The following is a 121,594-nucleotide window of genomic DNA, read 5'->3' on the forward strand; positions in this document are numbered from 1 at the left end:
CAGTTATAACAATTCTGCTGAATGTTTCTCCTTAAGGTCAATGTGACTCAGCAACACCCTTACAGCGAACCCCTGATGCTTTTCTATGGCAACAGAGAGCTTTAGTTCATAGTAAACACATGATTCTTGCTAGTGTTTAGAACAGATTAACAGGACTATTCGGCTAAATCTAGTTGTTTATTTCTGCAAGATTATCTGCACAAATGGGCAAATATACTTAAAGTCCTGCATGCCTACTTTGAAGGTGTCACGCTCAGGCTTGGACTCAATGACCTGAACTGAGGTAACTGAGGTTTATTTGCAGATATGGCAGGAACACATTGCATAAACAGGTAAGAGATTATACTTGAGTTCCTTAGGTGAGAAAGGCTTTTATTGTTAACTTTCAGTCTTTGTCTTACAGAACCGTTGGAGCACACACACAGGAGGGAACTACACTGATACGAGGGATGACTGGAAGATGACGTGATGATGACTGGAAATCAACTTGAATGAGGTAACAGCACTAGCTATCGAGGTAGTCAGGAACATTAAGCAGGTAAGTAGTCTGCAGCATCAGATGATGTCAGAACCATGACCAAGGGAGTGTGTTTGCTCTATATAGTGCTGGTGATGAGGGCTAGTTGAGTTTCAGGTGTGCGTGCTTAGGTGCCAGGGGGGATGATGGGAAATGCAGTCCGTGACATAAGGGACATACAACTGTTTTAGCTGACCTTAAGTAATATAGTTCTGTACTCTGCTAGACTAGGCTGTTAAAAAGCCTAGAAATATTGAAGTTGTAAATTGTCATATAATAATACATTCATATAATACAACAAAACCTTTTGAGGCTTGTTTTTTTGCCAAAGATTTTTTGGATATTGCGAAATGGATTAGCTATTAAAGGATCATGAAACCCCTCTCTTTCATACAGTTTTGATGTGTCAGTAGTTGATGATGGCTAACCAACCCCCTGCAGCCAGAGTCTTGCCCTGGCAGCATTGTGGGGAAATCCCCAAATGCAACACAGCCGAACTTTTACACCACGGAAACAAACACTTGCAACCCATGAAGGCCTTTCTCATCTATTACTTGATCGTAGGAGAGCACCACATGCTGTCATGAACAATTAAGAGACAGTGTTTTCTCATGGGATAAGAAAATATGAGACACCGACTCATCATCGAAGTATTACACAGTATAGTCAGTGTATTGCCATGTCACCACGTGTGACATAGACACGATGCAGATTTTAAACACAGAAGCTCAAAATTAACCAGTTTTCCCCTACTATTAAAACTAACAGATGCTAACATTGTCTTCAATGGTGTTCAACACACATAACTCTGTTAGAGTATATATATTTATGGTAGAATATATATATATATATATTTTTTTTTTAGATATATATAGCAAGTACCTACAGTATTAATGTTTTAAACAAATGGTTTCCTGTATCTCTAACTATGATTTTATACAAATGTGTTTTTTAATATACAGAGATTGATTATCCAAAATGATGAGTACCCATTTTTATTCTTTATGTTGTTGTTGTTGTTTTTTTGTTTTGTTTTTTCGAATCAATTGGGACACTGCAATTTTTTTAATGAAAATTTTTCAAAATATAAAAGATGCATACTTAGTGGATTGTGCAAATGAGTGTGAGTGCATAGGCTAAACACTTTTAAATGACTAAAAGACTTCAACAGAAGTACATGTAACAAATTAGCTCTATGAAATATTAATAATCAATAATAACTTGTTACACAACTTCCTTACTTGAGTGAAAGTATCAAATTTATTTCTAGAACACAGTTCCAGTAGTGGGATTGAATGTGAGATTGAATAAATGCACTCAATAATGTCCATAATAGTTTTGGACACCAAAATGGCTGTTCCCTCAAATAGTGCCCTATTAAAAGGTTTTTGCCTTTTAGTATGAATAGCCTTACTCTTCTCTATAAGCTAGTGTGCTCCAAAACAATGACAAAATTCGCATTTAGAAGACCAATCCCAACGTTGAAAATGAAAATCAGGTTGATGTCAGAATCCAACGCCAGATTGACGTTAATCTCCAATGTTGGACAGACGTTGTATTGTGGTTGAAAATGAAAAAAGGATTGTTGTCAGAACCAAACCAAAATTTTCCAACCAAAATCCAACGTCTGTCCGGCATTGGATAATGACGCAATCAGATCAATTTGTTACTGTCCACCTCTATATTTACCCATGTCCTCCGGTCAACCTCATCTAAGTTATTTGGATTTCGGAGTGCAGTACTGAGGGTGAGAGATTAATCTAAAAGCCACACTGGTTTCTGAATAATATATCCCATTTAATAAAGCAAACTGCACACAAATTTCTACTTTATATAAGTTTAACTGCTCATTTAAATTATTGTATTAATCTACTGAACTTGGTCTACCAACCTTTTCAAATCTCACTAAGTGTGACTGCATTTTTCTGAGTATGCGCTCAGGGACACATTTTCTATAAACTGCTGTTTAGCATTTAATCAATACCAAATAAGGAGCTGCAATATTACACATGAATAAAATTAGTTTATGGTGTGGTTAGTTGATCTGAGGGACATGAATTGGTAGAATATGCTTAAATAGATGTGGTTCACTCAAGAAGCAGAGAAAATTCAATATTAACTGATGCCTTAAATCCTGGATCAGTGTTTTACAAAGTATTATTTCAAGAGTTGCTCAAAATAATATACTACCTCTTTATTGGAATTGGTGTCAATTATTTTTTTCAATCAGACAAGCAGTAGTAAACAGATTGGCTTTGGAATCTTCATCATGACAGTCATGTATATGCAAATATTCATGCTTGCTGAAGGTGTGCACAAATATTAGCAATATGAAAAGCATTTTCCATTACATTTTTGACCTACATGTACGTATAATGTATATCATGTTATGATTAGATCAATGTGACCAGTCATAAACAAAGTTTTAAATAATAATAAAAAACTACAGTATTGTTTTTACAGCAGGTTGCCAAAGTTATGCAGTTTGTACCACAAAATAACTTGTAAATTATAACAAGTATGTGTTCTGAAATTCACATCACAAGAAAGAAAATTCTCAAATACAGTTTTATTTTATACCCATCTCTGTACCAAATAGACAGAGACACAAAAACAGTGTACAAAAACAAACATCAATAGAAAAGTATGCTTATATCCAAATGTCAAAAAATTGATCAACGTTGTGACATAAATTGCAGAGAAACAACAATTTGTCAGAAAACAAAAGGGTAGAATACCAAACATGTACAAATGTACACTTTTCTATGTGCATGTCTTTATACAAAAGTGTCAATGCAACTCTGTTTGTATATGGTTTTTATAAGATAGGTCCTTTAAATGACAGATTTTTCCTACCCATCTCTGTTCACAATCAGTATTGGGAAGGCACTTTGCAACATACAAATATACAAATACACAAGCAAGAAAACAAAACAAAAAAAATGTTTCCAGTGATGTAATAAGCCAGAACACCATACAAGACGAACAAATAACAACAATAAAATAACTGAATTCCTTACAACTTCAAATTTGTAAAATAAATAAGGGCTTCAAAAATTCAGATCACACTTATTGGGCAGACAATGATTTTTACTATTAGAAACGTTAAATTCCAATCAATTAACAGATGTTATGATCTGATATTAGCAATGATTAGTCAAATAAGTAAGCTGCAAGGACCTGCAGGTTTTTACAGCTGCACAATAAAAGCATTAAGTCGAACAAGTACACATGTTAATAAAATGTGTACTTGTTTTGCAAAAAAAGAAAATAGTTTTTTTTGTGTGTGTGTGTACATATCGTCATTGATAGTATAAATCATGAGTGACCGCTTGCAACACCTCTGCATTATTATTCAAACTGCTATTCGAAAAATACTCCAAATAAGTTCACGGTACATTATACTAATAACCTGCAGGGTAAAATAAGGAAAGGTAACCAGCATTAACACTGCATTTCGAGTAAGAGGAACAGGCAAACACCAAACACACACCCAAATACTTGCATAATAATAAAGACACAACAAAAGTATGGATTTGTCAGTATCAACTTAAAACAATTCTCTTAAAACATACTCTTCCAAAAAAGAAAAGAAAAAAATCCATTCATTCCACAAGGCCAAGGAAAGTACCTATATACAAGAATCCTGTTCACATAAACTAACATAAATGGCCATACACACATACATATTTGTATATATATATATATATATACTGTGTGTATATATATATATATATATATATATATATATATATATATATATATATGAATGTTACACATCATGTATAGTGACTTTAAGTTAAGCAGGAATGTACTGAACAACTTAGAAAAACTCTGATATATTAAAAAAAGATTAGAAAGCCCTCTGTTTAAGTTACATTCTAGAGATAAAAGACATCGGAGAGACTGCAGCATTCACACGTGTACACACACATATACGTCATCACTCTCACGCTGTCCTCCTGTCGGCTGCATGATTCAAGAAGAAAATAGCACGTTGCAACAAAACTCAATATATACCTTTTCGTAAAGGAGACTTGGACACCGGTATCAATAAGTTAATAAAATATATTCTTTGCTTCTTGCTGTATCTTACAGTGAAACCTGAAATTGGTCCCTGTTGGACATTTAAAACTGACATACTTTTTGTGACCCAAAACAATCAGTCTCAGATCTCTCTCAATGATAAACAAAGAAACAAACCACAAAATAAAAACAATTAATGAGATAACAGCCATTATTGGCCTAAAGTTTTAAAGGATTTAAATATTTATCAAAGTAATTCATAGAGGAAAAGACTACAACATTTAAGTTTTATAACAAGTTGCTGTAGGTTTTCTGTCATTGGACTAGAACAGTTGCACAGATGACTCCATCTCAGTGTTTTCTGATTATAAAAACCTCTTTTCAATTTGTAATGCTCACTGTGTAAGTCTGGACACGAATAACCTAGAGGTACATTCTGAAAATGTTTAGGGCATCAGTTTGTCTTTTAAAGCGAACATCATCCTCAAACCACCCATCTGGAAGCAGAAAAACACGTGATAAACATACATTTCAAAAGTAAGATTTTTTTTTTTTTCAAGATAGACCTATGAAATTGAGGATTTGTCAAAAGTGGAATAAAAAGATTAGCTGCTTCACACCAAGATGGAATCGAAATGGCATCCATAATAGCAAAGTCAAAATAATAACAAACATTATAACAGTGAGAAAAGAAAAAAAGAAAAGAAAAAAAATTCAAAACAAAAGTAGTCTACATATGGCGTCAAGGAGAATGAAACAACAGACTAAACTCGCAGTTATCGAAGTTTGGTTGTCCAATAAGGTTATAAGAAATGGTTGAATTTCAAAGGGGTCATTTCTCCCCTAAACCCATTCCACTGCTGCCCATCTCAGAGTCCACTAGTGAAGAGGCAAAGGCTGACTGGACGATCTGAAAACCAAAGGATTCAAGAAGTGACATGTTCTGTTGGGGGGAAAAGGGCGAGCCGAGATCACCAAGACCGGAGCCGGCCGCAGCGCGTTTCTTATGAACCCGGTGATGGTGCTTGTTGAGGTAAGACTTTGTGCGGAAAGTCTGGCCGCATTCGCCACAGGCAAACTTCTTTTCGTGGTCTGTTTTTTGAATGTCTTTGGATCCCCCCGGCGAGGTCACGATGTCTTCAGGTTGGCCGTTGAAGATGAAAGATGTCACCTCCATTTCTTCTCCCTCAACTTTGTGTTCAGCCTTGAGGTCCGTTCCGTTGGAAAGGTCACCGAAAACTGCATCTGATCCATCAGAATCCTGATGAGGGCATTTCCCAGCATTCTCCTGTCCGTCTGAGGTAAACACAGAGTGGGGAAGGGGATATCAGGGAAGGAGGGGGACAGAGAGAAATATAGGAAGAGAGAAGGAGCCTCACATTAAGCAAAATGTCTAAAAATAAAAAGATTTCCTTTATACCTGAACCCTCATGACCACAATAACTACATGTGAGAACTTGATTGTGTTCAAAGCAGCTTGGCTATCTGTTGGCCATCTATTACTGATCATTATATTGCAGCGTTTGTGCTTTTATAGTTTCTGTAATAAGGGAAATTGCATCCTATTTTGTACAACAATATCTTAATATGTCAGATTATTCAGTCCACCGAGTAGGTCTACGCTCTAGAGCAGTGGCACAAATCCTTAGTTTAAGAGCAAAAAGGACAAATTCCTTTTGTTTTCAAGATGTAAATATGAAAAATGCAATTTGAACACATACTGAATGTTATAGTGTCAATTTAAATTGATCTTAAAGGGATAGTTCACCCCAAAATAAAAATTCTGTCATCACTTGCTTACCCCATGTCATTCCAAACCTGTATGGATTTCTTTCTTATTTGGAACACAAAGGAAGATATTTTTCAAAACTCTGGGAACCAAACAACATTGGAGCCCATTGACTTCTACTGAATGGACAAGAAAAACACTGAGACATTTCTCAAAAATACCTTATTTTATGTTCCACAAAAAAAGGAAAGAAAGTCATACAGTTTGGAACAACGTGGGGGTGAGTATATGATGACAGAATCTTCTTTTTAACTATCAGGAACTATCCCTTTAAAAATTGTGAGAATTCATTACCACAAATTAGACATGCACATTTAGAGAGTCCCAAATCTCTACTCTGCTCTGAATGATCAGTGCTCACTGCTCAGCTTTTCTTACAAGTATGTAAATTAAATTTAGCCTTAACTAGCTAACTAGTTCTCCTGGCTACTAACAGTGACACTTGAGAGCATGATACCTAAGATAATTTCTGATTGGCAGAGAAGCACCCTATTTGGGGAGAAAAAATAATCGTTGCAGGTTCTCCAAGTCCATTCCACTAATCAAATCAAATTCCAGTCGGATACAGGACATTTTATGGACCCGGAATACTAAGATTAAATACAGTCCTGTTCTTCTAAAGTATAAATTATAGACAAAAAAGGTCAGAAGTGGGTGCTGTTAAGGCAAACGGATGAAAATTAAGCAGCGCTGAGGACCACCAGACAAAAAAGCATGAGCAAAATACAGACCAAGCCAATTATTAGGTAAGAACTGAAATCAGACCAATATTTTACTAATAAGGTCAATGGTGCTTTGGCGATATTTGCACCAGGCTTATCAGTCATAACATCCAGACATCCACAGTTCTTTGGCTCACCACATTGCCACCCTCCTAACAGCTCGTACTGACCTGTAAGAGGTCCATGAAGTGGAAACCCTGGTGCTCCAGAAGAGCGGCACTCCCAGAAATAGGGAGTTGGACCTGGCTTGCCCAGGAGCAGCTCAGGCTGCAGGCCCAGGGCCGGAGGCACAGGCTGGGGTAGAACTGGCCCAGTTAGCCCCCGAAAAGACCCCTCTGTCTCAGGAAAGGTAACCAGGAGTCGGCGACTGGTGCAAAGGTCTACACCCCCAGTAACCACCCCAAGAGGTAAGGGATATGGGTAGAGGAAAAGACAGAGAGGCCAAGGGGGACAATTCGTAGTCAATACAGTCAGATGACCACTAGCTTCACATCAGTTCAGAAACTATGAAAATTTTTTGTTCAAAGCTAAAATGACAACTAAAAATTAAAAAATAAATAATTTCAATAAATTTGAATGAATCTTTTTCTTTCATTACATGCCAAGCCAGCAGCTCAATGACCCTGTTGGGAGTCATACTGTAATGACAATTCTGTACTGATGTAAAGTTAATGATGCCTTTCTGATGTATTTCTGCATTACTTTTCGCATATTATCTACCAAAACCTTAAAGCTTGTATTACAAGATCAAAATATATTCTTCCACCTATTGTAGTCAATCTACAGTTAGCATCTATAACCCACTTGAAACAAAAACAATAATTTTTAGTATTCTTGTCATCACCAATACATTACCAGGGAATCATGTACAGATTCGAGGACAAAAAAAAAGATGAGGCTGACACCATATTGTTCCCCATCATGTCCAATAAGGATATTACCCAATCACAAGCTGCTAGATTTTATGGCAATAAATGTTTGAAAAAGGTCCATTAAATCCACAGAAACAATGCACAGCGTGTACATGTGCACTTATATGTGGACATGCATGAATGAAGGCTCAAATAACGCTTGCATTATGCCAGCACTTGATGGAGATGACAGTAAGCGACACACAGAATGGGACACGTGGCCATGCTAAATTGGTCAGCAGCAATGTAAGTGAGCAGACAAATCTGATTGATAGAGCTGCAACTATTATTTCATTTATACCCTAAATCAACTATCTCTCTAATTGCAGTTTATTTAAACAAAGACTACTGCAGAAACTTCAAATAAATCTATTTACGGTAGGATTCTTTTCATATTTTGCCTGTAAATCAAATATTAGCCTGGTTTCATAGACAGGGCTTAGATTAAAGGTGGGGTAGTGTGTGTGTAAATATTTCCTAAAAAAAATTGTTCCCAAATTTGTTTAAACTGTCTATATATACCAATACATAATTATATAATTTCAATAAACACAGCTCATTATTTCATTCACTCCCACCCCCTCCCATCTGGAATCCTTACAAAGCCACACCCCCAAAACAAATGAACGCGCGCTGCCGACCGCTCTCAGCTGGAGGACGCGTTTACCAGCGCCACGGAGAGGAGCAGTGCATGTAACGTTAGTGACATCATGTCAGAATCACATGTAATAAAATGCCTTACTTTATCATTATTAATATAAACAACTAACATGGCTGGTAGTACTCACTATCAAGCTAGCATATCGATACTGGTAAAGTTTAAAATATATTGAGTTTGATTCGGTAACGAGCTAGTAACATAAAACCTAAAAACAGCAAAACTAAAAACAGGTTGTATTGATACACGTTTTCCCATTACCATCAGTTACACTGTGATGAAGGTGAATTTAGTTTACGATTCATAACATATACGGTGTTTTACATGTAAGAGCTTCCACGAAAGCACTGTTGGCGTCACTTTTCAGCCCCTGGTTGTCAGTTGTTGCCACGGCTGGAAAGCCCGCCGATATTGACTCTCGTTTGACTTCTTGCTTTATCCAAAGACTTTTTGGTGGTCATAGCCTTTTCAAATACTGTCTTCCTTTTTTGCCTGGTTTTCCTTCACTGACTGTATGCAGGTAACTGGGAATTTTGACTGCTCTTTCTCTGCCATAATTGTGATTCTTCCTAGCTTCCGTGTCTCTTCCACTCCCGGAGCAAACGTGTGCGCGCATGTGGGCTGCTCTTACGCAGCAGTGCTGGTAGCCATGGTAGCGAGGGAGAGTGACAGTCGCCCAACCAATCATTTCTTTCGTCCCGGTTGGAAATAATGAGCTGTGTTTATTGCAGCACTGAGAAGACTACAGACACTCGATTTGTATACTTTCTTTTTCAGAGTACTTACATTTTAATTATGTATTGGTATACATAGACAGTTTAAACAAATTTGGGAAAAAGTTTTTTAGAAAATGTCTACCTACCCTGCCTTTAAGCCAGGATTAGGCCTTAGTTCAATTAGGACATTCAAGTAGCTTTCATAGACGTGCCTTAAAAAAAACATTACTGTTGTGCATCTTGAGACAAAACAATGACACTGACATATTTTTTCAGATATGTCAGTGCAAGTTTCTTTCAGTTAAAACAACTCAAACATGCAATTTAGTCTGGGACTATCTTAAGCCTAGTCTGTAAAACCATTAAAGAAGCTTAAATCATTTGAATAACAAACTTTGAATTTACGTTTCTATTATCATAAAAAACCTTGATGTCTGCAAAACTACAAGGACTGCATACATATACAATACTCCATCAGATATCATTACATCTGCACATTTTGGTTGCCGTTTTACAAAACTCAGTTGAGCTAAAGAAACTCTTCCTTAACTTTCCTCATAAAAAGTGAAAGCACAACCCATTCTTTCAGCAACAAACATCCTTTCTCATCCACTGGGAGAAAAGTCCTGAAAGATGGTGCAATATAAATCAGAAAGGCCCAATTTTGAACAACATATCCCTGATTCGCTGCAAAGTAATGTTGCAATAAAGATGAAAGATGTGCAGCGCTACAATCTCTGTTTTGCGGGTGAGTTTTTATGCAAGCAGATGCAGCATCTGATAAGCAGCAGTGAAAAGACAGCAAGTGAGCGAGCAACAATTTGACGCTGTGGGGAGAGGCTAGCTTGCCTTCCACTGCGCACTGGCGTCCTGAGTGGTAGGGGGCGCCGTTGTGCATCTGTGGTCTGTTGGTGCGTGGTTCAGGGAACTGATGTGCTGCAGAGGAAGGGAGCATGGACGAGCTGTGGTGCGTTTTTACGTGCACCTTTAAGTAGGAGGCAGTAGAAAAACCTGAGACCATCGGAAGAACAAGTAGGAAAAAAATAAAAATAATAATAAAATAAAATAAAACAGAACAATACTCAGTCTGATTAATCAGATTTTTCAGAAGAAAAATATAAAGAATAAGCCACGAACCTTTTCAGTACTACTATATAAAACTTGGCTTAATGATAAATACAGAAAACTGGGGGAAAAGCTCAATCAGTTTTTGAGAGCCTAAACTAACTTACTAAGGATGGTGTCAGTGGCAATAAAAACATGGATCATTAGCTGGGTATTAATTATGTACACACAAGTTTTTATTAAATTAGTTATTTTCAATGCATAGTTGACCAGTACCTTTGTTGCATATTCCACAGTAGTTATGAGGTCCTTCACTGTGTTTTTTCAAGTGGTCGGTCATGTAGGCAGCACGGAGGAATTTCCCACACACTTGACATGGTATCTTATCTTCATGGCATGCCAGGTGCGACCTCAGGCGATCTCGTGTTGCGAAGGATGCGTTGCAAATCTGAGACATTTCAAGATAATGGTTTATAAGCCTTTTCCCGAGAGATCATTTTTGTTCGAGTGTTATCGCAAACATAAGGGTGATTTAAAGGAGGAATTTACTTGAATACTTAAATTCTGCCATCATTCACTTACTCCCGTGTCAATCTAAACCTGAGTTTCTTTGTTGCATTTAATACAGAAGGTGAATTTTTTTAAGAATATCTTGGCCACTCTTGTCCATATAATGAATGCGAATGAGAACTTGGCTGTCAAGCTCCAAAACAAGTATTTTGATTACATTACAGCTTTGTGTGAAGAACAAACTCAAATTTAAAGTCACCATGAAATCAAATTTTTTTTTTTACAGTTTAATATAATGATTTATCCATAATCCATGTGCTTTTGTAATATTTGATAAAAAAAAATGTTTTACTTCCTCTCCCCCTCGCATTCTCGCAATGACATCTCTACTCAGAAGATGTGCAGCAGCACAAGGACTGGCCAATAATCCATCACTTAAATGAGATCACAGCAATTTGCAAATGACAACAAATCCAATCAATGCTTGATGGACAAAATCAAGTCCCCTCCCTCCCTCCCCCTCCTTGCTCATTCGAGAAGCCGTTACACTTGGATGTCACAGTAGGATAGAAAAATGATAACAATTTTGATTTCATGTTGACTTTAAGTCATTATTCACTAATTCACTGCAGCAAGTTGCTAACCACTGTGCCCATCAGTGTCTTTACATGCACTTTAAAAGCGATAGTTCACCCAAAAATGAAAATTCTTTCATTAATTACTCTCCCTCATGTCGTTCCAAACTAGGGGTGGAACGGTACATGTATTCGTATTGAACCGAAACGGTACGGGCGTCACGGTTCGGTGCACGAATTTACACGGAGAATACACGGTATAAAAATAAATAAAACTCGCATGCAAATTAATTAATGTAACGCGGAACTACTGTTAGATTCACGGGTTCTTTAGGGACACATAATATGTACCATCGGCTTAACTCTGAATGCGCGTTCGCTTCAAACGTTGGCTTTATACGCGGGTCCTATTCGCTTTGGACTAGCGTCGAACTAAACGCGAATTTGACGCTCTATTCGCGTTTGGTGTGACCGCATAATGAACAGGCTGCGATGTCAAGATTGCAATGAATGCTGGAGTGAGTGTGTGTGTGTGTGTGTGTGTGTGTGTGTGTGTGTGTGTGTGTGTGTGTGTGTGTGTGTGTGTGTGTGTGTGTGTGTGTGTGCGAGGCAGAGAGAGAGAGAGAGGCGCAGGCGCGATCGAACTCTGAGAGAGAGAGAGAGAGAGAGGCACGGGCGCGATCGAACAGTGGAAACATAAAAAACATACTCCGTCATTTTGTTCATACAGATCATTAAACCTGCAAAGTGTTTACTTATATTTGTGTACACTCGCAATAAAACACAACATTGTGCTTTTGTCACACTGTATACTTTTGTCAAACTGTAACCTACAACTGTCACCCAACCAAAATCACACACACACACTGTTTTAAAAGCAAAACATTTATCCAACTCCATTTCAAAACAGTCTGTGGGTCCCATCTTTTGGACATTCATCATATTGCATTGGTTTTCATTTCTTGTCCTCAGAGCACTAATCTTACACATTCTACATTGATTAAAAAAGAAAATCAAAAATTTTTTTAATGGTAGTATTATTTTATACAGAAATCAATTATTTATAATTCAGATGAGAATAATGTTACATTGTTAATTAATAATGTTAATTTAAATTAAGGAAAACAAATATATTGATCTCAAATATAGCAAATTAATTTTAAATTAATTCAGGTACCAAACATATCGCATGCTCTTTTTGTCTTTTTATTAATTTAATTAATAAACTAATTATATAAAACTATTGTCAGTGCACTACAAATAAACTGGTTCTATGCCTTTATTAATAAAACTTATTTAAAAAATACAATGCCTTCTGCATTTTTGTTTTGCTTTTCCCTCCATTGTACCGAAATCGTACCGAACCGTGATGTCTGAACCGAGGTATGAACCGAACCGTGACTTCTGTGTACCGTTCCACCCCTATTCCAAACCCATAAAACTTTCATTTATCTTCAGAACACAAAAAAAAAAAGTTCAAAAGGAGATCTTAAACCGAATTCCTATGAATAAAGGTGAATTGAATTGAGTCCAAATTTTCTGAAGAGACACAAACGCTTTTAATGATGAACAGATTTAATTTGGTCTTTTATTCACATATAAACATTCATCAACGCACACATCAGTTGTGGTAAACGGAAGCTCAATCACGCTTGCTTGACGTGAAACCAATGAGGTTCATCCTCGTGTGTTACGCAGCACGTTTGAGCTTCGGCAAGAACCAATGAGGTTTGTTCCCGCACTTCAAGCAAGTATGGGTGAGCTTGTTTATGTTCCCTGAACAATTTTAATGTGAATAAAAGACTAAATTAAATCTGTTCATCGTATAAAGCGATGTCTCGTGTTTCTCACACAAAATGTTAAGCTTTCATCTGGCTTCATAAGTTGTATGGACCATATTTAAGATGTTTTATGGTGCTTTCTGTTGTTTTGGAGCATGACAGTCACAGTCCTCAGTCATTTGTCATGGAAAAGAGTAGAAAGAGTTGCTGGAATTTGATTCAGAAATTCACCTATTTTGACCCATGGATGAAACAAAGCCTTACAGATTCAGAACAACATAAGAATAAGAAAATAATAGTATTTCTTACCTGACACTTGTGAGGTCTCTCTGTGGTGTGCACCTGTTTAATATGTCCATTCAGATGGTCTGGCCTGCAAAAACAAATCACACAAACCATTTATGATGCCAAATACATAAACGAATGATGTAATAAATGTAACTATAAATGACTGCAGTCACCTGGAGAATCCCTTCCCGCAGCTTTGACAGACATACGGCTTACCCACCGAGCCGTCGTGAGAGCGCACATGGTAAGACATCCTATCCTTGCGTTTGAAGCGCAGCCCGCACACCGGGCACGCATACGGTTTCTCGCCCGAATGTGACAGCTTGTGCCGGTTCAGGTGGTAGACGTCTCGGAAGACCTTCCCGCATAAATCACACGCGACGTGTCGTCTCGTCCTCTCGCGCTTACGGTTGTCCGCCGGCAGTCCGTTCTCCTGAAACCTCGACTGGGAATGATTGGTCATCGTCGGGCCGTCCACTGCGACCAGCTCTGCTCCGCTGCTCACACCGCCGGTGAACGTCCCGTGTTGAGTCTCGTGGTTTCTCAACTGCACGTCGTCGGGAAAAATCTTGCCACAAACCCCGCACGAGAAAAGGCCCCCGTCTTCGTTTTGAGCAGTGCTATTATTGTAGGAGATCGGCTCTGTTGTGGGCTCTTTTTTGGGTCTCCCTCTGGTTCGCTTGGAGCCGTCGCTGTTGAGGTGGCTGCTGGGAAACTCCAACGGGGAAACCGCTAAGTGATCGGCCGCTTGTGCTCCGGGCTGCGAGCTGTTACTCGGCTGCGTCGGATCCGCACCGTCGCTGTCATTGTTGTCAGTAAACACGGCACCGTTGGACACGCTCCCGTTTGACATGTCCACGGGCAGGGGGTATGACAGCTGCTCCGCGGCCCTGAACAGGCTGTGCTCGCCTCCTCGAGGCGGAGGCACGAGGATTTGCACATTGGACTGTTTAATAACCTCCTGACAGATCTCGATGACAGATCGCATGAGCAGAAACTTCGCCGCGGTCATCAGCTCCGGGAAGCACTCCAGGCGCACCACGATCTTGGAGGTGTACGCGAAGTCCAGGATGTCTCGGAAAACTTTGGGACTGATCGTGTGCATCTCCAGCTCTTTGCCTTGGCCGTCGTCTTCCGTCTGACAACTGAACACCGACTCGAAATACTCGCTGCACGCCGCCAACACCGCCTTGTGCGCGGGGAAGCTCTCCTCTCCGACGCGCAAGATAACATCACAAAACCTGCCACCATCTTTTCTCTGGCTGTTGAGGTTGTGTAGCATCTCGGCGCTGTGTTTGCTCACCTGGTACGTGTAGGAGGAATTCCACGGCTGTTCTGTCTTCTCCATACCGCCTTCATTCAACAACCGAGCCTAACGCACACGACGGAAGAGGTAGACGAACACAAACGGATGGCAAACACCCAATAAACAGAAGCACTCAGCAGCGACCACCACTCCTCGCCTTTTTAGCATCTAACATGTTAGCAGGGGGAAAAATGGCAGCCCCCCAGCTTCCTGTGAACTTTGACCTTTGTTTGAAGGGAGGGGGGTGTCGTCCGCGTTAAATATTTTCGATTTTAACGGTTTAATCCATTACTTTAATTCAAAGAGAAAGCGCCAATACTCTTCACACACCGAAACTGAAGTTTGCTGGATGCATGTTGTCCGTCTTCCTGGTTCGCAGCGTTATGAATTCACATTCTTGTTTTCCAGTGAGCCCCCTCCCCCAAATGTACGCCAGACACTGAATACATGACAGCAGACTGCCTCCTCTCTTTCGGACACTGTGTAACACCACTCAGAAAAATATAGCCTACTGTAAACAAACGAAATTCTAGTGAACAGGGGAAACTCTTTTAAACGGACACTAGCCCTAAAGCTGCTCTCCTGAACTGGTAATGTACAGATCAAGCATAAAGACACAATGGAGAAATGAAATTGTTGTGGACCGTAACACTGGCTTTGCTCTATGCGTTTGGCAATCAAATTGACAAATTCTTGAACAAACATCACATTTAAAAAATGCTTTACATTTTTGAACGTAGGCATAAACGCATACATAAGCCTGTTTTCACACCACACTAGTTAGTTTGAGCTTAGATTTTTCTCCTTGGGTGGACTTCTTCCTCTTTAAATTAATGAAGCATGTTTACTCAGTTATACTGATTTTTTTTTTTCAACTCACTTGCAATAATTTTTGAATTTATTCTCATGCTATTGTATCTATATAATTGTCTATTTTTGGTTGTCTTTCTTTTAGTTTCAGTTAATGCATCACCCAACTGAAAAGCACCATACAGGACAATAAAACAATATTGTGCAGGAAAGAAAAACACCTGGCCAAGCGTCCATGCGATACACCACTGAAGTATGGCAAGGGAAGTGTGGCTTGAACCAAATGAGCAAATATTCAATTTTACAATGTTCACCGTAACATTTGGAATTTAGAAAATATACTTAGCAAGATTAGACAAACATGACTGTCCAGTGACAGAAATATAAATGACCTGGGGCATAACAGCAAAGAACACTGCAATAGACAGATCAATTAAATGCAGAGGATTTTTTCCCCCTACTCAACCATATGAAAAGTATACTTTTGCCCAAGCAGACAATTTATACCTTGAAATCAATGAGTCAGAAATGCATTTTTATGTGAATGATTTTTTTTATTTAATTTTTTTTTATATTTATTAACTATTTGTGCTTCTTAAATTAATAGCACATTACTTAATTGCCAACCCCTGCCACCCTAAAACAAATGCGATTCAGAGCAGTGCTTCTCATACATTGACTAAGAAGACCGGCTAGAGGAAGGATGGGAGGGTTTTTTCTTTAAAATAAAAAGAAAAAAGGAAACAAAGGCACAACTAGCATTCACTTCTTGGGGTGGAAGAGAGTCCCCACTTGCAGAACATTCTGGCTTAAATATTCCAGCAAAAGTTAAGGGCATGCCTCTCTGAATCAGGGATGCATTAAATCGCTACAGACGTGGACCTCTTTCCAATAAAGCAGCCATCATCAGTGCCACCATTTCCCACCCAATCAACCTTCGAGGGGAAACATTGTGCAGACATTGTGACTGGACAAAGAAAAAGCAACTTTTTGGTTCCTCAACAGCAGGACAACCATCCCCACAAAGTCAGAAACAGAAAGAAAAAAAAAAATCTATGTACAAGGTGGAAAAAGATAAATCAATTCCCATAATCTGTACAATCCAGGCCTATACATTATTTACTTAACTGCAAAAACTGAATTCAAAACAAACTATGAGAAACTACATTACTTTGACAAAAGCGGCAGGAAACCAAAATCATGTCTTTTCCCTTTTTTGCTCTCAACTTTAGGCCTTTTCAAAAAAAAAAAAAAACAATTCAGCACCTGCAAGGGTTTCAGACAGAGCACAGAAAAATAGACAGGGCTCTGACATATGTACATACTGGTAGAAATCAAAGTTTATATCTCTCCATCTAGAAGGTAGTGGGGAAGGGATGTCTTGCTTCGCTCTTGCTGACTGGTCACAGGATGTCATCACTGGCGAAACTCAAGCTCATCAACACTAATTACTTTAGTAGAAGGCATGGAAGGGAGGGGCTGTTGGAGTACATCAGACCCAAACCACTTGGCCAGGCCCAGAGGAGGGCTACCACCTCTTCGCTGGGAATGGTTTGTCCGATGGGGACCGTGGCTCTGTGACTGGAAGCCTCCTGATGGAGCCACATGGAGATCTGTGAAGAAAATAAAACAATTTGCTTCTGGCTGATATTTAAAATATTGAGATGATCTGAACTGGCCTATTACCCCCCAAAAAATCGTTTCAGCAATTGTGTACATCTCATTTTGTTACAATTAGATTGCATTAAGTCACATTATCAGCCACTGGCCAACCTTCTCTAGATTGACGTATTGTTCCCTTAAAAAAAAAAAGTTATATATATATATATATATATATATATATATATATATATATATATATATATATATATATATATATATATATATTGGTGGTTAGAACAAATTAAATTGATCAAAGGCGACTGTAAAGATACTTTTAAATGCTACAAAAGATTTCGATTTCAATTAAACATTAGCCATCTAACCTCCACTTTATACATTCTACTAACTAGAAGTAACTTTGTAACTACATGTCAACTAACTCTCATTAAAGAGTTAGTAGACTGTCAGGTTATGTTTAGGTGTTAGGGATCGTAGAATAAGTTGACTTCTAGTTGCCAAGTTACTTATAGTTAGTAGAATATCTGTTGGAGGGCCATCAAAATAAAGTGCTAGCAGATATTAAGCAGAAAGTCTACTAATACTCTAATGACAGTTAGTTGCAAAGTTACTTATAGTAGAATGTCTAAAGTGGACTATCAAAATAAAGAGTTACCAATTACTGTTTTCACAAAGATATTAAGCGGCACCTGTTAATATTAATAGTAAATGTTCGACCATGTGACACTGAAGGCTGGAGTAATGGCTGCTGAAAATTCAGCTTTGCAATCACAGGAATAAATTACATTTTAATATCCCATTGAAAATTTTAAAATCTAGTAATATTTCAAAAAAGTTAAAACTTTTTAGTGTATTTTGATCAATTAAATGCAGCCTTGGTGAGCATTAAAAAGAGACATTTAAAAATAAAAAACAAATCTTCAACATTTGAACAGTAGTGTTTATCATTCTAAAACACTGGTGCTGTACTTACTGGGTCTCTGCTGTTGTTGAAGCTGTTGCTGCATGACTGCTAACTGCACGTGTGTTCCTGCGGCTCTAGGGGCCATAAGCGGATGTCCTGCAGGACCAAGGGGATACAGAGGCTGCCCTAAGAGGGCTGGGGGCAGACCCTGAAGCTGAGACAGGTCTACAGCCTGAGGGAACATGCCTGTTCATGCAGAGAAAGAACAAAAGCTAACTAACTACCGTTTTCAACAAAGAAAGGTATGAACAAAGAACAAGTGTAATTCCTCATGTCCAGCAAAGATAATTGATTTTCTAGGCCTTTTAGAGATCTACTGAAGTCACACAAACCAACCTGCTTGTAATAATGTGGGTCCGAGCTGTTGAGGCTGGATACCCTGAGCCAGCATCCTCTGCATCACACCAGGATGAAGCTGGGGTGGAGGTCTGACCAACGGGACGTGGGGAAGCAGAGGGACTGGATACATCTGGGGTCTGGAGAAGGGAGAGGAGGGGCCTGGGGATAACATAGGAGGAGTGTGGCGGCCAGTTGTTGAAGGAGGCCTGGGTCGGTCTGGGTCTTTACTGTGACGATTCTGAGCAGGATTGGGTGTGGAGCATGCCTTTACCCCACCGGTCTGAGGACCACTGGTGTCCACATCTTCCAGAAAGGAACTGGGGGATGGAGGCCCATCTATAAATGAAAGGAGATGGTTTTGGGAAATTAAAAAGATATGTAGCCCTAAAAAAAAGGAAGCCGTCTCATTCTTTTATATCATTTTAGCATTGATGTGGCAACGTGCGCATCTGCAATAATCACTTCGCAGCAGGCGCAATGTCAAGTATAGGGATCGTAGTTGATCCGCACCACAGTTCTAAATTCTCAGATTAATTGCAAAGATTAACCATCATAGAGTGAAAGTTTATCATTTGCACATGTTTTAGGTCCTGTCAGTTAAAACAAATTTTAAACCATTTGAGCCCACAAAGACACAAAGGAACTCAATTCGGAACTCACGCAGTTTGTGAGCCGCGAACACCAAATTCCGTTCTCTTTCTTGTGTATTTGTGCTTGAACGGAAACATGCATGCAAAATTGTCAAGATGCCCACCTTGGTGAGTATCCTCGTAAACAGTTGCTTATGGGCTTACGTGAATGCAAACAATTGACAAAAAAAATACGGATGTGTATTGTTATATTGGATCCATGCACCCGGTCTTAAAGTGATAGCAGCCTATATACCCACGGCTGTCTGAGTCATTAAATGTTAATCAAACAACAATATACAAAGAGAAAAATCACTTTTGTAGCTTTAACAAAGACTAATTATAATTTATACAAAGACTATGCAGTGTTATTTTACATCTGATTCAATTTCTGTCCCTGAATACTGTTAGACTTACCTGAAAAACATGGGCTAAAGCATAATTTAATTTGCATCTTTGACCTAGTGTGTTTATCTATGCTCGTAATTTGTTTATTTTCGATGCACTCCCCTACGAAATCACCACAATCATTCGAGAATTACTACTTTCCAATTAGAGACATTCATCTGGTGAAACAGTTTTCATATCACAATCTATATAATCAGAGAAAAACAAAATATTGCAAAGTCTGGTTTTTCCCCAATACCATGTAGCCCTATTTTTTTTCCCCCACCCTGCTCTGGTCTCTTGGTGTATGTACATCATTTCATACCCTCCTGTGAGTTATGAGAGTTCACGGCCTCCTTGCTTCCTGGTCTACTCCCAGGATCATCTCGACTTTTCTCTTTTGACTCATACATTTTTTTGATCACGGACGTGGGAGTGAAGGATGGAGACAACTGCAGCAGAGGGGGAAAAAATTCAAATGACTTTCGGTTTAGTTTTCTCATTGGTCATTTGGTCAAAAGAGGGAAATTTAAAGTACTTCATGACATTAAGTGGCTCTATAAAGCCATAAGTTGATATAAATGCATCAGATGTATGATCAAATGCCTCCATGACAGTTAAATTAAATGCCATTGATTTGACTGACCACGCTAGTAACTGTATTGCCAGGTGAGGTCCGGCCAGGAAGGTGAGGCCCAGGTGAACGGTTCATCCTGGTTTGTCTACAAAACAGGAGATACAGATGCAGATAAAACGAACTGTACACACCATTATCAGCCCCTTCCTTTCATTATGCTATTCATTTGATTGGAGTAGTTACACAGTCATTTATGGTAATAAATGCATAAAAGCAGGATTCATATCTGGGTACGTAATCTTTTTTTGAACTACAAAATCAGGACCGTCTGATACAAGATAAACACAAATTACTAAAAGACATCAGTAATTCAAGAGTTTGAAAGCATTAGAAGGGCTTGCTTTGGCGCAACCACCCTGTGACCTGCTATGGTCTCGGATAATCGAAATTACCTGTTACGAAACTTATCTTGAGCCTGTTTGTTGTAGGCTTGTTGGTACTGAGAGCGATTAAGAATTGCCAGATCCTGCTGAAACAAAGCTTCCAGATTGGCCTGGTCCACTCCCATTGGCAAACCTCTCATCTAAAAATAAGGAATTCATCTGATTAACAAATCATGCAAAACCAAGGGCATACTATATGACATGTAATGGTCATCCCATGTTAACAGCCTTTATTCTCAGAGTGATCATTCCAGGAAACCCAAAAATGTAGTTTCAGAAAATCAATAAATATACATTTATCAATGTCATCAAGTGTAATTAATGCATTTTAATTAGGGGTGTAAATCGGAGCCTTGACGATTCAATACCGATTTCTTAAGCCAACGATTCGATTATTTTCGATACTTCAGAATTTCTCGTGATACGATTCTAGATATTTTTACATGATATCTATTAAGTTTCAAATAAATCAACAAAACAACCAATAATTAGCCCTTTATTGAGAATACAGAAACAGCATTTGTGGCGAGCAGGACGCGGCCGACGTGTGAGAATGGCGCGAGGCCGGTGGCGTTAGTGCTTATGAACGTCACCTGTGAGACGCAGCGTCGTCACTCCTTTTTATGCTTCCGCTCCTGCGTGAGAGATGCGAGACCGGTGCGTCTCACAAGTGACGTTCATTAACACTCACACCACCGGCCTCGCACCGCTCACGTCGGCCGCGTCCTGCTCGCCACAGTATTCTATTCACATAATGTGTATGTTACACTATAGCAGTCTTTGCAAACGGCAACATCTCTTACCACTGCTCCATCGGTTTTCCTGAAGCCAAAATACTTCCACACCCATGACTTGACGCCGACTGGAGTGTGTAACATTTCACTTTTGCCAGCTCGCTCTGACGGTTCCATCGCTCTTGAAAGTCAGACTCAACAATGTGTGTGAACATAGATAGACTGTGAAACGTAAGTAACTCGTGTGAAGCGGTGTGAAGTAGAAGACAATGAGGTTAGCGCCACCCGCAGCTTAGGAATAGGTTGTACGCATATGTCGGAACTGATGCTGAAAATAGACAGGCGAACAGACAGGCGGCAAAATAAACACATTAATCGATACTCTTGCGGACGCATCGAATCGTCGGCTGTATAATCGATGGATCGATACGAATCGATTAATATTTACACCCCTAATTTTAATATTCAGATATGAATGTCCATGTAATGAATATGAACGACTAGATTTATTTAAAAAAAAAAAAAAAAACATACTTAAGACTTCTTATATTTAAAATGTTTGTTTGCTTTTAATAATTAAAGAATGTATGTTAAAATTCATCCACATAGCATTTTAATTTTACCTGTGGTGTATTCCTGGCCCGATGCAAGTCTGGAATTTGATCTAACATAGTTTGTGGACCAGCAGAAAATCCTAAGATTCAACAACAAAAAATAAAATAAAAATAGGTGAGGGGCATGCATGTCATTTATTGTTTAAATGTTAATCCATGTTTCACATTTAACATCCCTTTGTTGGATTAAATTCAATAACATTTAACTCATCTCACCTGTCGCTGGTGGCACGCCTGGGAAAAAGTCCTGCATAGGGGCTCTCTGTGGGAAGAGTGGGGGAGAAGTGCGATGGTGTATGAGGCCAGACACAGAGGCGGGAACAGGCCCATGAGGAGCAACCAACAATTCCTAAAGCACAATATCTTGCATTATTTGTCAACACTCATAACTTTACTAGGACAGTGTTTTAATAATTTATGTATTGCTCTTATTGTATAAGCAAAGTAACCTGCTTCAGCTCCACTGTTAGTGAAAGCTGACATTGCTTTAATCCTGCAGTGAGGCAAAATTGTCAATCAAATTGACTGGCCCCTTTCTGGGCATGAAGTTCTGGTTATGCATTACTGACAATTAGGGCTGGGTATTGACACAAATTTCACAATTCGATTCCGATTCGATGCAATATTGATTATGTTGGATATCAGGTACAATACATGGCAAGTTTTCTCAAGGAAAATAAATCTCTTAACTAATGCTGTAAACTATGGGAGTCAGTTGTAGCCTACTAGGCTTCATTCGCCTACTATAATATTGGTAATTATATACTGATTTGTATACAAACACTTAAATTACACATATATTTTTATAATAATAAAGTTATATGAAACATAAACATTTAAATGGTGGCTGTCAAAAACATGCCAGATTTATTCAAACGTGCATTAAATATTGAAGAACATTAAAAATTATAATGAATATGTAATATGGTGCATATATTTAGCAAAATGCTCCTCTCTAGAGTTAATTTTGGTGGCTGTCAAAAACATGCCAGATTTATTCAAACATGCATTAAATATTGAAGAACATTAAATTATAATGAATATGTAATATGGTGCATATATTTAGCAAAATGCCTCTCTCTAGAGTTAATTTTTCTAGCTGACTAACGAGTTTACGGTCACTGGATATGTTTTTTTTTTTGAGGTAAATGTAATGTTACATGACATTGTTTACAAGTTGTTTTACTGACATCTTTCCACAGTTGAAACACTGATTGAGCGATTCCATGTGACATGATACGGATTTCGATGAGTTGTACTCTTTTAACACACTTTCAGATGCTCATTCATGTTTATTTTGCGCTGTAACTGGTATTATTAAGGCGGAAGAGAAGATCATGTGTGCTCCGCGCTGCTGCTTCTCTTGAGCTGAGCGATCTCACACCACAGCGCCAAACCGGTATGTTTTTGAATTTTGTAAGAAAATGGACGTACTTAGGAATCTGAGACTTTGTTTCATATCAATAGTAACAAAGCATAAAGATGATTGCGATTTATTGGATGGGATGAGCGCTACAATGTTCCATTCATTCGTCAAGTGAAAAGCCTAATCGATTCTTGGGATTTAAGAATCTATATCAGTTTGTAAAAATGAGAATCGATTAAAATCAAAATCGATATTTTTTACCCAGCCCTACTGACAATAGTTTACTTCGTTTGTTACAGTAGTTTACAGATAGTCATGTCATGACATCAGTAAGCCCAGTGACTTTTCATTGTTGAAGACATTGTTTAATACAAATAATTTATACTTATCAAGAGTAAAGCTTTGATCACCTGAAAGATGTTTTTCTGCTGAGAGGCCGGTACCTGTGCCTCTGATAAGGACACAAGAGCAGGATCCACTGACTGCTGAAAACAAAAGCAGGGAACAAGTGGTAACAGAAAGTTAACAGTTGCAGTCTGAACCAGACAAAAACGGATCAGATAGCATGCATACCATTTTAGTACATGTTTTGTTAGCTAGCGTCACACAAACTGATGTCGTCTACATCATACCAGGGACGGCTTGAGCACAAAGTGTTAAAAACAGCATGTAACAACTCCCAAAAAAGAGTCACGGTCAGAGAGGGATACGCCAAGTCATGCATGTAAAAGTTCACTGACTAGTCAGCCACAACTGCCAAACACAAATTTATGCCCATCACTAGTCAGAATAAACAGACTTAAATGTACAACCCCAGACCAACTAGCAAGTAAAAAGCACTGGCATGAGTTGCATTAAAAAGCCCATTAAAGGCGGATAATACTTATGTAACAAGCTGTGCGACCAATGCATGCATTTCAGTCTCGCATGCAGCAAGCACTTACAAAACCATGCAAACATAACCAACGGCTGCATACTTACATAGCTCCCGCTGGCTTTGGGGTGAGTGGGCAGGGTTCCACTTGCCTTCATGGTGCTCACTAACTTATTAAATGCAGACATGTCAGGGTCTCGCGGTCGTGACGCAGCCCCGGTCCCTCCCGTGAAAGCCTCTTCCAGGTGCTCCGCCATGAAGGGAGTACCCCCACCTCTGTTGGACTGCCTTTGAGGTAATGAAGCCGGTTCAGTCTGCACCTTCAGACACTTTAGACCCACCTCCACCTCCTCAAGAGACAACACCACCCCTGAGTTTGCTACAAGAGGGCAGACAGCTGTATTAAGAATCGTTTATTATGAGGGGAAATTATATTCTGCGTTAATGGGCAGCAAGCCACAGACACTGTGTATTAAACCACCGTGTTAAACACCGTATGCAATATTCTAGCAAAAATAGTAAATTAGACAGGATGCTACTCACTGCTCTCCTTTAGGTGAGCCTTGTTGACATTCAGGCTGGACAGTAAAGGTTTCAGGTCAACATTGGCTTTATGCAGCAGTTCCAGTATGTCCACCTTCTCCTTGCGTTCCACTGAAGAAATGGGGGTGAAGTACAAAGACGTACCCTGATTCAGAGATCCAGCATGAGGATCGAGACCTGACACACAACAATTGTTATAAGAAAATATCCCAGTAGACAACACCAATGTTTAACATTTTACATTACATATATTCATTAGATTTAGCATTTACACTACCGTTCAAACTTTTTTTAATGATTTAATAGATTTCAACAAGGATGCATTACATGGATCAAAACTTTTGCACTTTAAATAAAAAAAAATCCTGAACAAAATGCATCACTTCCACAAAAAAAAAAAAAAATTAATATTAAATATTAAGCAGTACAACGGTTTTAAACTGATTAAATATATAAATAATCTTTTGGGTTCCCACTCTTTTTCAGCGATAATTTCAGGAATTTTTCAATTTCATTACAGCAGGAATGAAAGACAAGGATCACACCTTCAAGTAATATTCCTCTCTCCACAAGTCTTTAAAGTGCATAAAGTTTATGGCCATGACACAACTATAAAATTAGTTTAATACAAGACCTTTATTATACATTTGTCAACTGGTTCTCTGTACCAATTTCAATACCATAGCAAAAATTATTGTAAACATTTTCAATGTTTTGTTTAACTAAAAAAAAGAAGAAAAAAAAGTCAATTAATTATTAATGCTAATAATTACAAGTAAATGCGTTTAAATATTTGAAGGCAACCTGCAGATATTTTATACATGTAGCCTTCAAATACAAGTAAACTTTTATAATTGCTTCAAACAGTTAACTGTAAACAAGTGAAATGTTAGTAATAAAATTAACAGAAACATTACACATAAAACAAGTGGCAGGTCAATTAGTCTGCATTCAGACAATGCACAGATCTATTTTGACAGACTTAGTCCCATCTGTTGCTATGGTTATCACTGTCAATCAACACAATTTTGGATTCAATCTCGCATTTAAATACAGCTTTGCAGTGTGCATTTAGAAGGGGTGTGACGGATCGCTTACGGACCAGGTCCCACGGTTTGCCACGCATGTAATTCGTGGTTTAATTGCTTAGTTTAACCATCATAGAGTGAAAGTAGGGCTGGGCGATATGGCCTAAAAAAAAATCCCCGATTTTTTAAAAAAAAATCCGATTTACGATTTAAATCGATTTTTTTTCTCTCCCTACTTAAAATCAATCTGTAGATGACAAAGAAATTGTTCAAAACAAGTTTTAACTTTATTTTGTTTTGATATTCCCTTCTGTGATATTATCTGGATTAAAGTGTAATCAGAAACAACAAGCCAAAAAGACAAGAGGGCAGGCCCAGTCTTTGTAAATAGTGTAAATGTAACATAACATAAAATGGGTGGATTGGGGGATGTGTAAAAAAAAAAAAACTTGCATCACAATAAGTTTATTGTGATTGTCAAATTATTTGGTAACTAAACATAATTGTATCAAGTTTATTAACTATAAACACAATGTTTACATGGTACAAAAAGAATGGTATGCTACTGTTTTTATTATTGCTTAACACAAATTTCAATTCTTGTGATTTTAATTCTGATATTGATTCAATATCAATTCCTTTGGATAAATATTAGGTACAGTAGATACGTTAATGTGTTATGTTAATTGTTCTCCAAAAATAAATCACCTAATGCTGTAAACATACAGAGAGAGCCCTGTCAGCTATTATTATTAAAGGTTAAAACTAACTCAAATTAAACAATGCGTTTTTTATAATAAAAAAAAACGTTATAATATTTTAATGACATAGGTAAAATATAATAAATGTGTAATATAGTTATCATATTTAGCAAAATACTCCTCTCTATAGCAATTATTTTAGGTCCAACTAACATGCGTGCTATGGGTCATTAAAAGGCATCCTGAGGTAAATTGTAACGTTACGTGACATATGTTGTTCTCCAGCTGTTTTATGGACATCTTTCCGCGGTTGAAAAACACTGATCGATCGATTTTATTAGCTACATTTGGGTAAGTTAGTTAGTACTTAGTAAAGAGTAACAGATGATCGGTTCATGTGCCGCTTGAACTGAGATCTGTCAGCGATCTTTCACGTCACATTTACAAGCGCCAAAACTGTCTGTGTTTATTGTTTGAATTTCGTATTAAAATTGACCGAATCTGAGAGCTGAGAATCTGTTTCATATCAATAGGAACCTGCTCTGTCTAGTCTGTCGGTGTCAGTGTTCTCTTGATCTTTTCTGCGCGATGTTTCTCTGCGTTAGAAAATGGATGTGTGCGTGAGAGCGTGTAAAAAGTGACAATTGCGTCTCTCACAGTGAACTCGTGAGAGTTGGCTGCCCTGCAGATTCAGTTTGTAAATGTTTTCGGCGGGTGTGCTTATGCTGCCGCGGTCTTGTTCATTTGCCATGTTGTTTGTGTATCTCTATCATGGCAAGCGCTGAGCCCGGTCGGAACTACGGGAGCCCAGATTGGCGCGTCGGCGGTTGTTAAAGAGAAAACCGATTTTCATTCAAAAAAAATCGGCGTAAACTACACATTCGAGTTAATCGATAAAATCGATTTATCGCCCAGCCCTAAGTGAAAGTTTATCATTTGCACATGTTTTACACATTCAAGTGCAAGAGGCAAAAGAGAACTCGATCACGCATCGTTATCTGATTCTGAGCGTACAGCTGCACACACCCGAAGCCCGCGCACAGAGGCGTGTTTCAAATAGAGGAATCAATTTGATGTTTGAGCGTCTCCTTGCGCTTGAACGGACTCATAGTACACACATTGTTAAAATGCCTGTTTCAGCAAGTATTCTCATAAACGCAGTCGATTATGTCATAAGGCCGTTACAGTCAACGCGAGCAAGCAACACGAGCGACGCGCTCCCTTTCATAGTCTAAACGGTGGACGCAAGTGGACGCAAGCGTCACGGGCGATGCGTGAAATGCAATACACCGCTCACGCAACAGGTGGTAGTAGAGTCGGGTGATATTAGTAGAGTCGTACACTCACACACTACATATCTCTCTCTATCTGTCTCCGTCTCTCTCTCCTGCCGTAGGCGATTCCAGCCTCTCGAGAAGGGCACACAGCATTGACTTCTAGATAGCCTACACACCTTTCGCCCGAGTAAATTTGTCACGGGCACTTTTCCAGTCTGTTACCACCTTATCTACGGTCTTTCCCATCGCGTTTGCAACCTCTCTCCAGGCATTTTCCAACGTCATTTTATTGGAGTGTAATTACGATGAACTGTCATAAATGCGGATGTATACGTATAAGCTCGCATAATTTTTCCTCTTCGCCCGCCATTGTATTCAAACCATCTTCTGTAAACATAATATACTTGAATTAATGTACAATACTTGTTGCCCCCACCGACAACGCATAGTATTGCGTGCATCGCGTATCAAAAACTAGGACGACACATTTGGCAACGCATAATGGCGGCCGAAGCGTAGCGATGCGTAGCCTTGTGGACGCGTATGCGTACCGATGCGTTGACTGTAACGGCCCTTAAGTGAACATAAACGAGAAAGAAATTGGATGTGTTATTGTATTGGATCCATTTATTAGGCACGTTTCCACCCACGGCGCCGCCATTTGGTTTACGCAAGACAACTGTGTAACCAGTTCTAATGCAATGGCAAAAGTTCGAGCAAAGCATGCAAACTGTTCTATTGTTGGCTGCACAGAACACTATGAAAAAAAAAAAAAAAAAAAAAAGGACCTCAAGGAACTGTCACCTTGTGTAAAAGTTAAACATGGTAGTACATGCAAGTCGATGAGATTAATGTAACTCCACAACAACTACATCCATGCATCAACTAACCATTCAGAAACATCCAGGTGCAGTCTAAAAGCTGCAACCTCTTCCTGAGTCTCTCTGTAAGGCTGCACTCCGCTACGGGTTATTTGAGATTTGACCGAAATTCAAGTTTGTTATCGCTGGAGTGTCCGAAGCTGTAAAGGATCGGCCCTTTTCTGAACGGAGGAGGGGAGCAGCAGCTCATTTGCATTTAAAGGGACACACACGAAAACGGCACGATTTTGGTCACACACAAAAAGGGCAACTTTGACAAGCTATAATAAATGATCTGGAGGGTATTTTGAGCTGAAATTTCAGACACATTTTGTGGACACCATAGACTTAATACATCTTGTGAAAAGGGGCATAATGTGTCACCTTTAACCAAACAAAACCGTTTTAATAAAGATCTATATAATTTACAGTGAACACCTTTTCTCAGGAGAAATCGTGTGGAAATCATTGATGCATGTATGGCCGTGACTTGCAATGTGAGAGGAATTATGAGCAGAGTACGTTACGAGCACTTCCCGACAATTTCAAACGAGTTGTCAAAATTGGATAGTCTCCCCAAATTTTTTAGTGTATAGTATATGAGTATTATTATAGCCCAGTGGCTGCAACCCTACACCGTGCACATACACGGACACTGGCGGTGTTGTTCTCTGCTTTTCACCAAATCATTTGCACATTCGTCTTTTTATCTGAAGCTATAGCAGCAACATTTAGAGCTCCAGTCTCAGTGTTTAATTTGAAAGCTCATGTGACTGCCGCATACTAGCTGCTTTCACATTCAATTAACATGAAAACAAAATCTCAGAACGGTTGACTAGGTACCAAATGTTTTATTAGACCAAAGGTTCATTTTGCGCCGGAGTTCTCCTTTAACACAGCAAAAACATTAACATTTGACGCTCTACACAAAATGCTCACAAATACGAATGGGAGTCGCCCATAAAGCAGTCACCTATCAGCAGGTACCAGATCGACCTGGTACTTTGTACTTCTTTGGTACCGAAGTACTTATGATAATAGTGTTGGGCAATATGGGCCATAGTCATTGTCAACCTGTGAGTTTGCCAATACAAGATTTTATCGCTAGCAGGAGGGGGAGGTTGCAATCGTTTACTTGTCTGATCATTAATTTACTTGTTAATTTATTCATTTCCTTTGTTTTATTATCATGGAAAATTAGAATCTTTTTATATCATTTTGCGAGGAAAGATGGAGGTGATAAAAAAAAAAAAAAAAAAAAAAGTCACGTTGCATAGAAATTTCACCCAAAAGGTGAGCCAGTAGATATCACACATGCAAGTTGAAAACTTTGCACGAGAGTTATGTCGGTGAAGGAATCTATAACCAGTTAATTTTTCTTGTTAAACAAGTTGGATTTTTTTCAAGTTAGTGTTTGAGGCTGCTTTGATTATGATTTTCATTCTCGGCTAAAGGAAAAACACAAAAACATTTTAATCATTTTCCATGACAACCAATTCACAAGATTTTTCAGGACATTTTCCATACGTTTTTCAGGACTGAAAAAATTGTCAATTTTCCAGGACGTGTAGGAACCCTGAACAAATCATGTTTTCTGAAGGAGCATACATGGCAGAATTATCTTATTTCAGAATATTAGTTTTTCCTGATCAAATAAATGCAGTCTTGGTGAGCATAAGACACAAATGGTGTCATAGGGACCCTCTCTTAATATTTATGCAAAATACAGTTTCACAGCAGAAAAGAGAAATTTATGGTAAATCCATCTACCATTCACAAGTGGGGCAAAATCTAAACTTGGTTCAGAACCATGGTTCTGTCTCATATTAGCAGGGCTCCAGACTAACTTTTCCACTGGTTGCACTGGTGCTACCAACTTTCTCAGTTGGTCGCACCAGCATTTGATTTGGTCGCACCTTTTTTTTTTTGCTACATGCCATGGGATTAATCAATGCATGCTGATGAATAGTGGTTTTAATGGACCAAGGCTAGCAAAGGCTTTCTGGGTTGCAGCAGAAATACCTGTAATATATTAATTATCATTGCCAAATTTCAGGATTTTCATGGATTTTGGACAGTAATTTTAATCTGTAATTTTAAGCATTTTACATTTGAATTATATACAATCTATCTATTTACATTTGAATCATATTCTATCTATCTATCTCTATCTGTCTATTATCATCTTTCTATCTTTTAAAAATCATTAAACATTCAAATGTATGCATTACATTTTAAAAGATTAGAGTATTATAATAAACTGATACAGAATTTTCGTTATCAAAGTTTATAGTTGTAACTAAAAGCAGAAATCTCACACTCCTTACCTTCTGCATTTTATAATAATTTCCTTTTCCTCGGTCGAGCGATCATGAGTAATCGCTCGACAGAGGAAAATATAACCGCTGAAAAGACGTAGGACTAGGAGGAAGGGGCTCTGTGTTTCGTGAGACCATTTTTATATGCCTTAATGTGTGAATTCGTAATTGGCGCGTTTCACCTTCAGTGTGCAATGCGCGTGACGTCTACGTTCGTCAATAAATAAACTGCACGTGTCTTGCGGAAGAACATTGTAGACGGAACTTCTCTCCGTTAATGTCTATGGCGAGTCACGCAGGCACTGGGCTACTCCGCAGCTGAGTCGACCCCGAATATAAACACTTATTATAGGCGTACCGTAGTGATTCAGAATAAGTCAAAAACACGGTTTGGAAAATGGATTCATGGATTCATGATGTAGCCTACTCGTTCATTTTGAACATAAGTTACGGACTGCAGCAGCTGATACAACGGCGTTCTGTTGCTCAAGCGTCCACTCGCACAAATGCGACCACATAACATTTTAACTCGCACATTCTCAAAAAATGGTCGCAGTCTGGAACCCTGCATATTAGTCACAAGATCTCAATTCGGTTCAATTCAATTTTCACTGGCCCCACCACAAAAATAAATAAATAAAATGGTTATTGTTTATTGGTAAGCAACCTTACACCAGGTGACGAGAACGGATTAGGAAAGAGTTACCTGCTAGTCTCTCCAACTCCTCGTGCGGTGTGGAACGTAGACTGCTGGAGCGGCTGCCAGAGGGACTCCTGTTACTGGAGAACCAGCGGCTGAAACGACTGGCCATGACCGGACCCTCAGCAAGAACATCTTCAATCATCTGTAGGAAAGAAAGAGGAGCACTTGTTTATACTGTATTCTAACAGAAGCAAGAAACAGCCATGGGGACTAAATGACACTTACGTGAAGAGTGTCTGTAGACTGCTTAGCGCAAAGGGGTGGAAAATGGGCATTGTGGAGCACCGTTTCATTTACAGGATCCCCCTCCCAAAATTTCCTAAATTAATTGGCACAACCAAGATGTGCAGCCAATCCCCCACCTCCCACTCAAGAGTATCAATATAATCCTTACAAGTCAGATGGGCATAAATTTGCATTTCATTGAGCTTTCTGTATAACCAACAAATAGCTTGACGCCACACAACCGCAGACAATTTCAATTTCACATTTCTAACACCAAAGTCGTCAGCCGCAACATATGAACCTTAAACGGTCCTGCTGAACCATTTTCCAAATCACCAAAAAACACCAAATATTACATTAACTCATGTAGTAGGTGCTTTTACCCAAAGTTACTGACAAGCGAGGAGAGATTTACAAACGATTCATTACATACAATCACATTAGGAGAAATCAGAAGTGCTGCAATACAAATCTGGCCAGAAAATGACTATTAAAGAGATATAAAATGTAAAAGAATACAGTAAAGAGCAGAGTAAAAAGCTTAGATTAAGTATATAGACTAATAAAAAGTGCCCAGAAAAGACCTAACACATCGTCTGATGGACCACACATTTCTCAAACCCCCCAAAAACCTTGTGTGATATGTTGTCTATTACTTCACCCTTTAAAGCAAGCCAGCTATTTTGTGTCCATCACCCTTAGAAGCATGCAGTGCTCCCCATATCTTACCGAAGCCAGGCCAGGCATGGTCTTTTCAAGATTGAAGAACTCATTGAAGTCAAATTCTCCAGGGGTTTGCTCAGGAAGAACCACGGCATGTGGAACCTCTTGATCAGCTCCAGACTCTTGGACTACTTCAGGGTCCTCAGAGAGACCACCATTACATTCAACTGCAGGCGTGGAAGATTTAAAAAAAAAAAAAAAAAATGAGCATGCTGATAGACACATTTCTTAAACATTTGCCGTAACATTTTACTGTACATGCCTCCTTTAAAAAACTCTGGCTTTTTCCTGGAACGTTTGGACCTCCGTTTGTCATCCTCCAAAATTTTGTCATCAAAGCCAATGAGCTCAATGGTCTCAGACTGACTAGTGGGTCCACCAGAGAACCACTCTGGCTCTTCTTCTGCATACGAGTCATTTCTTCTTCTCTCACTGAACACTCTTTTGTCTCCAAAGTCTCTCTGTAATGGAACACAGGAAAAAAATTGCTTTATTCTTTGAAGTTTGCAATAGCAGCAATCATTTCTTTTGCATCTAGTCCATAGCACAATACCCTAAATCGCTTGTCCTTATAGTCACGCTCTCTGTCTCGCTCCCTCTCCTTGTCAACTCGTGCGTCCCTCTCAAATACACGTGAGGTCATGATGCGACCACTCCCTATGCGACGTGCTCCCCCCAAACGGAGTGACTCATTCTCTTTGTTCTCCAGAGGGCTGATGGGGCGGCGAGGGAGGGCAGTGGGTGCCACTTGACAACCACCGCCAAAACTACGACGCTGAGGACTAAGAACCACTTCCAGATCATCATCTTTTACACGTTCCCGAGGATCTGGGGAAGGCAAAGTTAATTTAGGTGTGGGAAAAACCAGGTTTAGATAGTCAAATATAATAATAATTTTTTTAAAAGACCAAGTTCTTGTCCAATTACCTGCAATTCTGCGTTTCAGCGGAACTCTATCCTCTGCATAATCTTTCTTGTATCCTTCTGCTGGACAGCTGTTTTCTGAAGAGGGATATAGCGAGGCATGCCATTTTTCAGGGTCCCAGACCCCATCACTGGAAAGGAGACAGTACAGTTAGGCTTAGATTTTCAATAGAAGCTCATTTAAAACAATATTAGTCAGTAACGTCATACTAAACCCAGGTTCACACTGTACGATTTTGGCTACGATTTGGCCGTCTGAGACAAACGTTGAGAATCCTAAAAGAATCCTCAGATCTGAAGTTTCAATCGCTAGTTTGCCATTTTCGCTGACAGCTACGATGGCTGATTTACTGACTGTTAATGGCAGTATTTCGTCTGAGATAAAATTGATCAGTGTCAGAAGATTTGACATACAGTCCTACAGTGTGACTTCTTTTGCTTTTTGATTTGATGGTTGTCGTAAGAGAAGCACAGAACTGGATGACGCAACTAGTGAGACAACAAACCACCACTTGCACCAAACACATCATCTTCGTTTTTTGACATTAACAACGGAGATGCCACAGTGTGACATGGCTTACAGCGGGGATCATATTTGTATAGTCGGACAATAGGGATGTGCGACACTATTTGATTTATCGATTAAAGATACTGCTGCTGCTATTAGACTTGGAAATAATACGGTTATTTTTTTGCACATTAAATTGTTTTGCACTATATTTTTACAAAGGCTACGTTTAAAGAAACATCATGTTAATGTTACATTTTAAAATACATTATTTTGAAAAGATTTTGATTTTGCATGCATTCGTTTTCTCTGTGACACTCCCCACGGGTTCAGAGAAATGTCCACTCAGATGAGCAATGTCATGTCAAACTAGTATATAACAATTACACTTAAGGCTTATGTTACAGATGAAATTTTATTTCGGATTAAAGGAGAAACATTATGGAATGAAACTTACTTGAACAGTTGCTTTATCAACATCCTAACAATGGGAATACGTGTAATGTATAGTTGACAGTACAGGTCAAGCTTTCCTTGTGATTATCACCCACCATGTGTACAGACACATACACAAGTAGCATGTTCAAACCTGGACATGCAAGTGGTTGCCGTGGTAACATACCTTAACATGCTAACTTATGTGGACTAACTTATTTGAGGAAATCTGTTTATAGGCTATTAGGTTGGAACTTATTGGCCCCGTGTTGCCTATTGATTCAGTTGATTTGAATAAAAAGGTCTATACTGATTACATTGCTTAATATACATTGCTTATCCTTCATCTTTGTCTTGGTTCTTGTTCTAAACTTTGCATGCTATGGCAGATCCACTACTTTTCTAACCTTCCGAGTAAATGGCTGCATCCAAAAATCGCATACTTCCCTACTATACAGTAGGCGAAAAACAGTATGTGACAAAAGTAGTATGTCCGAATTTACAGTACTTTAGTAGTCAAAGTACCCGGATGACCTACTACTTCCTGCAAAATTTTGAAGTGTGCATACAATGGACACTTTACTATCCAATGAGTCAACGGGAGAGGATTTGTGAATGACAGTGAAGCGACGTAACTGACGCTGGTAGGTCACATGATAATGACAACATGGCAAGTAGTACGTCCAGATGACATTCATACTACACACATTCATACTATATTGAACATACTTTTTTAGCAGCCGTGAAGTAATTACTGGTTCAAAATAAGTACCTATTCAAGACAGTATGTGATTTCGGATGCAGTCAATGTCCTATAAACGACAACTCGGCACGTGTCAAACTTTCATCCACAGTTGAGTATTCGTTGAAAGTATGGCTGGGACAATAAATTGATGAATCGAGAAATGATTCTGGATCAACTCTGAAATTTTCCGAATGCATCGCGATTCCCTCTCAAATTGATCCTGAGCATAGTTTTAAACAGATGGCACTCAGTGCTTTAGAAACAGCTGTACTCTGCTTGAACCTGATACACCACTTGAACCTTCTATAAAATAACCATTCATAAAGTTCAAAAAGGTAGAAGCGAATTACCAGGGTGTTTGCAGTGGGCTGTGCACACACGAACAATCTTCATGAGCATTTGAGCATGCGGTTAAAAACTAGCCTAGAGCACCATCTGCTGTTAAAAACTAAGCTCAGAATTGATTCGAGAGAGAATCGCGATGCATTCGAAAAATCTCGCAATCGATCCACGAATCGCGATGCATCGATTTATTGTCCTAGCACTAGTTGAAAGCTTCTCAAAGCTCTGACAGAGCGCAGAAAATGATATGCAGCAGGAGCCAAAAATCCCCCAGATGTCCTTTTCCTATGATCTTCTTTTGCAAGATAATATGGTTCCACATTCATTATTCTTCAAACTGAAGTTGCAAACTAACAATAAATAAAAGGTTCACCTGTCATATTTCTCTGAAAGACACTCTGGCCTCTCATTGGAAATCGGCAATTCTTTGATTTCCATAAGCTCTTCCTGCAAAAACAAACAGTTGATTATCAGCATGAAAAACATTTCCCAACTAAAAGAAAATGTGGGTACTTTGACACTACCAATTCTGGATCGCACATGATCATTTCATTTGTGAAATCTGGTTCATTTACATGATATGAAAGCTGTTTTTCAAACTCTGGTACGCTTCATGTGAACTCCAGTATGGCTCACTGCTGATATGCATGCAATCGTACTAGACCACAGTAGTGAACCAATATTGCATTTCCTTTTTATTTTTTGACTTTGTAGAGTTTAATCAAAATGTAATTACTGGACCTTCCAGGGAAAATGACAGTTTTTCTCGGATGATGCATGCCAGACTTCTCCAATCATTTAGTCTGTTTAAACCCAGCACCTGCAAGTTAGCTCACAATCATCTGCCTCCACTTTTGAGAGAAACGCCCACATCTCAAAATCCAATCAGCATCAAGCGCATAAAAGCAAGTTCCCGACCAACATTTTTTTCTTTTCTGATAATCCGTTTCACTGTACGTCACAATACGGAAGTAAATGTCGGTCTCTACTTCTGTTTCTTTGTGACTTTAAAGCTTAGTTTCATTATATGGTAGAACATTTAGAGCTCTAAAATTTAAAGTATGTGTTCAAAAGTATATCACACTATAATATCAAAACATAGTCAAATTTGTTCCTCATTAAATGTCTCCTTTAAAAGATCGTTCTTACCTTGGTATATCTATAGGCAGAGGTTACTACTGAGTCACTCTTCACCGTGTCCACCATGTTTTCACCATTTTCATCCTTCTCCATGACTCAGGTGGGTGGTCAAACTGAAGTGAAACCCCAATATCAGACACTCTGGGCACCTGTGAACGAGAATCTTTAGCATTAGTTAAACTGCCATGTCAGTGTAGTGCACCTTTATTTGGATGATACCAAATTTATACTGAAAAGGTGGCACAGAAGTGCCTCTGAAGTGGCATATAGGTGTCGTTACATAGACTGTTTGCAGAGAGATGACTGATGCTGCTGAGAGATGACAAAAGCATTTACACTTGAATTACACTATATAGTACACACACCTTAATATCAGGGGCTGAAGTATAGTACATACTTAAAAATTAGGGGCTGAAGTGGGTCAGAACAGACAATTTAGTGGCTTTTATGTGGCTCTGTCTTTACACTGAATTTTTAAGCAGGCACAGAGCAGCCTTAACTTGGCTGGCTAAAGATTCCTTAAGCCTCAAAATACTATAACATACATTAAAACTAGCTATGCAGATCAAAATCAGGGAGTAATTAAGTGCAATTATACAATCAGGCTGCAAGCATCTTAGAAAGGACTATCTCTTAAAGTCTAGGGAAACACCAGATTCAATTTAAATTGAATCTATTTTAAGGCGAATTGTTGTCTGGAATTAAAATGATCAGGTAAATGTCTGGCTCCTCTGTAATCTGAGTAGCTGTTGTATTAGCAAGTGACTAGGCATACAGCAAACGAACTACAGAATACTAATCAGCCTAACGCAGGTAAATTAAGCTACAATCTCTCACACGAAGAACGAGTCTGTTGTGAAAACCCAAGCAGCTTTCTCAATATATTGATGAACTCACCTGATATTAGAAACGGTGTCAAAACACCTCCTCTCTCCCCGCCTGGAGACCTCAGTTAGCTTCTGGCTACCTATCCTATACCAAACTACAAGAGATGCTGCAGTCAGTCCAGATTTCAGGCAGGACGCAGATGAAGTTTCCTGCTTAAAAATAAAGCTTCTCGGTCGACAATCTTGACAGGAGGTTCAGGTATAGCTTGTCAACCCAGATTTAATAGCTAATTGACAGATAGAAGCATTTCATTAGCAAACTGGCTAAACCCAACAAGCCGACGCAGAGGATTTACTTCAGTTCTTGCGGACAAACGGCTATATTTGTACCTTTACCGTTTTTTTATTTAAACGGTGGCTTATTTCTCCTTTGTGTTTCTTCGTGCGAGCAATTTTTTTAAAGAAAAAATGCGTGTTTGTTTATTTATAGGCTAGTGAGTCGGGTTAGCAGGCTAGGAAACTTATTAACAATCATAAAGCTGCACGACGCACATAAAAATGCGCGTCAATACACTAAAGCTCACATATATTAGGACCAATTCCGACAGATAACAGGGTTCTACCACTTCATTAAAGCTTGTAGTCCGACTCCAACAAACAATGTACCTCGGGGTACTTTCTCTGAGCTCTCTCTTTCGTCTCTGTTCAGTCGCAGAGCGGCGAATTTCTTCAGATCTCTGACTGGTTCTGAGAGAGGCCCCAATCAAGGATTATATAGTGTCTAATCACGCCTTCTTTAAAGTTTCCAGTAACCAACACTTACACTTGATTATAATTTCAAATTGAAAAACACAGAACAGAAGACGGTATGGTTAGAAGTGTGTATTTTATACAACAGGGTTAACAAGAGTCATTATACAATTTTAGAGCAAGAATACATTTCAGGCAATCAACGTGGCCACCCATTATAAATTGTAGTCACGTGACAGGATTTAAAACGTTCTGTTGCGTTGCTTGATTTTTTTCATACGAATTTGACTGATGTTAAAAGTGTTAAAATAAAGTTAAACGTGTTTTTCTGCTATTTATCCAACAATTTGTGTTAAGTTTGTCACACATAAGTAATACGTAGGTAGTGAAGTTTTCCCATACTAACAGTATTTAAATAAAGTACAAATGACATTAAAGAAAAATTTCAACAAAAATCAATTAAATTAAAATGTAATATAATAAAACAGAACAAATAAATAAAATAAAAAATGATATATATACAATGAGAAAAAATATTAAATAAGAAAAGTGCAAAATAGAAACATTTCCTTAGATACAAAATGTTACCAACATAAAAATTTGAGTGAAAAGTGTAAAAGTGGTCATGCTCACACTGTCAATGTAAAAGTGTGTTACTGAATACATTTCCAAGGTTACATGGAAACCTCCATAAGTAAAATAGTTAAGCCCTATGTTATCTACTTGTAGCCCATATTAGTGCCACTGTATTAGACTGAAAACTTTTCTGTTCTGTGATGTTATCAGGACATAACCCAAATACATAGTTCCGACTTACGCATTGACACATTCTTTTGGGGTTTTATTATAAAGAAAATAATCTAATCAAAGCAAGTTTTTGTATAAAATCTTCTTTTATTTATTGGTAAGTCTTATATCCATAAATGCAAATACACAAAAAGTAAACCCTGCGTTAACATCTTCAAACAAAAATTTAATTTGTATTTAAATACAGTCTCAATGGCTATTAATATAATAAAAAAAACATTTAAAAAATCCACATCTCTTTGTACCATGTTTAATAATCTTTCTTAATATGCTTTCATCTTCATTTCTGTGCTCTCTTTTTTCTTAGGACATTTTTAAAACAGGCTAGTTTTATATAATTTCTCTTGTTAACTCTTATGTCATAACTTGTTTATTGTTTAAAATACTGTTTGTTTGTATGTATGCATATCCTTCGTTTGATAAAATTGCAATAATAAATACATAAATAAACACTCTTAAAAAATCTCACAAACTGAAATGTCGACCATAACCTTGTAATGACTTCTGCATGACTGACATCAATGCTTCAATTCACAAAATAGGCCTACTGTGTACAGTGAGGCATACAAGATCAGTTATTGTATCTAAGGCCACATTAATCACTCAAATATAATTATTTTAATATAACTGCATTATTTTAATATAACTATATTAATATTGTAACTTTATTACAACATGGTTGACAAGAGTCATTCTTGTTATTATTATTTGCAATATAACCATATCAAAGTGCCCCTTTTAAAGAAAGTCTTTTATTATGACATTATTTTACCGGAAGAATATTCATTCAACACAGAAGAGCGGCAGTTATGTTTTGTTGTTGGTTGTTGTCAGTACGATAGCACTTAGATGACAGATTTAATGATCTGTAGTAGCTTTAAAGCCTTAAGTGAAATATTTAAACCCTTAAAAGCTACATTAATAATTTTATTTCTACCAGTTATAGCTCAAGCACCGGGTTCTAGACAGTGCGCTGATTGACTGAAACTCATGTAAGTTATGCTCCAAAAAACCATTGAAGATGCAAGCGACAAGACCAAAAGCTGGGAAACAGTTGTCTTCTGCTGTTGAAAAGGACCGGGCACGTAAAACACACATACGCAAAAACACGTACCGGGTCGGATACAATTGGAACCGAGGTGGTAGACTCAAAGAGCTAAGGATAAGGTAGGACTTCGTTCATTTTATAACGCCGTAGTGGCATCCTCTAACTTTTCGTTTACAGTTGAAGTGATTATTGCATTGATTGTTTAGGCACCTTGCTCGGAAGTTCCTTCACTTGTGGATTCAGAAGACATTTGGACGAATAACAACATCACAAGCCAGGTATGTGTTTAATTAGTGCACTAAAAAGTCAGTCTTCTTCACTTATTTAATAAAATTTGTATTTTCTGTTTAGATCTCATTATTGTAAGGTGATCTTGAGGAAGACCTTGGGAGCTTGGAAAGATGAGTGGTGGCACGTAAGAAAGGAATGGACCCTAAATATAAGGGCAGATTGCCATTATACGTAAGTTAAGTCTCAAATGCTCACAAGGATGCATTTAATTGATCAAAAATACAGTAAAAGCAATAATATTGTGAAATGTTTTCTATTTTAATATTTTCTAAAATGATATTTATTCTTTTGATGGCAAAGCTGAATTTTCGTCTGCTTTTTCTCCAGTCTTCAGTGTTGCATGGGCCTTCAGAAGAAATCATTCTATTATGCTGATGTGTTGCTTAAAGGGATAGTTCACCTAAAAATGAAAATTCTGTCATCACTCAATTTGTTCTAAACCTGTATGAATTTGTTTCTTCTGCTGAACACAAAATAAAATATTTTTAAGAATATAGTTAACCAAACAGTTGATGCATCCCATTGCCTTATATAGAATGGAAAAAAATACTATGGAAGTCAATGGGGTTTTCACGAGAGCCGTCTATTCTTACCTAAGCTTAAGCTACACCATATACATATGTCAGAGGTCAGCCTTCCACCTAAACTTGACTCTCTCATGAACGTGCGTACGGCCATTGCCGAAAGCCAGTGATTATAGTTTTTTTTAAGGTTTAAATATGGATATTTTTCTTACAAAAACTTAGTTTCAGATGGCATTTATTAACCCAATGGAGTCGTATGGATTACTTTTTTATGATGATGGATGCGCTTTTTGGAGCTTCAGAAATGTGGGCACTATTCAATGCCATTACAAAGCTGGGAAAAGCCAGGATATTATTTAATATCAATTTTATATGGTGTCATTTTCATTTTAGGTTTCACTATTCCTTTAATATTTTGTGGAAACTGCAATAAAAAAAATCAGGACTCTTTGATAGAAAGTTTTTTAAAAAAGCATTTATTTGAAATAGAAATCTTTTTTAACATTATTAATGTCTTTTCTTTCATTTTTTATTATTTTAATGCATTTTTGCTGAATAAAAGTATTAATTTCTTTCTCTTTTGAATGGTATTGTGTGCCCAATCCCATACTGCAAATTTTTTTTTGTCTTCAATGTTTGTTCTGTAGTCACTTTGCTTAAGGGCTAGGACCTCAATGATCACCACCTGTAATATTTCTGTCTTTATTCTTTTTTGCCTATTGTAGGTATATGCTGTACAGCAAAACATTTCAAGCCTGGCAGGAGTATGTTGCTGTCCAGAGAGAAGAAAAGAAGAAACTGCAACTTGCAATCAGTTTTGGTATATAGACTGCTATTCTATTAATGTTTGAGTTGAACAAACGTAGCTGTAACTGAATATTTGTACTGCAGAGACGGAGCACAAACTGCGGTGTGTGTGGAATGGCTGGGAGCTGTACCTGGACATGTGTCGCATGAAACACAGGATGCAAGAAGCAGCAGTACAGCACGAGAGACTCGCTGTGCTGAAGTGAGCATTGCTATCATGTGGTGTTAGACCAAAAATGCAGAGCCACATATATAAAGTGAAGCAGACCGTACAGTGTTACAATCCTGGTGTAGGGTTGGAGTGTAACATAAATGACAGACTTGAATATGACAACAACATTTAGAGAAAAAAGTAAGCAAGTATACAATCACAAATCAATCAATATGTTGACAATACTTATATTAATAAATAAACAGCATTTTTATTGTTTTATGCTTTAGTCTCTTGTGCTGCATTTATTTGATAAAAAATATAGCAAAGACAATAATATTGTGGAAAAGTATTACAATTTAAAATAACTTTTCTATTTTAATACATTTCAAAATATAATTTATTCCTGTGATGGCAGCACCCATGACTCCAGTCTTCAGTGTCACATCATCCTTCAGAAATCATTCTAAAATGCTGATTTTATGCTAAAGAAAAAATGTATTATTATTATTATTATTTTTAATGTTGTAAACAGTTGTGTTGCTTAATATTTTTGTAGAAACCATCATGCATTTTTTTCAAGATTTATGATGAATAGAAACTTCGAAAGAACAACATTTATTTGGAATAGACGTCTTGTTAAATTATAGATGTATTATTTACTCACTTTTGATTAATTTAATGCAAATTCAAACTTTTGAACAATAGTTTATATAATAAGATATAAAGATTCATGTGTAACAGTTAAGTAATGCTTATGTATAGCGGCTTGCAAGTAAAATACTAATGTGAAATATTTTTGTGCATGTGTTGGTTATTAAAGGTGGGTCTGGACTGTGTGGAACACTGCACTACAGCACAGGGATGTGGCGTGCCATCAGGAAGATCTTGCCTTGCAACACTGGTCTCATACTGTACAAAGCAAAGTGAGTATGAGCGTGTGTGAATGAATACATATATATATATATATATATATATATGTCTAGTTTGAGTGATCTCTAAAATGCTGTTTTTCACAGGCATGGCTGCACTGGAAAGGCAGGATGAAACATGCCTGTGTTCTGAAAGAGAAGGAGTCCAAAGCTCATCGTCACTATTGTCTTCAGATTTCAAGACATACACTTCATGGATGGATCAGACACACAGAGAACAGACAGGCTAAGAACAAGACAACAGGTGGGATTCATTTTATTTATATTTATTATATGCACTACTGTTCAAAATGTTGGGGTCGGAACGATTATTTTAAAATAAATTAATGCTTTTATTCAGCAATGTCTATAATTGATCAAAAGTGAGAATATAGACATTACCAGTGTTACAAAAGATTTTTATTTCAAATAAATACTGTTCTTTTAAACTTTGTATTCATCAAAGATTTTTGAAAAAATAATGCATCACAGTTTCCACAAAACTATTAAATATCACAACTGTTTTCTGTTTTGATGATAATAATAAGAAATGTTACTTGAGCACTAAATCAGCATATTAGAATGATTTCTGAAGGAGCATGTGACACTGAAGACTGGATTAATGATGCTGAAAATTCAGCTTTGCCATCACAGGAATAAATTACATTTTTAAAATATATTAAAATAGAAATGGTTATTTTAAATTGTAACAATATTTCACAATAGTACTATTTGTACTGTATTTTTGATCAAATAAATGCAGGCTTGAGAATTCTTTAAAAAAAATTAAATGTTTTTACAAACCCCAAACTTTTATTATATATGGATTTTTGTTGTTGTTGCTATAACTTGAGTTACAGTGGCATCCTGATCTGTCACAATTATGCTTTTCCTTTTTGGATTTTATGCATTAGTTTATCTTGAATCACATTAAATTTTTCTTCTGTGTTGCAGCTGTTGCTCAGGATGTATGGCGTGTCTCTGTGCTGGAGAAGTTTTGGTGTCAGTGGTATAATGTGCTCCAATCCAGGCAGGCTGAGAAAGACAGAGGACAGAGAGCAGACCAACTGGCCCAGCACGGCTCCCAACGGCTGGCGTTCTCCAACTGGAGACACTGTATCTTTGCTTACACCGTTAAACAGACAGTTCGCAATTACTTTTATACTCCTAGAAGAAATGAAATATGTCGATGAAAGCATGATGGCACGTCGTAGTGCATTTTTTTCCTGATCTGTTATGTAGATGTCAGTATGTGCTCACAGAAGGCTAAAAGGGAAAAGGCTGCCATGCGTCACAGACAACTCTATCTTCTGGTTAGTGGTGTACTTGTTCTTAGAGGTTTCAACATGTTTTTTTTTTTTATGTGTTATGTAGCTTTTTTTATTTTTTATTCTTGTTTATTTATGATGGTCTTGTATTTCTCCACAGCGTTTGGGTTTAAAAGGCCTTACTCTAAACGTCACTCACAGTAAAACTCATCGTCTCAACAAGAATCTTAGTGTCCAGCATCATCATCATATTGTAAGAACAACACAAATAGAGAACAGATACACAAAAAAAAACATGACAGAACTGTCCTTAAACGTAATATATTTGTGGAAATAAAAACATTTTCTTGATAATTTTTTTAAATAAAAGACTTTTCCGTACTAAAAACAGGCCGTGATAACAGCAATTATTAACACCTAGTCTACCAGTCATCTATCGGTAATGTTACGTCATGCAGTTGTGCCGAGTTTAATTTTTCAGAAATGGATATTGATTTTTTGCAGTTCCTGGAAAGGTGTTGGAAAGTCTGGCAGTTGCGCTTGGATCAGGCTGAGGACAGAAGTCTGCAACCGCAGATGAGTGTTGCACAAACTCATCACAAGTTAGTCGCATAAATTAGTTTAAAAAAAATTACAGTTCTGCTTGTGCTTTTTAATTTGAAGCATGCCATATATACTCAGCAAAAAAGAAAGATCCTCCCACTTACAACTGCTTTTTCCCCAGCTAATTTTTGAACATAAATGTATGAAGATTAAAAGATTTAACAACTGAGACATAAACGGGACAAATTTCACAGACATTTGACAAACAGGAATGGAATTACGAGTCCCTGAACAAAGAGAGGGTGAATATCAAAAGTAGCAGTCAGTATGTGGTGTGTCCACCAGCAACTTTAAGTCCTACAGTGCATCTCATCTTCTTGGACTGAGCCAGATTTGCCAGTTCTTCTTACTGTGAGATGTTACCCCACTCTCCCACTAAGGAACTTGCAACTTCTCGAATATGTCAAAAATTGTTTATGGTTTGTTGTGGCTTTTCCTTTCCAACAAACATCATCACTGAGTAAGAGACACTCTGAGTCCAATTTAATAGTTTATAAAGTATTTATTCTCTTGCAAGAGAGATCTTCGTCACCAATACACATTCGTGAGTCAGTGAGGAGAGATAAATAGAAGCAGTGTCTGTCTTTTTTATATCTTGTGTCCTCCAAGGCCTTATTTCTGCCCTCCCCTCACAGGAGAGATATACTTTGTTTTTTCCTATTTCTCCCTGGCCCTGAGAGGTAAATGCCTCCTTAACCCTTTAGGCTATAACGTACAAATGCACTCAAGATGACCCCTTGACCACCTGCTTTTCCTTACCTCCACTGACTCCCAACCACAGTAAATTATCACCCAAAGGCCCCCCTCTCACTACATTCGTGAGAACAGATGAGGCCATCATTAGGAATCACTGAAATCAGAGTAATAATAGAAAAATTCCATAACAGGTTCATTGAACAAACATGAAAAACATTGTCTAAACACTTTCCAATAGACATCTGTAAATCTTAAATGGATTTAAAAAAATTATCTTTAAAACACAGTATCCTATAAAAGGGATGTTTCTTTATTTGCTGAGTTTTATAGTTTAGGTCATTAATAAACATGAGTTTGTCTGTGAGGCTTTTAAACGGTTGTTATTAATCAATAGATTCTCTGTGCTGAGATTTTGCCTTGATCGTTGGAGAAAACGTCTTAAAGAGCACATACAAATGCAGGTAGCCACCACACTTTCTGACACTCTCATTATCTTAGGTCATAGGTCTTGACGGACTGCACTTTTTTCATTGTTCCATGGACTCCACAATTTTTGCCTTAAAAAATGCTTCTAATATTTTATCACACAATCTGTATATGAACAAATGTGTAGGAGTTGGAACTACGTGCTGATGCCTGCTTTGCTCATCGTATCTTCCCACAATGTGTAAACACTTGGATGGAGTTCACAGCGCAACACACAGAGAAACGAGAGCGGAAAGAAAGAGCTGAACAACATGACAGGTGGGTTTCTGTAGCTAAGTAGTGTATGCATTTTTTTGCGGTGTGTACTTAATAAGGTTAAGGGTGTTAAGATTATTTTCAGGTTAGGTAAAGTAAGTTAGTCTGGCCTAAAATATAAGCTTTTTAAATTAACTTACAATTTGGTCAGAAGACTTCTCTGTGGTATGTTCTTATTTAAAGTCTTGAAACACTACAAATCAAAGCCTTGGTTGGCAGTTTTTTGTAATCAATTAAATTTCAGTCAGCTCTGGGCTTCTAGGCGTCTGGGATACTGACGAATCAGTATTCAAAGAGGCAATCAATTTTTCAGTCTTTTATACTCCTGTTGTTTGCCGCCGAATTTAGGTTCTAATCTTCTTGATTGATATAAATTGTAACTTTCCCAAAGTTTCCAAGAGGCTTCTCAAGGCCTCTCGGGTGCAAGCTGTCCGCCCTTTCAGGTCCTTGAACTCCAGTTATCTTAACCGAGATGGCCGATTTCCTTTTAAAGTTCTAGGAGTAGAACCACAGTCTTTTGTGTCCTTGAGCACACACACATAAACTCGCACACTTCTGCTCCTCCTTTTCATGGGTAGGCACACACACACACACACACATAACTAACAATTACTATACATCTCTGCCAAAACAGTGTTGTGGTTCTTAGACACAAAAATAAATAACAAAATTGTAAGCAATGCATTATATTCAATACATTGGCTAAATATGTGTAACAAAAAGGCATCTACAATAAACAAGGAGGCAGTGTAATTGCATTTCCTTGATATTATACAACAATGTAGATCCATGTCTGTGTTGTATTGTAGTGAAAAATGTACATGTTTTTGTCCTCTATAGGCAACAAACTTGCAGTTGGGCGTTTTATACATGGTGGAGAAGTTTGGAGGTACGAGGAGATCAGAGACTTGCTGAAAGAACGGTATGCTGACAACCATGAATATACATTGGCGTTAAAAGTTTTGGGTCAGCAAGATTTTCGTTGTCTCTTTTACCAAGTAATCAGTATATTTCTTGTAGGCTGTGTTGCATGCCGAGCATGTGTGTTGTGCCCGTGCCTGGTCTAAGTGGTCCTGCAGTGCTGTACAATGTAGAGAGGAGAGATTCAAACAAACAGCAGCTGACTCACTTTACAAAAACACTCTTCTACGGAAGGCCCTGAACCAATGGAGAAACCTCGTTGCCAACTTACAAACCAGGTATGAATCAGATAATGTAGCTGAATAAACTGAATAAAGTATTTTGATTTTGAAGTTTCAGCTTTTTTGTGTTTTGTTGATCAGTCAGAGACGTTTGGAGCAGGCACAGGGTCATGATGGGCAGCGGTGTCTGAGAAGAGCCGTGGCAGACTGGCATCAGGTACGAGTAGCACAACTGGCTCTATTCACTAAGGGAAACAGCTGACAATGTTTTGTAATCATCATATGATGCAGATGATGTTGTTGTTGTTGTTGTTATTGGTTTGAAATATTATATCTAAAGTAAATCTGAGCTTGTTTAACAGTATGTAGATCACAAAAGACAGAAAAGAGAGAAACTTGCACAAATGGAGAAACACCACCACAGCAAATTGCTCAAACATGCTCTGGAAGCTTGGAAGGTATGAATATCATGTTTGTTTTGACACAGTATACAGTACAGTATATCTACAAATATTGCTGTAATATACTAGTGTATTTTATTTTGTTTTCTGTATATACAAAGCTTGCAGCTCTGAAGATGATAAACTCGTTGTTTTTACATCCATGCTTGCATGTAGTCGTACCATTTGCAGACTCAATCGATTAACAGAAATGTGGAGTGCCGTTACCAGGAGCATCAGCAACATCTGGTCAGGTATCATGATATATTTACTTAAATTGTTGTAGTGTTTATTTAAAGAAATGTAATCTATTTTATCCTTTTTTTATTTGTGTCTGCAGGAAAATGTTCTGTTCATGGAGAATAAACGTGACACAGCTGATGGAAGAGAGGCAAAAGGAAAACAGAGCAAAATGTTTTTCTCAAAAGCACATTCTATCTCAGGTGCTTATAACATCAAAATTAGTTATATAACAGAAGTAAAAAATTAACACCTATTATTTATCAGTGCAATTTTGTCATTTTACTAAACATTTGACATTTTATATGTCTAATAGGTGTTTCTGGCATGGCGACAGAGAACAGTATCTGCTCATCGTCAACGTCATCAACAGGAGGAAGGCCTGAAACAAGCTCAAATACACCTGGAGAAATGTACTTTGGTTATATAAATACCACTGTTAGTAGTCTGTGCAACGATGACATTATTCAGTGTTGTTTCTGTGCTGTTAGTACGCATGCAAGTGGCTTTGAGAAGATGGAGAGAGCGAAGCATGGAGGTAAAAGATGAGAGACTGGCGAATGACAGAGCCAATAGACACTACAGCAGAACGCTGGGAAAAAGAACCCTCAACAGATGGACCAGCAATATTCACCATCACAAAACATATCAGGTGCCAGTTCAAGTAGTCCCATTCTTAATTATTTTTTACGTATATATGTTTTAATTTATTTGTAATATTTATGTGATATGCATATATATATATATATATATATATATACACAAATTTATGCTTTTTAGGTAATGAAGAAAAGAAGCTTTGAGCTTCACAGGTTGAGGATTTATCAGCGCTTTTTTATCTGCTGGACAACACAAGTGAGTTTTGATTTAGCAAAGTGCTCAATCATATTCAAAGGCTATTTCACTCAGATATACATTACAATAGGGAAGAAAAGATGATCACAACATCCATTTCATGTCCACTTGGTACAGCCTTTTGTTTAAAGGGGTCATATAATGCCATTTTTGTACAAGCTAGTATGATTCTTTAGGGTCTAAATTAAAAGTTTGTAATATACTTTAATTAAAAATTCTCATTAGTATTGTAAGAAAACACTTATTTTACTTGGTCAAAAACAGCTCTGTTTTCAGCACGCTGTTTCAGTGCATATGACTTTAAATGATAATGAGCTTTGCTCACCCCGCCTCTCTGTTCTGTCCGTACACCGTTTGTAACACAATAACACAATAACACACCATAACGCGTTGTTCAGTATAAACGTGGGATTCTGAATTATATTGAGAACATCATACATAGAAAACATGCCGTAATGTACCCTGAGTGTAAACCTTAGACGCATTCATTGTGAAGCGTGCAGCTAGCGATTTGCAAAGATTAATATAAATATTAATATAAAGTTTAATAAAACGTTACACTCACTTCAGTTGTTCTAGAGGTTCAGCAGGAACACGAATATCTGGTACCGATCCTTTTTTCATGAGCAGCTTCTTAGCAAAACCAGCTTTATACTGACCCTCGTTTATAAAGCAGTCTGGTGAGAAATGATTCGCGCAAACATGAAAGCATTGACGTTGCTCGTGAGGAATATTCCCTTCGAAAACAAACTCAGCCACTGCGTCTTCAGCGGTTCGGATTTAGGAACATTAAAATGACTGCTGTGTTCGTTATTACACCCAAGAACAGAACACCACAATCTCTTAGACGCCATTCTGCTCATAGACAGAGCTCCAGCATATCAACAATGACCGCGCCGGTCCGCGCAGACTATGATTGACATCTCGCTCACGAGCGAGGGCGGGTCTGTGTTGAAACGCTGCTGTCATTCAACAATCGTGGGAGGGGCTTCCGACCGTGTGACGTCACACGGTCGAACGGCTCGATTTGAGGCAGGGGAAAACATATAAGGAGATTAAAACAAAAACACTGGATGGATTTTTATCATTTTATGATGGTTGTGTACAGGCACTGCCAACACACATTTCAGTACAATCAACTTGTAAAAGTGCATGTACCATTATATGACCCCTTTAAATATAGCTGTTGTTGTGGTGTTAAAGGTTTCTTATAGCCTCGCCTACTGTAGTTCAAGCTGCTGACATTGCATCATTTCATTTTTTGAGATGAAGCTACTAATGATTGATTGTTACTCTCTTTGAAGATTCTATATTGTATTTTTGGTCTGATTTTGAATGATTATGACACACAGCTGCAGAGCAGAAGAAGAGAGGCGGAGCAAACTGAGACTGCCCTTTGGCATTGGTCCCTCAACCTCCAGGCCAAAGTAATGCCAGATCTTGCACTGTTTATCATTGACAATTCAGGTTTCCTGCACCTGCATAGTCTCATACAGTTTGCTCTATATGCTTCAGGTGTTTTGCATGTGGCGGCTGTGGATCGCAGAACGTCAGAGAAAACAGAAGCGTTTGACTGAGGCAGCTCAGTTTTACAGAGATGAACTGTTGAGAGAGGGTGTCACACACATCCTTACGCACACAGCACACATGAGTGCTTTCTCAACTAATATTGCCCAGCACAGCTATGAACAGGTGCTGTTTCTATAGTTACTGTATATTTGTGCATTTCATTCTACAGTCTATAAAGTATATGTGTGTGTATTTGTTTACATTAATATAAGTAATCCTTATCAAATACAGAGCTGTCGTCAGCTCCAGGACGTGGTAAGGCGGTGTGCCGTTCGATGGAAGCAGCGGGCACTGTGCAAGCCTGTCAAGGGTAAAACAGTGCCGTCCAAAGTCAGCCACCCCAAGAAGTGTGTGTCTTTTTTTCTGCCAGAAGACCACACCCCCATTCCTACCGCCTCTCCAATCAGGAGCCAAGCAGCAGAGCAGAAAGATTCCATCATCAATCACCTGTGAGTCAAAGTCATTCTTATTGCAAATGTTAATCCTAACCTAAGCTTATTTTTTGTTAGTTGTTAAAGTAGCTAGTAGAATTAGTTTTTTGGGGCGAGGCTGTTAAAAATTGTATATATAATATACTATATATTAGTCAGAACCAGTATTATTTTACTATCTATCAGATACTATTATAGTTTTTATTAATATTTTGAATTCGTTTTTATTTTTATATTTAGATTTTAGTTAGAATATTAGTATTTTTGTTTTATTAATTTTTATTTCAGTTTTAGTTTAGTTTTTTTTGTACATCAAGTTAAACTAAAATATTTTATATTTAGTTTTATTTCAGTTAATGTTTATTTTATTTAAAACAACAAAACACTTTTTTTTATGCTTTTAGTTTAATTTAACTATAATAACCCTGGTCAGAACCGTCAATGGAAAAACATGCATGCATAGTGTAATTATAGTAACTACAGGAACTATAACTAATAGGTATCATAGGAAAAGAATAAGTCATTTATTACACAATATCTTATTTCTAATTTATCTTCTTTTATTCAAAATTTATTCTGATTTTGAAACTTATTCTGATGGACATGTCTCGATTAAATCTGATCCTCCTGTTTTGTCAGCAGTTGGTCGGTTCGAGCATCTAGATTGCAACCAAGAAGACCAGATGACCTGCTGCAGTCTCCAGCCAAACCTCTGCCGCATGACTTCAAGATCAGCAGGTGTAGTACTCACACAAACGTTGTGACATAATCAAACAAAAAAAATTTGTTCACATACTAATGAGCATCTACCTTTCTCTATGGTGCTTCAGTAGTCAGAGGGTGTCTGTAAGAGACTCCAGCAGTCCTTCCTTTCCGTTAACCTTAGTCCCTTTGACCCAAAACCCACTGGAGTCACCTGCAATGGTACTAAAACCTAGGATCCTCCCACTCAAACCTGGTCCTCCAGGATATTTTGCTGCTACCGGCCAGGACATACTGCTTCCTCCATCTTCATTTACTGTCTCAGTATCACATGGCAAGGTAATCATGATGCTGTAAGAACACTTGTTTGTTCTTAGGCTAGGACAGAAATAGGTTTTGTATCTTTTCCCCCCCGTTTTTATTTACTCCGTTACTTATTCTTGTTTTTGTTTCGTCATCTTGCCTCCTAGTAGAAAATTTGTATTTTGGCTTAAATGTGAATTTCCAAAACAAATTCTGTTTTACAGCAAAAAATCTTAAGGAATCAGGAGCGCCTACTGCATTCTACTCATTTCACTTCCCACCTTCTTCCAAAACAAGGTAAAAAAACATAATCTTTCATAATATGAAGTAGAGCTGCACGATTATTCATTAAAAGATCGCAACCTCAATTCAAACACCCACACAGTCTTACTCCTAAATGACAACAATTCGACTATTAAACCTTTGACAAGTACGATCACAGCGAGCATTCAAATCTCCATTGGCACTGCTGCTGAGCCTGAGAGAGCAGGTGTCATGAAACCGCTTCACAAACAGTCTTTTCAACCACAGTGTTATTTTGTCTGTTACAATAATTCAAATTAAGATAATAATAATAATAATAATTCATTACATTTATATAGCGCTTTTCTCGGCACTCAAAGCACTTTACATAGAAGGGGGAATCTCCTCAACCACCACCAATGTGCAGCATCCACCTGGATGATGCGACGGCACCCATATTGCGCCAGAACACACACCACACCACACAAGCCAATTGGTATATATATATGGGGATGATTAGGAGGCCATGATGGACAGAGGCCACTGGGCACAGAGGCCACTGGGCAAATTTGGCCAGGATGCCGGGGTTACACCCCTACTCTTTCGAAAGACATCCTGGATTTTTTGTGACCACAGAGAGTCAGGGCCTCGGTTTAACGTCTCATCCGAAGGACGGTATGAAAGTTTATAATTTGAGTAGCATTCAAAATAGAGGAAATCACCTTTTGAAAGTAACTTGACACTATAAAAAAAGATTGTATCAATTGCATTGTTACACCAGTAGGTGGCGACAAGTGACTGTTAAAAATGGGTAGGTCATTGTTTTTTTTAACGAGATTCGTTAAAAAACACAGATTCATCCAGTAATGAAACAAGTGAAGTTTGTGTGATTGAGTCATTGAATCATTCATTCAAACTGATTTAAAAAAAAAAAATATATATATATATATATATATACACTCACCTAAAGGATTATTAGGAACACCTGTTCAATTTCTCATTAATGCAATTATCTACCAATCACATGGCAGTTGCTTCAATGCATTTAGGGGTGTGGTCCTGGTCAAGACAATCTCCTGAACTCCAAACTGAATGTCAGAATGGGAAAGAAAGGTGATTTAAGCAATTTTGAGCGTGGCATGGTTGTTGGTGCCAGACGGGCCGGTCTGAGTATTTCACAATCTGCTCAGTTACTGGGATTTTCACGCACAACCATTTCTAGGGTTTACAAAGAATGGTGTGAAAAGGGAAAAACATCCAGTATGCGGCAGTTCTGTGGGCGAAAATGCCTTGTTGATGCTAGAGGTCAGAGGAGAATGGGCCGACTGATTCAAGCTGATAGAAGAGCAACTTTGACTGAAATAACCACTCGTTACAACCGAGGTATGCAGCAAAGCATTTGTGAAGCCACAACACACACAACCTTGAGGCGGATGGGCTACAACAGCAGAAGACCCCACCGGGTACCACTCATCTCCACTACAAATATGAAAAAGAGGCTACAATTTGCAAGAGCTCACCAAAATTGGACAGTTGAAGACTGGAAAAATGTTGCCTGGTCTGATAAGTCTCGATTTCTGTTGAGACATTCAGATGGTAAAGTCAGAATTTGGCTTCAACAGAACGAGAACATGGATCCATCATGCCTTGTTACCACTGTGCAGGCTGGTGGTGGTGGTGTAATGGTGTGTGTAATGTTTTCTTGGCACACTTTAGGCCCCTTAGTGCCAATTGGGCATCGTTTAAATGCCACGGCCTACCTGAGCATTGTTTCTGACCATGTCCATCCCTTTATGGCCACCATGTACCCATCCTCTGATGGCTACTTCCAGCAGGATAATGCACCATGTCGCAAAGCTCGAATCATTTCAAATTGGTTTCTTGAACATGACAATGAGTTCACTGTACTAAAATGGCCCCCACAGTCACCAGATCTGAACCCAATAGAGCATCTTTGGGATGTGGTGGAACGGGAGCTTCGTGCCCTGGATGTGCATCCCACAAATCTCCATCAACTGCAAGATGCTATCCTATCAATATGTTGAAAAAAAAAAAAAATGCTTTCAGCACCTTGTTGAATCAATGCCACGTAGAATTAAGGCAGTTCTGAAGGCGAAAGGGGGTCAAACACGGTATTAGTATGGTGTTCCTAATAATCCTTTAGTTGAGTGTATATATAAGTTATTTTTGCTTGATTGTTTTCATTTCCGTGACATATTTACTCTTGTCATTTTGTCCGGGCTGTAGGTATGCACGAAAGATTACCTGAGCAGGAAGAGGAAGATGAGGCTGTGGATGTGGAGCAAACTGAAAATCTCACCAAAGAACTACTAGATATTAGACTGGAAATGCAACGATACCAGCAAGACAGAAAACAGTTACAGTATGTTAATCTGGCTTTCAATGGGATAAATATACAGTGTTTAGAATTATTATTCTAATTATTAAAGTTGTTAGAATTATAAATACATACACACATATATAATTGTAGATTTGCATACTATTTTTGTACTTTTTTTTTGGTTTGTTTTTCTGATGTGATCCTGCTGTAAAGTCACAAATCTCCTAAAATTGAAACCACTACTTTGGAAATGCATTTTATGACTGGAGCTGTTTTTTGTCTTTGAAAAAACGTGAATTGACCCTCCAGCTGTAGTTTGATTGAATCAACATATTAAAGTGGGTTATTTATTCTAGCACACACAAACTTGGCTTTTGGAATGAATAGTTGTTTCTACTATGTTTGAGAGACTGAGGTGAAAATATTTGGGTTCTTATTAACATGTTAAATTAGGGAAAGGAATGTTTTGCTTTTCTATTTTTTGATCGAACAAAAGAGGTATAACAAATATCATCACCTTCATATAAAAACATTGCACCTAATGAGATGTTTTTACCAATATAGTGAAATCAGCCTGCGTTTGTGTGTGTTTAGGACATGGCGTAAGCTCCAAAAGGTCTTGAGTAACTGGCTCGCAACAACAGGCATTGAGGGAGAGACTGAGGAAAGAGAAAGCGTCTTAAAGGAGTTAAGTGAGGTATCCATATATCTTTCTTTCTTTCTTGCACACACTCGTACACAAATTCACATCTTTAAATATGTACAGTAAAGGATTAACAAATAAGTCGTGGCAACACTCTTGGTTCCTCAGACTGCACTATTGCACAGAGGACACTGGTGGTTTACATTTAACACGCATATTTTTACACGCATAGAATTTACGTAAACATAAATCTAAATGCTCAAAACCAGCTGTCAGGAGTGTCACTAGATAAATGTTACAGATTGCATAAACCCTTGCTTTTATGTATGATGTGCAATACTGGAAAGTTATAATATGGAAAATATTAGACATTATTAAGATCTGATATTAGTGATTAATAATAAATGTTACATTTATTATCTTTATGCTTGTCATTACTCCCTAAGTCTAATGGATTTTGTGCATGGTGGTCTATATAAAATATCTTTATAAATATTCTAGTTTTTGCTCTGATTAGACCGTAGATATTTGTTAATCTCTGGTTTTGTTTATTTTAATTTTCAAAGTAATTTTTTAATATTATGTTTCTTTGCAGCTTGAGAGTCGCATTTCTTCTCTATCTTTGAGATTAAACAAGCAGAAACCCACCATGATTTGCCATGCTGCCAGAGTTAACACCATCCAGAGCCAACTACTACTCCCCATGGTTAATACAAAAACTCATACCAAGTTTGGAATATAGACTAAGACTATATTGTGCAACCTGTTATTCCAGAAATAATTCTAAACAATATTGTATTTTTGTAGTCCTTGAGTCAATTTAAAACCTTTTTTTTTATTCCAGTTATTTATTTATTCAAATACACTGTTTTAAATACTTCATTTGTAATAAAGCATTAAATCACATATTTTGATGTTTTGAAATTGCTTATTTAACTTGAGATCCTATGGATTACCTGAATTAAAATTATGTTGGCCTTTGTGACATTGGAATGCTCCCAGCTATCAACAAGGAACGTTCTCGGAACTAACTTTCTGGATGTTTCAGAATGTTCAAAAGTATTGTTCCCATAATGTTTGCAATTATGATAATTATGTTAAAATAAATGTTCACTTAATGTTCATATAATTCCATGATTCCCCCCCCCCCCCCCCCCCCCCCCACACAAACACGTTTTAAAGACATTTTAAATAATAAATGTTGAACCTTTAGAGAACTGTAGAGTGTTCAGAAATAACGTTTTGATAACTTAATAAAGTGAGCAAAACGTTCTTGGAGCATATTTTTGTTAGTTAGGTTGGATCCTATCTTGGAATCTTGCTACACCTGGACTCCGTTGCTGCTTCAATGAAGCGTTAAGTCCAGTAGCATTTAATACCATTGATAGCATTTAACACAATTCCAAACAAAAGGCGCTTTCTGGAAATTCCATAAAACGCCAAAGCAAGAAAATATGCCTGGACGAGAATGTTCCACGTGACACAAGAGTTCCAGTAATATTTTCCATATGCGCACATTTATTATAAGAACTATTCGCTTTGGAAACACCCGCTTGCCCAATACATATTTTTTTCAGACTCGCGCAAAACAATAAGATCTTCTGTAGGCGAAATGCCCGTTCAACTGAAACTTCTGTTCAGGACTCGATGTTAAACAGTTACTGTGATTTTATTTTTCCTAGAAGAGATTTCTGATACTATGATGAAGCGAGTGGGAGTTATTGTTGTCATTCTGCTGTGCACCATCACCAGCTGGGGTAAGTGCGCGCTTGCTAAAATTAAGAAAAGCATCAAAATAATTATTAAAAAAATTCTCAGAGCTTTAAACGTATTTCAGGATTAGGGAGTAAACAGAAATGTCAGCTGCTCTGCCAGAACTTTCAGTAGCATTAAATGGTTGCAAAATGTTGCTCCCAATTAACATAGCCACATTTTATTCTGAACATTGCTAAATATATATATATATATAGCCTATATATAAATGCACACGCACTTTAATCTACTCAGGGTGATATCACTACAAATTTAGGAGAATGTGTTATTAAATTAGCGTGCGTAGCGAGGTACCGATTTTATTATGTCAATCAAGAATACATTAATAAATCCTGTAAGTTTTAAGTTATTTAAGCCTAAGTAATGACATTATTTCATATTGTTTAACAAAAGTTTCATATTTCCAAATAAATAGATTATGAGCCACAAATAAATGCAAAGTGCTTGTGACATAAAACATATTTCTAAATATTTTTTATTTGCAAATGTCATTTTATTTATGAATTTTTGTAAAACTCCTAACATGATGGCTTGTCGTAATCCCATTCTATTTATTTGTGAATGTTTCATTTCTGTGAATCTCTCTGGAATTTGGAATTATGAATTCTAATACTAATCATACAGAAAGGTGCTATAGTAGGCCTAATCATCTCAGTAAAAGCAACTTTGTGGTTACTGAAACGTTAATTGAAAACACTGTGAAAGCTATTCTATTTGCAGTATGTAACAACAACAAAAAGTCTCCCATCACCAGAATATTGAAAAAATCCCCCTCATTGGTATAATTGCAACGCCTTTTAATGTTAGCAGCTCCTTTTGCTGCATTCTTTGGTCTTTAAAATCCTAAGATGGTTTCCCACCATAAAAATATTTGATTTGTCAAACTTGAAATGTTCTGCAAGTGTATGCCTGAATACCTGGATTCAGGTAAGAAGATCCGCTGGTGTACAGTATCAGAGCCGGAGCAGAGAAAGTGTGCAGATCTGGCTAAAGCACTGGTCGCTGTCCTTCCACCTGCAGCTGTCACAGCCTTCGCACGTCTCTCGTGTGTGAAAGCTTATGGGACTGCTGACTGCATTAATAAGATACGGGTGGGTGACGTATGATACCGCATAAGCTCAAATCTATTTTAATTTAAAAAATCAACCCCTGAGACATAAAAGTAGATGGTTTACATTCTGCCACTATCTTTTATCAGGATAATAAAGCTGACCTAGTGACTCTGGATGCTGGAGAGGTCTACTCTGCAGTAAAACAGTTCGGTCTCACAGTAGTCGCAAAGGAAATCTACAGAGATGGTATACAAAATCCTAATGTAGTTTGCACTCTGCTAGCACTAACATGTAAACATCTTCCTTTTCCACTTTGTCTCCTCCATCTCCTAGGTGGCTGTATTCTTGCAGTCGCGGTGGTGAGGAACAATAGTTCTTTTAATATGCGCTCTTTGAAGGGCAGTAGGAGCTGTCATAGTGGAGCTCGCTGGACTGCAGGTTGGAGTCTCCCTTTGGGACATCTCCTTTCTCGAAACCTCCTGCCCTGGGGAGAGGATGAGCCCCTCAGTCAGGGTAAGACGACCGCAAATCATAAGTTGTATATAAGCAGTGTTATTGCTGACTAAATTTAAAACTATTACAAAATATTTCATTAATTAGAATTATTCATTATTGTTAATTGAAATAAAATAAAATATACACTCACCAGCCACTTTATAGGTACACCTTGCTAGTACTGGGCTGGACCCCCTTTTGCCTTCAGAACTGTTTTAATTCTTTGTGGCATAGAATCAACAAGGTTCTGAAAACATTCCTCAGAGATTTTGGTCCATATTGACATCATCCACCAAGTCCCAAAGGTGCTCTATTGGATTGAGATCTGGCGACTGTGGAGGCCATTTGCGTAAAGGCCATTTGGAGGCCAAATTTGTGACATGGCACTTTGTCCTGCTGGAAGTAGCCATCAGAAGATGGGTACACTGTGGTCATAAAGGGACGGACATGGTCAGCAACAATACTCAGGTAGGCTGTGACATAAACAATGCTCAGTTGGTACTAAGGTGCCCGAAGTGTGCCAAGAAAATATCCCACATACCAGACAGAATGGATCCATGCTTTGATGTTGTTTACTCCTAATTCTGAGCCTACCATTTGAATGTTGCAGCAGAAATGAGAATCTCACTCAAACCAGGCAACGTTTTTCCAGGCTTCTATTGTCCAATTTTGGTGATCTTGTGCAAATTGTAGCCTCAGTCTGTTCTTAGCTGACAGGAGTGGCACCCGGTGTGGTCTTCTGCTGCTGTAGCCCAACTACATCAAGGTTCGACGTGTTGTGTGTTTAGTGATGCTCTTTTGCAGACCTCAGTTGTAACTGTAACGGTTGTTTGAGTTACTGTTGCCTTTCTAGCTCGAACCAGTCTGGTTCTCCTCTGACCTTTGACATCATCAAGGCATTTTCACCCACAGAACTGCCGCTAACTGGACATTTTCTCTTTCTCTCTGACTGTTCTTTATAAACCCTAAAGATAGTTGTGTGTGAAAATCGTAGATTAGCCGTTTCTGAAATACTTAGACCAGCTCATCTGGCAATAACAACCATGCCACGTTCAAGTGAAGTTAAGTGACATGTAAAGGCCAAGTATGGTAACCCATACTCAGAATTTGTCCTCTGCATTTAATCCATCCAAGTTAGTGCAGTAGTGAGTAGTGAAGACACACACCCGGAGCAGTGGGCAGCCATTTTTGCTGTGGTGCAGAGGGAGTGATTGGGGGTTAGGTGCCTTGCTCAAGGGCACCTCAATCGTTTCCTGCCTGTATTGAGAATCGAACCCACAACATTGGGGTTACCAGTCTGACTCTCTAACCATTAGCCCACGACGCCCCAAAGTTTCTTAAATCACCTTTCTTTCCCATTCTGATGCCCAGTTTGAACTTCAATCATCTTGACCATGTCAACATGCATTGAGTTGCTGCCTTGTGATTGGCTGATTGGATATTTGCGTTAACGGGCAGTTGAACAAGTGTACTTAATAAAGTGGCCGGTGAGTGTAAATATTACATGAAAACCTTAAACATCAAAATCTACTGTTAGAATCTCTAAGGATTAAATGGATTAAGTTTTAAGTGATTTCCCAGATTTTTGTTGTTGTTTGTATATTTCCAGTCACTTGGTAATTTGGGTCATAACCTAGGGAGTATTCCGTCATGTTCTCCCAAACTAAACAAACAAAGTCTTCAAAAATATGTATGATTGTGTCGAGTTCCCAGTGCTCATATTTTGACTGTTTTGTCAGCGGTTAGTGCTTTCTTCAATGCCAGCTGTGTGCCTGGAGCAACTACAATGGCAGCCAGCCTTTGCTCCTTGTGCCAAGGTCAAAGGTCATACATTCGTCAGAAAAATTTCCATTGTGAGACATCTCACAGTGAACCATTCTACCACAACCAAGGAGCACTCAGGTTAAAATAATCCTATTTACGTCTGTATCAGTGAGTCACTGCCAAGTTACCTTTAGGATCTTACTGTCTCACTGTTTTTCTTCCAGATGTTTGCAGTCACGGGCAGGAGATGTAGCCTTTGTGGATCACACAGCTCTGGACAGCATAGATGGTTAACACAATGAACTCTTACACAACGTTTTATTTCAACAAATTGTACATTCATGGTGTAACATTTATGCTTATATGGGTGCACTAGTGATTCAATCCTATATGATGAAGACCTCTCTTTCTCGTTTCTATTTGATCACTTTACTCAACAGAAAGTGAGAAAGATGAGTTCAGACTGCTGTGTACAGATGGTACTCATGCTCCCCTCAGCAGTTTTAAAAGATGTAACCTTGGACGAGGCCCTGGAGGGGGTGTGGTCACAAGAATCAACACGCGTAAAATTGCCCGAAAGTTCTTGGTCACTGCCCAGGTATGCTTTGTGGTGAAGGGTAAAACTGACACATAAAAATTGTCTGATCCGACCATCCTGTACTGTAAAGTTTTAATTACAAACCAGAAATGTCTCAATCTCTTTTTATTTATTTGCTGAGCAAAGAGGGTGTCCAGACTCGGTCCTGGAGGGCCACTGTCCTGCAGAGTTTAGCTCCAACTTGCTGGAAGTTTCAAGTATGCCTATTAAGACCTTGATTAGCTTGATTACTAGGAGCAGGATTGGACATCCCTGGCAAAGAGATGCAAAGTGAAATGTATGCAGGATACATAATGGTAAAATTAAAGTATAAGTCATTTCAGTAACTACAAACTCAAACCTGACACAAACCCAGAGTCTTGTAGTAAATGGAAAAACTTATCTTAAATGGGTACAAAATGAAAATTCTGTCATCATTTACTCATCCTCATGTCATTCCAAATATGTGCAATATAAAAGAAGACACTTAAATGATTGTCCCAGTGAGTTCATTTTTGGGTGAACTATCCCTTTAAAGAGATTGTCCCACTACAGATTGATGGTCCTGCCGGTGTCAAGTTGACCTCAGGTTCCTGGCGATGTTCCTTAATAATGTTATTATTATCTTGGCTGATAGGATTTCAGTATCTTATGAGAGAGAGAGAAAAATCTTTGCTGCTTTGTTTTCTTTTGAAGATGTCATTTGGTTGGAGGGGAAGGGAGCGTCAGCGCTTCCAGCTGTTTGAATCAGCAACCTATGGTTGGAGTGACCTTCTCTTCAAAGATGTGACTGAGAAATTATTAGTTCTGATGGAAGACATGGATATGAGCCAGGTTCTTGGACTGGACTATGTGGCCTTGCTCAAGGGCCTTGGACATGAAGGTGAAAGATTGCTTCCCCTCTGTAACATATAATCTTGGAAATGATAAGCTTAGACTTTAGTGTGTGTGTGTGTGTGTGTGTGTGTGGTTAGGTAGCTCGCTGGAGGACAGTGTGGTGAGGTGGTGCTGTATAAGTCATGCTGAACAGAAGAAATGCGAGCAGTGGGCTCTTAACATAAAATCCGATCCTCTGGTGTGTGTAAAAGCCTCATCTATGAGTGACTGCATTGAGAAGATCAAGGTCTAGTAAGACAATTTTTCAGCAATTGTGATTTATGTTTAAACAAAAATCTATAACAAACATCATTTTATTTATACTCATTTATTTTAGATAAAAAATATTACAGAATACAGTTTCATCACCAAAAATATTTATGGCCTGTACATTTTCTGAGTTTAGCTTTAAAAAATATTTCAGTTTGAGTTATTTTAGTACTTCTACTCAAACCTATTTTATTTCAGCTATTTGCCATTGGCGATTGCCTCAGTATCAGTGAATATCTAAAACAGAATCAACTGTTAATTTTCACAGAGGGATGAGGTGGATGCTGTTTCTCTGGATGCCACTCATGCTTTCATAGCTGGGAAATGTGGCCTTGTCCCTGTGGTGACAGAATATTATGGTATGTAACACATCCAGAGTCATACTCACTCATGTCTTCAAGTTCATCTCACCCTGATTTGTTTTTCTATTTGTTGGTTCATTTGAAATTTAGGAGAGAAATGTGAGATTCCTGAAGGAGCAGGTGGCCATTTTGAAAGTGATGGTAATAAGAAATAAAACAAGCTTAACATAAATGATACATCCCTATTAGTATGTCTTTACAAAATATATTTGTCTCTTCAGAATTACCATCAGTGTATGGTGTGGCAGTTGTTCGTCGGACAAGCCGGAGTTTATATTTTGGAAGCCTGGGTGGTAGACGCTCTTGCCACGGTCACATGTACAGCCCTGCTGGCTGGGTTTTACCTGTAAGACACATGCTTAGCACAGAGCACAACAGCAGCGCCCCCTGTGAGCCGAATAATGGTACTACATTTTCCTTTCTATTGCATGGTAACTTTATCAAACTGTTCAAATATATGCCCTTTTACAAAGTCTTTGATTTTTGGGGTCTTGTACTTGAATGTACAAAAAACACATTTATTATTTTCCATGTTTTATATTGTTCCAGCAGTGCACCTCTCTTCCCAGACTTTCAGTAACGCTCTGTTTAGTTCCTGTCTCTATGAAGCACCTCCTTCTGAAAGAGCAATGTGCTCTGATTGGCCAGCTGGATCAGTGCCCTGAGCAGGAATTAACTCCCTTCGGAGTGGAATTTGTGCTCAAATAGCAACATTACACACTAAAAAAGTTGAAAATGTAAAAAAGCGTAATAGGTCCTATTTAATGTTACTCTCTGTTTTCAGTGTATGCTGAGGTGTTTTGGAAAGGTTGTTTGCCAGGAGGTCAAGGCAATCTATGTAAGGTGTGTATGGGTGGGACTGAAGAAGCTGCCACCAAACGGTGTGCTGACAACCATAATGAGCGTTACTATGGCAATATGGGTGCATTAAGGTGAGGAACAGTTAAAATAAAATGGTGTACAGGAAAATATATCTGATCACCCATTGCTTGTGTATTATAGTGCAACCATACAGCTTTGCAGGCTTTAAAATGTCTTTTACTCCAGATGCTTGGTTGGAGACCCCAGTGGGAAGAGTTTTGGAGATGTGGCCTTTATGGAACACCACAATCTGGAGAGCAACATTGAACGTAAGATGTACACAATGAGAAATGTCATCGGGATGAATCTCATTGATGATAATGTGTGATATGTTTGATGGACAGGTCTAAACACCAGTGGCTGGGCTGAGGGTTGGCTTACTTGGGACTTTGAGCTGCTTTGCAGCGATGGCAGTCGGGCTCCTCTGACAGAATGGAAGACCTGTAACTTAGGGGCAGTCCCTCCAAATATTGTTATGACACGTCCTGTTTTTACAGCTCGCATTTATGACCTCTTAATGAAGTCACAGGTCTGCACACTGAAATTATAATCATCTGATTGATTTGTGAGTCTTTTAGAATCCGAATACTGATGTGTTTTGCGCTATAGGAAACCATAGCAGCTCGTTCAGATACTGGGTTCCACCTGTTTGAGTCTCAGCAGTATGGAGAGAGTGACCTGCTCTTTAAAGATGCTACAAAGTGCCTCGTTCACACAAGTCACGTGGACTATCGCACCATTTTGGGAGACGAGTTCTATTCACAGGCTGAAAGCATCTTTAACTGCACACACTCAAGTAAGAATAAAAAAAAAAAACATTATTATTGTATGCATTGCATACCAATTATTTGTTTCCATTTATAATATTACGATCACTGGATTTTTAAAATAGTTTGATTTTATAAAAATGCACATAGGTAAAATGTCTCTTATTTCAAAAATGATTCATGGATATTTTAATTGCACTGTAATTTATCTCTTTTTCTTTTTCTTTTTTTACAGATATCTTACAGTTCTGCAATCAAGATGTGTGCAGGATATTCTAAACAACCTAGATGAAATGGCATTTAGGCCTATGACAATGTTAAAAAGAAGCATGGGTCATATATGATTTCTTTTGTATCATTCCTGACATACAATAAAATACTATTTGAAGATATATTTTATATCTGTGAGTTCAATCAATTTCATCAAAGAACACAGATGGAGATATTTCAGCGTGCCAAAAAGCGAGGACGTTCACTACATTTACCATCATGCACTTGTGTAACAACACGGAAGTTCTTTTTTGACGACCGCTACAACTACTGTACTAATGTTTATGAAATAGAAGACTTTTGGTGCTGAGGATTTTATTAATACAGGTACGTTATTAAATTAAATTAGCTGTACATGTGAAATATGTGTTAAAAATATAGATTCGCACGTGGCATAATGTCATTCCATGTTTATTATTGTCCTAGCTTACTTGACATTTAAATCAAGTAACGTTAAGCGTTATACAACGAGTTGGTCACATACATTCCACTTACCTTTTCAAGTTTTACTCAAAACAAACAGCCTTAAGACGTAACAAAACTGTGATTTAACTGATTTGGCTATTTTAATCGTTACGTTAATAACGTAATAATTGACTTTAAAGGTCGAAAACCATTGAATGTAATGGACAATATGTTCAGTAATGTTATAATGATGAATTAATTCCATACACTTTTAAGGCCGTGCACAGTCAACTATTAGGCCACTGTTCATTTTAACAGTATCTTTGCTCCAGTAATGGAAGCATGCATATTATTTTTTTACATATATGTAATTTTTAAAGCATATTCAAATGTATTCATTAATTATTCACAACTTAATTAGTACATATTCTATATTTCAGACCATAACATTTAATGGTAAAAATGATTGAATGGTTGACAAACTATTGTGCAGAATATTGTGTTGTTGATAAAGAGTTGTTTGTTTTTATCTGCTGTTGTATGAACAGGTCTGTAGATGCTGTTGCCATGGAGATCCCTGCCTCCACATGTGGCAGTGGGAAGATGTGCTTCTACAATACAAGCCACTGTACAACGATTTGTTCCTGCAAGTGGCTCAATTGACTCCAGTGCTTTGGAACAACTCCAGGCCTTTGTGTTACAGGCTTCGCGGCTGTTTGTGATTAGCGGTGCCGGACTGTCCACTGAATCTGGAATTCCAGACTATAGATCAGAGGGTGTGGGACTGTATGCACGGACTAACAGGCGGCCTATGCAGCACTCAGAGTTTGTGCGCAGTGCAAAATCGAGGCAGCGATACTGGGCACGGAACTACGTGGGGTGGCCGCAGTTCTCTTCACACCAGCCTAATTCAGCACATTTAGCATTACGGGACTGGGAGGAAAAGGGAAAATTGCACTGGCTTGTCACTCAGAATGTAGATGCCTTACACTTAAAGGCTGGACAACAGAGACTTACCGAACTTCATGGATCTACACACAGGTAACTAGATCTACACAAAGGTCTACACACAAACAGTCAAGTCACCTTTATTTCACTAACGCTTTATACAATGCAGATCGCTTCACAGTAATACATAAGAAAATAACAGAATCAGTGATGCAAACTTCATCAAATATTAGACTAATTCAAATTCTGCTGTAAAGCAGCTATAAAATAAAATATTATTCAGCTCAATAAATATATTGATAATGTTTTATTTATAAAGCACCTTTCCCTGGCTGAAGGTAATACAGGCATAATGTGATGTTGTATGTTGAATAGTATTGGACCAAGAACGGAACCCTGAGGAACACCTTGAGTGAGAGGAGAAATGGAAGATTTGAAGTTGTGAATAGAAATAAATAATTGTCAATTAGTGAGATATGATGTAAACCATGAAAGAGCTCAAGTCAGTTCAGTGTTGGTTCAGTTCAGTTCAATAACCGTGTAAAATTAATCAATTATGAAACCAATTAAATTTCAGCTATAAAGCAGCTCTACAAAAAACAATAGTGTTATCATCCAGCTCAATTTAGTTTAAGTTTTTTGATATCCGATAGTGTCAGTGTAGTCAAATCTATGACAGCACAGCACAGCACACGCTTAAAGTCAGCATGAAACAGAAGTTTCAGGTCTATTATGACATAAATCCGAGTGAAACGGCTTCTCAAACAAGAAAAATGTAGGGTGGGACTTGATTTTTTCCATCAGGAATTGATTGAATTGTGTCGTTTTCTGTTGCTGCGATCTCTGACAGGTTGATCCCGAAACCTTTAAAAAAATAATAATAATAATTTTGATTTCATGGTGACTTTAATGATCATTGATTACAGCGTTAAAAGGGATGTAGAGTCTAAGAGGAAAAAGCTATATGTTCTTGCAAATTTATGTTTCGCCTAGGGTTGTATGTTTGGACTGCGGCCAACTGACTCCACGTGCCGAGCTTCAGAAGCGTTTTGCAGCTCTGAACCCTGGCTGGGAAGCAAGTGCATGTGCTGTGGCCCCGGATGGAGATGTGTTTCTGGAGGATGAGCAGGTGTTGAACTTCAGAGTACCTGCATGTGATGCCTGTGGCGGTGTACTCAAACCTGAGGTGACCTTCTTTGGTGATGTAGTGAACCGGACTACAGTTCACTTTGTGTATAACAAGCTGGCTGAGTCTGATGCAGTGCTTGTGGCTGGATCTTCTCTTCAGGCGAGTAATGTTTCATCAATATCAAAAACATTTACTATGCACCTAGAACAGGGTTACTCATTCCTACTCACTAGAGTGAAACCCCCAGGATTATAATAGTTAACTAAAACTATAAAAATGTACGTTACTTGAAATAAAATAAACATTAACTCAAATAAAATATATATATTTTTTATAAATATAAAATATTTTTTACAAATCAGCTTGTTGCAAAGGTAACATTTCTCACAATTTAGTTTAACTTGATTTACTAAAATAACTAAAACTTAAATAAAAAATAATAAACTGGCATATTAATATACAGACATTTTTTTTTAAACTAATAAAAATGACAAAAATGGGGTCACCGAACCACTCCATGCCCTTAAATGAACACCCACACACACACACTAAAAAAATATTTATTTGTCTTTGCATTTTACCTCTTTTCTAGCTTCCTTCCTAATCTAGTTGTCCAATAAACTTTACATTGTATATTATAAATATTGTTGGCTAAATTGCTTGACATGATTTTGTTCCTCTTTTGCGAGTTGCTTTGGATCTGCTAAATGCATAAATGACAAAAACATGCAACAAAGTTACTAAAACTTTAAAATTAAATTAAAATGGAAACTATATAAATAAAAGCTAATTCTAAATGTTAATAAAAAACTATAATAGTATCTCAATGATACTATTATACCTACCCCAACCCTACTCCAGTGCACCTTGTTCTAATTTTCAAATAAACAAATTAAGAAGTTCTTAAGTAGTTGGTTCTGGTGTGTTTGACAAGAGTTTAAACTAGTTAATGAGTATCCCTGACCTATAGATAAGGCAAATACTTTTCTCTTCCTTGACTTTTGGGAAAGTGGAGGTATCTGGTTTCCTTTTTCAGGTTTTTTCTGGATACCGCTTTCTACTTGCTGCTAGTGAAAGAAAACTTCCAATAGCGATGGTGAATATAGGACCTACAAGAGCTGATCATCTCACTGACATCAGGGTGAGTGCTCGTTGTGGAGAAGTGCTGCCAGCCATTCAACTCAACTGAGAAACAGACTCTTTTCCTTGAAGCTCTTCTGAACCTCAACACTCCATCCACAGCTCATCACAAGATTACTGGAACATAGTTTTGGTTTGGTTCTAGGCTGCTTGCATAATACAACAGATCTCTACCTCAAATTACTAAATTTAACATATTCACACATTCTTGGTTAGTTAGCTAGAGTTTAAAGTGCAATACAGAATAAAGCATCGGTACAAATGAGTTGTTTAAATTATATCTTTAAAATGATAAAGTGGGTTTATAGGGACATCTGCAATCCCATGTAGAATGCACTCTCTGAAAAGTTACCCTGCTCATCAAGAATCAATGTGGGAAACATTCATGGTAATGATGATATTCTAAATGATATGGATACTACAACTTGTTTTTATTTAATAATGGTAGTTTTGTTAAATATATCAATCACTATTATTTATATATTTTGATTACGAATATAAATATAAGTGAATGTATCAGGATGTTTTTAAAATGTTAATCATTTGTTCTGCCTGACAATAAACCTCAAATCATACCAATTGTATTATAGCCCTTTTCACAAAACACATTTCAAAACGATAATGTGAAGGTTTATAATATCTTAATATCTTCATGCCTATCGTCACTTTTTGCAGATTAAAGCTGTTATAATATAGTTTACATTTTATGATGATATAAACAATCAAGCAGTTGAGATTTGGTATAGTAGTATATATTGTATACTGTGTATGCAGATAAAGTTGGAATTTGAAAAGGACATTTATTTATTTTTACTTTTTTATACATTACTGTGTGTACTGTATAAAAAAGTAAAAATAAATAAATGTCCTTTTCAAATTCCAACTTTATCTGACATATTTTAAGATATATCATTGCAAGTTGCTTTCAGTCAAACATGCATTTTAGTCCGGGACTAGGCTTAAGCCTTGTCTGTGAAACTGAGGGTAAAAATGAAGCTTCAAACATTAAACTGAACAAACGTTTCTGATAAAATACATATTTACAATTGTAACTGACAAAATAACAATAATAAAAAGAAACAAATCAGGTTTATTCAAAGGGTCACAGAGGGCAAAGTGATGGCATCCCTAGAAAAGCAGAGATCAGTCAGAACTGTCTGTTTGTTAAATCTCTCTCTCAAATGCTCTGTCCACCGTTGCATATGACTTTGCACTTCTGACCACAGCTCCTCAGGAACACTAAATGAATAAAGACAACAGCGATGATTTATGTCGTGTGTTTGCCATGTGATCCAAACAGTGCACACCACCAGTGGTGTCATACAAAGACAGTTCCCAAATCCCTTAGTTTGGTCAAACCAGTAGGTGGCTGGATAACCTAACAGGATTCCAAAGAGAGTACACAAGTTCCAGTCATTATACAACTCTTCTCCCAACAGAATCACAGAGGAGCCTTTGTCCATCTCATTCATGTAGACTCCTGAAAGACTTTTGATCATATCCTCAGTTCTCTTTTCCAAGCCAGCCAAGACAGGTTGTTTTCTTGAGGGACATACGTCAATTAGAAGGAGACTTTTGCTTTTGAGCAGTTCATCCAGGTGGGACTGAACAGTGGCAGGGTTAAAAATGAATGTGTTGTCATCAATGGACAGTATCCGTAGTGAATTGGTTACAACTCCATACTCCTGCAGTGAACTGAGGTACAGGTGAAGCTGTTCTGGAGATGCTGCATTACTGTCGTACAACAGCGCAGGTTTGACGCCCAGATCCACAGCCATTATTTGAACAGTCACGTCAAGACATGTAGACGGAGATAAACGTTTCTTACGAGGACACAATAGCTTCTGTGCGGCCGAAATGAGCATTTCTCTGGCAACCATTGCACCCCTTTCTATGGACACATATAATTAAAAAAATATATTTGTTGACAGCAGGACACACAATATAAATTGTTCAGTACTTAATTAAAGAAGGCTCACATTCTAGCATTGGTCAGGTCCATAGTAGTGGTGTTGTTGAAAGACACATTTTTATCGACTCCGTGTTAACGAATCGAGTAAATGGTTCATTGAATTGTTCATAACACAAAATATTTATGTTGCATACTGGCAGTGTAAAAACGTAACCTGCAAAAAGAGCACTGAACGAATTTTTTTGTTGAAGGTGATTCAAAAGATTCGATTCACTGGGATGAATCAAAATCCCATCAACATCCTGTAAAAAGTTTAAAAAAGTTAAAAGTGCTTAAAAATACAATTATGAAACAAATTGAACTTGAACATAGATTTAGTCTCGGCTCAGTGTTTTATTAATATTTTGAATATTTGTAAAATAACGCGAGTCGTCCATTTCCAAACAAAGCGTTACTTAGAAACGTCACCGAAATACACGGACTTTAATTTTGAAATGTCTGTAAAAACGGAAGTATATTTTATTTGACAACTTGTACAGTTGTGAAATACCATGTTAAATACCAAATGGCAAATACTACTAGTGCAGAATCATAGTATAAATATCTGTACAATGAAGCGAATGCAGCGCTTATTTTTCACCGGCGATTTTGTTGTTAGTGATTTTAAATAGTTGTGTTAAAAAAGTAAGTTCACAATGGGCTCAGAAGATGTGCTCAAGAGTGCTTCAACTCTGGCTTCTTATAATGTCCTGCTTCAGGTACGATTAATCAACGTGTACGCACATACAGACACTAAATACACCTTTATCAGAGACATTTAATAAAGTAGTATTCCTCTTGAAATGCTTTATATTTCAGGTGATGTTTCGAGTGTTGACATTTCTCTTGAATGCATTTACTTTGCGGTTCGTGTCCAAGGAGCTGATGGGCGTGGTAAATGTCAGGTGGGTTTACAGTTACACAATATAAACTCGAATATTCGTTTAAATGGGCCTTGGCCACAAACTGCAACGTTTGCTTTTGTTACAGGTTGATGCTGCTCTATTCTACACTGGTGTTTCTGTCTAGGGAGGCGTTCCGGAGGGCGTGTCTAAGCGGTGAAGGGGCGGGGCGTAACTGGAGACAGGTCATCAACTTGTTATGGCTCACGTAAGTACAAGAAATTAAATGTTAATAAAAACTATAATAAAAATAAATGATACTTTATTTTTAAAATTGTATTGCTCCCTAGCTGCTAAATCTCATATTCATCATAGTTCATCAAGGCCCCTTTCTGTTCATTTTCATCCTTTTGTTGAAGCCATCTGCTTGCATTATTTTATCTTTTTTTTTTTTTTTTAATAATCATGTTTAACAGCTGAATTCGTGGTGAACAACTACATTACCCATGATGTTGTACGAAAATTCCACCAATTAGAGATTCACAGACAGCAACTTGCATAAGGAATATTTCCCCTGAAAATTAAAATGTTGTTTCTTTGACTTTCTTCTCAAACTGGCAGATTTCCTCTGGGGTGTGTGTGGGGTGTGTTATTGGTATGTGTGTGGTGGTGGGTGCTCCAGGCACCTGATCCAGAGTCCATCCCGCATTATGTCCCCGCTGTTGGATTGTTCTGCCTGTCTGCACTTACAGAGCTGCTGGCTGAACCTCTTTGGGTTCTTGCACACGCGCACATGTTCGTCCGTTTGAAGGTGTCGGAATCTGCCTTTCATACTTGAAATTGCAATTCAGAATCATTGTAGATTGAATAAGAAGAAACTATCTGATCAAATGATGCATTTTCACAGGTGATTGCAGAAAGCTTGGCCATGATTGCTAAATGTCTTGTTACGGTAGTGTTGGTGGTCTCAGCGCCTCAATGGGGGCTCTATATCTTCTCTGCAGCCCAGGTATGTACTGTATGTTTGCATACTGAACGTATACAACATCTATAGTTTTCGGTTGCAATGCCTTTCAGTTTGTAATCTCAATTCTGTGTGTTTTTCATTTGACAGTGCGTCTATGCAGGGTTTTTGCTCCTTTGTTATGTGTTATACTTCATCCATTTCCTTGGCTCAGAGGAAGCAGACAAGAAATTGTTCCCTGTTCGTCACATAACAGACCTTCTGCCATCTAGGATGGATCACGAGGTGTGACTTCTTTTACAACACAAGGTCTGCTGTAGACTTTTTTTTTTTCAGTGTAACAACTTTGCTGTATATTTGTTTTTGTTTTTAGCCACTGCTAAACTGGAAGTTGACCACACTAACCTGGAGCTTTTTCAAACAGTCATTTCTTAAACAGATACTTACAGAAGGTAAGTGCCCATCATGCTCAATTACGTAGTACTAGTAGTAGTAATTGTTTAAATGATGTTGATAAATATTTCATTTTGATTTTATAGGCGAGCGTTATGTGATGACTTTTTTGAATGTGCTTAACTTTGGAGACCAGGGTGAGTTTGTACATTCATAAACACAAGCTACACTGCTTGGTCAAAAAAAAAATTGTGATTCTATTTCCATAAAGAGATGCATCAATTTTTTATCAAGAAAGATCTTGTATTGACAATGCAAGAGTCCAGCAAAGTAAAGTCTACTCCAGCACATCCCAAAGACTTTCAATGAATTTAAGGTCTGGACTCAGAGGTGCCAATTCATGTGTGAAAATGATTCTTCATGCTCCCTTCAACCTTTCTTTCACAATTTGAGCCTGATGAATCTTGACATTGTCATCCTGGAATATGGTCATGATGTGTCTTCCTACATGGTTGTTTAAGAAATGAAAAGCTACACACTCCATCAATTAGTGTTAGAAGAACTGTTGCCAAGCAAATAACATGCTAGAAACATAATAATCACTGCAATAATGATCCAATCATAGACTCTTAAGCATTTGCCTATTTAAATCCAAACAGCGACTTTCTTTTTTGGCCGGGCAGTTTATTATATTTTATTACATATTATACTATTACATCATATTACCCTTTGCTTTTCTTTTCTTTTTTACAGGGGTTTATGATATAATAAACAATCTGGGCTCAATGGTGGCAAGATTTCTTTTCTTGCCCATTGAGGAGAGTTTCTATGTGTTCTTCGCTAATGTCCTGGAGCGTGGACGAGATGTACGACATCAAAAACAAGTCAGTATCTGTTTATGGTCATAACTTTAGCCAGCCAGATGTGGGTTGGATAATTGTAAAATGCTGATTGGTTCACAGGAGGAAGTTTCCATGGCAGCTGAGGTACTGGAATGTCTTTTGAAGCTGGTGCTTTTGATTGGTCTGATCATCTCAGTTTTTGGTTATGCATATTCTCATCTAGCACTTGATATCTATGGTGGGGAGCTTCTGAGCAGCGGAGCCGGTAAATCACAAATATGCTTATACTGGATACCTGATTTGACTAACTTTTCAGTTCAAATAAATACATTTTTATTTGTGTGTGTGCCATAAAAGTTTAAATGGTTTGTTTGTGTATTTTGCAGGGCCAGCTCTCCTACGGTGTTATAGCTGTTATGTTCTGCTGTTAGCTATTAATGGAGTAACAGAGTGTTTTGTTTTTGCTGCCATGAGCAAAGAGGAAGTTGACAGGTGAACAACACATAATTACTATATATACACTACTGTTCAAAAATTTGAGGTCTATATAATTTGTTTTTTACTGTTGTCAAAAGAAGTCTATTCTGCTCACCAAGGCTGCATTTATTTGTCCAAAAATACTGTAAAAGCAGTAATGTTGTGAATTTTTATTACAATTTACATATATATAATACAAACCATTTCAAAGCAGCCTCAGTGTTAAATAGAAAAAATAATGATCAATGATGCAAACAGAATTCAATAAAAAAAAATACAATTGTGTCTTTTTTTTTTACTTACTGACCCCAAACTTTTGAACTGGAGTGTAGAATATTTTATTTTTTGAAACATAAATATATTTAAAAATGTAATTTGCTAAGAAATTGTTTAAACAAGATTCTCTCTCTCTCTCTCTTTAGATATAATCTAGTGATGCTGGGGCTGTCGGTCTCTTTTCTGCTGCTTTCGTATTGGCTAACCTGGATGTTAGGAGGCATTGGCTTCATTTTGGCAAATTGCTGTAACATGGCTTTACGAATCACTCACAGTATTGTTTACATACATCGCTATTTCCTGCAAAGTGAATGCGCACCGCTGTGGGGGCTCCGCCCACATTCTGCTGTCATTATTGCCCTTGGAGTGAGCGGTATCCTCACAGGCTTCTCAGAGGTATCTTAGCCAGCGACTCATTGTTTACATTTAAATATAGATAATGTTTTGATGAACAAATTCAAATCTGATTTGAAACCATTTTGTCTTTCAGAGCATGTTCTGCTGTGATGGTGGCTGGTTGCTAAGGCTGGTTCATGTTGCTGTGGGGGCGGTTTGTCTCCTGAGTGTGGTCATCACAGTATTTCTAACAGAAACAAAACTTGTGCAGTTTGTCAAAACTCAGTTGCTACCCAAATACAGCAAGAAACTTACATGAGCTTTTACTTTGAAAACACATAAACCTTCCCGAGGTGAGGTTGACACTAACATGTTATGGACCAGATTTTGCCTCGAGTTTTTAAAACTGTGTGTAATATTCTACAAACACATTTTGTTTTCTTAAAACAATGGGAATGTTTACTCCAGAAGACGCAGTACCTCTATGTTCAGTTTTTGCTAATGACATCAAAAGAAGTTCACTTAGATGCTGACAGTTTGAAGGTTCTTGTCCATACCTTATAGAATATTTTATTGTTTGATTACAGAACAAACACACAGAATATTGTAATGTTATGCAAATATATTAAAGGGTCCCTCGGTATGTAACTACTGCTCCAATGTGCCTGTCATTCATTTATCTCCAAGAAATACATTATGGTTCTTCGTATTTAATGCTTGTTTTAATGAGCATACCAAAGGTGTACATTGACCAAATATTTTGTAACATTGTACCTTTTACATGACATACTAGATATACTATAGCTGTGTAAATCAGTGGTGAACTTTGCATGTCTTTATGACAAATTTATGATTGTCTTTGAAAGACTGGAAAATATAGTCTACTCTTCTAATATTTGGGTACAAATAAAACCGTTACCTGAATGTACTGTTTTGTGACTTTGATTTACATACAATACCCTTATCTAAGGTCATTGTTTTTTTTTATTAAAGAAATGAATATTTTTATTCAGCAAAGATTTAAAAAATGGTAACACTTTATAAGGTCCCATTTGTTAACATTAGTAAAATGCATTAGCTAACATAAAATAACATTGAAAAAATGAGCAATATACATTATTAAAGTGTTTATTAATCTTCGTTAATGTTAGTAAAAATATAATTGTTCATGTTCACAGTGTATTAATTAATGTTAACAAATACAACTTAATTTTAAAAATGTATTAGTAAGTGTTAAAATTACCATTGACTATCCTCAAAGTATTCATTGTTAGTTAATGTTAACTAATATAGTTAACTAATGTTAACAAATGAAAACTCATTGTAGTGTTACTCATGAAAAAAATCAGATGTGACAGTAAATATTTTTACATTATTAGAAAAGATTTCTATTGAAATAAATGTTCTTTTGAACTTTTGTATCCTGGGGGAAAAATGTATTAGTTTCTACAAAAACATTATTGGAAAGCACAAATGTTTTCGACATTGATAATAGCAAGAAATGTTTCTTGAAAACTAAATCAGTATATTAGAATGATTTCTGAAGGATCATTTAACACTGAAGACTGGAGGAATGATGCTGTTTGAATGGTTCACAAACCAGTGAAAACGACTAAGAAAGTTCAAACATTAGGACAGCTGTAGGTATAAAGACTTAACAATGGCAGGACATAAAGTAAGTCCTAATTACCTCTCAATAAAACGTATGTCATTCTAATGGAATACGCAAGAGAGACAAATTAACATTCACAAACAAGCACTTAGCAACCCTCAAAACACCAAACACAGCAGTGTACAAATAAACATTTGCACTCCAACATAAGCAATAAAGCAGATACAAGACACAAACCATAAACTGTTTTCATTTCTGAGCTGCTGGAACTAATGGAAGTACTGAAGATGTCATCCTTAAATAACCATGTGTTTGTTTATAGTGACTGATTAAATGGGAGGAGGAACCATGTGACTCATGCTTTGGCCAAAGGAATTATGGTCCATTTGGGATTGGACTCGGCAAGGGAAGGGTGTGAACGTGTGTATAAATGCACATCCAACAAGTATAAAACAGAGAAACTTAAGCAAGACTTTAAGACATCACAACTGATTTGGAGAGTTGACCATGTCTCAAGTAAGAGAAAGAAGAGACAATGAGAAGAAATAAAATATCCTTTTGCTTATCATTCATTTTCTGTTTCTCTTCAGCAGGGTGAGGAAGAGGAAGTTAAGAGGCCTGAGGTGAAAGCGGAGGATTTGATTGGAGCCAGGGATAAACTAGCATTTGGAACAGAGGTGAAGAGCAAGACCTTTGAGGTGATGCAGGAATGCGGTGAGTCGAGTAGCAACTGTTAGATCAGCAGAAACTGTAACAATTCAGTTGGAAGGTAGTGTGATGAAATGTGACTGAATCCTAGTGTCCCTATTTTTTTATTTTGGGCCAAGAGGATAAAGAATAGCTGTGTGTGAGTGTGTGTGTGCTTGCATTTTATAGTGTTTCCACTCCATATATAGCAGGAAGTCAGAACACACAAACACAAAGACACAAAGAGAGGACACTCCGCTAGTCACTCTTGTTGTGCAATGTTTATTGTGTCTTATGCGTTTATATTGACTAATTTGTGTTTCTGACTTTTAGCCCTGAAGATAGTCCTTGCATTTTTATTTGCCTTTTATAATCTCGACTTTAAGATTACAGTTGTAACATTTTACAATGTATTAATTTATGTCTATTGTAGAAACAGACTATCAATGTTAACTTGAATATGAAAATGTTGCACGTATGACATTATCGAAGACTTAAAAGATTGGGTAACACTTCACAATAAGGGTCAATTAGTACGGTAATTGGATTAACTAACAATAAGCACTTTTATAACACTTTTTATTAAACGTTGTTAACATTAGTTAATAACAACTGTTAATTCATGTTATCTCAGGTCCATTAAAAATTAACAACCTTTGATTTTAATAATGTATTAGTAAATGTTGAAGTGAACATGAACTAAGATTAATAAATGCTTTAAAAGTATTGTTTATTGTTATTAGTTTAGATTAACTAATGTTCACAAATGAACATTATTGTAAAGTGTTACCAAAGATTGTGTATACCATTAATAAATACTTTGTTTCTTTCCATGGGAAGTTTGTATTTTACAGTATATATTTAATGGTTTATTCACTCAGTTATTAGTTAAAATTTGGTTTGTGTTCTGTCAGTTCAAACATGTATATTTTACATAAATGGAGCACTTTGTATTGAGGTAACTGAAATTCAAATGTGTAGGATGTTGTGTGTAGTTTGTATTATTGTGTATTCTCTGTCTCTTTGTTAGAACAAGCTGGGAAGGTCGCGCCGTCCGTCTTCAGCAAAGTTCGCTCAGGATCTGAGACTGCCTTTAACAAACCCAGCAAGAGAAAGTAACACTGTGGGACCATACACTACATTTTTTTTCACTGAACCGTACAGCTAAAAACATGTTAAGGTGCATTTCTAAATGAATCTAAAGCATTAACATTGAAATAACAGTAGATTTTATTTGAACAGGTATTTAACTAACATGTCAGTTTTGTCACAACAGCACAGCTAAACAATATTAGTAGTTTTGAGACTGAATGCAAAGTCTGATCTTAAGAACACCATAAAATGTATTCCACTTTTTAAAAAAAAGGCTTTAAATAAATAAAACTGAACTGTACTTTTTGACAAATATCCTTGAATGCTATTTTGATCTAAATGGAATCAGACAGCCGGATACTACCAATTTATTTTGGTAAAAAATAATAATTGTTTGTTGGTTTAGTTTTATATTAAAAAGAAGTTGAATATTTGATTTTGTGTGGAAATTAAATATGTCATAATAAAACAAATTCAATTCAAACCCATTTATATTTCACATTACTATCAAAAAAATATTTATTTTCACAACAAAACAAAAAAACAAGGACAATGGAGTACTTATCCTACAGGAGAATAACAAAAGTGGGGGATAAAAGCCGGTTGAAAGCATGTTATTAACGAAGAGACTGTTTTCTTTCCTGTTCTCGTTTGATATTTGTGACTAACAGCAACTGACACAATTAGGTAGAACAATACAGTAGCCATGGTACATCTGGCATGGTACATCAAGCCATGGCTTGGTACATCTGTCATACTGTTATAATATCATGACAAATGTGAAATAATCAACCAGTAAAGCAAACCACAGCAGGGCGTACAGAGAAAGCGAGAGAGAGTTATTTCATAAACTTGGTGTGCTGATCTTGTAGGATTTTTGCAGAGGACTTTGCATCATAGAAGAGTTCATTAATTTCTTCCACATGTTCTTTTTCGACTACTTCCCTCCCCTGAACTCGTGCCAACAGATTGGCAGGTGTCAGCAGCTGCACTGCATATCTGCATATCATTTACACAAAGACACACACGTTAGCCAACATTACATAACCAAATTGTGTAAATTATAAATTCACAATAATGAATAAGTGAGAATGCAGGTAGCAAGGCACAAGTAAATATGACACATTTCAATCGAATCTATATTAGGATATAAGTAACGTTATGAGTGGTGTGTATGTTCTCGCAGTAGCAAGTATTACCTGAGTGTAGTCTTAGTACCGATCTCTCCAAGGTGAGATAAAGAATCCTCGCTGATGTTGAGGCCCTCTGTCTGAGCTCGGATCTTTATGATCTATAGAAACATGCAAATTAAACAAAAATGAGAAATGTATACTTCATCTTTTATATAGCTTATTTTGACAAAAATGTGTATGCACACCTGTTTCATTTCTTGAGGAGTGTACAGCATAGTTCTGATAATCATGACTCGATCCAGCAGATCCAGTGGAATTCCATGAGGAGAGCTGATGTCCTCTGTCCCCCTAAAACAGAATTATGCATATCTGTAAACTTGTCAATCAACTCCATTACCAATCAAATGGATCATTCTAACAGTTGGTCACAGCAAACTGCAAAATCAAACTAATTCCAATATTGTTAAGGTTTATTAAAATATAATCAGATATGCTTAAGTTTGTTAACATTATAAATACATTTAATATGAATATGATTAAAAATGAACATTTAACAACATTCATCTTTTATTATCTACATATAGTAATATATTTTTAATGAGTTCTACAAGTTAACATTAATGTATTATGAATAAAGATGAAATAACAATGAACAATACATTTATAAATAAACGGCAACAATTTACAATTACATTTAATTTTTTTTACATTAAAGTAACAATGAAAAATACTTCTAAAGCGTTTGTTTATATTAATTTCAACATTGATTAATATATTAAAATCTGTTCTGCATTTACCAACAGACCTGAGCTAACATTAATGGTATTTTATTATTAACTAAATCATTAATAAAGATGAATAAATACTGAAACAAATGTATTGTTTTTTGTTAGTTAATATTAGGTAATGCATTAACTAATGTTAACCAATGGGATGTTATTGTAAAGTGTTACAAAATAAACATGAACCTAAAATAAATTATTCATAAATGCTGTTCATTATTAGTTCATACCTAATGCATTAATTAATGTTAAAGTTCCACTCTTATCACCTCATTTTTCAAAGGCCCTGTTTACACCTGGTATTAAGATGTGTTTTGGTCATTGGATCAAAAGTGGACGACGCTAAATACAGGTGTAAACGGGGTCTAAAACATTTGGAGTTTGTCCACTTCCAGAGGTAGCCGAAAACGCATTCGACCGGATAGCAAACGCTCGTGGTCAAATGTGTTAACAGCCACAAAAGACCACCTCCTCTCCGCCTACTGACCTAATGCGTAAACATTATTGGAAGCACGTTGACAAGACAGGATTTATACTTTGTTGGCTGAAGACCAAAGTTTGGTTTAAAGACCAAAAATGTACCAAGCACAATGTTCTCTCACCATTCCTGTATTCACCACACCAAATATATTTATAAATAAACGGCAACAATTTCCGTAAGATTGTCGGTCAGGAAAATAATCTAAATTAACAAAATGCTCTCATTACAATTCTCCACCAGATTTACATATAAACTGAGCTAAGACCTGATGTGAGATTTGATCGAAGCCACCACTCACGTCCATATTGATAAATGGCAAGTAACGATCGTACACCCAAATTTCTGTTGTACGTTCATTTTGTAAATGAGGGAGAATAACTTTTTGTTGTGCACTTTGATCTTTGCAGACCTTTTACATTCACATTAAAGGTAAGATTTGAAAAAGCATAATTGGGGCACTTTAACTAATTGAACATTATTGTAAATGTGTTACCTAAATAAATATCCTACAATTTTACAAAACTGTGACAAAGCTATTTGACTTTAAACATAACCTACATTTCCCACCAAAAACCCACCTGATAAGGCAGTTTCCTCGATTGGATGCAAACACTACGATCGGAGCGATGGAGCTCTCCAGTGCTCGGTGCAGGTAGGTAAAACACTCAATGTCCAGCATGTGAACTTCATCAATAAACAGAACACCAGGAACCAGCTCTGCCACACCCTGTTCAATGTATTTATTCACAACCTTATTGATCTCTGCTCGCAGTTTATCTGTATACAGAATACACAAACGCAAAGAAATGGTTAAACATGGCCTTATTAAGAATCCTACTATGATTATCAGTATATAAAAATATTAACCATGTTACCTGTGATTTCTGTCTTTTTGGGCTTCATCAGTTGACCCATCATAGAAAGTAAGTCCTGGCCTCCCTAGAAAACCCAAGACACTGATATTATTAGAATCATGGAGATCCACTTAAAAAGCTGGATAACATGATGTTCGTGTGCACGTACCTGAGGTCTTGCATTAGCAACATCCAGGTCATGAAGTGTAACATCCTGAATGATCTCTTTCTTCTTGTGAACATCGCCTTTCGGTAGCGGTACATACTCTTCCGCCTCCAAATCAAACTCTGTTGCAAACGTGTCACATCGTCCCTGCCTCTGCAAACCAAAAACAGAAATACTTATGAATATATATATATATATATATATATATATATATATATATATCGGTATGTTTATTTAAAAACTATATACGTGTACAATACCGTTTAAGTAGTGTTTGGGGTCAGTACGCTTTTTTTAAAATGTTTTTGAAAGAAATCTCTTATGCTCACCATGCAGGTCACACTTTAGTTTAGGGTGCAATTCTCACTATCAACTAGAAAGGTAGTTAAGTTTAGGTATTCGGTAGGATTAAGGGATGTAGAATATGTCCATGCAGAATAAGGCATTAATATGTGCTATATAACTACTAATAAACAGCTAATATCCTAGTAATATGCATGCTAATAAGCAACTAGTTAATAGTAAGAATCGGACCCTAAAATGAAGTGTTACCACTCACCAATGCTGCAATTATTTGATCAAAATACTGAAAATTGTGAAATGTTATTATAAAGTAATATAGATTTTCTATTTTAATATATCTTAAAATGTAATTTATTCCTGTGATGGCAAAGCTGAATTTTCAGCAACATTACTCCAGTCTTCAGTGTCATTATGCTGATTTGGTGCTCAAGAAACCTTTTTTATTATTATTTGCAAACGGTTGTGCGGCTTAATGTTTTTGTGGAAACTGATCCTTTTTTTCAGGAATCTTTGGTGATTAGAAAGTTTAAAAGAACAGATTTAACATTATAAAAATCTATAATCTATATCTAGTCACTTTTGATCAATTTAATGCATCCTTGCTGAATAAAAGTATTACTTTCTTTCAAAAATATGTAAGACAATATTGTCTTTTATACCGCTGCCAGACTACCTGCCCACCTGCACTGACAAAAGATTACTTCAACATGCCAAGCGCAGATATAGGCCGGAGAGAGAATGATTAAGCAAATCCGTCCATACCTTGACTGCCCCACTGTTAGCCTCGATGTAGATAACATCACCGACCTCCACTCTCTCCTTCTGCAGACTTTCATAGATACTGGGATCCAGCTGCATAAGCATATCAAACGCAATGAGATATAACTTATAACTTTAAACAGATGTAAAACAGATGCTGCTTTTTTACACAAAAGCAGCACTCTTTCACTTCCTTACTTTCAACTGTTTGGTGCCCTTTGCCGTCTTTAAACCAATAATGACATGACTGATAGTTTTGCCATAGCCCCCCATTGGGTTCTCCGTCTCACAAGGAGTCAGTTCAGTGACCTCTCCTTCATACACCTCTTTAGTCTCCTTGATACGCAGACCTGAATGCACAAACAAAATAAGAAATTTAGATACAAAAAAGAACAGAACATGTAAACAATGCTAACTAATTACTAGTGGATCTATCAATTAAACACCAACAGATTTTTTTTAAATATTAAATACTTGCGTCTATTCACTTGCCCATGCCAGTATATTTCTGTCAACGTTGTAATAATGCGTGTGTGCATGCATGCATGCCTATCTTACTAGATCACACAGTCCACATTGTTTCAGATGCATACTGTCGGTCTAATATCAGACTATAGTAACCATGTTTCCATCCGCCTATTTTAATGCGAATTTTGGGATATCACATTCAAAGAAAACTCTGGATGGAAACAATTTTTTTTATTCGATAAGAAGACGTCCATAAACTACCATGGAAACACATTTACTGAATAAATGCTTCAATGAGCAACAAAAAAAACCTCGTTTGACTTTGCCTCAACCGAGGATGCAATCGGATAACTGGACCACCAGCGGATCAGATTCATTGCACAGCATCTCAAATTTTGTTTTAGTTATTATGAAATGCCTGTCCCAAAGTCTATCATTAAAATATTTTGGTAAAATGGCCTCCCAGAATTGTATCACATGATTGCATTTACAAACATCAGGCTCCCGAGCACAAGAGAACACAACAGCGTTTATTGCACTTCATCTGCGCACAAGTCATTTGCCAAAGTGGCTTTGCAGAAACTTCCGATTGCAGCTACTTCCATTTTTATTCGATATTTTGCGCCAATTTCCCAGGAAGGGACGATTTTGTTCTCTTGAACACATGGGATGGACACAGTGCTTTATTCACAATGTTTTAGGCGATATTCCAATTATGCACAGAAGTTAAATTTGCAACATAGTATGGAAACATAGCAAGTGTGTGTGAAGAGTTACTAACAAGTTCAAATGTATTTTAATGCATTTCACTGTTTTTTTAATCACATTTTACCTTTACTACTAAAAGTATCTCCTAAAAGAAATTAATAAATGTATTGTATGATATTTTTACAGGTAATGGTACACACGGGTATGTTGTCTGCTCTTGAAGTAGACAAATATAGGTTCTTTGCACGAGAGCTCACCTATGGCTCTTCTGAAGTTCTCCATCAGCACTTCAGTCTTCTTGATTTCTGATGAATACACTTCACTGCCCACCATAGGACAGAACGGCACTTTATTTCCCAGTTCCTGTGCCATGGCCAATGCTAAAGCAGTCTGTGGGGTACAGAAATAAAATGAATAAACCATAAACACTTTCACATACAACAGCTGTGAAGCTCTCAGTCCTTACCTTGCCTGTTCCAGGTGGTCCTGCCAGTAAAATAGCTCTGCCAGCCATCTTTTTGGAACGAATCAGCTCTACAATGATGCCACAAGCCTAATAAAAATGTAAGAATTACCGTAAGTTACCTTTTCTTTTTTTTTAAAGAAACACTTTACAGCTAAACAAGATGTCCTTTATACATTTTTAATGTCAAGTGACTAAATGGCAGGAAATTGTTACAAATATTATTAATAATCTTCAGGATCTGTTATGATCACAACAATATAATCTTAGTGAATGTGAAATATGCATATGCATTTTATATGGCTCATCCTGACACATAAGTTACCATTTAAAATAATCAGGTAAATACAAATTATCAAATTCATTAATCAGCGAAATCAAATGTACTGAATCCCCATTCGCAAACTGGAAAATGCTGAAATTGATCTCTAGGTTACCTCTCTAGCTGTCTCCTGCCCCACTAGTCCGGACGCGGACTGTTTAGCATTACCGGCCTCATCCAGCCCGAGACCCTTCACATGGCTGTGAGATGCGATGCGCTGCGTCTTCGTTGTGCTTTTCACCTCTTCGATCTTCATGTTTCTTATTTGTTAATTAAACGCTCTAAAACGTGAGTAAAACAACTTCAAGCCTAACTCATGAAAGGCCGTTGAAATCAAACACAAGAGACCCGCGTTTCCATGTGGGTAACCAAGGCGATTTGAGGAAGTACCGCCCCTGAAACGGTTTTTAGTCGTTCTTTGTTTCGATTGGTGAATTTGTGGAATCTCTGCTTAATCATTGGATGCCGCTAATGTCTGTATGATCACTGCGAACACGCCCCTATTTCCCATTTGTGCTCCATTTGAAATGTTGTACTGGAACAAAGATAACCGCTGTAGGTTCCACAAATCTCTTTTTCTGTACGAAGTGTAAATAAACTCATAATTATGTATTAAACATGTTGTAAATAATTTAAACCATTTTACTAGTTTATAAATAATTTGATCCACGAGGTATGTTTCTTTTCTAAATAATAATGCTTTGAAGTGGAACCGAGTGTTCCATATGAGCTAAACTGTTTTGTCAGAGATTGTTTTTTGGTAGCGCAGGAAGACCAAATGTCAAATTTCAGAAAAGTTTGCTGAATGCAGTAATGTACTTAGCATGTAATTTAATCTCTCATATCAGAACTAATACGTGAATATTATTAAATTCCACCAAATTAGATCAATTTGGTTTACTGACAGTTTAATATTGAACTGGTTAGGTTGAACCAACAGCGTTGCTGTCAGCAGTTCAAAGTCTGCGCATTCACTTAAGTCTCTGTTACCCAACAATTCCAGTGATGGCAGATTCCAGTCTTCCTAAAACGCTGAACTTTAACGTCGGTGTCCTCGGCCATGTGGACAGCGGAAAAACCTCTCTCGCCCGGGCGCTGAGCAGCACCGCATCCACAGCAGCTTTCGACAAGAACCCCCAGTCCAAAGAGCGCGGCATCACGCTGGATCTCGGCTTTAGTGCGTTTACGGTGCCCTTACCGGAGCACCTGAGACAGTCCTGCGGGGACAGACTATACGACAGTCTGCAGTTCACACTGGTGGACTGCCCTGGACATGCCTCCCTCATACGCACTATCATCGGGGGTAAGTGGATACAAATAACTCGGACAAGGGTTACTCTAATTAAACTCACGATACCAAACTGCATGTTTACAAGTATGAAGAATGCGTGGATCAATATGTATTTAATGGATTATGCAAAACAAAGCAATGCACCACACCTCTTTTAATTTCTAGTATGACTATAATTAGTAGAAGAAAAGCAACCTGTCAAGGAATTTTAAACTTAGTCCAGCACTACAACCTTTGACCAGTAGGTGGTGTGTGTGTGTGTATTATTTTGAAGAGATCATATTAACCATGTAAAGACTGACATAACAATAAATCAGTCAAATAATTTTTAAATAGGCTAGAACAGTTTATTGAACCTTCAGAAAAATATGTTGTGTGTCATATTTGATACATCTTTAATGGTATAGTGAGAATATGGATTTCATACTTGTGGAGGATGAGGCCTAAACTGAACAAAAATATGTCAATTGGTGCAGATTGCATATAATGCAATTCAGTACAATGATGATTGAGAGATAAATAAATGTTCCTCAAAAACCTGTTGATACTTTGAAAAGAAAAAAATCATGTTAAAATGTATGTAAGATTAATCAAGTAAAACTAAGTTTCTTTAGTCCAGTAAATGTCAGTTTTGAAATATTAAAAACAATCTAAAAGTTATTCTTGCATTTACTTCGTAAAAGATTCCCAGCAAAAAGACATGTACCACGACCTGAAGGCCTTTTACTTGATTAAAAATTATGAACTATCAGTTAGTGTGCAGAAGGCATCTAGTAGATCAGGTACAACAGTTTTTTTCCAACAAAGTTATGACAATGTTGGTAATTTAGAGGCCCTAGAAATTCATGTATCAAAAATGATACCATACACTTTATAGGGTTGAAACAAGCTCTCAAATCAAAAGACAAATAGGCTATGCTTTTAATGACAGACTTGTCATGTTACTACAAGACATTAAGATATATCTATTCTACATAGATTAAATAGCATGAGAAGCATCTCATAAGTAATATAAAAGAGGGATTTGTGAAGAAATATAATATGATGTGGAGAAACAATGTCTAAAGGGACCAAACAAACTCAAGAGATCTCAAGTGTAGTGGGAAAGTCTAGTGTAATTGCATTGAGTGTGTGTGTAATGTGTAATGTGTGTGTGTGTAATGTGTAATATGTGTGTGTGTGCATTATGTCACATGTGGTTGATTAAGGCGGAAGGGGGCTGTTCAGGGCTCCGGCTTGACTTCCTCTCTCCCCCAGAGGGGATCTCTCAGGAAAGAATGAGTGCCAGAGAGAGGGAGAGAAAAAGAGGGAAAGGAAAGGCAATAGCCTGGTCTCCTACCTCTCTTATTTTTGGTCTCTTTTTCTGTCTTGCAGTGATGACTTTACTCTGTTATGTTTGTCATTGTTGAACTTATATGTTTTACTCTCATCTGTGTACTTGCATTCAGGTGCCCAGATCATTGATCTGATGATATTGGTGGTTGACGTTGTGAAAGGTATGCAGACACAAACAGCAGAGTGCCTTTTGATTGGTCAGCTCACCTGCTCTCGCATGATCGTCATACTCAACAAAACAGACATGTTGCCTAGTGACAAGAGACAGGCGGCTATTGACAAAATGACCAAGAGGATGCACAAAACTCTTGAGAACACAAGGTAGACACTGTCAACTTAAGCACATGTTTGTTTCACTATATATTCTATATATTATACATTTTGCCAGCTCTATTCTTCTAAATGCAACTATAAGGCATGATGATATTAAGATATTATAACCATTACCAGCATGATGTAAACCTGCTTTAAAAACCATGTGTATTGTGAAAAGTGCTATACAAATAAAACTGACTTGACTTATTTTTTGCTTGTCAGATTTAAAGGGTGTCCTGTAATTGCTGTGGCAGCAAAGCCAGGTGGTCCTGAGGCCCCGGACACAGACGAGCCACAAGGGATAACTGAACTCATAGATGTGAGTTAGTGGGTGTGTTGTCACAGCACAGATTAAAAATCCAAAAGTCGGAGACCACTTTTACATTTTGTAAATTGTTTTATAAATAAAAGTTATGATGTAAAAGTTAAAAATCCTTTACGATATATATATATATATAGAAAACTAAATCAAATTTATGCAAATTTGTGACACTGACCATGATGACAGAACAGATTTCCTTTTTTCCATTGATACATGCTAGATTTTTTTTGGAACATTGTCAAATCATGCTGGATAACATAGATTTTTAGCACAAACTAGTTTATTTAGGACCATATTTTTGAGGTTGTCTCTGATTATGTGTTCAGTTATTGAAGGCCCAGGCCTTCCTTCCTCGTAGAGATCCGTCAGGTTCTCTCCTCATGGCTGTAGATCACTGCTTCTCCATCCGTGGGCAGGGAACAGTCATTACTGGCACCATCTTACAAGGGTCACTCAGTGTCAATGAGACTGTGGAGATACCGGCATTAAAGGTACTTATCTACACACTACAATACAAACACTACACTACAGTTCAAAAGTTTTGGGATGAGTGAGTTTTTTTTTCTTTTTTAAGAAAGAAAGAAATTAAAAATATTTCTATTTCAAATAATTGCTGTTCTTTTGTAAGTTCTAAATAGTATGTTCTGAACTTACTATTCATCAAAGTATCACAGATTTTACAAGCACAACCATTTTCAACATTAATAATAAGAAATGTTTCTTAAGCAACAAACCAGCATAAATGATTTCTGAAGGATCATGTTACACGGAAGACTGAAGACTGGAAATTCAGCTTTGCCATTACAGGAATAAATTACATTTTAAAATATATTGCAACAGAAAAATATTTCACAATATTACTGTTTTTACTGTCAGGCTTGGAAAATCTTACTGAACCCAAACTTTTGAACACTTGTATAAAGTATATACACATGCATCGCAAATTGCACTATAATAGATTCTTATCTTTTTTGAAATTCTCTGACTGTTTCTAAATGATCAATTTCACAATCATAGGTGAACAAATATTTTGCAACATTGGTGTATTGACATGATCAGCTCCTTATTTCTTTCTCTTTTTTTATTCCTTAGGTAACTCGCAAGGTCAAATCTGTGCAGATGTTTCGTAAGCCAGTTCCTAGTGCTATGCAAGGGGATCGGGTTGGCGTGTGTGTGACACAGTTTGACCCAAAACTGTTAGAACGGGGTGTAATATGCACACCAGGTTCATTGCAAACTCTTTACGCTGCTATTATATCCGTCCAAAAGATCGAATACTATCGCGGAGCGCTTAGCAGCCGTGCAAAGTTTCACATCACCGTTGGACATGAAACCGTTATGGCGCGTATCTCATTCTTCAATCGAGTGCTTCCTGGCAAAGAAAATGGAGACTGTAGGCCCACCTCTCAAGAGCAAAGTGCAAGCTCTTTCTCATTTGATTGGGAGTTTCATCACCTGGATGAGTATTTGACTGGTCAGGCAGAAGGAGGGAGAGGGGAACCACAGCAATGGGCTTTACTTGAGTTTGAACGACCAGTCACATGTCCACCACTTTGCTTAGTGATTGGGTCACGACTTGACTCAGATATCCATGGTAACACATGCAGGCTTGCCTTTCACGGAAAGCTTTTGGAAGGGTTTGAGGACAAAAACTACACAGAGACAGCACTGCCTCGACTCAAAATCAGCAAAGATAAGGAGAAAGAAGGAGCAGTGGAACGGGTAACTACAAATATTTATATATTGATAATGTATAAGTGTAAAATTACACATACACAGACTACAGTTCAAAGTTTGAGATCAGTACGTTGACAGTGAAGACTGGAGTAATGATGCTGGAAATTCAGCTTTGCCATCTCAGTAAATAAATTACATCTTAAAATATCTTAAAAATAGAACACTTATTTTAAATTGTAACAATATTTCACAATACTAGAGTTTTTACTCTATTTTTCATCAAATAAATGCAGCCTTGGTGAGCATAAGAGACTTCTTTCAAAAATATTATAAATCTTTACCGACCACAGACTTTTGAATAGTAATGTACATAATATACATGATTTAATTGTGTAATTGATTTCACTATATCTGGGGTCAGGTATTGTTTGATTTTGTTCCTACACAATTCTTACTAATTTTATTAATTTATTTGAGTTTTTACAGTCTTTTGAGCACCTTGTGTACTCTGGTTCTAGCTCATCAGTTTTTATCTTTGGTCAGGTGACAGATGACTACACTGTGATTGGTCGAAACCTGTTTAAGAAGGAGACGAACCTTCAGCTGTTTGTGGGTTTAAAAGTTACGCTGTCGACAGGAGAAACGGGGTCGATTGAAGGTGGCTTTGGCCAGAGTGGCAAGATCAAAATCCGAATACCAGGTAAGCAAAGACAAATACACTCTCATTTACTCTCCCTAATTTTTTCTTGGCCTCTTTTTTTCCTCCTTCCTCTATGTTACTTGTCAGAGGACTTATTCTTTTTACATCCATGCACTCATTCATTCATTCAAAACAGCATATACACAAAAGCTGCTCTCATATAAAGTTACACACAGCAAAAATGCTGCACGCTATATCTTAAATATATGTGCCAAAAAACTTACATCCTTTTCCTGACCCTCAAGGCTCTCTTGTGTAGGTAGACCTCAGCCACACAAATACACACACACACACACACACACACACACACACACACACACACACACACACACACACACACACACACCTGTCTTCAGGCCCAATTAATTGAATGAATATATCCATAACCACATTGGAAAGGATGTTTAGTTTTTTTTTTGTTCTGTACTTTACCTCAAATTTTTGTCTAGTTTGAAAAAAATGTTTAATGTTGCCTTGGGGTTAAACTGAAATACATTTAGTCGAAACACTAAAATTAATAACTGGAAATAAATAAAAATGAAATAAATAAAAAAATTTTTTTTAATAAAAACTAAAATAGAAACTAAAATAACACTGATATAAGTCAATCCAGATTGTTTTTTAAATTTTTGCAAATTTCAACATTTTGATTGATGCAGTAGTTAATTCCTGTTTAAAACTTGGTCATATGATCAAAGTATCCATCCAAAACATGAGGATCTAGTATCTTTGTATGCCCCTTGTCCATGAATGCCTGTTCTTCCTTTCTTTCTCTTCTGTTAGAGGGGCTGAAAGAAGAAACCAAGCAGTTTCTGTGCTCTTCATCTAAGAAGAAGGGGAAGGGTGGGGCCAAAAATGAATCCTCCAAATCTGAGGAAACCAAGCTTGACGCTCAGCCAGTTACCATACACTTAAACTTCAAACGCTACATATATGATCCCCACAAAAAGATGGTGCAGTCCTGACCCTCAGTCCGATCATTCCCGATAAGAGCTGAAAAGCGGACAGGAAAAACAGACACTACTAAAGTCTGGGATATGGAGCGGGAAACTTCTTGTACATGTTTTTTGTGTCCAGAGTTTCTATTCTGTTACTTAGCATTTTTATTATTCCTTCAAATATTGAATAATAAAAATGAACTAAAAAGAAAACATGGAATATTCCTTGAAAACACATCATTACCTTACTAATAAGTGCTGTTATATGACAATAAAACAACACTATTAGCTAAACTGCTTTAGTTGCAATGAACTATTTTTTTGTGATTTACATTTTGTTTGCAAGAGTGTGAACGTGTTTATGCATCTTTGTGCTTGGCATAGTGAGAGTGGTTGGGATGTTGCTTAAGGGCAGAAAGCATTGTGAGTATAGGCAAATATTTCTGTTGGCAAATGGACAAAATATGTTTCCACACACCCCACCTCTAGTTACTCTAAATGTATAAATATCAATTTTTAATTTCCACTGTTTGTTTGTTTGTGCACATGTAGGCCTTGTGAATGCGTGTTTCTGAGTCCCCCCCCCACCCCCCCAAAAAAAGAAACACATAAAGCTAAATAAAAAAATAAAAAAACATATGTAACTTTATAACCTTTTTTTTTAGACCACAACAAGTCTTACCATTGTTTACCGATTTGCTTCACAGATTTGCATAGATTCCAGTTACGTTCCAGCAACTCGGGGGAATCTGTAGTCAAATTCATACTTAATTTGCGAGTATACAAAAGCAGCTGTACTAAAATATTAAATGCCATCTGTGTTGATATACTTCCCTGTTTTTACCTGACATTGCAGGTAAGAACAAAGCCTTTATTTGTTATTCATTATAATTGCTAATAACTGGACTTTTTTAAGAAGTGCATTCATAGGTTACTGCCTATCACTCTCATTCTCTTACGCACACTTTCTTTGACTAGCAAATGTGCTGTCATTTATTCCAACAGGAAGATGTTGATCTAACTGAATAAAAGTTTTTATATATACAGTATATAGATTTGTATAGATCCTTTGGCCATAAATTAACCTCTAAAGGAAGGATTTTATTCTAAAATGTGGAACACAAAAGGAGATGTTTTGCAGAATGTCAAGGTTGCTCTTTTCCATACTGCGGTCCAAAAAAGTAGTCTATACCATTTACGATAGCTTATTCTCTGAAAATGTTCCCCTCCATATTGGTTTTTAAATCACATTCATATTTAAACCTGCCAGTCACTTTGCAAAACATTTATTCTCTGTGTTGCACAGAAGAAAGAAAATAATACAGGTCACAAACATCATGACAGAGAGTAAATGATAGAATTTAGAATAAACATTTTTAGGTGAATTAATCCTTCATTGTCCAACTATTCATTTTATGTTCCATTCCTAATGATGGATGTAGACATTTAGCATTTTTAAAGACAAACAAATGAGTCAAATCTCCCTTTCTTTTATTTGTCTTTCAGCTCTGAGAATGGGCAGTTTCAGCAATTGGACAGTATTATAAACTACTCTACCACTCAAAAGTTTGAGGTTAAAGAAATGTATTCTTTTATTCAGCAAGGATGGGTTAAATTTATCAAAAGTGACAGTAAAGAAGTTTTTTTTTAATTCTGAAAAGAATCATAAAAAATTATCATGGTTTCCACAAATATGTTAAGCAGCACAACTGTTTTCAACTAGGCCTATAGTAATAAGAAATGTTTCTTGAGCAGCAAATCAGAATTTTTCTGAATAGAATGATTTCTGAAGGATTATGTGACACTGAAGACTGGAGTAATGATCCTTAAAAATCAGCTTTGCTATACAAGTAATTAAAAAAAAAATATATATATACTACAATAGAAAACTGTTATTTTAAATTGTAATATTTAAGAATTTTGCTGTATTTTTTTATCAAATAAACGGAGCCGTGGTAAGCATAAGAAAATTCTTTAAAAAAAAACAAAAACATTCTTACCTATCTCAAACTTTGGAACTGTATGCCAGAACAAGTGCCCGATGCAGTCTGCTGACTGATTGACCGCTCATTTCTCCTTTGTAAGGATCAGAAGTGTGTTGTGTGTGTGTTTTACTGTGCATTAATATTAATGAGGCCAAGTTCAATTTCTCTGATTAATTACAGCAGGAAAGAGACAGAACACTTAGTTAAACACTGCAGGCAATAGTACTCTGTGAGTCTAACACAACATGGCTTTCATGCCATGTTCGGCCTGCTCATGGACTCAAGAGAAATTTAAACACACACACATGCTGTCTTTTACTGTCTTTTCCCCTTCAGTGACTCAGATAGGAATCTCAGTCTTTTATTTTGTGTGTGAGTGCATGCATGTACAAGCCTTTGATATGACAGCTTGAGTCTGTTAACCTCTCTAATCAGGGTCCTTCATCAGAAAGGTCTTTCAGAGTGCCTGTTTAAAATTCATAAATTGAAAGAGAAGGGAGAAGAGGGACTGAAAAAGGGGAATAGAGAAAAAAGGAAATAAAAACATAAGATTCTCCCATGAGGTAGAAGCTGCAGATTGTCTCCTTCCTGATCCCTGGACCTGCACTGATCTTGAGATGAGCCCAAAGAGAGGTAAAGTCATGCTCGGTGTTTGAGTTACCAAAACCATTAACATTATCGGCTTCATCAGCACGGGCAGTTGGCATTTGTGTTTGTACGTTTTTAATTATATTCTTTGATCTCATGGATTGTTTCCTTAGTATTTTCTCTCCCTCCTAAAGCTCACAAGTGTCTATGTGGACACTGCAATACCACTTGTTCACACATAGAGGGCAGTAGTATCCCCAGAGTCAGGCATAGTCATTATTCCTTTAAAGGGTTAGTTCATCTGTTTACTCACCCTTGTGTCATTCCAAACCCATAAGACTTTCGTTCATCTTTTGATCACAAATGAAGATATTTTTAATGAAATCTGAAAGATTTCTGTCCCTCCATTGACAGTCCTCGGCACTAGGCCTACCCCTTTTGGTGCTTCAAAAGGATCATAAAGAGATCGTTAAACTAATCCATATGAATTGAGCGGTTTAGTTCAAACAAAAGAGACATGATCGCTATATGATGACCGGATTGAATTTTGACTTTAATTCACATAAACACTGATCAGCGAACACAAGAAGCAACAGAAGCTCAACCGTAGCCTACTTGCTTGACGCGTGAGAACAAACCTCATTGGTTCTTGTGGAAGCTCAAACGTGCACACGAGAATGAAGCTCATTGGTTTTCGCAGGTCAACTAAGCATGCTTGAGCTTCCGTTTACCAACTGATGTGTGCATTGATGAACGTGATAGAATTTAAATGTTTGGGTGAACAAACCCTTTAAACCAGTTTCTCATACTTTTTACAAACAAAACTACCCCTAACTCTGTCACCTAACTCGTTCCACAATTGGCTTTTGTGCCACGGCCATGGATACTGTAAATGTTGCAGCGTATACTTCGAGGAGAACTTAGGACACTAAGTAACCAACTAGCTACCACCTAGTAACGCTATAGAAACCACCCAGAGCACTATAGCAACATAATCAAGAGTTCTGTGCTGGGAAGCAGTTTTGTTCTAAAAAAAAAACTTAAAAAAACACATGGGTACAAATTCTCAAGTGCAGTCTTCATATTGCCCAGCTGTTAACTGATCGATCATTATATTACATGATATATTACGTTTATTTAAATTATTAGATTGTAATCAGTGTGTGTGTGGGTTTTAGATCTAAACCTGATAAAATCTCCCAAAACCACCTTTTGAGGACGTTCTCATTTGTAAAAACAGTATAAAAATAAAGTAAATAATGTTTTTTTTTTTAATGTAAAAATGTTGAAAGTTTTCTGTAATCGATAGGGTCTGGGTTAGGCTAAAGTATTCATAACTAGCTGTATATAAAAACAATAGAAGTCTATGCAATTTCCCATATATCTAAAGTTGTATGGTAGCCTAAAATTTTTTATGTACGAGCTCGCAGGTGATTTTTTTTTCTAATCATATATGCTCGTATGGTTGCGGCTTGCATTGTGTGATAGAAATTACGAAAAGTAAAATGTGTGTGGTGTGTGTATATATATATATATATATATATATATATATATATAGTATATGTATATTTTAAATATGCCTATTTAAAATTCATAATTCATATAAACATATTTCTTATATGGGTGGATTAATTATGCAATTGCAATCTTAGATGCCATGAAATCAATCTGTTTAGTCTTGATTTGTAATGGCACACAGTTGTCAAAATGCATCAGTTGTTTTCTACATAGAGGTTTTAAGATCTCAAAGAATCAATCAGTTCTACAATTGAGCAAAAAACATCAATCCATCTATAAATCAATGGACTACTGCTAGAGATCTCCGTACTAATCACATCATTTCCTTTAACTGGGCTTTTAGCTGGATCTAGTGTCCCTGGATTTGATAGATTTACTGAAGCCTCTGGGTGAACCAAAAGTTTAGTGCGTTTTACAGACCTGTATACACACTCAGAGTTGCAGGGAGGGAATATATATACAGGTGAAACTCGAAAAATTAGAATATCGTGCAAAAGTTGATTTATTTCAGTAATTCAACTTAAAGGGTGAAACTAATATATTATATAGACTCATTACATGCAAAGTGAGATATTTCAAGCCTTTATTTGTTATAATTTTGATGATTATGGCTTACAGTTTATGAAAACCCCAAATTCAAAATTAGAATATTGTGAAAAGGTTTTCATAGCTGTAAGCCATAATCATCAAAATTATAACAAATAAAGGCTTGAAATATCTCACTTTGCATGTAATGAGTCTATATAATATATTAGTTTCACCTTTTATGTTGAATTACTGAAATAAATCAACTTTTGCACGATATTCTAATTTTTCGAGTTTCACCTGAGAATTACATTTTTATTGAAATATTACTGACCGCTGACATGACATTTGAGGTTCATTTTTGCAGGAACTATGTTACATCAACATATTTTATTTAGGCCTTATTAAACCCTGCAATGGAAGTGATTTGAGGCTGAGATACCTTTGCTCACACATACATATATCATGTTTCCCTGTGAGCTGAATTCTGTTGTCTTTACACTCTTGTAGTATAAGGGTCCACGTCCACACAAAAACCAGTCATGTAACACATTCATTCAAGAGGTGCTTTGCTCCAGTTATCCCACTTTCCATCCTTTCTTCTAATGCACTTTATCTCGACGCCCCTTTGTTCTATCTCACCTATTCTGGGCCTTTATGTCCATACAATCATTAATCCACACCCCCTTTCCCTTGTTTTCTTTTTCTTTGTTCTGCTCTTTTCTTCCAGGTCAGCAGCATTGTCATCTACAGAAGAATTTAACTTTGTCACACAGGTATATTTTGCATTATTTGTATGTCCAAAATAGATCGTTCAATGCTTCTTAAAAGAATATGAGTAGATGCAAAAGTCATTTTTTAGATGTGTTCCGCCAATAAGTGTTAAAGGCTAAAGAGTGTGACCTTTGCCCTTTGAGGTTTGCATGCAATTGTTCAGGAGTGCATCAAACTGTCATTTTTAGTTTTGTGATCAATTTGTCGACACAAGTGAAAGAAACTTCAATATGCAGGGGTCATTCTGTTTTGAACAGTTCAGGTTACGCTCATTCACTGTCCGACTCATTGGAGCAATTAGCATGGCGGTAAAAGCCTCCCACATCCCGTACTGAAGAGACTAATAAAATTAGCAGGCCCTCCGTCTTATCTTTGAACGATAAACAGCCAACTATTAGATTACAGCTATTAAATTAGATACAGTCTCTAAATAAACAATTACCTGAATGTAAGTGTGGAATGGTTAAAATGAGGTAAACTAGTGTGTGTGCATGGAGTGTGATGGTTTCATTTACGTATCCCAAAAAACGTGTTCTGTTTAATCGCTTGAATTAGTTTGATAACGTCATCCATTAAAATAACGGAGCAGAATAACCGTCAACCTCCCCATTCAAACCTCTTTGCCCCTGTTTCACCTTACACATTATTATTTTATTTTTTTTGTAAAATTTCACACAAAAAAATGTGTACATTTAGTGTACACTAAAAACCTAAATAAAAATACATATATTATTGTGGCACAGATGTATCTGCACACATACCGTTTTTTTTTTTTTACAAATGTATACATAGTGGTAGCTTGTGTGGGTTTCAATATGTTTACTAATTACAGTTGATGTTCTAATGACCCAGCTGTCACTCAATACATCTCTCAGGTTTCTGTAGCAATGTGAGTCCTATTCTACCCATAAGCCTCTGGGCTTTTTCAATCACAACAATAAAAACACAATAGCAACTCACTAAAAGAGCCGGCTTTGTCTAGTCCAAAAAGTTCTTTCTTTCTTTCTTTCTTTCTTTCTTTCTTTCTTTCGTTCTTTCTTTCTTTCTTTCTTTCTTTCTTTCTTTCTTTCTTTCTTTCTTTCTTTCTTTCTTTCTTTCTTTCTTTCTTTCTTCAGTCTCGGCACATTTTACAAATATTTGTCAGTCAGCCAACTTATCTTAAATCTAGTCGGCCAGCTCTCTGCATGCTCTTTTTTTTCTCTCTTTTGCCATTTTTCTTCCCCTTTACTGCTCTATCCATGATGTTTTTGTGTACTTGTTTCATCTTATCTTCCTAATTGGCTTCATGTTTGTTTGTTATCTATCATGTTAATTTCTCATTCTTTTTTATTGTAGAGTTCCTCTTTGAGAAAATGATTCATCTTTAGCATCACAGTAAGGATTTGAAATGGGTGAAATGCACTCTATGAAATATATCTATATCAATTTTGCTCATGAATGGGCTTTGACTGAATTTTGTATCAAATTAATAATAAGTAATGTATTTCTATACACTGTAAATGTATCTCATTAGACGTAAAGGCATAAGACGTGGGATAGAATTCTATAGTAAGTTCAGTTTTTATTAGGCCTCGCATCATTTGACTCTTGATTTAACGGGTATGTCTATATTTCCTGCTATTGAGTCAGATAACTTTGAACAGTGTATTTAGACTAAATCCCCTCCTGCCTCCGGCCTACTTTCCTGCCTCTAAGGTTTCTCTCAGGACAAAACCACTAGGACAGGGAAAATAAAAGAGAGGAGGGAAATAGAAGCAAGCAGATCTGTTACCCTGTTCCAGGAGGATGACAGTAAAACACACACATAACCACACAAGCTGTCCCTGGAGAGGGGAACTGAGCACTCGCAGTTGGTTTGTCATTTAAAATAAGTGATTGTTCTGAGTCAGAGGATGAATTAATTTACCTGCTAAACAGGAAGATACGGAGGAGAAAAGAAAGGACAGACTCAAAGGGGTTGAATGCTGCTTGGCCTGTGTTAAATGGGAGGGTTCTGCTGTGTCCCAGTTTTAGACCGAATGTTTGCAAACAGCTACATCTGTTAGGTCAGATTGAACAAACATACCATGCTAATGTTCTTAACATGCATACACTACCGTTCAAAGGTTTTAGCTTGGTAAGATGTTTTATAAAAAGTATTTTCTGCTCACCAAGGCTGTATTTATTTGATCAAAATACAGTAAAACAGAAATATAGTAAAAATGCATTACAATTTCAAATGACGGTTTTCTATATTGATATATTATTAGTATATTTTAGTATATATATTTTTTTTTAATTACTTATCCAGTATAGCAAAGCTGAATTTTCAGCATCAATACTCAAGTCTTCAGTGTCACATGATCCTTCAGAAATCATTCCAATTTAATATGCTGATTTACTGCTCAAGAAACAACTGTGATTAATGTTGACAACACTTGTGCTCCTCAATGTTCATGTGATACATTTTTTTGTATCCGTGATGCATTTTTTCAGGATTCTTTGATGAACAGAAAGTTCAAAAGAACTACATTTATCGAAAATGTTTTTGTTTTTTTGCAACTATGTAAAAGGCTTTAGTGTCACTTTTGATCAATTTAATACAACCTTGCTGAATGTAAGTATTCATTTCTTTCAAACAGGCACAAACAAATCTTACTGAATCCATACATTTGAACGGTATATATCCTGGTCTGAGATCCTTTAGCCTGATAATAGTATGGATAAGTTATAGAGAAACAGAGATTTAGGGTAGCTGTATACTTATCCGTATCGGAGGGACATGAAAGACATAGAAGACATATGAAAGAATGATAGCTGGCCAATATGACTGAAGAATCTGAGATACAATCTCTTTTAGAGTTGGCCTCATATCCCATGGATATTTACTCTGGCCTAGAAAATAAATAATGCAAACCTTAAAAACCAGTAGTCCGTTTTTTTCAGTCTTATTAAATAATAAATTAGAAATTTACCACATCAAACACATTTTAGGTTAGACAAGAAAAATATTGCATTGTATGAGATAATTTAACAGTTGATTTAAAGTGTTGTATACATGTTAAAGACAGCCAGTGATTATTATAATACATTTGTCATATATTTCTTAATTTAGATGAATAAATAAAACGCATATAAGATACACAATGCATAATATAAAATGTAGTCTATAAATCAATACTTTTTATATAATATGTATGCAATATAATATATTTGATATACTCCTTAATTATTTCTACTTGCTTACCGTAGTAGTCCTGTGCTCCATTGTCTTGGCATGTTTCATATTATTCATAGTTAGTCTGATAACTTTTGTAACATATTGGAATCTAGTGACAATATAGAATGTACATCTGTAAAAGTAAGCAGGGATTAATGACAAGGCTGGTCTTGACCAGGCCTCAAAAACCCTTAAAAGAACAACTTTCTCTGCTCTCTTATCTCTCCATTTTTCTCCTGCTGTTCATTCACTGCTTTTAGTCCAGTCAGCATGCTGATAAGCTCTTGTCTCGATGTTTATATATTGTTTATATATGTACAATAGCATCTCCACAACAGGATGTAATAATGTTTTTGCAAATAAGGGAAGGACTCGCATACAAAATAACATTGTTTTTAAATCTTTTATTAACTAAAATTTAAAAATAAGTACACATTAAAAAAGTGTGTGTTCTGAGTGTTACTGTTAATGCATGTGTACAGAAAAAATGAAGTGTAATTTTTGCTATTGGTGTTGATACTAGTTCATATATAAAGCTTGAAAATAAGAACAAAGAAAAAATAAATTAAAGAAATAATTATATAATTACAAATGGTTTAGAAAATGTTGTATTTATATTATTATTACAACGTCCTTCTTCACAGTTACATAAGACACAGTGGAGTGGTATAGATGACATAATCAGGCATAAAAGTTGTACTTGTGATTATATTTGAATAAATAGGTGATTTATTATTAATGAGAACTGGCTAATTAATTAAACTCTTGGTGTACTACTACAATCAATTTCTATGTTGGCTTAAAATAAATGTCAAAAATCCACAAAATAAAGTGCAACTATTTAAATCGAGCCCGAATATTTGCATAAAGAACATGATACATAAATGAAATGTCCTTGACCTGAACATTAAAACTGAAGAATGCAGAATGGTGTTCTACAGGTGTGTGTCAGCCAATAGCAGTGACTAAGCTGCTGTGACTGAATGCAGGACGTAATTGAATGGGAGGAGTCATATTGAAGGGGTGGGGCATGTTGGCCATGTGGCTGAAGGTGGATTGTTTGTCGTGCACACAACTGTCAAATTGCTGAAATTGAAATTGCTGCTCTCCTCTCCTCTTCTTAGGTTTGCCTGACATTTTCCTATTGCGTGTCTGAATCCCATCTTTCTTCATAGTTAGTGGACGGTTCACCTGAAGGCACAAACATAGATATACACATTACCATTTTGTTTGTTTAAATGGGGAAAAATCGAAGATAACGTCAGTAGACTATGGAGTGCCGCAAGGATCGGTGTTAGGCCCTCTGCTATTCTCAATATATATGCTGCCACTTGGTAATATTATAAGAAAACATGGAATTAATTTCCACTGTTATGCTGATGACACTCAATTATATATTTCATCACGGCCAGATGAAAACACTAACTCATCAAAATTGACAGAGTGTCTTAAAGATATAAAATGCTGGATGACGCATAATTTCCTGCTACTAAATCCAGATAAAACGGAGGTATTACTTGTTGGTCCAAAAAACTATCCACAAAACCACTCACAATACAACTTTTTAATATAGAAGGATGTCCTGTTACTTTATCCTCTACGGTAAAAGACCTGGGAGTTATACTAGACCACAACTTGTCTTTCGAAAATCATATTTCATATGTTACAAGAACAGCCTTTTTCCATCTTAGAAACATTGCGAAATTACGTAACATGCTATCTGTTTCCGATGCAGAAAAGTTAGTTCATGCATTCATGACCTCGAGACTAGATTACTGTAATGCTTTATTAGCCGGTTGTCCTGCATCCTCAATAAACAAGCTACAGTTAGTGCAAAATGCAGCCGCTAGAGTTCTTACTAGGTCAAGAAAATATGATCATATAACACCAATTTTATCATCTCTGCACTGGTTACCTATCAAGTTCCGTATCAATTACAAAGTACTATTACTGACCTATAAAGCCCTAAATGGTTTAGCTCCTGTGTATTTAATGGACCTTCTATCGCCCTACAATCCATCGCGTTCTTTAAGATCACTAAATTCGAGGCTTCTAGTCATTCCTAGGATATCTAAGTCCACTAAAGGAGGGAGGGCGTTCTCACATTTAGCTCCTAAACTCTGGAATAGCCTTCCTGATATTGTTCGAGGCTCTGACTCGCTGTCCCAGTTTAAAACTAGATTAAAGACGCATCTTTTTAGCCAAGCATTTACATAATGCTTACCTTTTATAATACTGCTGAATCAGATCAAATGCATTTAATACTATAAAACTTGAAGAGACTGTAGGTTATCTGTATAGGTTGCATAGTATTTGCAGTCATTACGTTCCTGTGTATATTGCGTGAATGACGGGTGGTTGGGCAGATATTGTGTCGCGGTAGGTAGTATGCCATACGGAACCGTTGTCCACTGAAACTGCCTATTCACGCACCAGTGGGGCTCGACAGCCTTAGTCAACGGGTTGGCGCGTATGGTTGGGTTGCGGAGAGATTGTGAGATTGTGGTTAGGTCTCAGCAGCAGGAGGGACGTAGAGGTCAGTAAGCTGGGCTGAGTTGAGTGGGGGACGGAGGGGGGTGATTTTGGGACGCAAGAGTCACTGTCTTCATGTTTTGTCATTTACGCCTGTGTTATGGAAATCATCATTATGAACAGCAGCTACGCTAATTATTTTCCCTTTGCTTTTCTGCTGTTATCTCGGGACGCGAGTCCCGAGAAAATGGCGTTCGTCAGCTCCAGTTTGTATCCAGCCTCTCACGGAGACTTCAGATGCTCCAATCACAAAGCCTATGAAGTGACGACTCAACACGGGCGATATGGACTCTCTATGGTGGACGGCACTGATCCTCAACAACTCGTCTTAAGACCAGCGTGCATACTTGGACTTCCAAAAAATACTCTAAATGTTCCGATCCAATCTGACTTGTAATGCTGCCCGAATCATGCACTGTTCCTTCGTTGGCCAGAGGAGAACTGGCCCCCCGACTGAGTCTGGTTTCTCCCAAGGTTTTTTTCTCCATTCTGTCACCTGATGGAGTTTTGGTTCCTTGCCACTGTTGCCTTGGCTTTTGGCTTGCTTAGTTGGGGACATTTAACATTTAATATTCAATAATATTATTGATCTGCCTTACTTAAGGTGGACGTTGACGCAATTTCTTTTAGAAACAAACTTTGTTATATTGTTTTCATGTTATCACTGTGAAGCGCTTTGATACAATCTGTATTGTAAAAAGCGCTATATAAATAAAGGTGACTTGACTTGACTTGACACACTATAAATGTATACAATATTAAAAGTGGAGCAGGGATGATGTAAAAACCCGGAATACTAATTCACCACTGGTTCACTAAAGATTTTTCTATGAGGTTTTACAAGGATTTTTAATTTATGAGTAAAATAAGGTCTGTGGTAAACATAACTTGACGACACTTGAACGTTTTGCTCTAAAATGTAAATAACACACACCCATATTGAAAACGTGAATTTTGTTATTTTTATAGCTGTTTTTTTTTTAAACGTATGTTTCTAATAAGAATGTCTGAGGTATGAGTGGTTTACATTGTAGAACAAAACATCCAAGTATCATGAAAAGAAGTTGTGTTCACCACAGACCTTATTTTACTCATAAATTGAAACCCCCTCCAATCCCATTATAAAAGCCCATAGGAAAATCTTGAGGGAACCAGTGGTGAATTAGTCTTGCACCACTCTATTACACCATTTATACAATAATTACACTATTAAATTTTTTTAAATAGTAGGATGATAGACTACCAGCATATTTAACATTAAAAAGAGTCCACTTTAGGTGCAAACTAGATCATTTTTAATGCCAACAATGGATGTTAACCTCTTACAAATAGAAATTCAACATATATGTATGTTTTAATTTAGGTGTTTTCTGTCTATACAAAGTGCTAGAGTAAAGCTAGACAGATACACATTTACTCACATTGTGTAGTTTGTGGTACAGGCCGCAGGCATTGCAGACGGGTTCTCCATTGGCATTACGTCTCCAAAGTGTGGTGGTCCCTGTCTGGCAGTTGGCACAACAGGTGCCTGCTCGTCTAGATGCTGACTGAAACATAAAAAAGCACATAAAATGAAAGATGGTTGATGAGAAGAAATTGATTAATGACAAAACTTAAAGCTTGTGAACGAAAATAAAATATGGTCGGACAGGAAGGACCAAAAAAAAAAAAACCTGATTCAAGCCCAATAAGGTAAGGCCTGAAGCTATGCATAATTTGGTCACTCTGGTATTAAAGGTGAAATCTGTTCTCTGATGCAGTAAATGTTTATATACAGGAAGTGTTTGTTTGTCTCATAAATGAAACATTGAATTTCAAAAAGTATATTCTGACTGTATAGGGGACAAGGGACAAGGTGATGAAAAAAAAAAATGAGATGGGAGGAAAAATAATAAGTCAATGCTTTTGTGCTGAATGTGCTCCCCCGAGAAACTTTGCGTTTCAAGCGTTTTTCTGCGAGCAGGGAACACAAAGGTTTTGCGAGCGAACGCAAAGTTTCTCAGGGGAATGCAAAACTTTTGCCAGAGAAAGCAAAAGCATTTAAATATAAATATTGTTTTTCCTTCCATGTCATCACCATGTCACTTTAAGGGCTCCATATGACTGTGAAATGATACGTATTATAATATTATAAAATTACATTTGATTTAAGCTTGACAAAAATAATAAAAATGTAATATATAATAATTTTATAATATATTAAAAAAATTATATTAATACAAAAAATCTGTTAAAATTAAAATGATTTATTAAGTTAATATTTTTCTTCTTTGCAGAGTATCTTATTACACATTATAAGCATTAACAACATACTGAAAGACTGGCGAATGGAGCCGTAGTTAGACCCTATAGCAATAATATGAAGATTGCTGGTCCAAATCCTGTGTGGAATGTCAGAAAATGTAGACCTGATAGCAGCATGCTTTTCTGTCCTGTTCCTTTTGGACATAGGCCGACCCACAGATACACAGAAAACATTCTCTTACGAGCTTAATGTGACAGCTTTGTTACTGGCACAACTGACAAACCAAAACATGTATTGGTCTATCTTTACAGTATTCTTTTCTCAGGACTCTATGAGCCATTTTAGCAAACTGAATGCAGATTTGTGTTATACAGTGAGAGAACAGACATGAGCATTGTGTATTATTTTTTTTGTTTTAATAGGCAAGAAAAACTTTATATACTACAAAAACCTTTTTAATAAATGTTTAGACATGGCGATATAAAATATGATCATGATAACCTAAGTTTTGGTAATTGAAACATTATGATGCTGGCTTGGTGAGAATATTTACTTTAACTCTCAAACTCACATGTTAAACAGAAGTACGTCCTCAAATACTATAAATTCACATATACAGGTATATGGTAGATTCTCAACATGCCAAAAGAAAATACAGCAAGAAACCACCGCAAAAGGAAGCGTTTTTGGACCACACAAAGTTATCGGTACCGGGCAGACATCCTGCCAAGGAAACAAATGGACCGAGCTGTCTCGGCATGTGCTCTTCAAATATACGACCTGTAGCCGGTGCAGAAGCACTCATCACACACTGACTCAAGAAAGAGACCTGAAGCTACAGTCAGCCTAATTTACAGCTCATATGCTCTGAATGGAAGGTCACACAAAATATGTAGACGCAGTCACCTTTGAGCTGATTTATTACATTTCCCTTCATTGTCAGTGACAGCAGTTCTGCAGCCGCTTTGTGCTTAACCATTACACTGGGCTTTCATGAATTGAACTGTGTTCACTTATTTGCTCACCATAAAAATATATTTTGTGGACAGGAATTTATAACATTGCAATCATGTGATACAAGGAATTAAGGTAAGATGATAGGCCTGCCAGGAATACAAGAACTATTTGATTTCTGGTCAAGTTTACATTTGTTAATGAATTCTAATTCATTACTTGGTCGGTAAAGGCCATGGAAACTTAATAGTCCATTACACACTCGCACACACAGGCCTTTCGCTCTTCTTCTCTCTTCATTGTCTGTGCACATTTTCTGACTTGACATCATACATTACGTGGGAAAAATAGTATCGAAAGTGAAACATATGACAGTTTTCCCTGTAGTGCTCTACAGATTAGTAGTACATACATGAACCATTTTCTTTTTTCATTAACATTTAAACATTATAAATGCACATCTGCATTAGCAAAATATAAAGGGGTTTGTCAGAACAATTCTATAGCTCAAACAATAGAGCAATGCCAAAGTCATGGGTTTGGAAAGCATATGCACAGCTTGTACACAATCTAAGTTGTTTTTGGAGAGGTTTCAGTTTTCTATTAGAGCAGTGTCTTCTAACATGTTTGAACGTGTTTATGTAAAGGTGTGTATATGTTTGCAGCACTAACCAGTCTGCGCTTGGGTCTGATGAGTGGTCGGTTCTGGCCGTTCATCTTGTGATAGAGTCCACATGCGTTACACAGATAATGACCTGTTCCATCCCTCCGCCACAGAGGAGTTGATGTAGCTCCACAATTCACACATTCACGCCCTTCCGGCACACATTATAGCACAGAGATGCAAAAAATGAGGAGAGAGGAAATTAATCAAATGTAAACAACTTATTCATGCTGACAGTATTTATTACACATAGAGATAGACCGATACATATAGTTTGATATTTGTTTTACAGTAATTCAAACTTTTTTTCTACTTTTTGAGTTATCGGTCCTCCTGATCAGGTGTACCGATAAGTGCCGCCATATAGTGGGGATGTAAAGAATAGCACCCAACAGGAAGCAACAGTATTCAAGGTAAAACAACTTACTTATTTAATGCATTAGTTGGAAAAATTTATAGTTAATTATAACTTTTTACATTACAGCTATTTATGTCGAATTAGAAGTACCATTTGGCATGGCCCAAAACAGCCCTAGAAGAATACAGTACATTTGTGACCATTTAGCAATAAAAAAATACTAATAGGGCAAATTATATTTTAGTCTAATTAATAATTATTACTGAGTCAATTAAGCAGAAATAAAACTAATTAAAATCGGTTGTTTATATGTTATTGGACAAATTATATGATCAAATTATGGCAAGACATTACAGTGTCCATCCATGCTACATATAATTTATTGCAATGCCAATTGGTATTTACCTGTTCCATAAAATAATTATAAAGTAGCCTTATTCACCTTCGGTAGGCTAAGCTTATATTGTTTTTACCGGCAAGCGGCAACATATGTTTAAAGCTAGACAATTAGCCAGTTATAAGTTCCACTGTTAATATGAACTTTGAACTTACCTGAGAAAGCGCGGGTTTTGCTTTTGCATTTTGATGTCATGTGGCTCGCGCTGCTGCCGAGAAGGCTTCTGCAGTGAAACACGCCGCCGGGGTACTCGTGCGCTCCAGCTAAAGAGTAATCTGAATATGAAGGTATATGAGTTGTAGTTTGCGCGAGATTGCTACGGATTGGACTGGAGCACTCCATCTTCATCCCGTCGACAAGATGGAGATGGTACTTCCCAGCGTCCCTCACAGCAGCACACGCAGGGTCAGGTGAAGCATCTTTGGGTGGAGTAGGGGGTAGGCGGTAGAGCTGAGGGCTGCCGTGTTGCGTCATTGACAGGCACTGCACTGAACCTGGGGCAGGTGTACCGGTGCTCGTGAATAGGCCGTTTGAGTTTTCGGCGCCTGCTGAATGCAAAACCGTTTTACCCAGGTGGCTGACGGCCCATGTGCTATGGTGCTGGGCCGCCGAGAAAGTCGAATTACTGTTGTCCAGTAATGAAAGACCTTGCGTGGGGATAAGGTGAGGTCGACACATTGAGCCACCAGTAAGCCGTGCTTCCAAAAGAAAAAAAGGAGGGAAAAAACATTAAAAAGAACAATTATACACGTGCATTGCCAAGTCAATTCAATTTGAACCTTTCTCTGCGTTTAACCACACTTTAAAGCTATAAAAAAGAGTGCCGTGGTGTTGAATTACACGTAGCCTGGTGATTACAAAGGAAACTCCTAAATGTTTTAAATCGCACCTATCAAAAGTGATTGACAATTTAGGCTAACTATTGTGGGGGGTCAGATATCTCAGTGGAGACGCGAAAATATTATTGTAGCCTATCAATTGAAGTTTGAATTAATATATCAAAATATTTTTGGAAACTTAAGAATTCATTGCCCTCGAAAGATGTTCTTCCGCGAAACGAAATTTTGTCAATATTCAAAATACGCATTCGCTATTTTTGCTCAAATTTGAAACACAGCCTAAATATAATATAATAGTTTATAATATAGCTAATTGTAAAACATATTAAATAATGATAAAATAATAATATATTAAATAATTTATTTGTAGGCCTAAAATTTGCATATAGCCTATAAACTATGCGTTTCACCTCATGTTCTGAGTTACAATTCGAACTTCTGTTCATTAAAATAAATATCACATGGCAGAATTGCACAATCATAACATTATTTAATAATAATAGCATTAATAATTTACTATTAAAATATGTCAATTATCTCGCAGATGGATCTTCGAGAGACTGATTATGGTGGAAATTGTTTGGCAATACAATCAGTAGCCTTGTGACCCAATTAATGTGACCGACAGTTTTAGAGAAAAAAAGTGAGCAAGTGAAATTCAAAATAGTGCCTAAAACATAAGAAGCTAAACACGCCAAAAATGGCAAGAGAGTGCCTAGGCCTACTCACCATGCGTTTGACTGTAAGACATTCGTGCACGAGAATGAGAATGAGACCCGTGTGTGTGGTAATAGGGGTTTCCTTGAGAGTCTAAATGACTGAGAAATACATCTACCTCGTCTGGTGGTAATAATGGGGCACCTTGCTCAATATATCCCGAACAATGTCCTAAACCAGAGTGCGGAGACACTGAATCTGAGGTACCCATTAAGGCTGAATGATGAGCGTGCATCATCCACCGGGGTTCCGAAGGGAGCTCCATCATGTTATGATGCTTTCCCGTAGGACACGGATGCAAATGCTCCTGTGCGTTAAAAAAGTTCTTCCAAGTTTATCCAGCGTGTTTTCCCCAAGTGTTGATTTCTTGAATATCTTAAATATAAGCCTAAATGATTTAGTAGCTACATATGGCAGCGTAAACGTAAATGATATAATCAAATATAAAGTCAGGACAGGAGTTCGCGTGTCTGTCGTGTGACTTGAGCGGTTTTAGAGTCACTGTCTGGCAGCGGTGTACACGCTTTCAAAGGGATGCGCGCGGAGCGATGCCCTCAAAGATAGAGATCTCGCGCGTGCAAATAGCCTACCACACAAATGCCACGGCTGATTACATCATGTGTTGGCATAAACTGATGTAGCTCTTTAGAAAACGTTTAAACAAATCCTGCTCGGTGGGAGAAAAGCTGAGGTTGAAAAAAAAAAAATAGTCCAGGAAAAGTATCGGACCTTATTATCTCATCACTCCAACTCCATGACACGCGCCTATACAGCTCAAAGGTACTCGTGCTTACGGTGATGAGCTTCGGGATGATCATCACAGGTAGTCACACTAGCGACTAGTGAAAACCAAAGTGCAAAAGAGTTGTATATGAGGCTGAGGCCGAGGGCGGACTCCTCCCGCCAGCATAATGCTTTTCTAGCCAATTAGAGCATCCCTATATTTTCCAGCTTGACACCACAACACGCGTCTCGTTTATCTTCTGCAGGTCTAGTTAATGCACATTTCACCCGTTAGCGTATGGGAATGGGTGTCATGTCATTTGTTCTTTACACCTTTGGAAAACGATCTTATACGGAAAACATTTTTGTTTAATATTATTTATATAAGATTTAGCCTATGTAAAAAAAATAATATATATATCACATTGGAGTGGACTAATAGATTGTAGCCTATTGTTTTTCCTTTTAAATTCAATGCATTTGGCCTAAGAAAATAAAATGAGTAAAAATACTTTGCGCCTCCAGGTGAGGTGAGTATTTTCTTCTTCTTCTACGAAGCAATGCAACGTCCTCCGTCGACTTGTCCTTAGCTTTAATTATTCAGGGAATACGTTTCTGGCCAGCGCGCGCGTATTGTCTGTCTCGGCAGATACGTCTCGTGCGCGGTCAATGACAACACGAAACCGCTGACCACCTACCCTGACTCATAAGATCTCTCCATCACTTTGATGAGAGAGAGAGAGAGAGAGAGAGAGAGAGAGAGAGAGAGAGAGAGAGAGAGAGAGAGAGAGAGAGAGAGAGAGAGAGAGAGAGAGAGAAAGTGAGAGGGAGTCAGGCAGGGTAAATGAGACGGAGGGAGATGGAGATAAATAGATGACATGCCTCCACATCGCTTGCCGCTGCCATTCAAAATCAGACCATTGTCATATTCAAGGTTTATCATACATTCAACAAGAAAACCTGCTGATTTATAGCTAATATAAGTTCTGTTTTCTAATATTAATCAACATCAGACGTAACATTTTAAAGCAGACATTAAATTAATAATTATAACAATTTTTTTATAATTTCGTTCTGTACATTTTGAAAAAGTGACTAAAAGAACTTACAATTTTCACATAAATTCCATTTTACAACCTGGTTTGTTGTGATTTTGTACAACAATCCTTTCTCTCCTGCTTCAGTTTTTAAAGTAATCAAATGGCTGGTGAATGCAATAAAAAGCAGCATTTAATAAAACTGGTTAAATGACTTAGTTAAAACTTGACTAAGTCAACTCATAGTCAAAAGGATGACCAATGTTCAATCTTTGGTTGTGTTCCTTTGAAGAAATGGCAGCATCTGATAGAGTATTATGCTTGAGTTGAAACAACATAAGATTTCATGAAATCTAAAACACACAAAAAAAGTACAAAAGCTGGGACGAAAAGGTACACCTTTGTACCTAAAGAGTGCATATTAGTAGCTCAAAAGTACACATTGGTACCAAAAGTTTATATGTTATTAATATTCAACAATATTATTGATCTGACTGACGCTGTTGTAGTGAACTGAACTGAGCTGGACGATGCCATAATTGCTTGCAGAACTGCTTTATAAAATAATTTAAATAATTTAATAATTGATTTTCTTTACAACAGAACTGAATCAACACCGAAATGCATGTTTATCACTGTAAAGCTGCTTTAAAACAATCTGTATTTTATGAAGGACTAATAAATAAAGGTAACTTGACTTGATGTTAGAACCTTTTTAAAGGGTAATCCCAGTGACAGCTTTTTTAAAAATCTGAGAGTGTATGATAAACATTTGAACCTAGAACTCACTCTTATTCTTTCTCTTTCTTTCTCTCTCTCTCTCTCTCTCTCTCTCTCTCTCTCTCTCTCTCTCTCTCTCTCTCTCTCTCTCTCTCTCTCTCTCTCTCTCTCTCTCTTTCTCTTTCTCTTTCTCTTTCTCTCTGCTTGTTGAGTGAGCTCAACAATGTAGCCCATGATCCCTTAATTGCCTTTTCATTTCCTCCGCAAAAGAGAATAAGGAAGGGAGTATTAACAGCCTACTGCAGTAACAACCTGCCAATCATATTTTCCTTTTATTAGAAGGGAATATTAAACTACCCATAATATATGAACATTAACAGTTATTTCTAGTCATCATTTTACTTTCACTGAGATTATGAGTGCCAAGTTAGATCTTTGTCAATTCCTTGTTTTTGTTTTGCACAAATTGTATTGTTAATACTTTTTTGTTCTGTAAATAAATATTATTGATATTAGATTGGATATATGTTAGATTAGATATTGATTACATGACACACCAAATATGCTGTCAGTCTTTTATGAAACCACAGTTAAGCATATAATCAAATTACAGCTTTTTAAGGGCTTTGATTATGAAATCAAGACGTTCTTCTATTATAATTATTTACTATTTCAGACATGATTTTGAATTATTGATATCTGAAAGCATACAGGTGTCTTTTCTGTGGAAATCATAAAAACTTTCAGTGTGTGTGTGTGTGTGTGTGTGTGTAAATTTTGTGCACTTGTTTGTGAATGTGTGTCAAGATGTTATAGTGTGAATAACCCTCTCCCCCTCCCATACCCAGAATGCCTTGCAGGCCTGGTTTTCACCACATCAGGATACAGGGCTGCTGCCTGAATTCCGGTATGAAACGGAGCGCTGGTGCACCGCAATGTGTGTGTCATACACATGCACATCCCTCTTCAGACAGATGGACAGGTGCTGTAACGGACACTTGCTTTTGCTCACGTCACGTGTTACATTCGTTAAGTGCAGCCACTCCCAATGCAACCAATTAATTTCATGTCAAACACACATTGCGCAGGCAATTACTAGAGCAACATCACACATAACAGAGCAGATGCTTCAGATTTCAGTCAGGACACATTTGAAATGAGCATACTTACATCTTACAAATCTAAGTATGTATTCATGTGTGAAATTGTTTAAAGATGGTGTGTATGCCAGCAAAGTATCAGTTCTTCCTGAAGGCCCATTGAAGGTGAATTAGCCAAAGCTAGATTTAAGCATCTTTTTATTAATGGTTAGGAAGTCCTAGCATTGAGTTCCTGTTCAAATCATGTTCATAAGCATTGCATTCTAAGATATTTCAAAAGTCACTTTGCAACTTTATTCTGACATTTTATGGAATCTGTGATATACCATTAAATCAGAGAATGTGTCTCACTGATTTCTAAAGATTTAAAAGTGACAGTTCGCAAGATCATGACGAAAGTAACTGCTATCTGTTAACATAGTGCCATATTAAACAACTGTATCAGTATGTTTTGATTGTGTAAATGAATGGCAGTAGGACATAAGAAACATAATTAAGCTAAACAAAAAGTATTTTAGTGAGCGATGGGGACAAGAGCGACTCAAATCTTACATTTATAACGCTTTTCTAAGGCGCTTTACATATGGAAGGGGGGATCTCCTCAACCACCACCAATGTGCAGCATCCACCTGGATGATGCGACGGCAGCCATATTGCGCCAGAACGCCCACCACACACCAGCTTACTGGTGGAGAGGAGACAGAGTGAATAATGTGAATTGAGTGAACCTCAATGGTTGTTCCCCGGTCGTTATTATGTTAAGCCATAATGGATCTCTATTAAGAATCTGCTGAGATGGCACTAAGCACCTTTACCATGCTTCAATCAAATAAAAAGTGCTGGTGGTCAGATTTTGGTCATTTTTAACTCAAAGCTGCCATCTTCTGGCCATTCTCTGCATTCAGAATTATGGCACTTTGCACTAAGAGAACATGCTTAGCGACTTCAGGCCCTATTTTTTAATTTACCTGCCTGATTAGCATAAATAATTACAAATATAGATATGTATTATCTTATTTAGATATAAAACAATTAATATATCAAAGATTGCATCATATTAAGTACCTTTTCAACTTTTGCAAAGTCTGCTTCTGAAACAAATTTCTAGATATTGAAAGCTCCTTGGGGACAAATGCACACAAGCTTTTCTCCACTGCAGAATGCAAAAATGTGTGGTAAGAGATTAAGTGTATGCGTGCATGAGTGTATGCGTGCATGAGTGTTTTCAGCTTTAAGGGGATGTGCTGGGTAACTGTTGCCCGCTTTGGGTTTCCGGACTGGGTGCCTGCAGACTGTCAGTTCCCCCTCTCCCTCTCCCTTTATCTCTCTCTCCATCACTCCTTTTATCTCCTTATCATACCAGCCAGGCTCTCAGCCAGGATACTGTGGTAACAGCCGATCTGGCTTCTGCTTCACCATAGTGATCTTAATGGTCAAAACGAGAAGAGCAGAGAAGCTTTCATTGACAGTAACTATGTTTATTTGTTCTGATTTTGATCCGACTGGTTCATTTACCAGCCAGACAAACAAGGTGACAAATGATGGGCCGAATATCCATAAATGAGAGGCCTGTACCAATGCCATTCACTTGTGAGATTGTCTGCATTTGTAGGTGAACGTCAAATCCCCGTGGTTCTTACACACACTTAAAATGTAAATATAAAGCTGTATTTCTAGTTTGTGTTATAAAGACTGACCGTAAAAGCGAAACTATCACCAAACCCCTGTGCAAAATGATTTTCTGATGTCCCGATGTCCCATGATCTCTGTCTTCTAGTAGACACAGGCCTGACAAAACTCATGCCACTTAATGGATGAAAACTACCCATTTCCGCCACACAAGAAAATAATCATGCTTTAGTAAATCATAACTATGACATGAAAAGTTGAAATTATGTCACATTTTGGTTTTGTCATTGTCATGTTTCTGTGTCTTGTCATGTGATTCTCTGTTTGTCATGTGATCCTGCCATGTGTCTTGTCATTGGTTAATTGTCTGATCATTGTTCACAGGTGTCCCTTGTCTTGTAATTAGTCTGTGTATTAAAGCCCTCATGTTTGCCATGTGTCGTTGTCAAGTATTGTTTCTTGTAGACCACTGGTTGTAAGTCTATGTGCATGTCTTCATTTTGAGTTTTATGCTACGCCATGTTTTTGTTTCATGTTTGATCTTTGTAAGAAACTGCACTTGGGTTCTAAATAAGCTTGCCTCCAGTGGATCCCTATACGTTACAAATTATGACCTAAGTCAAATTTATGAGATGAAAAGTCATAATTATGACATAAATAGTCATAATTACAACAGTAATTAATAATTCAATCAATCATAATTCAATACGCTGTCAGTAATTCATTTAATGTCAATCATGACATGTATTATGGCAAAAAAAATATGACATGGCTTACTAAGTTAGAATTGTGATATAAAAAGTAAAAATTATGACAATAATAATATTGAAATTATGACTTTCTATGTCATAATTAGGACTGTCATAATTTTTATCTTATAATTAAGATATACAAAAGCATGATTTTTTTTCTAATGTGGCTAAATGGGCTTCCATAGAAACAGTCTTTAAACTGCAATGTACTACAACTACAGCATGACTTTGTGTGTTTGAATGTGTATGTTAGTGAGTGTATGTGAAATATCATATCTGGTTGGTAGTCAGCAGATCATAGGCAAAAAGGTATTCATAGATACTGAGAGCGTGTTGAACAGACTGGCATCTCTTTGTGAATACGGCTAAAAGAGGCAGATTCAACAGATTCCCACTCCCCCTGTTCGCCCTCTGTAACACACACACTTTCTGTTATTTCGGCTGTTTTGTTAATGCCATGTGCATGTGAGTTTATTTGTCTACATTATGATGCCATCGCACTCTCAACACTCTGACCGCAGTGGCTTACAAGAAACCCTTTACATTTGTTTTGCCCCCAAACCCAATGCGTCCACACTTTACTGTTATCCCTTTTAGTGGAATATGTAATAAGGATTTATGGCTTTGAACGTGTCAGTGGCAGGATAGTTTTGGTATGGCAGTCATTCATCTGGAGACTGAACAGAGAACATTTACGGGTAGAAATGAGCTGAGCATATAAAACATAAAAAAGCCATTTGATACCCATTCATGCTGGTTTGCTGCTTGCATTCATTTCAGTTGAGAAGTGGAAACATTGCTGTGCATAATTTTAGATTTAATTTTATAAGTGCAGCACAATCACAAGGGTCACTTTAAACCCTTTGAACTTTGACCTCTCTGCATTGTGAATGATTTTAGCTACAAAGATAATATACAGTCAGCCGGTCATTATCGTAAAATAAACTGTTGTTGACATGAAACTGGAGCAGTGGCAAATCGGCTGACTGGGACAATGGACAATTAGGTTACACTTGATTTCGATATTCCACTTTAGACATCCTACCAGCTGTAACTTTGCAACTATCAGCCAACTCTCATTAGAGTATTAGTAGACTGCTAGGTTAGGGTTTGTAGAATATCTGTTGGGGGACCATCAAAATAAAGTGTTGGCAGATATTAAGCAGACAGTCTACTAATACTCTAATGACAGGTATTTGACATGTAGCTGCAAAGTTACTTATAGTAGAAAGTACAAAGTAGACTATCGTAATTAAGTGTTCCCGAAAAGTATATGGTATTTGACAACAGAAAAATTTGGAGGAACTGTGGGTCCATCGGTTGTTGGTTGGATGAAGGCAGATCGGCTGAATGCAAGCTTGCAGTTGATTGTAAGAAAGGAGACTAAGCAGACTAAATAAGAACACAATAAGATCAATAACTTGCATTTAGAAAATAGATTTTCATTTCATGCCAACTTTTAATAAAGATCATGTTTTAATTCAAATTCAAATCAATTTCTGTATTTGCTGCATGAATAGCATGTGATAGTGCAGCAGTAACTGAAAATTGATAATACACTGAGAAAAGGAGACTGCTTTAAATTTGGGATTTTATAGTTATTTTAAAATAAATGTTTATAAACGTGTTTGGATATCTAAATATCTCAATATATTGACAGGTCCAGGTTATAAAACTGCAAAGGAAAGGAAATATTTGAAAGGAATTATTTATTGAAAGGGAAAACACAGTGCAGGAGTATGATTACATGTCAACATCTCATTTAAAAAAAAGAGAAATTCTTAGCTCCGCCTAGGTCTCATTTTCATTTCAACACTCTTAAATGAGTATCTTTCCCCTGTGCGATAGTCAGTCAGGATATACCAGGTGCCCCAGTAGATGCCATCCGTGATGCCGCTGTAACGCCCGTGGTAGTAGCGTCCATTGAGGTTAGCGGCCAAACAGGAATCAAACCACCATCCTGCACCATAGTAACCGGCACAGTTACCAGCAGTGTAGCGGTCATTATCCTGGTCATATGTACTGAAAGCTCTGCCATCGTGATTGTACTGTTTGCTATAACTGAATGCATTGCCAGCATCACCATGGTAATCTCGAGCAGTTAGGCGGAACCTTATGGAGAGAATATCACAAATGCATCATTATAAGAAATTGAATTGATTTCCATCTTTTTGATGTTTTGACACTAGATTTTTAGATATCTATGTCTGTGTGTGCAATGTGCATATAGGCCTACCTCTGGTTTTCTCCTGCCACTTTAAAGGTGTTATAGTTAGCATGACGTGTCTGTTCGTGCCAGTCTTGGAGAGTGATGCGGAGCGTGTGATGCCCACTTGCGGTTAACACGGACAGAACTGCATTCCCTAACCAGTGCTCTGTCTGCGGGGAGCCAAATCCGTCATGGTACTCCTGCCAGGTTCGGTTAAAGTCAATTTGTCCATCAAACCGCCGCTGGAACACTGTCCATCCCCCACCAGCTGAAACCATGTCACACACAGCCTGGAAACGACAAATGAAAAAGAAATCACACATGTAGTGCTGCCCCTCAAAAGTATTACACTTTACAAATTATTACAAATGAACACTTATAGGAATGCTGTCCAATGTTTTTCGTACCCCAGTGATCTTCAAAATATCTTATTTTGTGTTCCGCAAAAAGGTTTGTAAATTTAAAATTTTTATTTTGGGGTGAACTATCCCTTTACTTCACACTGGACATGGATTAGATTTCAAAATATATAAGTGGAATAGATGTAATGTGATATAAATGTATTTGGGTTTCTGCAGACTTTAATGTTTGTACCTCTAATGCTGGTCGCTTTGGATCTGGCTGTATGGTGTAGATCCCGTTCTCTTTAATTCCTAATTGGTAGATCTCATGACAGTCTTGAGGGTAAAGCCCTGCAGAGGGAGGCACTGCCATACAGGCCCAAACAAAACATCTGTCAACATTTGTGCAATAAATGTTCTAGTAGTATGCTGGACAACATAGGATGTCTGTCTGTGTATAGCTCACCTGTAGGAGTCCTTGGTCGGAGGCCATTAGGTTTAGAATGTGTGATACTTTTCAGCAACAGCAGCAAATCTTTCTCCCCATTTCTGCCCACTACACTTTCTATGATCGAGAAAGAGAGAGAGAGAGTGTCCCTTAGACAAAAAAAAAATATTATAAAATAAATTCTAGCATAAAACTCAGTTAGAACACACAATTATGATGATTATTCCTGATGGTTATTTTTCCAATGCCCCTGTAGGACATTCAACTTCCTAAAAATAAATGTAAGATTTAAAACTCCCTCTGTAATTTCCTTTAACCATCAAATGCAAAGCAATATGATTTACATACTTTTAAAGTATTTAAAGAATATATTATTATTTAATCGATTAGTTGCTAGTTGACTATTTCCGGATGGTTATATAGAGTTTGTTGTGGGGTTATACAAAGGTTAGAGAAAGGTTGTGAGAGGGTCAAATAGAGGCTGTCAAGGGTCAGTTTTCTCACATTCCTAAGAACACTTCTGTTTGCTGAGTGTAAATTGGGTGTTAACTTAATTGAGAGAACTCCAGGAATGAAAGAATCAATAAATAATGAAAAAAAAGAGAGTGGTTATAGTTCATAAAACATATTGGAAGCACACATTAATGTGCTTTATTTAAGCTAGTCCTATCATTTAAGAAGGAACTGTAAGGGTTTAGGTGGATGTGAGTGGCATATGTTGTGGAATATAATAACCAAGTCTGGTGGCCATCTGTCTGAGTCTCTGACTATGGCAGTGGAGGTCACATTCTGTCAGCACTGCTGCCATAAGAGCCAGAAAGGCTACTAGTGAGTCAGACCCATCTCCTTGACTCACAGCCACTGATTCATGTTGTAGCATACAGCGCTGCAGCTGGATGAGACGCTCAGATGTATCAGACACCTGCAGGGCATATACACACATACACAGACAATTAAAAACAAGTACGTGTATCTTTAATCTCAGTCATAATATTTAACAGTGTATATGAAGTCTCCATATCCTAACACTTTATCTTTAAGTGTCAATATCAACATAGATAATAGTATAGAGTAGTTAATGTTATCTCATGCTTGTTTTCTAATTCATGAAATATTTTCTGACATTGACCAAAATGACACAAATGCTTTTTTTTTTTTGGGGGGGGTAAATAAACACGGTGACTATTAAAATGTTTAATATTTGGGGACTCCAAGACACTGAGTGAAATTATTATTTGTTGTGGTAATGCTTCATAATTTATCAACTTATTTATATAGCTGTCTTAAATGCAAAGTATTTAGGGCGATTACTGAAAAGGAATGGATTGCATATCCTTATATATATTTACCCCACAACACACTGACAAAACTCATATTTTTTTAATAATAGAAAAAACAACAAATATGAATAAATATTAGAAAAAAAACTATTTAAATGCAAAATATAAGAAACACTTTACATCAGAGTTTAATTTGTTATCATTAGATAATTAGTTAACATGAACTCGCAATGAATGCAATGCAATACTTCCACAGCATTTGATAATGGTTAATATTAATTTTAACATTTACTAGTACATTTTTAAAATCGAAAGTTGTATCTGTTAATATTAGTTAATGCACTGTGAACTAACATGGGGAAAAAAAAACAATAAAAACTGCAAGATTAATAAATGCTGTAAAAATATAATGCTCATTGGTAGTTCATTTTAGCTAATGCATTAACCAATATTACTAAATGAGACCCTGTAAAGTGTTACCAAAAATATAATAATGGCCTCTCAAATCTCTCACCGGAGATCATGTTTACGTATAGGTATAAGGTAATGCTTACCTGTGCGTTTTTGCGGTTCTCTGGAGTCTTTCTGAGTCGTGCGTCCTGAGGGTGAGGGTGATGTATTTTAGGGGGTGATGCTGTTGCACTGCAGCTTCCCTCACATTTGCTGTTGGGGGGTCCGGCCACCAGGATGTCCCTCTGACACAGCACACATACACACATCATGTACGCTCCCAGCAAAAACAGGATCACAACACGCACATACATGCTGCTCAGGCCGCGACAGGAGTCCAAAGAGATAGTATACACCTGTTCCCTCGCCTTTTCTCTATCTCTTCTACTGCTTTCTACTACTTAAATTCAATGGGATTTTCCCTAGCAATGCTCCCGTGTCACTGACTTTTCTTCTCTCTTCAGATCTGAAGTTATAAGCAGTATCATCTGCAGACTATCAAGTCCTACACATTGTCTTTCTTTCTCAGTATGCTCGTCAGAGTCTCCTTTCCTGTTTTTCTCTTTTATTTGATCTTCTCTCCTCTATCCCTCCCTCTTTCTCTCCTGCACGCTCCCTTCTGTTTGTGAGGCTCTTTTGGCTCAGATTCCTAGATAACTGAGGCTCTTCTTTGGTGTCTGACATGCACCGGTAAACCCACCCCCTAAAACACACACAAACACGCACTCTTACCTATCCGTTTTACAAAACATGTACGTGCAAACACTCACCATCAATCGTATGAATTTTCCCCATCAAATCCATATAGAATCAACAAATACACACTCGCATTCAATCACATTCTAAAAGAAAGATACACATCCTCATCAGGTTTTAACTCGGCCTCTTCACTGTGTGTGTCCTGTTTTGGTGTGTGTGTAAAGTTTACTGAGTTTGTTAAGGATCATAAAAACTTGGAATTCCTCTTTTAACACTCTTATTCAAAAAAGACAGACAGCTGCACACTAATATATATATATATATATATATATATACACACACATACGTGGGCAGGGAAGGACAAAACTCTTTTGAATAGGATGACCTCTGCAATCCTCTACATGTTGACCTTTAACCTTCCTCTGTCTGCAAGGGGAAGGTGCTAGACCTATTTTATTGAGAGGAGTTTGCTCTTTGTGTGCATATGCGCAACAGGAAGTGGCTATACCAATTGTGTAACTGTAAATCTGCTAACATATTACAGTCAATGCATGGCTTTTGTTCAACTCTTTGGGGTGGGTAATGAAGAGGTGAAAAGTCACTATGATGAATATAATTCAATGGGGTGCAGTGCAACAAGGTAAGACATTTTTATGAAGTTTAGAGGTCTGTGGCCTGTTATTATCTGTGATACACAAAAGTTCGGAAGATGTCAACATCTTATATACAATTACAACACAAACCATTATCAGTAGATAGACTGCCATCTAGTGCTGAATGTATGTGATGATGGCATGTAGGAGATTTCCAATGATTTGGAAAATATTGAAAGTATTTTCTTTTGTTCTGTTTTTAGTAAACTGTGGTGTTGCAAGAATAACGAACTCCCACAAATTGATATGTTGGCCACAAAGAATGCATACTTATATGTGCCTTTTGATTAATTTTTACCTTGATTAGTTAGTAGTTATTATTAATAAATAGTTTTCATTAGTTAATTTAGAGAATAGTTTCTCCATTTCTGACCTACACAACAAAATCACAGACCTTTTTAAAACGATTGAACACAAGTGACTTTAGGATTTGAGAACTTTTTATATATATATAAGATAATCTAAAGACATTTGAACAGTTACTCCAATTTAGGTAGTTTAAACAAAGAAGCTGAATATATAGGCCTATATCTTAGAACACATTGATGTGGATTTACCAGAATGATTAATATTGCTTGCATATTTTTGCTTACATAGGCTTGAAAATAAAATGTATGATATACATTTTTGTTTATAAGATCCCAGATAAGTGAATTCCATTTATAGATGTAATAATAATTATAAAGATATTTCTTTGATTTTGTTTATATTAACCAAACCTTTGGCTATAGGACTAAACAAATGTACAGTGTGGCGACCCCTGAAGTTAGTAAAAGACAAATTCATACCAAACCTGGGGCGGAGTTCCCACAAAATTGAGAAAAATGCCCCATTGTTAGACTCGCTTTCAAACAAAACTTTAAATTATTATAATTTACTCTTTTTTTTTTATTGATTGATTGCTTTAAACAATATGGCCCATGCCATAGTCTTTAGCCTAAACGTACCAAGCTTTGTCCAGATTGTCAAAATGCCTAGAAAGTTTTACAGTTTAGCCTAGTTGTCAGCAGAGCCGATCCGCCCTATACGCTCACTACGCAAGCTGCGTAGGGCCCCGCAAATTACTCAAGGCCCCGCCTCCCCCTCGTGTCATAGCGCGTCAATTAATGTTTACAACATCAATGACAAAATGAAGCGAAACTATCCTTCTGGTCACAAAAAGAGGGGGGAAAAACATGAGTGAATTGCGGAAACAACAATCAGGTAAACTTGTGTTCTCTCCTCTCCAAGTTTGATGTCAGCAAAGTAAAGTTAAGTTTATGTGCATTTCTATTGTGTTTTTTAAAGTGCAACGGCTCGGAAAAGATAACCGCGTCGCGTGTGTTATCATACGTTCATATGCGCGTGCACGAAATGAAACGCGCATTTTTCAAGCAGAAATATATGTGGAGAGAGACCAGACATACTGTAGCCTACAATATTTGGGCCTGAATGATGACACTCCTCATCAAATTACACATTATACATACTTTTAAAACAAGACACTGATTATCTAGTCTCAGTCAATGTGTAGTTAAAAACTCTAAACAACTGCTTATGCAAGATGGAAAGCAATGTATTGACAATTTGACATTGATTGACTATTGATTTATAGGCTATATTGAATTTAAAATGTTGATTAGCTGGACATACTGGTCAATATGGATGCACATCCCTCAGTAAATAATAACCATAAATCAAGAATTGCTTCAACATGCATACTAAAACAAACCTTTAACATATGGCAAGCCATTTTAGCTTTTATTCATTCACAGTTTATGCATTTTTTATATCAAGAATTCATTTTTTTTTTTTACTATTTGCAATGTGAATTCTTGATTATTTTTTACTAGTAGGGCCCCTTAGTTACATTTTTATCTACCAATGTCTATTTCTGATATCAGGAATTACATGTTCACTTGTACAAAAGTTAATTCTTGATTTCAATGATGTCATCACTCACGGGGATTATTGATATCTGCAACACAATATTCACTTGTTATCTTAATATTCTATAGAAAATACTCTATTCAATAAATATCATTCTGTTCTATATTATTGTACTTATTCTTTGA

At 37.1% G+C, this 121,594-nt stretch overlaps 12 protein-coding genes across 16 annotated transcripts; 6 read left to right on the top strand and 6 right to left on the bottom strand.

Annotated features, from left to right (window-relative positions):
* Positions 1 to 3,067: 3,067 nt before the first annotated feature.
* patz1 (POZ/BTB and AT hook containing zinc finger 1) lies at positions 3,068 to 15,462 on the bottom strand. 2 transcript variants are annotated; one of them, XM_056253802.1, is made up of 7 exons: positions 13,732 to 15,462; positions 13,580 to 13,643; positions 10,681 to 10,852; positions 10,189 to 10,350; positions 7,225 to 7,434; positions 4,294 to 5,839; positions 3,068 to 4,230 (listed from the first exon to the last, which is right to left on the bottom strand). In XM_056253802.1, exons 1-6 carry the CDS (start codon positions 14,904 to 14,906, stop codon positions 5,376 to 5,378), a joined length of 2,247 nt encoding a protein of 748 aa, XP_056109777.1. In that variant the 5' UTR covers positions 14,907 to 15,462; the 3' UTR covers positions 3,068 to 4,230; positions 4,294 to 5,375. The 2 variants fall into 2 exon arrangements, with proteins under 2 accessions (XP_056109777.1, XP_056109776.1); XM_056253801.1 differs by lacking the exons at positions 7,225 to 7,434; positions 10,189 to 10,350 and having other exon boundaries at positions 13,732 to 15,447.
* Positions 15,463 to 16,203: 741 nt separating this feature from the next.
* Positions 16,204 to 38,280, bottom strand: eif4enif1 (eukaryotic translation initiation factor 4E nuclear import factor 1). Of its 2 annotated transcripts, XM_056253803.1 has the most exons (20): positions 38,187 to 38,280; positions 37,591 to 37,675; positions 36,703 to 36,842; positions 35,927 to 36,000; positions 33,527 to 33,654; positions 33,153 to 33,427; positions 32,862 to 33,060; positions 32,606 to 32,766; positions 31,655 to 31,793; positions 24,765 to 24,941; positions 24,329 to 24,600; positions 23,758 to 23,832; positions 22,198 to 22,330; positions 21,991 to 22,061; positions 20,643 to 20,773; positions 20,260 to 20,335; positions 19,939 to 20,065; positions 18,595 to 18,933; positions 18,268 to 18,444; positions 16,204 to 17,287 (listed from the first exon to the last, which is right to left on the bottom strand). In XM_056253803.1, exons 3-20 carry the CDS (start codon positions 36,784 to 36,786, stop codon positions 17,091 to 17,093), a joined length of 2,835 nt encoding a protein of 944 aa, XP_056109778.1. In that variant the 5' UTR covers positions 36,787 to 36,842; positions 37,591 to 37,675; positions 38,187 to 38,280; the 3' UTR covers positions 16,204 to 17,090. The 2 variants fall into 2 exon arrangements, with proteins under 2 accessions (XP_056109778.1, XP_056109779.1); XM_056253804.1 differs by lacking the exon at positions 38,187 to 38,280 and having other exon boundaries at positions 23,758 to 23,829; positions 37,591 to 38,172.
* A 1,612-nt stretch (positions 38,281 to 39,892) lies between these two features.
* sfi1 (SFI1 centrin binding protein) lies at positions 39,893 to 55,934 on the top strand. Its single transcript, XM_056253805.1, has 31 exons — positions 39,893 to 40,244; positions 40,332 to 40,403; positions 40,477 to 40,587; positions 41,666 to 41,760; positions 41,832 to 41,949; positions 42,722 to 42,824; positions 42,918 to 43,074; positions 43,764 to 43,925; positions 44,052 to 44,122; positions 44,238 to 44,330; positions 44,582 to 44,679; positions 45,771 to 45,837; positions 45,990 to 46,120; positions 46,958 to 47,039; positions 47,138 to 47,316; positions 47,401 to 47,476; positions 47,622 to 47,717; positions 47,877 to 47,953; positions 48,040 to 48,142; positions 48,256 to 48,352; positions 48,431 to 48,591; positions 48,720 to 48,794; positions 50,147 to 50,221; positions 50,310 to 50,486; positions 50,595 to 50,812; positions 51,437 to 51,532; positions 51,625 to 51,835; positions 52,024 to 52,096; positions 54,290 to 54,425; positions 54,978 to 55,080; positions 55,622 to 55,934. The coding sequence occupies exons 1-31, from the start codon at positions 40,099 to 40,101 to the stop codon at positions 55,766 to 55,768; spliced, it is 3,606 nt and encodes a 1,201-aa protein (XP_056109780.1). The 5' UTR covers positions 39,893 to 40,098; the 3' UTR covers positions 55,769 to 55,934.
* Positions 55,935 to 56,459: 525 nt separating this feature from the next.
* Positions 56,460 to 64,222, top strand: sxph (saxiphilin). The gene is made up of 17 exons (XM_056253806.1): positions 56,460 to 56,783; positions 57,727 to 57,890; positions 57,998 to 58,097; positions 58,185 to 58,364; positions 60,086 to 60,248; positions 60,335 to 60,399; positions 60,551 to 60,708; positions 61,384 to 61,570; positions 61,662 to 61,810; positions 62,102 to 62,192; positions 62,286 to 62,336; positions 62,417 to 62,599; positions 62,980 to 63,127; positions 63,243 to 63,325; positions 63,401 to 63,585; positions 63,666 to 63,852; positions 64,059 to 64,222. The coding sequence occupies exons 1-17, from the start codon at positions 56,726 to 56,728 to the stop codon at positions 64,100 to 64,102; spliced, it is 2,196 nt and encodes a 731-aa protein (XP_056109781.1). The 5' UTR covers positions 56,460 to 56,725; the 3' UTR covers positions 64,103 to 64,222.
* An 85-nt stretch (positions 64,223 to 64,307) lies between these two features.
* sirt4 (sirtuin 4) lies at positions 64,308 to 68,294 on the top strand. The gene is made up of 4 exons (XM_056253808.1): positions 64,308 to 64,420; positions 65,047 to 65,539; positions 66,440 to 66,734; positions 67,612 to 68,294. The coding sequence occupies exons 2-4, from the start codon at positions 65,055 to 65,057 to the stop codon at positions 67,762 to 67,764; spliced, it is 933 nt and encodes a 310-aa protein (XP_056109783.1). The 5' UTR covers positions 64,308 to 64,420; positions 65,047 to 65,054; the 3' UTR covers positions 67,765 to 68,294.
* A 491-nt stretch (positions 68,295 to 68,785) lies between these two features.
* Positions 68,786 to 69,857, bottom strand: cunh1orf74 (chromosome unknown C1orf74 homolog). The gene has a single exon (XM_056253807.1). It carries the CDS (start codon positions 69,593 to 69,595, stop codon positions 68,810 to 68,812), a length of 786 nt encoding a protein of 261 aa, XP_056109782.1. The 5' UTR covers positions 69,596 to 69,857; the 3' UTR covers positions 68,786 to 68,809.
* Positions 69,858 to 70,143: 286 nt separating this feature from the next.
* Positions 70,144 to 74,622, top strand: rft1 (RFT1 homolog). The gene is made up of 13 exons (XM_056253809.1): positions 70,144 to 70,385; positions 70,486 to 70,571; positions 70,657 to 70,776; positions 71,130 to 71,319; positions 71,416 to 71,517; positions 71,623 to 71,757; positions 71,846 to 71,924; positions 72,012 to 72,062; positions 72,619 to 72,749; positions 72,828 to 72,972; positions 73,094 to 73,199; positions 73,607 to 73,856; positions 73,951 to 74,622. Exons 1-13 carry the CDS (start codon positions 70,323 to 70,325, stop codon positions 74,113 to 74,115), a joined length of 1,623 nt encoding a protein of 540 aa, XP_056109784.1. The 5' UTR covers positions 70,144 to 70,322; the 3' UTR covers positions 74,116 to 74,622.
* An 879-nt stretch (positions 74,623 to 75,501) lies between these two features.
* Positions 75,502 to 77,449, top strand: mustn1a (musculoskeletal, embryonic nuclear protein 1a). 2 transcript variants are annotated; one of them, XM_056253813.1, is made up of 3 exons: positions 75,502 to 75,924; positions 76,002 to 76,122; positions 77,126 to 77,449. In XM_056253813.1, exons 1-3 carry the CDS (start codon positions 75,916 to 75,918, stop codon positions 77,212 to 77,214), a joined length of 219 nt encoding a protein of 72 aa, XP_056109788.1. In that variant the 5' UTR covers positions 75,502 to 75,915; the 3' UTR covers positions 77,215 to 77,449. The 2 variants fall into 2 exon arrangements, with proteins under 2 accessions (XP_056109788.1, XP_056109787.1); XM_056253812.1 differs by having other exon boundaries at positions 75,647 to 75,924; positions 75,999 to 76,122.
* A 211-nt stretch (positions 77,450 to 77,660) lies between these two features.
* Positions 77,661 to 84,019, bottom strand: ruvbl1 (RuvB-like AAA ATPase 1). 2 transcript variants are annotated; one of them, XR_008807371.1, is made up of 12 exons: positions 83,742 to 84,019; positions 83,308 to 83,394; positions 83,099 to 83,231; positions 81,864 to 82,015; positions 81,669 to 81,758; positions 80,607 to 80,756; positions 80,459 to 80,522; positions 80,162 to 80,360; positions 78,566 to 78,668; positions 78,387 to 78,478; positions 77,869 to 78,186; positions 77,661 to 77,816 (listed from the first exon to the last, which is right to left on the bottom strand). XR_008807371.1 is itself a non-coding variant. In XM_056253811.1 (11 exons), exons 1-11 carry the CDS (start codon positions 83,880 to 83,882, stop codon positions 78,027 to 78,029), a joined length of 1,371 nt encoding a protein of 456 aa, XP_056109786.1. In that variant the 5' UTR covers positions 83,883 to 84,019; the 3' UTR covers positions 77,661 to 78,026. The 2 variants fall into 2 exon arrangements, 1 of the variants encoding a protein (XP_056109786.1); XM_056253811.1 differs by having other exon boundaries at positions 77,661 to 78,186.
* A 358-nt stretch (positions 84,020 to 84,377) lies between these two features.
* eefsec (eukaryotic elongation factor, selenocysteine-tRNA-specific) lies at positions 84,378 to 90,502 on the top strand. Its single transcript, XM_056253810.1, has 7 exons — positions 84,378 to 84,929; positions 86,366 to 86,573; positions 86,790 to 86,886; positions 87,216 to 87,380; positions 87,982 to 88,611; positions 89,110 to 89,266; positions 90,050 to 90,502. Exons 1-7 carry the CDS (start codon positions 84,632 to 84,634, stop codon positions 90,229 to 90,231), a joined length of 1,737 nt encoding a protein of 578 aa, XP_056109785.1. The 5' UTR covers positions 84,378 to 84,631; the 3' UTR covers positions 90,232 to 90,502.
* An 8,680-nt stretch (positions 90,503 to 99,182) lies between these two features.
* gata2b (GATA binding protein 2b) lies at positions 99,183 to 108,325 on the bottom strand. The gene is made up of 5 exons (XM_056253814.1): positions 107,512 to 108,325; positions 106,099 to 106,641; positions 105,197 to 105,339; positions 102,747 to 102,872; positions 99,183 to 99,984 (listed from the first exon to the last, which is right to left on the bottom strand). Exons 1-5 carry the CDS (start codon positions 107,765 to 107,767, stop codon positions 99,742 to 99,744), a joined length of 1,311 nt encoding a protein of 436 aa, XP_056109789.1. The 5' UTR covers positions 107,768 to 108,325; the 3' UTR covers positions 99,183 to 99,741.
* Positions 108,326 to 115,184: 6,859 nt separating this feature from the next.
* Positions 115,185 to 117,582, bottom strand: si:ch211-157b11.8 (fibroleukin). The gene is made up of 5 exons (XM_056253683.1): positions 117,194 to 117,582; positions 116,477 to 116,575; positions 116,264 to 116,376; positions 115,697 to 115,959; positions 115,185 to 115,572 (listed from the first exon to the last, which is right to left on the bottom strand). Exons 1-5 carry the CDS (start codon positions 117,399 to 117,401, stop codon positions 115,242 to 115,244), a joined length of 1,014 nt encoding a protein of 337 aa, XP_056109658.1. The 5' UTR covers positions 117,402 to 117,582; the 3' UTR covers positions 115,185 to 115,241.
* Between the last annotated feature and the right edge of the window lie 4,012 nt (positions 117,583 to 121,594).

Source organism: Rhinichthys klamathensis, unplaced genomic scaffold (assembly GCF_029890125.1).
Source record: "Rhinichthys klamathensis goyatoka isolate OS25496 unplaced genomic scaffold, OSU_Roscu_1.1 h1tg000109l_1, whole genome shotgun sequence".
Classification (NCBI taxonomy): Eukaryota; Metazoa; Chordata; class Actinopteri; order Cypriniformes; family Leuciscidae; genus Rhinichthys; species Rhinichthys klamathensis.

Bases quoted from the DNA above. Each gene is read 5' to 3' on its own strand.
- ruvbl1 (XM_056253811.1), bottom strand. From the start codon at position 83,882: ATGAAGATCGAAGAGGTGAAAAGCACAACGAAGACGCAGCGCATCGCA. The intron at 82,016-83,098 runs GTGAGCTCTCGT...TTGTGCATTCAG, and splicing joins GAACTTCAGAAGAGCCATAG to GTCTGCGTATCAAGGAGACT. The intron at 78,479-78,565 runs GTGTGCATACAC...ATGTTTCTATAG, and splicing joins CTCCTCAAGAAATGAAACAG to ATCATAAAGATCCGAGCTCA.
- sirt4 (XM_056253808.1), top strand. From the start codon at position 65,055: ATGCTGTTGCCATGGAGATCCCTGCCTCCACATGTGGCAGTGGGAAGA. The intron at 65,540-66,439 runs GTAACTAGATCT...TGTTTCGCCTAG, and splicing joins CTTCATGGATCTACACACAG to GGTTGTATGTTTGGACTGCG. The intron at 66,735-67,611 runs GCGAGTAATGTT...TTCCTTTTTCAG, and splicing joins TGGCTGGATCTTCTCTTCAG to GTTTTTTCTGGATACCGCTT.
- cunh1orf74 (XM_056253807.1), bottom strand. From the start codon at position 69,595: ATGGTTGCCAGAGAAATGCTCATTTCGGCCGCACAGAAGCTATTGTGT.
- rft1 (XM_056253809.1), top strand. From the start codon at position 70,323: ATGGGCTCAGAAGATGTGCTCAAGAGTGCTTCAACTCTGGCTTCTTAT. The intron at 70,572-70,656 runs GTGGGTTTACAG...CTTTTGTTACAG, and splicing joins ATGGGCGTGGTAAATGTCAG to GTTGATGCTGCTCTATTCTA. The intron at 72,750-72,827 runs GTCAGTATCTGT...ATTGGTTCACAG, and splicing joins ATGTACGACATCAAAAACAA to GAGGAAGTTTCCATGGCAGC.
- patz1 (XM_056253802.1), bottom strand. From the start codon at position 14,906: ATGGAGAAGACAGAACAGCCGTGGAATTCCTCCTACACGTACCAGGTG. The intron at 13,644-13,731 runs GTGACTGCAGTC...TTGTTTTTGCAG, and splicing joins TGCGGGAAGGGATTCTCCAG to GCCAGACCATCTGAATGGAC. The intron at 10,351-10,680 runs GTACTGGTCAAC...CGATGGTCTCAG, and splicing joins CTGTGGAATATGCAACAAAG to GTTTTTCTACTGCCTCCTAC.
- sfi1 (XM_056253805.1), top strand. From the start codon at position 40,099: ATGCAAGCGACAAGACCAAAAGCTGGGAAACAGTTGTCTTCTGCTGTT. The intron at 40,588-41,665 runs GTAAGTTAAGTC...TGCCTATTGTAG, and splicing joins AGGGCAGATTGCCATTATAC to GTATATGCTGTACAGCAAAA. The intron at 51,533-51,624 runs GTGTAGTACTCA...ATGGTGCTTCAG, and splicing joins CATGACTTCAAGATCAGCAG to TAGTCAGAGGGTGTCTGTAA.
- mustn1a (XM_056253812.1), top strand. The intron at 76,123-77,125 runs GTGAGTCGAGTA...TCTCTTTGTTAG, and splicing joins TGAGGTGATGCAGGAATGCG to AACAAGCTGGGAAGGTCGCG.
- gata2b (XM_056253814.1), bottom strand. From the start codon at position 107,767: ATGATGGAGCTCCCTTCGGAACCCCGGTGGATGATGCACGCTCATCAT. The intron at 106,642-107,511 runs GTGAGTAGGCCT...TTCTTTTGGAAG, and splicing joins GTCTTACAGTCAAACGCATG to CACGGCTTACTGGTGGCTCA. The intron at 105,340-106,098 runs GTAAGTTCAAAG...GTGTGCCGGAAG, and splicing joins CAAAACCCGCGCTTTCTCAG to GGCGTGAATGTGTGAATTGT.
- sxph (XM_056253806.1), top strand. From the start codon at position 56,726: ATGATGAAGCGAGTGGGAGTTATTGTTGTCATTCTGCTGTGCACCATC. The intron at 60,709-61,383 runs GTATGCTTTGTG...TTTCTTTTGAAG, and splicing joins AGTTCTTGGTCACTGCCCAG to ATGTCATTTGGTTGGAGGGG. The intron at 61,811-62,101 runs GTCTAGTAAGAC...TAATTTTCACAG, and splicing joins ACTGCATTGAGAAGATCAAG to AGGGATGAGGTGGATGCTGT.
- eif4enif1 (XM_056253803.1), bottom strand. From the start codon at position 36,786: ATGGAGAAGGATGAAAATGGTGAAAACATGGTGGACACGGTGAAGAGT. The intron at 33,655-35,926 runs GTGAACCTTTTA...TCTCCTTTCCAG, and splicing joins CTTTCAGAGAAATATGACAG to TGATGGGGTCTGGGACCCTG. The intron at 20,066-20,259 runs GTCAGTCAAATC...CCTCTGCTGCAG, and splicing joins GCAATACAGTTACTAGCGTG to TTGTCTCCATCCTTCACTCC.
- si:ch211-157b11.8 (XM_056253683.1), bottom strand. From the start codon at position 117,401: ATGTGTGTATATGCCCTGCAGGTGTCTGATACATCTGAGCGTCTCATC. The intron at 116,377-116,476 runs GTGAGCTATACA...CCTGTATGGCAG, and splicing joins CCGACCAAGGACTCCTACAG to TGCCTCCCTCTGCAGGGCTT. The intron at 115,573-115,696 runs GTAGGCCTATAT...TCTCTCCATAAG, and splicing joins GTGGCAGGAGAAAACCAGAG to GTTCCGCCTAACTGCTCGAG.
- eefsec (XM_056253810.1), top strand. From the start codon at position 84,632: ATGGCAGATTCCAGTCTTCCTAAAACGCTGAACTTTAACGTCGGTGTC. The intron at 84,930-86,365 runs GTAAGTGGATAC...ACTTGCATTCAG, and splicing joins CATACGCACTATCATCGGGG to GTGCCCAGATCATTGATCTG. The intron at 86,887-87,215 runs GTGAGTTAGTGG...TTATGTGTTCAG, and splicing joins GGATAACTGAACTCATAGAT to TTATTGAAGGCCCAGGCCTT.